Source organism: Vipera berus (assembly GCF_964194415.1).
Source record: "Vipera berus genome assembly, chromosome: 14".
Lineage (NCBI taxonomy): Eukaryota > Metazoa > Chordata > Lepidosauria > Squamata > Viperidae > Vipera > Vipera berus.
Window position 1 is genome coordinate 14,096,575 of NC_138217.1, and position 136,305 is coordinate 14,232,879.

At 55.0% G+C, this 136,305-nt stretch overlaps 6 protein-coding genes and 1 long non-coding RNA gene across 18 annotated transcripts; 4 read left to right on the forward strand and 3 right to left on the reverse strand.

The window, feature by feature from the left end:
• Positions 1–8,041: 8,041 nt before the first annotated feature.
• Positions 8,042–29,508, forward strand: SEZ6L (seizure related 6 homolog like; the record flags this gene model as incomplete). Its single annotated transcript, XM_081338806.1, has 19 exons — positions 8,042–8,728; positions 10,937–11,165; positions 12,180–12,467; positions 19,914–20,507; positions 20,787–20,920; positions 21,818–22,007; positions 22,515–22,700; positions 22,785–22,953; positions 23,539–23,705; positions 24,809–25,003; positions 25,086–25,224; positions 26,609–26,805; positions 26,905–27,099; positions 27,593–27,784; positions 27,973–28,167; positions 28,329–28,361; positions 28,457–28,571; positions 28,721–28,823; positions 29,479–29,508. 19 exons carry the CDS (start codon positions 8,042–8,044, stop codon positions 29,506–29,508), a joined length of 4,038 nt encoding a protein of 1,345 aa, XP_081194932.1.
• A 4,326-nt stretch (positions 29,509–33,834) lies between these two features.
• Positions 33,835–38,159, forward strand: ASPHD2 (aspartate beta-hydroxylase domain containing 2). Of its 2 annotated transcripts, none has more exons than XM_081338841.1 (4): positions 33,835–33,933; positions 35,352–36,522; positions 37,300–37,413; positions 37,613–38,159. In XM_081338841.1, exons 2-4 carry the CDS (start codon positions 35,718–35,720, stop codon positions 37,720–37,722), a joined length of 1,029 nt encoding a protein of 342 aa, XP_081194967.1. In that variant the 5' UTR covers positions 33,835–33,933; positions 35,352–35,717; the 3' UTR covers positions 37,723–38,159. The 2 variants fall into 2 exon arrangements, with proteins under 2 accessions (XP_081194967.1, XP_081194968.1); XM_081338842.1 differs by lacking the exon at positions 33,835–33,933 and adding an exon at positions 34,439–34,472.
• Positions 38,160–39,441: 1,282 nt separating this feature from the next.
• On the reverse strand, positions 39,442–44,306 carry HPS4 (HPS4 biogenesis of lysosomal organelles complex 3 subunit 2). 4 transcript variants are annotated; one of them, XM_081339307.1, is made up of 13 exons: positions 44,064–44,304; positions 43,885–43,975; positions 43,647–43,790; positions 43,413–43,520; positions 42,657–42,773; positions 42,429–42,523; positions 42,114–42,186; positions 41,896–41,935; positions 41,686–41,806; positions 41,209–41,380; positions 40,901–41,033; positions 40,686–40,794; positions 39,442–40,350 (listed from the first exon to the last, which is right to left on the reverse strand). In XM_081339307.1, exons 1-13 carry the CDS (start codon positions 44,087–44,089, stop codon positions 40,179–40,181), a joined length of 1,401 nt encoding a protein of 466 aa, XP_081195433.1. In that variant the 5' UTR covers positions 44,090–44,304; the 3' UTR covers positions 39,442–40,178. The 4 variants fall into 4 exon arrangements, with proteins under 4 accessions (XP_081195433.1, XP_081195432.1, XP_081195434.1 ...); XM_081339308.1 differs by lacking the exon at positions 42,657–42,773 and having other exon boundaries at positions 39,443–40,350; positions 44,064–44,302; XM_081339306.1 differs by lacking the exon at positions 42,114–42,186 and having other exon boundaries at positions 42,429–42,773; positions 44,064–44,306.
• Positions 44,307–44,355: 49 nt separating this feature from the next.
• SRRD (SRR1 domain containing) lies at positions 44,356–46,686 on the forward strand (the record flags this gene model as incomplete). Its single annotated transcript, XM_081338807.1, has 7 exons — positions 44,356–44,498; positions 44,618–44,658; positions 44,953–45,176; positions 45,268–45,366; positions 45,491–45,642; positions 45,889–45,934; positions 46,212–46,686. The coding sequence occupies 7 exons, from the start codon at positions 44,356–44,358 to the stop codon at positions 46,401–46,403; spliced, it is 897 nt and encodes a 298-aa protein (XP_081194933.1). The 3' UTR covers positions 46,404–46,686.
• Positions 46,680–51,896, reverse strand: TFIP11 (tuftelin interacting protein 11). The gene is made up of 12 exons (XM_081339402.1): positions 51,614–51,896; positions 51,356–51,539; positions 51,116–51,272; positions 50,666–50,793; positions 50,110–50,262; positions 49,313–49,828; positions 49,089–49,195; positions 48,825–48,993; positions 48,465–48,708; positions 47,805–47,947; positions 47,415–47,580; positions 46,680–47,266 (listed from the first exon to the last, which is right to left on the reverse strand). The coding sequence occupies exons 1-12, from the start codon at positions 51,823–51,825 to the stop codon at positions 46,911–46,913; spliced, it is 2,535 nt and encodes an 844-aa protein (XP_081195528.1). The 5' UTR covers positions 51,826–51,896; the 3' UTR covers positions 46,680–46,910.
• Positions 51,897–52,505: 609 nt separating this feature from the next.
• On the reverse strand, positions 52,506–59,815 carry TPST2 (tyrosylprotein sulfotransferase 2). 6 transcript variants are annotated; one of them, XM_081339292.1, is made up of 7 exons: positions 59,345–59,808; positions 55,892–55,974; positions 54,570–55,461; positions 54,109–54,307; positions 53,788–53,838; positions 53,257–53,305; positions 52,509–53,058 (listed from the first exon to the last, which is right to left on the reverse strand). In XM_081339292.1, the coding sequence occupies exons 3-6, from the start codon at positions 55,406–55,408 to the stop codon at positions 53,276–53,278; spliced, it is 1,119 nt and encodes a 372-aa protein (XP_081195418.1). In that variant the 5' UTR covers positions 55,409–55,461; positions 55,892–55,974; positions 59,345–59,808; the 3' UTR covers positions 52,509–53,058; positions 53,257–53,275. The 6 variants fall into 6 exon arrangements, 3 of the variants coding, with proteins under 3 accessions (XP_081195418.1, XP_081195417.1, XP_081195416.1); XR_014027938.1 differs by having other exon boundaries at positions 53,042–53,058; positions 53,449–53,838; positions 59,345–59,811; XR_014027936.1 differs by having other exon boundaries at positions 52,506–53,058; positions 53,257–53,838; positions 59,345–59,811.
• On the forward strand, positions 58,935–71,081 carry LOC308674636. 3 transcript variants are annotated; one of them, XR_014027940.1, is made up of 3 exons: positions 58,935–59,196; positions 69,160–69,419; positions 69,624–71,081. It is a non-coding gene; the product is annotated as an uncharacterized lncRNA (long non-coding RNA). The 3 variants fall into 3 exon arrangements; XR_014027939.1 differs by having other exon boundaries at positions 69,160–71,081; XR_014027941.1 differs by lacking the exon at positions 58,935–59,196 and adding an exon at positions 67,238–67,267 and having other exon boundaries at positions 69,160–71,081.
• The last annotated feature ends 65,224 nt before the right edge of the window (positions 71,082–136,305 follow it).

Here is a 136,305-nt window from a genome sequence, read left to right on the forward strand (position 1 = left end):
GGCTGTTTGTTTAACTAGTGTTAGCCCTGAAAATAATGTTTCCGTTTATAGCTTTCTTGTAGGAGGTTAAAAGAATCCCGGAACGTAAAAATAAAAAAGTAACTGAGTGATGGAAAGGAATAAACTCCAGCACAGCCTGGAGGAGAAGCAAAGAAACCTTTTCAGGTATTGTGTGTAAGCGCATCAGTCGGAACTGACATGCGTTGCTAACAGAGGAGGCGTTTATGGAACACGGGAGCCGCGCCTGAGTCACCGCCAGGCGCTCTCCTCGGCTGAGACAAAGAAACGATCCCGTTCAAGCGATTCCCTTGATTCCCCTCCTTTGAGTCAGGAGGGGAGGGGGTCTTGTGGATTCTGCTGCTCCCCCACCTTCGCCCGGTGCAGCTCCAGGCGCTCTGCGTGAGGTTCCTCTGACAGTTATCTCCACAAAAGCCCAGTGGGCCAGGCCGAGACAAGTGGACTGGCCAGCATGACCCAGATGGCTTCTGGGCCTCAGTGGGGCCGGGTGGGGGGCTAGAGCTCCACCGTGAGCCCAAGCAGGGCCCGAGAAGGTCTCCTTTGTCCGTTGGGGGGAGGGAGGAAGGGTGGGGGGGCTGGCTGCAGGGGGGCCTCCCACCCCTGCCAAAGGCCGGTGTCCATCCACTGATGGGCAGGGGCTCCAAAGGGGGACCCTCAGCACTGGAGACCTCGCAGGCGGAATAGCGAATCGGCCCGGATGCGAGGAGACGCCTCAAATACAAATGAGCTCGGAGCCCCATCTCGGCGCAGCCTCTTCAGGCGCTGCCAAGGGCGATTTGAGAGCGGGACTCCAGACCACCTGGAGGCCACCTGAGTGGCACACACACACAGACACACACACACTCAGTGGCACAAAACACACAGCTCTGCGTGTGCCCCTCTTCAGTTTGGCCATAGCTGGAGCCGTCTGGGTAAAGGGGATTGATGCAGCCTAATCACCTCGCCTTCTCCTGGGGACCCCCGCCCTTCTGCTAAGCTGACTCCTGAGACCACAGTGGCAGCTCCAAGCCCCCCCCCAGCATCCCTGTGCCGAGGGTCCCCCTCCTCCCGTTTCATGTCCCTGTTTACATCCTCTTTATGGCTTTATTAAGCTGCTAGCTGTGCTTCAATTAAAGGGGTTGCTTTTTCTGCAACTGTAAGCACATTTCATCAGAATAAATGTCATTTGTTAGGCAAAAGTGGGGGGAGGCTCTTGACTGCAGCTGCTGAGGCAGGGAGACTGCTGAACGGGCCCCCACTCCTCTGGGGCTGATGCTGAGATTCCCCTCCCTCTGGAAAACCCTCTGCCACAGGACAACTTTGAGCACAACTGTCCCCAGGCAGGTAGAAGGCAGGGCGAGCTCAGCTTCCCCCCACCCCCCATCTCTGCCCAGGCCAGGAGAGTCTTCCACAGTGCCGGATTTCCCCCCTCCCTCCTCTTATTTGCAGGAGGAGCTGCGAGGGGGGGGGCGAGATGCAGGTAGAGAGGCTTCTGAGGACTGATTCCCAGCTCCCCCACCCCAAGGGTCTGGGCTGTGGCTCAGAGAAAGGTGGGCTTGAGGTGGAGAGGGAGGAGGAGGCTGGCTGATGTGTCAATGCAAGTCTGCCTTGGCCAGACCCAGCCAGGGTCTTTCTCCACCCTCTGGGGGTGGCCCTGCCATTTCCTCCTGCATTTGGATTGCGGAGGGCTCCTGATGCAATGGGGGTGTGGGAGAGACTGGGCTTGAGAAGGCTGGGGAAGGGGGACTGAGCCCCCACTCCTCTGCCTTCCTGAGAGGGGGTGCTAGCTTAGGGTGGCTGGGGTGGGGGCTCCCTCCTTCAAGACGGGGGGGGGGAAGGAGAAGTAAGCAGCTCACGAAGCGGCATCTGCATTCAGAGCCACAGATGGTCCTGGCGGCTGGTAGGGAGACGTGTTCGAACAGTTTGTTCTGAGGCTTGATGGGCTTCGGAGCACAAATTTGGAGGCTTCTCTGTGCCTCTGCAGGGGTGCTAAAAATAGAGCACCCCCCTCGCTCTCCATGAGCAAAGCACCCCCCCATGGTGCTTGCTGGGGGAGGGGACCTGGCGGGCAGCGGGTGGGTCACTCTGGGCAGCCGTCAGTCCTGCGGCCTCAGCTTGGTCCACAGCAGCCATTGCAAGCAGAGCCCCTGCCTGGGAGCCTGGCGCTGAGCCGGCCAGCGTGGCCATCAGCCAAGGGGGCTGAGAAGGGCTGGCAGGTGGAGGGTTCTTTGCGGCCTTTTCATCTGGGCATAAACAGAGGGCCTGGGTCCCTCTGGAGGCAGCCTCCTTCCTGGCTCCCTTCCTTCCAGAGCCTCTGAGCCCATCTTCCTCTGCGGCCACCCGCTGCCTGGCCTGGGCATTAAGGAGGGTCTCTGCTAGGGGGTGCCTTCCCTTTGCCCCCTCCCCAGCCCCACCATTGCAGTCAGAAGCAGGGAAACAAATTCCTCGCTTGTGGCGCTTCTCAGTCCCTTCTCAAGAACAGTTTTGTGTGTGTGCGTGTGCGTGCGCATTCAAGGGCACACTCCTCTCTCTCCAATTTGCTGACCCAAACAGTGTCTATAAACATTTTGTGCAATGCAGCCCCTCCAGGCCGCAAGCCCTCCAGTGGTCTGGATCCATCCCACCAGCGTAGCCCAGCCCAGCCCAGGTATCACAGGTGGGGCAGAGCCATCCCAGGGTCAGCCACCCCACTCTTGGCCTTCCTTCCAACCCTGCTGAATCAGAGAAGCTGGCCACGTTGGCCAGATCCTGGTTGCGCAAATGCCTCGGGATCCCCTCCTCTTCCTCCTCCGTGGCGCTTGAGGCCAGCCTGAAGGAAAAAAGAATCCAAGATGCTCCTTTGTCTTCTGTTTTTTTTAAAAAAAATAAAAGCATTTATTCCACCCTGATGAATAAAACATCCACTCTTGTGAAAGGGAAGCTCAGCCTGCCAACTGATGGGCCCACAGCCAGACCCGGCCAAGAGGCGGCTTGACTTGTGCCAGTGGGGGGCAGAGCTGGCCGGATCTCCTGCCCTGTCCAGACTCGGCTTGCAGGAAAGGAAGCCGGGACGAAGGTCGCTCAGCCTTTGGACAGGTCCAGGCTGGAAATGCATCGCTGCCCCTCATGAAGACCCTCCCCAGGATGTAAAAAGGTGTTCTTCGCATCGCATCCCTGCGGGGGAAGGTGCCTCTGGGTGCTGTTGAGAGGCTCCCAGGTCGTGCCCCCTCTGGCTCCCTCTCTCTCCTGCCCCATTTTGCCCAGGGGTGGGGCAGGATGGCTGCAGCCGTCAAGGAGACAAATGGAGCAACTGAAGCGATGCAGCAGCCTCTTCCCAGGCGGTGCTCAAACAGGCTGAATGGACGGAATACAAATTTGTGGCTCTGAGCTGCTCGCTCGCCTGCCCACTGGGGCTGCTGGGGGGGTGGGTTCAGCAAACACAAAGCCCCCAAAGACGCACACTGCAGCCCTCCTCCACCCACCCAAACATTCAGCCAGCAGTGTGGGAAGGCCAGAGCCCCCAGTTATGTGCTAGACATTGGGGAATGACTGGGTGGGATCTAACCTGAAAGGGGCTGATCCTGCCTGCTCGTGCAGGTGAGGGCCCACAGACTCCTGGGCCACGTGGGGTCTCCAGGATGCCCAGTTCCCCCTCCTCTGGCTGGCTGGCTTCTGAGACACACTAGATGGCTCTTCTTTATTAAATAATTGAAACCAGCAAGCGAAATCCAGGTGTTCGGAGGCCTCCAGTGGATTCCTTGTCCCCTGCTCTAACTGGCTGGGGGTCTGTCCATCCATTGTCTCCCAGGTTGGGGCTGGAGCATGTTCTTTCCTCCTGGAGTGAAAGGGGTCTCTCTCCATTTTCCACTGCAGGAATCATTGATGGAGAGATGGGTGGATCCAGAGATGCATGTGGCTGTTTCCTAGGGTTCACTCCAGAAACCCTTTCATAGCCCCCTCCCCGAGATTCTGCAGTGGTCCTTCCCCCACCTGGTCCTTTTTCCTTGGACCCAGAACGGTCTTTCTGAACAAATATCCCCATTTATATTTTTAGAAGAGGACAACAAAGTGGTTAAGACAATTACAGCAGAGATTCTGCAGCAGTTCACTTGCCATAACAATTAAGCTGATAATGCCAGTGATTACCTTCTTTGCTTCTTGCAGGCCTCTTCCTGGTACACTCTGAATTCTCCCTTTCTTAATAAATTCCAAATTGCAGGAAGACTGCAGTGCCCTGGGGCTTCTCTGCTACAGGGCTGTCTCCTTTCCCTGCTGCGTTCCAGAAAATTTAGGCTAAAAGGGAGATTATAGAGCTGGCTGGCCAGCCTCCCATAGGCTGAATGGAAGGGCTCCCCAGGCCACTGAGCCTTGTTAGCCCCAAAGGGCAGCTGATTGCAGGCAAAGTTCCTCCTATGTTCTGTTTACGGCTCAGTGGTTTTCTGCACCCACCCACTTCAGGTTAACCTGGTGGATGGAACCCAGGATCTGGTGGGATCAACTGTTGGTCACCTGGACAGGCACCCTGATTCCACAAGGTAGGCAGCCTTGACCAACCTGTCTGTAGGTTTTCTTTCCATTTAAAAAAAACACCCACAGGGAATCACATTGCTCCATCTGGTTGGATGGGCCCAAAGTGAGGCTTATCCTAGGGAAATGTGTCTCCATGTGTGTATGTGTGTGTGTTTTATGTGCAAAACAGAGCACAAGCCTTTGCAGAAGGATGAGAGTGAGGAATAAACTCCAACTGTTATAAATCTCACCTGCTTGGAAATGTCAGGTTTGATTGGAAACATCAGCAAATGACTTGAAATCCAGCCAGTGGCGCGGAGATTAGCCGCTGCTTCATTTTCCCCATGTTGGTGTGATCGAAATGGGTGTGGTAGCCGGTTGAAAAAACATGTGCGAATTCTATGTTGACATGGTTGCCTTAAGATTGTACAACATGGACCGTAGTTAGCTATTAGAAAAATCTCCTGCTAATCCAAAGTGAGGATGGAAGCCCCCCCATCTGTTCCCCAGAAGGGAACGGGGGACAGTCTCTGCTGCCAGGTGCAGGAGGCCTCAAGTCACTTCTGTTGCCTTCAGCCCTCCGAGGCCTCCTGGAAGCCAAGAGACATCCCCCCCCCAGGCTTGGAACAAAACATTATTCCTGTCCAGTCTTTGGGTAGGGGGCACTGGGAAGGGGGGAGCCATCTGGGAGGGGCCCTCTTGTGAGCAGACAGCAGAGCTTGCTGGCCCCTCTCTGTGCAACAGGTGCCAGTCACGGTGGCAGTGATGGGGTTGCCATGGGAACCACAGCCGTACTTGGAGCGGTCCTCGTGTAGCTGCAGTCCCAGAGCCAGCAGAGCTGCCCCACCACAGAGAGAGGCGAGTTGCTTGGTGTTCCCCAAAGTCTCTGCCCAATGCGGGCCTCGGGGGGTATTGGCTGGAGCACGCCCCCCATCCAGGTGGGGGCAGGCTGAGTCCCTGGAAGGTTCTCTGGGGCCTGTCCCAGAGCTGTGCAGCTGCTTTTCAAAAATCCGTGACTTTATTAATTGGTATCGGGGCTTGTTACTTCGATCCCGGCTCTTCTTCCTCTCCCTCTTCCCCATTTGCTGCCCTTGCTGAAGGTGCGGTGCTGCCTGTCTCCGTATTTATAAGCTTTAGATTGGCCCTTTTTGTTAAACAGATTTACAGTCCAGGAGACAGACCAGCGGTGGACGTCAGCCAGCACCGTGTGGCCTGCGGGCAGCTCACGTTAGGAAACGGAGGACCAGAAGGCAGGAAGGCAAACAAACAAGCCCCAACCCGTCTCAGGTTTGAAACGTGATTACAAAACAGTTTTTCCCTCTCCCCCGCCACTTCTCAGCACCAGTCCTGGCTCTGCATATACAGGGCAGAGAGTCAGCATTGTAAAAGAAGCTGCTTACGATTGCAGCTCCTGGTTCCTAGCTGGAAATAAGAAAGACCTAGTTGCTTTGTTCCCCCCACCCCACCCCGTCCGTGTAGGGGCTTTGCCTGGACTCGGTCGTTTGGCACCGGATGTTTTTCACACCCTCCTGCCCGCCCAGCCTTCCTGCTGCTGATGCCTCGGTGCCCTCTGAGCTGGGTTGTTTCCTTGCAGACGTTTCATTACCCAAACTAGGTAACATCCTCAGTGCTAGCACTGCTAGCTAGCTAGTTACCTGGCTTGGGAAATGAAATGTCTGCAAGAAAACAACCCAGCTCAGAGAGCACCGAGAACCCCTCGTTTCAACCCTGAACCGCAAATATTCTTTGTTGGTGCTGGATCCCCACCCCTCTCATCCCCTTCCAGGTGCAGAAAATGGGGAATGGACTCTGCAGCCCTTTGGACGGGTCTGTGACAATTCACTGTGGCCAACTCACCACAGGACAACTCGTTACACTGATAACAAAGAAATGGAATAGAATCATTGCAGAAAGGATGCAAAAGGAGGGACAGAATGAAATGTGATTTACAAAAATTAAAATATTTTTTAAATTTATTTTAAATAATCAGAACTGTTAAATTGTTCCGCAGTGAGTTGGCTGTGGCAAGTCGTCCCATTCCCCTTCGGACTGCCTGGGGGCCATCCTCACCTCAGGGTGCGTTGCCAGGAGAGAGAGGCTCCCACAGGACCAGTCTTTCCCAGCCCCTCCCCTCCTCCTCTCTCCCTCTCTCTCCCTTCTCTTGGGAGGGCAAGAGAGGGGCTAATGGGCCACGTTGAATAGCCAACCAGGCAGGAAAAGGCTTCCCTTTGGGGAAGATGGAAATACCTTTTCCCTGGGAGGATCATCCTGTGCCATTTCCGGTACATTAATTGAAGCCATTTTGGTTTTCCCAAGTATTTGGCGTCAGTTCTTCTCTCAGTCCCTTCTCTATGTGGTTCTCTGCTCCCCCCCCACTTCTTCCTTCATGCCTGATTTTGCCCCAGGCCTTAGTTGCAATTCTGCCCAGAGGGCAGAGGGAAGCCACCTGCCGGAGACCTCCTCTTCATAAGACCCATTAGGGCTGACATTTGCCCACAGGCTTGAAGATTAGGACCTGAGGAGGCCACGCAGGGCCCTGTGGTTAGCAAGCCTGCTCTGTGGCCATGGGGGGGGGGCAAGGAAGGTGTGGTGGGACTGAGGCCCACGGGATGGAGATGAGCAGTTGAGAGGGCAAGTAACGGAAGGAGCCACAGCCAAGCTCCTTCGCCCAGGCCTGTGGCTCTCTGGCCAGAGGGTGTGGGCTTCAGACCCAGGCCTGGGGCCATCCGGATGCTGCTGAACTGCAGTTCTGGGCATCCTCCCCAATGCCCCCCTCAGCCCCCAGCCCCAGCCCCAGCAGCTGACGTGTCTGGTGGTGATTTCCAGGCTGGTTTTTTGGCGCCGGTATGGAAGCCACTTGCCGCGTGTTCTTGTGAGTGGTGTCCCTCTTCCCAGGGCTCCTTATAGGTTCAGAACTTCCTTGTGGTCTCTCATCCAGCCCTGCTATGTACTTCTGAGGCCAGCTGTGGTGACCTGGAACCTTCTTTGGGTCTCTGAGTGGGGAGATTTCCCCGGAGTAGAAGCTTTGGTCCTGTGTGGCCACAGCTGCCTTTGCTAAGCGCCTTCTGCTCGCAGCCCACGGGAGGGAAGTGGGGGCCAGCCGGGCTTTGGGGACCATCGTGGTCACAAAGACCCACCTCTCCTTTCCAAGGGCCTTGGGGAGGGGGGAGGCCGGCTGTCAGCCTCAGCCCAGGGAGTGAGAAAGGGAAAGGGGTTTCTCCTCCTCCGCTCTGCGCCCCTACCTCGAGCAGAGGGTTGAACTGCGGCAGCGGGCGGGGCTCGGTACACTCAGCACGCGCTCAGTGGCATTCTTGCCTCTTCTTCCTCAGACCGGATCAGTCGCGAAAAGCTCCGGTTCGGCCCCGGCTTTTTCCTGCGGGGCGGGCAGGAGGCGGGGCAGAGCGGCAGCCCATTGCTCCCCCCTCCCGCAGCGCCAGCTCGGATTGGCAAAGGAGGGGCTTCCTTGCCGCGGCCGCCACCGCCACAAGCCGGGCTGCGCGAACAGGGAGCGGCCGGTCGGAGAGCAGCTCGTCTCGAGGAGCGGGATCCCAGCACCATGTCGGGGCCCCGGGGGCTCGCGCTCCTCCTCCTCCTCCTCCTCCTCCTCCTCCTCCGCCTGCTGAGCTGCCGCTGCGAGAGGACCCGCCAAGGTAGGGCCAAGAGGCGGGGGCGGAGGGAGCGTCCGTTCGTCTCCTCGGGGAAGCAGCTGCGGCGGCCCTTTTCGGCTAAAAAGGAGCCCCCGGAGCCTCTTCCCGACCGCAGACTTGGAGCCCCGGAGCCCCAGGGCGTCGCGGGCAGCCTTGCCCATCCCGGGCGCAAGTTCGTAGGCGAACATCAAAGCGGGGAGGCCAGGCGGACCGGGGAGGGGGCCCGCCAGCCCTGGGCGCGCGTGCTTGTGGGGGGCCCTCGCCGCCGCTCCGGGCCGCCTGCCTTCAGCACCACGCCGCCGGACAGCTCCCGCCGCCTGCCCGCCAGTCCCCCCCCGCCCGGAACTTCTCTGCCCCCCGCCCGAACAGCGTGTCCCGGAGTCGCGCTCGGCTTGGCCGCCTCCGGAAGCGGGAAGTTGCGCGGCCTTTGGGCTGGCTGGAGTGTTGGGGGCAGCGGAGGCCGGCGGCCTCTGGACGCTGAAGGGGCCACTTTGTGCGTTTCTGTGGCTGCTCCGCCCGGAGAGCCAAAGGAGGCCGGAATTCGCCGGCGCGCCCCGTTGGACCCCCATCGCAGGCGGCAGGGCAAGGGCGGCAAGGCAGGGAGGGCTGCAGGGAGATGGGGCCGGATTCTGCGCCTCCAGCTCAGGGGAGCAACAGGCTGACGCAGAGGATTCCTGTCCCGGGTGGAGTGTCTGTCGTGAGAAAACCCAGGTGAAAGCGGGGCGTGGAAAGGATGGGCGGGTTGAAGAAAGGAGCGGGAGGCCTGAGGACCGTTCACCCTGTCCCACCCCATAAATTGGGAATCCAAGGCCTTGGTGACTGGCCTCTTCTTTCTAATGTTCTTGAAAGAAGGTCCGGATCATTTTATTTCTTTTATTAGATTTTTGTCATTCTCGTTAAACAGGAGACGTTCAATGCTGGGGCTAGTATTTTGGGGCACCTTCCTCCTGTAGGGAAAAGGAAAGGTGGGCTGGCCTTGCAAAGACCCCAAAATTTGTCCTTTCTGACAAAATTCTTGCTTTGGTTCTTCCCCTCCCCTCCCAAGGATGTTGAAGTGCTTCTGTGGAGCTTGTCCAGGCAGGGCAGGTTGCAGCCCTTTGCAGAAAGTTTTTGATGAGCTTAAATAATCTGACATGTTTTTAAAATGCGTGTTTAATCACATTAGTCTGGTGAGTCTGAGCACAGCAATGTCAGGAGGAGGAGAGTGAGAGGATTGGGGAGGGGAGGTGGGGATCCCAAGTCCAGTTTGTCTCCCTCTGAGCTTCCTCCTTGCCTTCAGTGGCCATTTCTGACCATTTCTGCTGCAGGGCAGGAGCTGAGGGGTGTGTGTGTGTGTTTGTGTGTGCCATGAAGCGGCAGCAAACTGCAGGTGGCTGGAGCTCAATGTGGCTCACAAAGAGATGCGCCTGGGGTTTTCAGAAGAAGGTGACTATCTTTGGGGCTGTGACCTGGGCTGTTTTCGCACCAGCATTTCCTTTAAGCAGAAAATGGTTGCGACGTCCAGGCTGTCTCCCCCGATGCTTTTGAGGTTGGCTCGAGCAGGGCTGTAGGGGACACTGAGCGGCCCTGAGGTAGAAATTGGGAGATGGTGAGTTCTAGTTTTGCCTGAAGCCGATTGGCTGTCTCCAGACCCACGAAGAGGAAGGCAAAAGCAAAACCAGTTCTGACAATGGTGCCAAGAAAATCAGAGGGGCTGGGCAGGAGACAAGAGGCAGAGGAGAAAAGAGAGTGGGTGGAGACAGACACAATTTCCCAGGAAGAGTTGATTCCTCAGCTACTGGGTGTGATCTGCTGTTCTTGCAACATGATTCCCGGACGGGAAAATTTCAAGATCCAAGAAGAGGACAGTTACCAAGAAAGCCATTTTGAGGGTCTGCAATGAGATTATTCTGGGATCGAATTTGCTATACAGCCTTAACCCTGCAAAAGAATTCTTTTTGGCTTGTGGAAGAGCTGGCAACCTCAATAAGCTCATCTGGGCCCCACCCAGGGGTTTACCCACAAGGTGCCTCCTGGCGGGATAAGGCTGCTCATCAGACGATGCAGGAGTCTTCAGTTGGAGCAGAATATGGCAGTCGGGGAGGGTCCTGGAGCTGCCTCGGGGTTCTTTCTGTGCCGGGTGTCCTGCAGTCATGACGCTGGCAGCCTCTCAGCCTCTCTCCCAATTTAAAGGGCAGCAATGTCAGGTTGAAGGGTGGAGGGGAAAGGGAGGAAGAGGAGGGAGATCAGAAAACAATTAAATGTCCATTTCTGTGGACAAAGCACGCCAGGTAATCCATGTCAGGCAAGAGATGGGTTTGATTCTTCAGTTCGACCCCTTCCCATTCCTTTGACCAGATGCACACAACTTAGAGAACAGGAGCGCTTATAGGAAGCAGGAACACACCAGGGTGATACTTCCTACTTTTAAAATCAAAGGCCCGAAGGAGGGAAATGAAGGTGGAGGCAATTGATGCAAGGGTGAGCAAACCAACAGTCACACAACGAAGCGATTGAATGTCTCTGGATCAAAACGCTGCACAAGAATTTCAAATGGTTTTTTTTCTATCTTCCCTCTATGCAGGCCAGAAACAGGGAAGGGGTGCAAAAGCCACTCAGAGGGAAGCTGCTGTCTTGTGTGGCCGCTTGGTTTAGATTGGCTTTGCCTGAGGCCCCCACCCTTTCCCCACCCTTGCCTTTTCTTGATTGTGTAATGGCTGGAGGGGATTCTGCGAAGGGTTGGAGGTGCAATGGAGGGGGGGGGGTTGTCAGTCGCAGGGTAGGGGGCTCTTGGCCTCCCCCGTCTTTCTCCCCCGGGTGCCAAGTGTTGCACTGGGCCTCCCCGTCCTGCTGGGATCCCTTCCTGGATGCCAAAGGTTTGGGGGGAGGCCAGGACCTGCTTAAGACTCCCGCTGATGGAGAGGCCAGAGCAGGAACTGGACCTGTCCAACTGTGGGAGGCTGAGCGGCCAGGGAAGCCCCCAATACCAGGCCTGCCAGGCCTTTGGGAAGAGGGCCTCCTGCGCCCAGGCCTGCAAAGCTGCTCAACTGCCAGGTGAATCAGCTTCCATAGGCGGTTTTTTTTTAAGGCTGTAGATTGGCTGCTGCTGTCTCAGCTGGAGCCAGGCCAGCTCTATCCTCGGCCTGAGGGAAACAGTCGCTTCAGACAGCAGCTCAGCCGTATCCTCAGAGCACCCTGGCCAGGATCAGAAGAAAGCCGGAAAGCCCCCTCCCCCCCGCACCTGGTAGCCCACTCCCGACTTTGAAACGTTGGATCTGGTTCCGTTCGACACCATGCAAGCCTTGGGGATGGTGTTGTGGGAATGACTCTGGGCTGGGCAGGGCAGCAGAGGGGAGGCCTTCCTGGAGCCAAGGCTCCTCTCCCTTCTCGCTGCCTCCAGCGCTTGGCAGTGGGGAACTGGCTTCACCTCGACTCCCGCCAGCCAGCCGCAAAGACTCATTTTCCCCGGATTTTATGCTGCCGAGGAAGACCTGTCGGCACACCTCCAGCGGCGAGTCTTTCCTGTGCAGGCATCTTGGCCAAGAGAGGGGGCCCCTCTCTGGGTGGGCTAATGGACGGTTGAACAACCTGCGTTTCATGACTCCTGCAGCAGCAGCACCGGAGCGGTGGAGTAATAATCCAAAGTCCCCTCAGTTTTATTAATACGCGGAACAGCCCGCAACCCTCTGCTTAACAGGTTTTCATCTCTGAAAGTCGCTGTGGGCTCTGTCTTGTCACTAGGAATAAACCCACTCAGCACCACTTTGTAGCACGCTGGGGCCGTTGTCGGGCTTGTTGGCCTTACTCCTTAGAGCCGGAGGCCTGGTCTGCTCTGCGGCTGCTTCCAGAAAGGTGGGCCCGTGTCCCAGAGACGTCTCCCGGCTGGACTCTGAGCATAAGGCCCACCCAGTGCTGCTCTTCCTTGGCAATGGCCGGGACCTCTTTGTCTCCCAGCCCACCCACCTCGTCCCGTAATACTTTTCAATCTTTATCCGGGGGGGGGGGGTGTCTTCGTTTTAAGGCCCTAGCCCCCAGAGCCCTCCCCTCTGCTTTCTGGCCATCTGGCAGCCGAGCTCTTGGCCAGCAGAAAAGGGCTTCAGAGCCAGAGGGAACCGCAGGCAAAGTGCCGGGCAGAGCAGTTGGAGCTGCCGCTCAAAATGATGTGGAATAAAAACCGCCGTCTCTGTCGTGGCTGCCGCGATTCCTCCAGCCGTCTCCTCGTGATGAGGGTGATTACCGCTCAGAAGCGGTCCGATGGAATATTGATCAGGCCTGGTCCCTCCTCACCTGCCAGAAGAGGCACCCGGAGCCAGACAAAGCCAGGACCACGGCTGGGGGAGGAGGAGGCCAGGCCTGGTGCAGGGAGGCTGCTGCGGCACAGGGACTGTGCTGGCATTTCATTTACCCCAAAGGGGGGGGGGGTTCTGCAATCCTGTGGCCGTCCGTGGGGCAAGAGGCAGGAGTACATCTGGGTTCCTGTGCAAAGAATTGACACAACTGGGAAGAAAGGAAGTTTTAAATGAACACTGCGGGGAGAAGGAGGGGGGACTGCACCCAAGTGCGAAGATGCTTCTGCAGTTTCTGGGTTTCGGTTGAGAACAAGCTCTTGCTGAGAGGCAGGGGGAGCTTAGGATCCCTGAGCTTGGCTAATCGGCAGTCTGCATGACCTCTGCATGGCCCCTTCTCGGTTTGCATGGCAACACCATCCCTTCCCTCAGTCCTTTCTTCGGGCACCATACAAGGGGCTCCTCCCAATCAGGTGGCACAGAGTTATATTTCTGGCAAGCCCCCTCACCCCAATAGGGAGGGTGTTGTTGTTGATGCGGCCTTTGTGCTGGTCGGTCTGATCTCCTGTGCTGTGACCAGAGACCAAATGCAAGAAAAGGAGTAGATTATTTGGGACCAGAGAAGATCCCAGCCCATCAGCCCAGCCATCCCCTTGGGATAACTAGATGGATTGTTTGTGGCGCACATGGCAAGGGTCCTGGCTATGGCATGGGCCACTCCGGACTGGCAGATGGAGACAAAGGGGTGGGGGGGGAAGTACAGGTGGATGAGTGATACAGAAAGGAGAAAGGGTGGGTGGTGGGAGAGACCCCTCCCATGGCAGAACAGGTGCCTGCTCCTTCCCCATCTCCAAACTCCTCTGCCTGTTTGGGCCACCCCAGCCTTAGGGCCTCCCGACGGGCTGCTGAGTGCTGCCCCAGGCCCATGTCTCCATCCACCTGCCTGGGGAAGCCCCATCTTGGCCAGCCTTCCAGGCTGTCCCAGCGGGCATCTTTCTGGCTCTCTGCCTACTCCACTGGCCCAGGCCTCTGCGATTCTGGCTTCTGCTCGCTCAGCCGGCCGTCCCCGGCACAGCCCTGCCAGTGCTTGTCAGGCGAGTGGCCCTCCCACTCCTGGGAAAGGGCCATCGTTATCCTTTCTAATGTAATTAAGACCAATTGAGCTGAATAAAAAGCAGAGGTGGCGGAGGAGGGAGGACCTCCTGGGGGAATGGAGGGGCTGGTTGGCCACCTTCATCTAGAGGAGAAAAGGAAAACCATCTCCGCCGTTTTCATCTTCAGAAATTACTTTGCAGTCCTCTTATTCCGTCTGCTTTAAAGTCCCAGTGAAGAGATTGTGAGGAAGAGAACATTGAAGCGCCTGGAAAGTGGGGGGAGGGTCCATCCGAGATTCGATGGGCTCTCCTTGCAGAATTCTTTTCTTTTGGAAATGGGCGTCAGATCTACCCCTTTTTTTAAAAATGATGAATTTTGACAAATGAATGTCTTCAGATATTTCAATTTTTCCCATAGTCCTTTATTTTAGCATGCAGGGATATTCTATTTCAGTGGCAGCAATAGCCCAGCCCAGCAGTGAGCCATGGGGGCTGGCTGGCAGGGGCCCCTGTCATTTGGCACTGGATTGTTACACGCGGGCAATCTCAGATGGAGGTAGTGCTTTCTCCTAACACTGCAGCCTGTTTGCGTCTAATTATCATTCTCACAATGGTTGTGTGAACATGGGCAGCTGCCCAAGACGGGACTCCAGGCATCAGAGTGACAAGTGGGAGGGGTGGGCTGATCTGGGCAAGGTGGGCTTCTCCATTCTTGCCCACCTTGAGGTACTGGCCAGGTCTCTCTGGGCATTGAACCCCAGGGTGCATAGCCCTCCCCAAGCCCTCCCCCTGCCCCTGGGGGCACCAGCCTTCAGGGTGGCAGCCGTGGAAGGCCAGCGAGAGGGGCTGGGAGGGCAAGGGAGGCACGGAAAGTGCAGCAGAGCCCAATTGCCTCTTCCGGCCACCCGAGCACCGTGTCCTGACCTGTGGGATGCTGTTTGCAAGCATCCACAAGGCTTTTCAGGCCCCACCAGGGCCTCCCGGTTGTCCTGAGAATTTGGGAAGCAAAACTGAGAAGAGTGTGTCCAGATCCATTAATCTCCAAGTCATTTCCCAGGGCACACTGGTGCAGCGAAGACTGGCATGGGAGGGATTGGGCAGGGGTGGGTGGGAGGGGGCTGCCAAGGAGAAGAAAAGAGACAGTGTCTCCTAGGAAAGGTGCAATGGGGCGGGAGAGATGGGGCAGTATTGCAATTTGGAAGGGAAAGCCCAGGTTGTGATTCAATGGGCCAGTTTCAGAAGGGGCCCCAGGCTGTAATGACACACACCCCCGCCGCCTTGTGAGGCAGTTTTGAACTGCAGCTACTTCAACCGTGTTTTCTTTGGATTCCAATCAAGAAAAGGTGCAGCAAACAGCAGCTGACAATGCCAAGCAAGGGCTTCGGTTATAATGAGCCAGTTTCTTTTTGCAATCCGCCAAACAGCCATCCGACATGCTGGTTTTAATTTGGCCATTGCTAAAAGCGGTTGCTGACTTTTTCCTGTTGCTGTAGGGATTTACTTTGCTGGTTTCTTGTCCATGAATCCCTCAAAGAGAGGATTTTGTTAAACCTAAGAAAGACAGAAAGCAACGCATACATTTTACAAAGTGTAAGCTGTGAGATATTCCTGAAATTAGAGTCTGGACAGTTTCAGGAAGGAGAGCGGCCTTTCCCAGCTGTTTGCCAAGGCCTGTTGCAATACGTGGAATGACCCTATTCAGTGGGACCCTAACACCATGCATCTTACCAGCTGAGTAAAAACTATTCAGGATATCTTTTTCATATCCAGTAAGGAATTTTTTTTTACCATTAAAAACTTTTCTGTCTCCCAGGGACTCAGAGCAGGATACCTGAGCTCTTTCCCCTTCCTGTTGCAATGTGACAATCCTTGTAAATTTCAGATTTGGACATGGCTGTGGGCCCCAAAAGTGGGTTCTTTTTTTCTAAAAACTTTAGCAAATTTTATAAAATACAAAAAAGCAAAAAAAGAGAGAAGAATTTAAAAAGAGGGAAGAGGAAAGGAAAAGCAAAATTGATGATTGCTGACAAAAAGGGAAAAAAGCTAACAGAAAAAAAAGCAACTTCTGACTTTCCTCAGTACAGATAAAAACCTAAAAATCAATGAAGCAGACTAAATCAGAACAAACAGTACTTCTATCATTATAACAAGTCTAATCATCAAAACCCAAGTTAAAATTTCATTTCTTTCCAAGCAGAAAATAAGGTAGGGAAAGTCTTCTCTTTAACCAAAGCAGTCAACCAACAAAGCTTCAGCTTATCTGAGCTGAATTAGAATCTGGGTCTTGCGACACGGCCACCCAAAGCTTCCCCCCCTATTGAAAAAGAGCATCTATTCTGCAGGGCATTTAAAAGAATGTCTTCAGCCCTTTAAAAACTCATTTGTTTCCCGCAAAATGGCAATGCCCTGAGATCGTTCAAAGACCAGGATTTCAATTTAGCAAGGCAAGGAAGCCTCCCTCTGAGTTTTCCAGTCTGGGGAAAAGTGAGGATTTCTTTCTCCTTTCCTAATTTTGCAACAGGGGTGGGTGGGGGTGGGGCGCAAGGAGCTGCTAAGGGTCCCTTGAAGTCTGAGTCCCTGGCAGATTTTGCGCACCAAGAGGGATGTGGGACAATTCTTTGCCTCTCCCCTTCTTTACTGTTTTGATTATCCGGTTAATTAATCTAGCCAAGAGAGCCAGGATGGGGAGGTCTGTGCACAAGGCAACAGGAATGGGCTGACCTAGAAAAATCTCTTGCAGAAGTGGCTTTAAGGCCCCCTCAGCGCAAGGAAAGAAGAAGGGCTAATCCGTTCGGGTTAGGCTTACATCACCATAAACTCATAGAGCAAAATGGACATTGCCAACAAACCTGGAGTGCTTAGGTATGGTTAGGAGGGCACTGACTCTTCTAGCCTGCCCTATCTATGTTTCCTGATAAAATACATGGGAAAATCCCATTGGAGGAAAATTCCACTTAGGGTTAGGGTTAGATCACCATGAACTCATAGAGCAAAATGGACATCGCCAACAAACTCGGAGTGCTTGGGTATGGTTAGGAGGACACTGACTTTTCTAGCCTGCCCTATCTATGTTTCCTGATAAAATACATGGGAAAATCCCATTGGAGGAAAATTCCACTTAGGGTTAGGGTTAGATCACCATAAACTCATAGAGCAAAATGGACATTGCCAACAAACCTGGAGTGCTTGGGTATGGTTAGGAGGGCACTGACTCTTCTAGCCTGCCCTATCTATGTTTCCTGATAAAATACATGGGAAAATCCCATTGGAGGAAAATTCCACTTAGGGTTAGGGTTAGATCACCATGAACTCATAGAGCAAAATGGACATCGCCAACAAACTCGGAGTGCTTGGGTATGGTTAGGAGGGCACTGACTTTTCTAGCCTGCCCTATCTGTTTCCTGGTAAAATACATGGGAAAATCCCATTGGAGGAAAATTCCACCTAGGGTCTCTGAGTCTTTCAATTTCCAAATTGCCATCATATTTCATTCTCTTTTTGGAAAAATGCGCAGAAGGACTGTGTAATAGCCACCTACTTTCACAGTGCAGCAGCCTGTCAGGCGAAGGGAGCCTGGAAGAGGCAGGCGCTCCCTTTGGCATGCTCTTGGGAGTCAAATCCCCACCCCCACCTCCATTTCAGGGCAAAGAAGCAGATCGTTGAAGTCAGCCCTTTGGCCTCTCTGCGGGGTGCAGGGTGCCCCCCCCAGACTTGGCCAGTGGCTGAGAGGAGATGCGAGTTCAGCTCTCCTACACTTAAGAAGCATCGTGTTCTATAAAGATGCAGGAGAGTTCATTAAGAAGATGGAAACAGAGCTTATTTTAAAAAAAGAAAAAACCCACGCACGTTAAGCTTGTAAGTGTACAAATAGAATGCAATCAAACCTGAGAACAAAATCCTTATATGGGGGTTTCAGTTACACATCTTGTCATGAAGAACACATTTTCTAACCTGCGCTGAAAAAAAACACCGATTTCCCCTCCTCCTCCAGGAATGGTCAAATGCAGGTAAGCAGGATGCAAAGGGCCCCTCTGCTCCTGGCTGTGCCTGGCCAGGCCCCATTCAGCCCTCCCTGCAGCCGGTGGACTGTCGGGCCTTGGTCCAGCAAGTTCCCAGTCATTGTCCGAAGGTCTGATTCAATGGAAGTTCTGTTACCGGACTGCGTTGCTTTCCTTCTCTTCCCACAATGGAAGGACCTCCTTCCCAAGATGGCCTCCTCAAAACCTGGGCAGGCTGCAGAGTCAGAAACGCTAGAAGGTCAGATCCTGATCCACACTCTGATGCTTTCCTGTGTAGCAACTCCAGGGACCAAGACCAGCCTGGGCCCTCACTGGGCTCTCCCCCTCCCCCCTCCCTCCAAAGGAGACAGGAGTAATCTATGGCATGGTTTTCCAGAGATAAGCAGGAACAGAAGATCTATTAGTGGCTGGAAGGCAGAGCCAAGACTAGACCCTGCAAGGCTAGCTTAATTATCCCTGGCAAGAGAAACACACCGCATTTATCAGTGAAGCCCTGGAAGAAAAGGCGAGGGAGGCTGGCCCAGCAGTGGGAGGGTTTCCAGCTGCTCTCTTCGCTGGCCTGGGGGGGGGTGACACCTCCCTTTTTTGGCTAGACAATCAGTTTGACCTTTGCCTTCACCTTGTCTGCCTTGCTTTGTCACTTGGCCACACTTCCCAACTATTTTGCCCACACTTGCATATCCAGGCAAGTAAAGTCAGCACTCCGTTGATTCCTGGAGGATGAGCCATCAACAACTATTAGTGGGGGCGGGGGGGGAGCCTTTGTGGCGTGGAAGAGCTAGAGGCCGGAGGAAAAGGACCACTGGTGGGTTCCTGGGAGTCCTCCTGCTGGCTCCGGATAGAGACAGGGTGGATGGACCCTCTGGACATCTGGAGGCCAGAGGCTGGCTTGGAATTAGGGGTGGGGTGGGGGTGAACCAGACCCATCCGCTGGGCAACAGAGGTTTGAATGGCTGGGGTCCCACCCTAAATAAGGGCAAAGCAAGAATGCCAGCGCTGCTAGCCACCTGGCCAGACTATGAAGCCGAGGGACATCCACTTGCTGGCCCAAGGAAGGGGGCACCTGACGGGAAGCCTTGGCTGAGTGGGAAAGAGTATTGTGTGTGGGGAGGGGCTGGATGGAGAACAAAGAGTGCAAATGTGTACACACACGCACGCACGCACCCACGCACCCGTTCCCAACTGAAGTGAAAAGGGAGCCTGGCTCCGGACTGGCTCTCATTTCTGCCTCGTTGAGCTGGAATTTGTTTCAGGGCGCTTCCAGTTCCTCTCCCCCCTCCCATGAGAAATTGGTCAACTTGCTAGAGGCTGTTATTCTAAAACAATAACATTCGCTTTTTAAAGTTGTCACAGAAGGAAGGAAATTATTTTTACCTCCACAGGGGGAAACCTCTTTGTGTTCAGGTATATTTTTTCCCACCCCTTTCTCAGAAATAAGATCATAATAACTCTGCCCACCTCCCACTTTAATCTCTTTTAAATGCACTTAGCAAACAACTCTCTGAGGGTTGCGATTTTTAGCATGCAAAGTGTGGCAGTTCAGCTGTAATTACTTCCAGTTCCGACAGAGTAATTGCAAGGCGCCCCCTGCAGTTAGAGAAAGGCTTGGCAGCGTTGCCCCTTGCCGAGCGTGAAAGGCAGCGCTAGAGAAAACCTGTTGGGGGGGCTTTCCGGGGGCTTTGGGTTAAAATTATAGACCTTAAAGACAAGGCCAGGAGGGGCTAAGATGCCACCTTTCCTCTTGTAGCAGGCCCACACAAAGAGCCCCCCAGTGGGCCTAAGGGAGGGGGGCCGCAGCAGCAAACTGACAGCCATTTTCCAAGCAAAGGTGCACAGCTGCGGCAGCTGTTGAGGGGCTCTTGGCCTTCCCATGAGCAGCCCGGCCAGCCTAGCTCTGGGCTTGACCGTGCCGTCACCATCGCCTCTTCTTTCCGTAGCCAACGGCTCTCACTTCAAGGGCTGCTTGTCCTCAGATAAATCAGGATTTCATAGCAATTAATCTCCGGGCTCCCACGGCAGTGATCAGATTGCTCTGGAGAGGTTTCATTAAGAGCCTGCTTGCTCTACTCAGAAACACGTCACTGGCTTTCTGCAAAGGGGGTGCGTGACTGTAACCGGGCTGCTCTCCCCCTCCAATTCTCCCCCCCCCCATGAGGTAGCAGATTCATGGAAACGCTCTTTGCCCACAGCCAAGAACAACCTGTTTCAAGTCTTCCACCCGCCTGCAACCTGGAATGGGACCTGCCTGGGCCCCTCTGCCAAAGCTCTGGAGCCAGAACCATCCCTGCCTGGAACTGCTTAGATGCCCACAGGAGCCCAGTGTTCCCCTCCCCCACAAGACTTCTGGTGCTGATTTATCTCCAGTTGACGGGTTGCCTGCTTTTCTCCCCTTTTCTGCTCCAGGTATGAACTCTGTGGGGAAGCCCACCAGCTCAGTGTCCCATTGGGAGGAGCTCACCAGCAGCACCTTTCCCAGGAGGAAGACGGGGCCCTCCAGATACCCCACCCCAGAGAGTCCGGAGCAGGTGCCAGAAGAGTCCCTGGGTGCCCTGGCTCCCAAGCTGGCCTTGCCCCCAAAGGGGGCCTTCTCAGGGCCCACTGCACGACCAACCCCTCCTGCCAGGAAGAAGCAGGAGAGCCAGCAGCTGAAGTCGGCCACCAGCCTCGGACCCTTCATGGAGAGCCGGCAGCCCCTGGAGGATTTGGGGGAAGGTCTCCCCGGGTCTCTGGAAGAGAACCCCATCATGCCTGGGGGGGACGGCAGGGAAAGCAGCCACGGCGTGACCAGCCATTCCTCGCTCCAGATCTCTCCTTTCACAGTTCCGCTGGTGACCCAGGGTCCCGGTGCTTCTCCTCAAGGGGTGACTGAGACCCTTGAAAAGGAAGCCGGGATCCTGCCCAGCAGCCACCCCCAGAGTGCCACGGGGGGATCTTCCTCCAGGGAAGGGGGCCGAGAAACGACTTCTGCTATCGTGAACCCCCTGGAGCAGCTGCCAAGTAAGTGAGCCGGCCATCACACCACTACTGTCCCTGCCTTCTTGTCAGTCTTTTGTTTCTCCACCTGCTCTGCTCTTGGGAAGGGATAGATGCACCTTCCAACGAATTTCGCCTCAGCCGAATGGTGCCCTTCTCCTTGGCCTGCCTGCCTCCTCCGAGGCGTGGGCTCTCAGCCCAGCAAGGCTACCTCTGGGGGGGCTGATCCTGGCTGTGCGTGGCTGCTCTCGGGTGCTCTGGAAAAGGCCAGATGAGGGAGCTTTCAGCTGGCCTCCCTTCCAGGTCTCTGCAGCATGAATCTCTCTGAACCGGAGGGTTACATCGACTCAGCTGAGGCTCCGCTGGTGCCCCAGAACGGCTTCCTGGAGTGCACCTTCCGGGTGACGGTCTACACCGGATATGGCGTTGAGCTGCAGGTAGGGAGCCTGCTGGAGGGCTGGCATGGGAGGGGGCTGCTGAACCTGGGGAGTGGGCTTGGGGAGCCTTCACTCTTGAACACACCTAGCTATTACTGCTGAGGAAGGCACCCTGGGCACCTGACTTCCCACCCAGCAGCAGAACGAAGCCTTGAAGCGGGACCCAGAGAAATTGTGCCTCAATCCGGAGCCTTCTGGAGGGTTGGACTAAACCCTCCCTCCCCTGTTGCTCATCCTGGGAGCTGTAGTCCTCTGCCACAGCTAGAGGGAAGCAGGGTTGGGTGAGCCTGTTCCAAAGGAAATATCTCACAAGTTACATTCCTATGGGGCACCCAAAGACTCATGGGCAGACTCCCTCGTGCCATCTTGGCCCTGAGTACCTTTCCCCACCGCCCGTGTGGTTCTTCATCCAGAACGGGTTCCTGATGCTTTGCAGAGTCTCCACCCTTGCTCCTATTTTGCTTTCCTGCTGAGCCAGGCCAGCTGGGGCCATTGCATGTGGCCCTGGTGGGAGCAGGCAGCTTGCGAGGAGGTGGGGCGGGTAATTCCTGGGGCTGTTAAAGCAGGACGTTTGAGGAAGAACAAATGTCAGCCTGAGCAGGAGTGACGCTTTCAAAGGCTGCTATTCAGAGCATGAAAAGCCTTCAGTGAAGAAAAGAACCATGGGGCTCATTCAACAGAAACCCCCCACACACACACCCCTCCCCATCTATTGGTTGGGTGATCCCAAGACCCTTTATTGGGCTGCCCACCCCAGAGGGACTTGGCTAGGCCAGGCGCCTCAGTTCAGGTGATAACTATGTCCACATAGTGGAAGCCGTCCCCCCACCCCACCCCCAAGTGGAGCAGCTCTGCAAGGGTGAAAATTCGGACTCCTCTCCTCTCCCTGATGTGAAGGTGAAGAGTGTGAACCTGTCCGAGGGGGAAGTGTTGGCCATTCGCGGTGAAGAGGACGGCCACTTGGTCACGCTGGCCAACCAGACCCTCCTGGTAGAAGGCCAGGTCATCCGCAGCCCCACCAACACTATCTCGGTTCTCTTCCGAGCCTTCCCAGATGACCTTGGGACTTTCCAGCTCCATTATCAAGGTAAGCCAGCTGGGACGGCCCCCTCTCCATACAAGATTCCCCCCCCTCCAGCTCCCTTGCAGGACTTCCTTTCCAAAAGCAGCAGCTTGTTTGCCGACTCTGCCTCCTGCCGAAGCTGGAAGGCCCAAAGAAGGACAGAGTTGCCCTACCAGAGGGAAATGGAGAGGGCAAAGTGGCTTAAAAGACTTTCAGCGCAGGTGGTGCCCAGTGGCACAGAGGGCAAGGCCCAAGGTGGCATGTGGGGCTGTGGGAAGGAAGGGGGCTGCGGGTGAAATTTCCAAGAAGCTCTGGAGGGCATCCAGATTGGGGGGGGCACCATTCTGGGCTCACTCCCGGGGGGACTCTCTGGTCCGGTTCCCCCCGGGGCAGACCAGGATGCAGAGTCTCCCTGTCACACAGCAGGTCTTCCAGCACCCAGTCAGTTGACAGCATTCCTCCATTCTGTGCTGCTTGGCAAACACTCCCCCACCTGTCATTTTAACCTCATCTGCGCACTTTTCCCAACAGTATTTATGCTGAGCTGCAGCTTCCCACGGAGGCCCAATTTTGGGGAGGTGGCCGTCATGGGCCTGCACTCGGGGGGCCTGGCTCACTTTCACTGCCACCTGGGCTATGAGCTGGAGGGGCCCCAGAGCCTGACCTGCCTCAATGCTTCCAAGCCGCACTGGAGCGCCCCGGAGCCTAACTGCTCAGGTATGGGGGACTGGCGGGCAGTGGTGGCTGGAGGCTGGCAGGCTGGGCCTTGACCATCTGGGCTCCACTTGTCTCTGCTTTCAGCCCCCTGCGGAGGCACCGTGCGCAATGCCACCATTGGCCGCATCTTGGCACCAACCTGGCCACGGAGCCCCTCGGGCAGCAGCCTGGCTTGTGTGTGGATGGTCAGTGCCCCTCAGGGTCAGAAGCTTCACCTGAACTTTGAGAGGCTGGTGCTGGGGGAGAAGGAAAGGTGAGGCTGTGGGCTGAGAAAAGGCTGGGCTGATTCTCTGAGAAGCAACAACAGCGGCAACAAAAAATCTCTGCTGTGATTTGTAACATTCAGCTGTGTGCTTCAAAAGTAAAAGCACCAGCTTGTGCATCAGCTGTTCAGAAATAAGGATCCTTCCCCAAAGTACACCTGGAGCATTTAGCTCCCCAGCACTTCAAGGCTCATGGCGTTTGAAGTGGGAGGGGTGGGTGCTTAAAGGAGCGGCAGTTCTAAAAAAACAAAAAATTGAGGAACTGGCAGACAGACAGTAAACAACTTTAAGAGCTGTGCTGTGATCTCAGGGTAAAACACCTGCTTATGACCACAGAAAACATGGCAGGTTTCATGGCGTGCCTTGGCAGACATTGCCCCTCTTGTATCTGAAGTTATTGTAATATGACCCCAGGAATTATAGCGCAGCTTCAGAAGTGTATTGTTTTAAACAAAATGGATTCCCTCCCCAGCTGAACTGGGAGCAAGGGCAGCGAGGTGACTCCGAGCATCCTCCTCCTGGGCTTCTGCCCTTTTCCCCCCCTTCCTGATCACGATCTTCTCCTTGTGCTCCAGAATGGTGGTCTATGGTGGAGAGTCGAACCGCTCAGCCATGCTCTACGCTTCCCAGCAGGGCAGCAACATGCCCTTCGAAGGAGTGATCAGCGAAGGAAGCTCCTTGCGTGTTGACTTCACCTCGGAGGACCCCAACACAGAGCCCACGTTCAGCATTCGATTCGAAGGTGATGCTCCTCATCCTGTTCCTCAAACTCTCTGGGATGGGGTGGTCGAATGTGGGGGGGATTCTCTGCTGCTGCTAAACTGGACAAATTAAGGCAAGAGCAGGGATGCAAACCTCCCTGTGGCAAAAGGGGCAGGTCAAGGCACTGGAGGGGCTGCTTGCAGTGGGGCCAACCCTCCCACCTTGGCGCTGAAGAACAGGACTAACTGAAGGCTGCCCATTGGTAGATGGGCACAGGTAGATGAAGGCACTGAGGGAGCCGAACTCTCTCTCCAATGCTTGCCAGACTGACCTTTCCACAGGTCTCACGTGTGTGTGTGAGGCAATTCTTGAAATCCTCCAAAGGATGGATCCCCACCCCGGGGTGGCTGGAAGGGAGCCCTTCTCAGCTCCTCTGCATGGCTCTTTCTGCCTGGCATGGGGGGGGAGCTCAGCCTCTCTCCCATCATCTGGGGGGGAATCAAACAGAGAGGAACCGAGGGGGCTCCCAGCTGCTTTGGAGCTTCTCAGAAACAGGAGCAAAATGTCTGGAGGAAAAGCAGGTTGCTGGAGATGAAGCTTTTCCTCTTTTTCTGGTGAATCAGGAACCCTCAGCCAAGGAATTCTCTTCTCTCTCGTGTAGAGCACTAGTTTTCTGGCCTTTGCTGCTGATTATTACTTACTGCTCCATCTTTCTCTCCACTTAAATTCTGCCGCACTGAACATACTTTGGTTTTGCGCTGTCTGCAGGCTGCGTCTTCCCACCCAATCCAGCCTGGAGCCCCCTTCCTCTTCCCCCGGTTCTCTGGTCTTTCCCTGTCTGCCTCGGCAACCCTCAAGCCACTCAGGCACGCCCAGGGATCTGCTGGGACCCGCTTGGTGCCCTGCAGGATCGCTTGGCAGGAATCAGAACCTTGGAGAGCTCCCGGAGCCTGGCAGGCCTGACTCCGCCAAGCAAAGCACACAAAACCCGAAGGGTCCAAAGCCCTGAACTGAATGCCTCAGTTTCCCAGATCAGATCAGAGTCGGAAGTTAAAAGGGTCTCCTGCACATGTGCAAAAGGCCTTTTTTAAAAAAAGCTGGGGCTCTGCCTGTGCCAGTCCTGCCCTTCTGTGTCCTTCCCAGCTTTTGAGAAGGGCCACTGCTATGAGCCCCACCTGCAGAATGGCAACTTCACCACCTCTGATGCTGCCTACAACCTCGGGGCCATCGTGGAGTTCACCTGCGACCCTGGCCACACCCTGGAGCAAGGGCCGGCAGTCATTGCGTGCATCAACCTCAGGGAGCCCTACTGGAACGACACGGAGCCCCTGTGCCGAGGTGGGTCGGGGCAGAGGGAGGGGCTTTGCCTCGAGGGGGGCTGCTCTTGGTGGCGGGGGCATCCTGACTCTTGGCCTTGCAGCCACCTGCGGAGGAGAGCTCTCCATGGCGGCTGGGGTCATCCTGTCCCCCAACTGGCCAGAGCCTTATGCCGAGGGCGAGGACTGCATCTGGAAGGTCCACGTGGGAGAGGATAAGCGAATCTTTCTGGACATCCAGCTGTGAGTATTCCCCCCCCAGCTGCAGGGGGAATTTCGTGCATCTGTCTTCAGCATTGGGGAGGGACAGTTTGCACTTCCAAAAGGCTGGGGGGGGGCGGGTAGTTTGCCTGCCTGCAGAGTGAAAGTGGGGCTGGGTCAGGGGTGGGGAAGGGGGCACAGTCAGATCTGCTAGGTGGTCTCTCCTGAATGGAGTTGCCTGTAAGCCACAGCCACAGATGTGGCTGCCTCCCACAAATGCATCCAATCCTGCAAAAGACAGTCTCTGGATTTGCAGCCCCTGGGAGCACTAGCTCTTCCCGTCTCTTGCTTCACACACACACACACACACACACACACACACACACAAACCACAGCCAATTAAAGCCTCACTTGGGACTTGTGATTCCTCCCTGCAGAAGCCTCTGTGTGGCTCTTGATAATCCAGCATGAACGACAGATACTTTGATCATGCTTTCTATTCCACCTACAGCAGCAGAGAGAGTTGGAGGGAAAGTCTGCTAAAACTGCTTTCTTCTCTGTTGGCTCTCTACCAACACAGCATTCCTTATCTTTTGGTGATGTTCCTCTTGTTTTTCCCTGCTCTGGATTAAGAATGAATCCAAGCTGGGAAGAGCCCGTGGCCTCTGCTGCAAGGGAAGAGGCTGCTCCCGTCTCTCTGGGTTGGGAAATGTTTTCTTTCCAAGATGCTTTGGCAAAGCTGCCCACCCCCTCCTTGCACCCCCCCCCCAATCCTTATGCTGCTGCCTCTGCTGGCATTGGAGTGTCCGGAGGAGACGTGATGGGGGCACCAATGCCAATCCAGCCCTAACCACTTCTTGGCACAGGAAGGCCCAGTGCAATTACAGAAATGGGGAAGCTTTCTTTAGTCAGCTGGCAACCTCAGGTTTCTCCCTGGCATTGACAGCTGACTAAAGAAAGCCCCCCACACACATACACACACAAAGTAAAGATTGGCATTGCTGGGCCAGCAGTTCCCTCTGCTGGCCAGCAGAAGCATCGTGGAATTGAAAGCAGAAGGCAGTGAGTAAAAAAGGCCAGAGTAAAAAAATCTTCCTCTCACTTGGTGCTCCAGGCACCAGTCTGGGCTGTGGGTCACGTTCTCAGCCAAGGAAAGGCTGCAGTCAGCAGCTGCTTGTGCTTGCATCATCTGAGAGCCCTCATATCCAGGAACAGTCTATCTGTTGGCAGCAAGAGCAGGAAACGGTGCCACTTATAGGCTTCTCAGGGCCAGCTGCCTCGATCCCTTCTCGCCAGTCAGGGCTTCTCTGGAGGGAGGTGAGGTTCAACACTTTCAGCTCCGAGAAGTTGCCAGCAGCTGCTGATCCCAGGAGATCCCCACAGTCTCAGCAGGGCCTCCCCGCTCCCCTCCTCTCTCTCCCTGCAGCCTGAACCTGAGCCAGAGCGACATCCTCACGGTCTACGACGGGGATGATCTCAGCACCCACGTCCTGGGCCAGTTCCTGGGCAGCAGTGGGCCCCAGAAGCTCTACTCCTCCACGCCTGACGTGACCATCCAGTTCCACTCGGACCCGGCTGGCCTCATCTTTGGGAAGGGGCAGGGTTTTACCATGAGCTACATCGGTGGGTGAGCTTGGACTCCCCTGGGGTACCCCACCTTTTGGGCAGGAACCGGGCCTCTCGCACCCTGCCCGTCCTCATCGGGGCCCTTTCTGGCTGCAGAAGCCTCACGGAACGAGTCCTGCTCTGACCTGCCAGAGATCCAGAATGGCTGGAAGACCACTTCTCACACCGAGCTGGTTCGGGAGGCCAAGATCACCTACCAGTGTGACCCGGGCTACGATATTGTTGGCAGCGACACCCTCACCTGCCAGTGGGACCTCACCTGGAGCAGCGACCCCCCTTTCTGCGAGAAAAGTATGGCCCTGCCCAGATTTTATCCCCTCTGCAGCTGTGAGTTGCACTGAAGACAACCTTGTCTTTTTCCTGTTCTGCTCCTGCGACATTAACCAAAGTTCCAGGCAGAGAAATTCAGTTTTTAAGCCATTCCTCTCTCTGTGTCTGCTGTTACGACCACAGGAGCCCGGCTGGAAAAAGGATTGGCAATCCCAGGCTGTGCAGGGTAACTTGGGGAGGGCAGGCTGTCTCTAATATCTGCAGTAGCCAGTAAATGAGGAGTCAGTCACACACATACAAACCACACATACACACCTGAATGAGATCCAGTGCGATGGGCTGTGCTCGCAAAGAGCTGTTTTTAAAGAAGCAGGAGACACGGCTGCTTTGACCCTGTTTTATGGGGAGGGTCAGGGCTGCACCAATGCAGAAGGGGGGGAAGGTACAAGATGGTCTGGCCTGAGCCTGCGGCATGTTGGGGTGCTCCAGCCTGACCTCCTGCTTCTTGCCCTAGTCATGTACTGCACAGACCCCGGAGAGGTGGAACACTCGACCCGCTTGATTTCGGACCCGGTGCTTCTGGTTGGCACCACCATCCAGTACGCCTGCAACCTGGGCTTTGTGCTCGAGGGCAGCTCCCTTCTCACCTGCTACAGTCGGGAAACGGGGACCCCCATCTGGACCTCAAGGCTGCCTCGCTGCGTGCGTAAGTCTGGAGCTCGCCTGGGGATGGCGCTGCTTTTCCTGTGTCTGCCGCTTGGGACGTGCTCGCTTGTTTGTGGGCATGCAAGAAGGAGCTGGGGGGGGTAGAGGAGGGTCACTGGGAGTCGCATGGAATAGGATCCTATTGGGCCACCCCCCTTGCTAACCCGCTCCCCAATTCCCCCCATGCAGCGGAGGAATCCCTGGCCTGCGACAACCCAGGTCTGCCCGAAAACGGGTACCAGATCCTGTACAAGCGCCTGTACTTGCCGGGCGAGTCGCTGACCTTCATGTGCTACGAAGGCTTCGAGCTGCTCGGGGAGCTGACCCTCAAGTGCATTCTGGGGCAGCCCTCCCGGTGGAGTGGGCCACTCCCCACCTGCAAAGGTAGCTCCTCCGGCTCCTGGGGCCCCCGGGGCTGCTCTGCTAGGCTCCCCCAGCTGCCCCCTCTTGACAACAGGAGCTGGGGAGGGGTCAGAGGCTGGAGCCCAAAGCCCAGTTCTGCCACAGCTCTGGGGAAGCCACCTGATTCCCTGCTTCTCTTCCAGTCAATCAAGACAGCTTTGAACACGCCTTGGAAGGTACGTCTCAGCCAGTCGCTCCTCTGCCCGGGAGCCCTGGCCATCTGGGAAGGGCTGGCTGTGCCCAGGAGCCCTGCAGCCTTTTGTCTCTTTAGTAGCAGAAGCTGCGGCAGAAACGTCCTTGGAGGGAGGCAACATGGCGCTGGCTATCTTCATCCCTGTTCTTGTCATTTCCTTGCTGCTGGGGGGCGCCTATGTCTACGTCACGAGGTAGGGAGGGAGGGAGGGAGGGTTAGGGTCTTGTGTCGGCATGCACAGCCACCCTACATGCCCTCCTAGCTTCTGGCAGCTTTTCCCTCCGGAAGCTCCGGGCAGAAGCTGGGCTGACCCACGGAGGCTTTGCTTCCTCTCTCCTTCAGATGCCGCTATTATTCCAGCCTGCGGCTCCCCCTCATGTACTCGCATCCGTACAGCCAAATCACGGTGGAGACGGAGTTTGATAATCCAGTTTACGAGACGGGGGTGAGTTGCTGCCTCTTCTCAGCCCAAGGCAGAACTGATTGGGAGTGAAACGGAGACTGCCGGGACACCCCCGCAGCAGGTCACTGCTGTCCTTCCTCTAAGAAGGCTGCTGGACGTCTTGCGAAGCCAGATCCAGTTCAAAAGTGGGTCCACTCTTTTGGCTGGGTGGACCCACAGCATCCGTGTGGCTGGGGGAGGGGTCTCTTCCAGGTGCCCTAAGAGTGGCCAGAGCAGGAAAGGGACAGGGAAATCAGCATCTGGAGGGTTATGTCAAGGTTCAGTCTGTCTTGGGCTGCGGAATCCCCATTGCTGTTTCCCCACATGGCAAAGCCACGACGCCCAGTGACTGGACCATTGGGTCTGCCGGTGTTTAAATCAACATTTCCATTTCCCCATTTTTCTCCTGCACAGTGAGAGAAAACTAAAAAATGCAGGGGATTCTACTAAGCCTGTAGCTGGCTGTTCTCCCAAAGGTAACCCAGCAAGGGATGCGCCAGGTGCTCCCATCTCCAGGTCAACCTCACAGTCAGATGCGGAGATGCCCTTCCTGGTGCCTTTTTTTTGGCAAAGTGGTGAATTTGAACCCGAGAGCTTCCCTTTAAGCAGGTCATCTGCGAAGATTCATCAGTGACCGGTCCCATCTCTCTCCCCACAGGAAACCCGGGAATACGAGGTGTCCATCTGAAGCAGCCCCCTACACACACACCGCCTCGACGTCCGTCCCCAAAGCCCACTTGGAGACGTGGTGGAATCTGCCCGAGAGCTGGAACCCGCTGCTCTCCTTTTGCTTTCAATCCAGGTGTGCCCACTTCTTCCTCCTCATCTTGGTGGACCCTCCCTCAGTGGTTTCTCAAGTCTCCTGGCAGGTGCTGGGCTTAGGCTCTGCTGGCATGGAGCTGAGCCCGCTTGGCACCACCGCTGCTCTCGTGGCCAGCCATAAGGGACACCCTCGCTCGGTTCTTCTTTTGGATCTTGTGTTTTGAAAACCTGTGGCCGAAAACTGAGGCTGCCCCTGGCGAAGGAGTGAGATTTGGCTTGCCTCTGTGGCCAAGTTCCGACCACTTGGCAGGGCTGCTCTTCTCTTGCCCCCCACTGGGCACAGCTGGTGCAACTTCTGCCTCTGCCTGAATGGGGGGGGGCTAGGGAGGAGGAAGTGGAGCCCTCATGGGAAAACACAGCAGCCCCGGTACTCCGGGGCCGCTGGCTGCTGGGGGAGACCCAGAAGCCCAATCAAGGGAAACCCCTCCCCATTTTTATTTTGAGCGTGAGGTATGAACTGCAGCAGCCCCTTAGCCAGGATGAGTGAGGAAGCAGCAAGGCGGCTCCTGGCGATGGAGGGCAGGGGACCTTTCGAGGGGGGTCTCAGGCACGGTCCTTCTGAAGAAAAACATCATTCCAGCCTCTTCTGTCATCCTGGCCCTGATCAAATGCTGGGTCCATGCAAGCCCCCTCCGCAGAGGAGCCCCCCTTGTGGGCTTTGAGGGCTTTGGCCAAGGCCACCTCTGGGGATCTCCTGTCGGCAAGGACGGGGAGAGGAGGTGGACTGGGCTGTTGTCCCACCAACAGAGCCCCCTTTGCAAGCGGAGTGGCCAGTGGTCAGGGGTGTTCCAGAGGCCTCTGGCCCAGCCATCCACCCACCAGGGGGCATCAGGAGCCCCCCCCCCCCGAACCTTCCTGCCTTGCGATCCTAAAGGTGGCTCAAAATGCAGGGCTAGAGGTCAGCTGGATGAGCTACAAGAGCCCCTCAGACAGGCTGACACCCGCTCCCCCTGCATACACACTTGGAATGGTGTCCAGGACAAAACCACCCCCCTCACAAGTGACCCTCGGCTGGTGGTCCTGCTGGATGCCTCTGCTCTGGAACAACTCGGGTTTTAAGGAGGAGAAAGGGAAGAAGGGCCGACAGGCTCCCGGCTGCTCCTCTCTCTGTGGAAACGTGATGAAGACAGAAGACTTTGCCTTGTGGAAGACACGACCCTCCCTCCCCACCCCCTTGCCCCCCCCTCCCGATCAAGCCCACTCCTGTTGTGTGGATGAACTGAAGGAGGCAGATATTTGGCTGATTTATTCCCATCTTTGTAAAAACAGTGAAAATGTAACCATGACAATTTTCTAAACATGTCTGTTTTAGATTAGAAATCCAGGCTGGTGCATCTCTGCAATTGTGAGGGATTTGGGAGTGTGCATGTGTGTTTCCCCCTCCTTCTAAAGCATACAGGCCAGAGCCCCCTTCCTCCCCCTCCCTTGAGAGTGTGTTGTGATTTGCGAACGCTGGGAAAGGCGGTGGGCCAAACAGCAGATGTACACAACTTCTCTCCTTCTTCTCTTTTTATAAGTGTGATGGGATTAAATATTTTTGAAGATGACACAACCTGTTTGGACAGGGCCAGCACTGAATAAGGTCACCGTCGATGGTGCTGGATTTTCAAGTGAGCACGAATGCGCTTTCCGTGCTTCTGAGCTGCTCCGATCGTGCGTGTGGCAATCCTAACAGCGGGATTGTCGACACCTAACAGCTTGGGTGTTTTTGAGCCAGTGTGAAGACACAGCAACAACACGCTTCTCAGCTGTGATCTTTCCTCTTTAGCAGGAAACCCTAACCTCGCAGCTGCCAGCCGCTCAGGGCTTCCTTGTCTTCATGATGCAAAATCTATGCAGGGTCACGGAGATACGTAAGGCAGGCAGGAGGCCACGTGCACCTCGCCTGGCTGGTTTAGATCAAGCTGAGTCTAACTGGGAAGACCGGCAGACAAGCAGGGCCCCCAAACCCCAGATTGGAAGAGCCGTGGGGCCAAGGGGGCTCACCACGCAGGAAAGAGGGGAAACTGCCCGCTTTTTCCCAACTGGCAGGGGTCTTCTGAGGAGCTTTTGGGGGGGGGGGTTAGGAACCCCATGCTGCCTGACCTTTCCAAATGACCGGTCCAGCAGGGTCAGATGGTGCTGCCTTCATCCCAGTGCAGTTCTGCCTGGGTGCTCTCCAATGCTCTTGCCCCCTCCTTGGCTAGGATAGCTGGAAAGGCTGGGGGAGAAGAGAGACCCAGGCCGCTGCAGGGAGGAGCCAGAGCCCCCATCCCATCCCCAGAGAGCCAGTGTGCATTGGGCGGTTGTTCTCCTGCCTGAGAGGCTAGTCTGACAGCTGAACATAAAAAAGCAGCTGGGGGAGTCTGGTTGCTAAGGAACACCACCCCCTGTCTGCTCTCCAAGGCCTCAATTGAAGCCCCCCCCCTGCAGTTCCCCTGCTGCACCTGGCTTCAGGAGAGGGGGGCCTCAAATATGCTGCCAGGAAGCCCACCATGTCTTCAGCCACTCTGACTGGGACTCTGGGAGCTGGGTGGGAGGGAGCAAGCGATTTCCTGCTGCTCCCCATGCCGGAGCAGCGGAGGGATCAAGGCTGCCTGGGATCAAGGCTGCCTGTGACCAAGGCAAGCAGCAGCACCCACTTCCAGCCTGAGTGCTCAGAAGGCCCCATGGGACCCTCTCATTGTCCACTGGCGGGAGGCCTGGGAACAGGGTGGTACTCTCCATCCTCATTCCCCTTTGTTGAATGGAGGCCCCTCCCCTGGCTTTCTCCATCTTATTCCTTTCAGCAATCATCCGGGGAGGACAGAAATCCAGATAACCAACAGATAGAAATGGGGGGGGGACTCCATCTTCCGGATCTTTCTGGCTAAATCCTGCAGGAAGGGCTTCGCACTGAGGATTATGGGCCCACCCTCTCTGTGATAGGATGGACTACACTTCCCATCATGTTTTTGCATAGCCTCCAGATGAGACTTGGAAAACCACAGCACAATTTGGGCTAATTGGCCCTCGAGGAACAGGTAGCCTCCTGCCAGCCAGGCCTGTAACAGAGTACCCCCCCTCCCCAACCGTGGAGACCAGCAGGCAGCCCCAATATCCCCCCTCCCCACCTTCCACATGGGAGAAAACACCCTCAGCTGCCCTCAAACGCCTTGATGCCGCTCTGGGGCAGGATGAGGGAAGGTTTGTGAGTGCAGCTGCTCGCTAGCTGGGAACCATGGTCAGAGGGCATGCGTTGCTCTGCATGCTTCTCCCAGCTGAATCCTGTGCCCCCCTCCCCCAAGTTGGAATACAGACTTCAGATTTGCCTCCTTATTGTTCCTGAGTAACCGCATCAAGAGGCTGGTCTGCCGCCAGCTAAGAATTGTCGGCCTTGCAGAATTTAGTGCCAGATGACGTGTTGCAACACAAAAGGAGCCAGACTCAAAGGCTGCAGCCAAGGAAGGGTCGGATCCAGGAAAGAGAAAAGAGTTCAACAAGTGCCCCACCCACCTCCGGGAAGGGCCCAGAGGTGCCTCTTCACTTCTTCCATACAGATCAGTGTGGAAGGCACTCTGTGCATGCTCCGTGGCATTCTTGTTTGAAGCCTCGCGTTTTCTGGGCGCGAACGCTGCCACTCAAAGTGGGTTCTGCGGTCAGGTTTGGCTTGCGGTAGGTAGTCCTGCTAAGGTCGGACTTCAAACCGTGGAGCACCAGCCGGTCTGCTCGTTTTATTCCACCCAATAATGCCATTATCTCAGCTGCAGCGCTGGCCTTAAGGTGAAGCTCCACGAAGAGGTCCCAATTGCCCCCTCGTTTGGGGCGCTCCCCGGAGACGCTCCGCACTTTCTTCGGCTTTGAAAGAATCCCACGCTCTCTTAGCTCCGTGCCCGTTTTAAGAGGCGGGCGGGCGGGTAACGTTGCCCGTGGGGGCCTCGCCTTCCCCGCAGGGCGCCCCGTCCCGTCGCGACCGCCGCCAAGCCCAGCCGGCCCCGCAGACACCGCCCGAGGGGGCGAGACGCGCGAAGCTCCCGGCCGCGGCGGCATCAGCACCCTCGTCCGCTGGGCAGCGCACGAGCCCCTCTCGGCTCCTGCCGGCCCGGGCTGCCCACGTGGCGGCGGCGGCGGCGGTTGTTGCGCCACGGAGGCGGGCCCCCTCCCGGCGGAAGAAGCGCGCCGCGCCCGCAGAGAGCCTCCACGCTCCCGGGGCAGGCCAGGACGCGCGGCGGCGGCGGCGGCGGCGGCGGCGGCGGCCCTCCCCGGCGGGGCCGGGCCGGCTGCTGGGAGTTGTGGTGCGCGCCGCCGACGGGCGAGCGGAACCCGGCTGCAGGTTAGGCGGGCAGGCGCGCGCGACGGACCGGAGGCAGGCGGGCGGGCGGGGGCGCCCCAGGAGAGGGTCTCCTGCAAGCAGGCGGCGCGTGGCGAGGGGGCCCGAGACACGTCGGCCACTTGCCCCGCGGCGGCGCCCCTATCCGGCCGGGACCCGGAGGGCTTCCAACTGTCTCGGCCCTTACCCCGGCGGGCGGGGCGGGGGGGGGGGCTCCTCGCGGCAGGAAGGACCTTTGCCGCAGGCTCGGCGGCGGGGCTGGGAGTCCGGCCAGGGGCGTCTGGGACCCCTTATGCGCCGCGGCGGAAGTATCTCCCGGCCTGCTAGATTTCCCAGCAAGCCGGAAAGCCCCCGCGGTCCGGGGCCGCGTTACATAAGGCTGCTTCCGCGCGGGAGGCCCCGGGCGGCAGCCCTAAGACACTGAGTCCCCCCCCCCGAAAAAAGACCCCCAACTGGGGTAAGGAAAGCCAAAGGCTGAGTCAAAACTGCCAGCTTGGGGGTTCAGCGTTGGACCGTTTGCCCATGGGCGCTGGCGATTGCAGGTGGGGGGGGGCTGCCTTGCTGTCTTCTTTAAGGGGTCCCGTCCAGGCCATTTCGCCCAGGCAGAGGTTGGCATTCGCGTCCGGCTCTCAGGAAGTTAGGACGCTTTCCCCGGCGCGGCTTTTCGCCGTCCCTCTTGGCCCTGCCCTGGCTTGTGCTGCCCGGATCCTGCTGTTTGTGGAGAGTGCTTCACGCTTGAATCTTTGTTTGGCGCTTGAATCTTTGAGGAAGGGCCCATCTGGTAGAGGGCACCCCCCCCCGTCTAGGGAAGAGGGGGTCCCAAGTGGGCGCCTGGGCGCTGCCTCGGAGGTTAGTCCCTTTCCCAGCTGTTGCTGAGCTGTAGTTCCGGGAAGGCAGCCCGGATGGGAGACAGGAAGGTTGCTCATTTCACCCAAGCAGAGATGGGGGGCACGGCTCCACCTCTGGCTCAGGTAAAGGCATTGCGAGCCCTGGGAATGACAAGCCACAGCTGGGTCACCTCTGGGTGCAGAGCCTTCCGAGTTGGTGACTCACCAGCTTCCTGATCCCTGACAAGTTGCTGCCTTGGTGCTAAGTGGGTGGAACGCTGTGGGGGTGCAGTTAGGCAGCTGGGCAGCTCAGAAGCCAGCTTCTGCCTGCCTCTTCTGCACCTGGCGGGTTCGCTTCCAAGGCCATCTGCTCCGCCCACTAGGGAAGGAGGCAGCCCTGCTAACCAAAGCCGGGACTGGAAAAGGGCTTCTTTCTTTCCAGCCTGGCATGGTGTGCAAACCTGGGAAGATCAAAGGGTTGCACGGTTCAGGAATGGGGGCGCTTCTTTGGGGCACCAGGTGACGGGGTGAGGGTGGGCTGATGGAACAGGCAGGAAGCCCCCTACCCAGCGCCCCTGTGTGTTCTCCTTTCAGGCTGTCCAAGATCAAGGCAGAGGCTGGATTCCAGCAGCCAGGAGGAAGGAGGAAGAGGAGGATGATCTTTGAGGGAAGGACCAAGGCTCTCAGAGCAGCAGCCCCCCCCTCAAGAGACAGGATGCCGCCACGGGAAACCCCTTTGGTGGGTCAGGAGCCCGGGTCCTCAGTGGGACCGGTCTTACTGGCCACCTTGCGCTGGGCGCTTGGCAGCCAGGTTCCCAGGAACTCTTTCGCTGCATGACCTGTCTTCCTTCGATGGGTGAAACTGCCCAGGTCCAGCCTAGCTTTTCCTGTTGAACTTCTTCTTGGGCCCCGTGTGAAGCAGGTGCCTCAGTTGCGAGGCTTTGCACAGCGGCTGCCAAGATGTCTCTGGAGGGGCTGATGTGCTGCCGTGGGTCCCTCGACTGGCTGAGGGAGTTCATCGGCTCCACCATCCAGTCGGTGCGGGACTGCGACCCCCCTGCACTCAGCACCCTAGCCGTCCTGCTGGCCCTCTTTGTCTGGTACTGCTACCACGTCGGGCGGGAGCAGCAGCCCCGGCCCTACGCCACGGTGCTCCCGGGGGGCCTGGAGGCGGCTGGCCTGCAGAATGGCTTCAGCCACTGCCGCTCCCCCGAGTGTGTGCGCTGTGCCCACAGTGACGGGTTGAACCAGAAGCTCTACCACAATCTCCAGGAGTATGCCAAACGGTATTCGTGGGCGGGCATGGGCCGGATCCACAAGGGCATCCGCGAGCAGGGCCGCTACCTGGCCAGCCGCCCGTCCATCCAGCGGCCAGAGGTCTTCTTCCTGCCCGACTTGCCCACCGCCCCGTACTTTTCCCGAGAGGCCCAGAAACACGACGTGGAGCTGCTGGAGCGCAACTTCCAGACCATCCTGTGCGAGTTCGAATCTCTCTACAAGGCCTTCTCCAACTGCAGCCTGCCAGACGGATGGAAAGTCAACAGCACGCCCAGCGGTGAGTGGCTGACCTTCTACCTGGTCAACCAGGGTGCCTGCGTGCCCCGGAACTGTCGGAGGTGCCCTCGGACATACCGCTTGCTGGGAAGCCTCCGCACCTGCGTGGGCAGCAACGTGTTTGGCAACGCCTGTATCTCCATGCTGAGCCCTGGCACCGTCATCACTGAGCACTATGGGCCGACCAATATCCGCGTGCGCTGCCACCTGGGTAGGTTGTGCAGCCCCCCCCCCCGCATCCTGGCTAATGTTCTGGCAAGTGAGGTGCCCATCACCACCCAGCATGAGCCCAGGGCGGCCTTGAGCTAGCCAGCTAGTCAAATTTTGGCCAGGCATCCCTTAGAGGCTTGAGTTGCCCTGCGCTGCCTTTGCGCTAGAATTCTACCTGCTTAGACTGTGCCTTGCAAATTTGGGGGCTGCATTAGGGAAAGGAGATTTGCCCGACTCCTGGGGTCATGTTCCCAGCAGCCAGAATCTTCCAAGATTGTCTGAAAAGGCGGTTTGTGGATAGTGCTGGTAGAAATCAGGTTCTCTGCCTTTCCAAGTTGCATCAGGATTCAAGAGACCCCTTTATGTTATAAGCCCACAGTAAAGGCTCATTTGCATGGCTGGCACAAGTTGGCTCCCATAGCAGTCTGGGCAGCTGCCATGGCAACAGCAACGGTGCCCTGATCTGTATTCTGCCAGGCAGCCACCCAAGACTGAGGTCTTTGGCTAACTCGGGTTGTCTGGACCGCCTGTCAACTCCTCCCTGTTGGGGAGCAGGTGCTAGAGATGCGTGTGTGTGTGTGTGTGTGTGTGTGTGTGTGTGTGTTTGCTTCTCCTTTGTGACCAACTAGAAGGATAAATGCTTTGGATAAGGTGAGTCTTTGAGCGATCCGGTGGGCGGGGGCTGAGATAGTGGAGGAGCAGCTCCTTGGGGGGGGGCGGGCTCAGCTGATGCCCTCCTGGCCCACCCTTCCTCTCTCTCTTCCTCCCCGCCTTGCAGGTTTGAAGACGCCCAGCAGCTGTGAGCTAGTGGTGGGAGGTGAGCCCCAGTGCTGGGCTGAAGGACGCTGCCTGATTTTTGATGATTCCTTTCTGCACACAGCCTACCACGGAGGCAAGTCTGAGCCCCCCCAGCCCCCCCACCCCACCCTGAGCTGAAGGCAGCATTGTGCAGCAGAGACTCAGAGGACCTTTCCTCCACGGGCTACCTGCAGGAGGTGCCCCAGGTGAATGAAGCCTGGGGATCATCTCCATGCCCGGCCCCCGGGACTGGGGGCATTCCGGACCAACCTCCTCTCTCTTTGCCCCTCCAGGACCCCCTGAGGAAGGACCCCGGGCAGTGTTCATGGTAGACCTTTGGCATCCCAACGTTGCTGCGGCTGAGCGCCAGGCTCTTGATTTTATTTTTGCTCCTGGACGGTGAGATGGCGCAGGTTCCGTGTCTGCGGAGGGGGGGCTGCCCTCCCGCCTGTGCACGTTCAACACAGGCACAGTCACCCATGGCTGATGCGGGCTTCTCCCCTTGCACCAGATTTGGCACCCAGGCCTTTTCATCTGGCAACCTCCTCCCAAAGGCCATTTTGCTTGGGGCTGGGCTGCTGCCCCTTTCCCTGTGTTTAGGCCAAGTGCTGCTGTAGTGTCCGTCCACCTTCCTACTTGTGCGTCGCTATGCCCAGAACTTTGCATCCGCCAATCCTCAGAGGCGTTGATGAACCTAGTTGTACCAATCTCTCTCGTGTCCATCCTCAGAAGGCAAACCACCCATCCCCACTGAAGCTTCAGAAACCACAATGGGCCTCCCCAGGCCGGATCCTGTTCCTCATTTGCTCCCCTGGGACAAGAAAAACAAATACACATACACATACATACACACACACACACACACACACACACACACACACACACACACACACACACACACACACACACACACACACACGCTTCCCTTTACAGAAGTGAGTGAAAGCAAAGCAGGGTAGCCAAAGGGTGTGGGGGGGGGGATGGCCAGCCCCCCCCTTTTCTTTGTGCCTTGTTTGGGATGCTCCTGCCTGGACTAGGACAGCATCCTTTGCGCACCAGTGGGGGAGGGGCTGCCGTGGGCTTTTCCCGGAATATGGCAAGCAGGCAACAGGAGGAGGGGGCTTTCTGGCCTGCTTGGGGGCAGAAGCTGAAAACAAGCCAGCCCCAACTGGGTGGCCACGCTACTTTTCACACATCAGTCGTGGGGCAGTCATTCTGGTGAGACTCTGCCCCACGCCTGCAACGTGGGCCACTGCAGCCCTGTGGCTTGGCCAAGGCCAGGACTTTTCAATAAAACACTCCTGCTCAATTCCGGGTTTTCTTCTTGTGGCTGACGGCGGTCACACGCAAAGACTCTGGGGGCCAAGGCTTTTGCCCTAGGAAGGGGTGGCCCTCTTCCCCTGGTGGAAAGGGGGCTAGGAAGAGGCAGAGTTCTCCTCCGTGCTGGGCTCCAGTGGATGCCCCGGGAGTCTTTTAAGCCAGAGCTCAGCCATTCCGAACAGGCTGCAGTGGGCAGGGGCCGAGCGCACATCAGGCGGGGAGCCTTGGGGCTCCCCCAGAGACCATCCCTCTGGAACCCTCAGCCCCAGAGAGCAGGAGGGAGCGCAACCCACGCCGGAAATTGCAGCCCAGTTCTGGTAGCTGTAACGACACCCCCCCCTTCTGAGAACTCTCTTTGCTCCAGGCGCAGGAGGGGGCAACTCCTGGGGCTCAACTTTTTTGGGGGCGGAGTTGGCAGGTCAATCCCCAGAAATTGGGGTCTCGGGGGCAGCTGGCGTGGAAGCCGTGCAAGTCACGAGTCCAGGATGAGCTCCCAATGGCTCCTGCACAGGCTGCCTTGCTGGCTGGGGCTGACAGACGGCCTGCACAGACGGCAGCCGAGGCTTTTCTGCAGCAACTGTGAGCGCAGAGGGTATTTCCCCTCCGTGCCTCTGTTGCTATGCAAACATTCCTGCCTGGCTGAAAACACAGCTGCCCACGGTGGGGGGCTCCCTCCCGGGGCCCGGGGCTCTGCTGCTAGAGGCTGGGCTCCCGTTGGGGAGCCAGAGCTGGGGGTCAAGAGCACAGGACGGGCCCTCGTTACGAATGCAGGCTGGGAGAGGCACAGAGCAGAAGTCGGCAGCTTTATTCTGGGCTGAAGGCTGCATCTGAACCCAGACCCCTATTCACCCCCCCACCCACCCTCCGCTGCTTTTCTACAGAACAAGCATTTCCAGAGAATCCAGAACAGTGGGGAGCCCCTTCTGCTTCTCAGAGGAAATGCAGGAGAAGGGGCTGGAATCCCTTAGGGAAGCCCCCCCCCAGGAAATGGGAAAGCCTGGAAGAGTGCCAGCAGCAACGTGGGTGACAGCAGGGTGGAGGAAGGTGCCACCACCTGCCACTCAGAAAGCCCCTCCCGGAGAGACTGGAGGAACGCCCTCAACTGCTGCAGCTCCCCCCTCTTTTCCTTCTGAGGGAGGGAGCAGCAGTCGTGCTCTGTCCTGGAGCCAGGTCGCTTTCCCAAGGCTCTGCCAGTGCAAGAGCCCCTCTGTTTTCCCAAGCCTGAAGGGGGCCCGGAAGGCCCTGGGGAGGGGGAGGGGCGGAGAGTCCCACCAGAGAGCTCCCCCCGCCTGAAGATGGGAACAACCCGGGGTGGGCAAGACCCGAGATGAGGCTGCAGCTGAACTGCTGCTTGCTTTGGCTAAGAGGCCACAGCTTCTTCAGGCAGAGCCACCAGCGGGGGACCCTTGGGAAGACATGGTAAGGAGTCAGCGGGCCAAGGGCCTTCGGCAGGGCTCAAAAGCCTCTGCACCAAAACTGAGGCAGTCCTGGATGGGTGTGGAGTCCACCGAGACCTGCGCCAGGAGCGCCTGTCCGGCTTCAGAGCAGGTTCACCCCATGCTTGAGCAGCTTCAGCCTGGCCTTGCCGGGCAGACCGACAATGCTGTCCCGGGGGTTGGGCACCCCTGAGTTGTAGGGCGGTAAACCCCTCTGCTGAAAGTAGCTCTCCTGGACGGCGTTCCGGCAGCCGTAGACAGCCGTGGCAGCGTTTCTGAAAGAGTCAACAGATGGGGAGGGGCTCTTTTGTGCTGGGAGAGCTGTGCAGAAAACAGTGGCAGAGCTTATTACAGCAACTGGGCCAACCACACGCTTGGGCAGCAACTGCCTGGCAAAAGAGCTGGGTGAAATCAAAGCAGAGTTGTGACTGGCTTTGGTCTGCTAGACGGAGGGAAGGCACCGATCCTCTGCCGTCGCTTCTGCTTCTGTGCGCCACGGAGAGCAGGTGGGCTAATGGTGGGAGGCAGCGTGCCGTGGTCTAGTAAGATCTCACCCAAACTACACGGCCCACGCTCCCCCGAGGCCCCACTGCCCTCAGCCCAGCTTTACCTGAGTGTCAGTTCGGAGGCTGTGGGCAGCTGCTCAAAGGTGGTGTGGATCAGGCCGGTGGCTTGCAGGAAGAGTTGGTCCTCGGGGCTCGTGGTCTGCAGGACATTGGCTGAAGGGACAAGTTGCGCCATCAATGAAAGTGATGCTGGGGCTGGAAAGGGAAGGCTGCCCTCCATCTTAGCCAGAGGCTGCCTCCCAGCCCCTCCCCCACTCACTGGTGAGGATGTTCTGGACGGCGTCATAGTGAGCAAAGTTGTAGGCGCTCCTGGACGAGTTGAGGGGGCCCTTGGGAAGGGTCTCTGCCAGGTGGACCTCCAGGCCGTTCAGGGAGGCAAGGCTGCTGTGATACTGTTGAGTTGGGGGGGGAGAAATATTTGTGGGAGGCCCTCTCCTCCAATTGTCCTATTTGGGAAGCTGCTCCAGGAGCCTGCCACAGAGAGGGTCCTGGAGGGCAGGGAAGCTGGCCTCTCTCCCTGCACTGCTGCCCTCAGAGCCTCGTTGGGGAGGTGCGCACTCTCCTTACCACGTCCTCCATGAAGTCTGCGGAGCTCACCAAGGGCTCTTCGGCCAGGAGGGCCAGCACCAGGCCCCGGACGTGATGAATGTACAAGGCCATCCTCACCAAGTGGGCCACATCTGCCCCTCCTGAGGGAATCTCACCGCCTTTGCTGCTGGCCAGGTCCCTCTGGGACCCCCTGTGGAGGCACAGCAAGATAGCTGAGCACCTGCCCCGTCCCCATCTGCCCCCCCCCCTGGAAGCTCAGCCTCCCTGCCACCCCTGGAGAATGGCTGGCTGTCTGCACAGAAGGACTGCCCAGACTGGCTCCTGCCCAACCCATTAGAAGGTGGTTGGGCCATCTGGACTGGCACAGGGGGGCCAGAGGGCACCTGTGCTGGCCACAGAAGTGAAAGCGAGGCTCGGAATTTCATCAGAGAGCCTGATGGAGTCACTGGAGCCACAACGCCCAGCCTGGAGGGACCGTCACAATTCTGGCCTTACCTGGTCATCCATTCTACAGGCAGTTCCCGCAGGGCAGCTGCTTCGTCCTCCAGGAGGTAAACAGGTATGACGCAGACCCCCGGCGGTAAACTTGCTGGCCCAAAAGTGGTCAGGGAACCACCTAGAGAAAAGAGCAATTAAGAATCCTCGGGGCGCAGTGGGGCCTGGGCTGAACTGCCCAGCGGAGCCATGCCCAGCCCCACAGCTTACCCTCTTTGAGCTGCACTGTTGCCCCCTTTTTCGGCCCACTCTAGAACGGAAGCAGAGAGTTAGCCAGGTGATGCCAAATTGCAAAAAAGGTTATCGTTCTCAGACCAGGATTATTTCATGACACACACCCCCGCCCAAGATTATTACACCAGAACCACCCAAGTGATATTGCTACATTTTCTACCCTCCACCACCACAAGGGCAGAGCTACAACTTACACCTCCATCCTCCGTTCCCTTCTGCAGCAGAACTCTGGCAGTGAGCTCAGGTGGCAGCTGTGTACTGACCACCCTGCAGGGGAAAGGAAGGAGAGGTCACCCAGGGGGCCCACACTCAGTTATAAACCCCCATCCCTGAAGAACGAGGCCCGTACAAGACGGCCCTTGCCCACTCTGCCACCTGGAGGCCTTCATGTTGGATTGGGCACATGGGGTGATCCGATACACAGCCACGGTGACTCTGACTGTATTCGGGGCTGTTCAGCAAGGGCCAATGGAGGAGACCCTAAGCCTCAAGGCTCCCCAGATACTTACAGGCCTCTGTAGAGGATGCAGCCGGCCAGCACGTGGCGAGAACGCTGGCAGCTCTGCAGGATGAGGGCAGCTTTCAACAAGAGCAAAGGGTCCACCTGTTGGGGAGGAGGAAGCCGGAGCAAATGACCTTTCTAGGCCCTGTGGAACAGGCTGTCCCACCCAGCCCTTTCCACCGGGTGCCGTAAGAGACCGCAGGAAGTAACAGGCCCCAGCCCTCCCAGGAGGCACCTTAGTTTTGTCTAAGGTCCAGAGGGAGTTAAAAACCCGGTGAAGGTCACTGGAGCTTTGCTGCAGGTGGTTCACATACAGCTCCCACTCCCGGTCCAGATCCTCCTGTGAGCACTCCTGGGAAGGACAGAGAGCACCGGTCAGAACCGGGGCAGAGGACAGCTCAGGAGACCAGCTGCCCAAACCCGCTGGCCGTGCAGAAATGCCCTCCTTTGGGAAGGGCATTCCCTTGGGGGTGTACCTGGAGGAGAAGCTTGAGCCGTGGCTGGAATGAACCACAAACTGATACAAGGCTGAGCACAACTGCCAGGACCTTTTCCAAACTGCTCCCCTGGCTGGAGGGGCAAACGACGCCCTGAGGCTTCAAAACATCCCTGGATGTCTCCCAGGGTTACACACAGCTCGCGCCCCGGCGATTGCTGTGCACCTGCTGCTTCACGGACTTATGACAGGGGATGGTTGCATAGACCCACCTGGTGGTGGCTGGGCATCACTTGCCACTTGCCGTCAGCTGCTGCCCCCCAGCAGCCGGCCAGCCCAGTTCAGGGCAGTTGGAAGGGCCGTTCAGCAGCGGCTGCACTGATAAATGGCAAAGGCGGGTGCTCCCAGGGGAAAGAGCAGAGCCCCACCAGCCCTCTTGCAGGGCCGCAGATCATCCCTCAGGGATGCTACCCTCTGCAGAGCGCAGTCGCCCAGCACCCCCAGCTGACGGTCAGACGAGTCGGGGGGGGGGGGAATGTGCAGCCGCCCACCCACCAGGTAGGCCCGAGAAGCCGGTCCGTTGTAGAAGCGGAAGAGGCCGACCAGCCGCTCCAGGAGCCGCCTGCAGCTCAGGTCCGAGAGGTCAGCGGTGCAGCCCAGGACCTGCAGGAGAGAAGGGCTAGGATGAACCGGATGGGATCCGCACCGATCCTTCCCCCCCCCGGGCATGCCGCGCTCCCCACTCCCCCCCAGGGCCGGGAGCGAAGGGGGCTCGCGCCCCCCACTCACCCACAGGTAGCTGCCCTGCGCTTCCAGCGCGAACTTGAGCCTCCGCAGCCGGATGAGGCCCGGCGGGGAGCCGGAGATCTCCAGGGCGCAGCGGGCCACGCCGGCGATCTGCCCGCACAGCAGCTCCTGCTCGTCGCGGGGCGCCTGCAAGGCAGGAGGGGCGGCGGCGGTGGTGGGGCTGCCGAAGGACCCAGGAGGGAGGGGGGGCCGCCCGGGACGGGGGGCCACGCGGGGCTACCTGGCGCGGGTGGAAGCAGCAGATCCCGGCGCGGGTGGGGTCGCCCTCGCCCCGCACCTTCGCGGCGTCGTAGAGGAAGAAGCAGCGCCACCTGCGGGGACAGCGGGGGGAGGGGCGGGTGTCAGCGGAGGGGGGGGCAGAGGGGCGCGGGGGGGGGCAGAGGGGCGGGGGGGGCGTACCAGGCGGGGGGGGCCGCGGCGGCCATTCTGGGCTCTCGGCGCCTCCGCAGCGGGAGCTACGCGCGGGAAGAGGGGCGGGGGATCGGCGGGGGGGACTGCAGCCCCCGGCCCCTCGGCGGCTCTCTGCCCATGCTCAGAGGCGCCCTAGGCGGCCGTACGAGGAGAGGCCAGCGGCTTCCGCCAGGAAGTCACGTGGGCGGAAGCGCCTTCACTGCTCCTCGCCCGGCTGAGCGGGCGGCGACGGGTGCCGCGGAGGGACGTTCCTCGCGTTTAGCGCTTCCGCGGTGGTGGCATGTCCGGGGATGGGGGCTGCGCGGGAGGAGGGCGGCGGCGGCGGCGGCGGCGGCGGCGGCGGCGGGGGAGACAGGGGGCGGCCGAGGACGAGAGCCCCGCGGCGGCGGGCGAGCGGCAGAGGCGGCGGCTGCAGGAGGCGCTGTAAGGACCCCACAAAAGAAAGCAAAAAGGGGAAGAGGTGGGAATGGAGCTTCCACCGACAGGTGCAGTCTATCTCCGTCTTAGCCCCGAGTTCCTCCCTTCTTCTTTTTCTTTGGCAGCTCCGAATTGAAGGATTCCGACTTCTGGGACTCCAGCCGAAGTGAGGCTTTGCCCAGACCGCCGCAGCCGGGGAAGCGGCCGGGGCTGGGGGGCGGGGACTCCCCTTCCCGGAGACCCTTCTTGGTTGCAGCAGCGGAGCCGGCAAAACGTGCTTCCTGCCCGGCAGAGTCAAGTCCCTAGCTCAGCCGCCGCCCGACCCCCTCCACAGGGCAGCGCTGGGTGGGCGAGGAGGATGGAGCCTGCTTGGGGAGAGAATGACCTGGGAGGGGTGGGGAGCGTTCGGGTCCTGGCCTGATCTCCCCAGACCCATCTTGATCTTTTCCTCCTCATCCAGGATCCATCTTGAAGTCCCTCGGGCCCCCCCTGACAGTCGAGCAGAACGCCTTTGCAGCCTTGGGGGAGTTGCAGGAGGCCCTTCCGGGAGAATCGGACCCGACGGGCCCGGTGGGCAGAGCGGGGGGCCTGCGGTGTGTGTGCTACGGCCTCGGGAACTTTTGCTCGTGCGGCAAGGCGCGCCTGCAGCTGGCCTTCCTCTTGCTGCTGCTGGAAGAGCTCAAGGTTGGGGCTGCCGGCTGGGGGTGGGGGTGGAGGGGAAGGGCAGGGGAGACCCTGAGTTCGAGTCAGCCCCCTCCCTGCTGTTGCATTGCAGATTCCCCCAGAGATGTGCTTTATCTTTGACCCCATCTTTTCCACCCTGGAAACTGAGGTGCTGGGTGGCCTCGGCCTCACCGTGCTGCAGTGGAATGAGGTGAACTTGGGCGGGGTGGGGTGGGGTGAGCATGCGTGCCAGCGTGCAGAGTGCCTGCCAGCACAATCGGGGTCTCTTCCCTGAATTTGGCTCTGCAGTCCTTGGCATGTCCTTTGTTGCCCAGGAGGGGAAACGGAGCATCGAGGGCCCCACGCTCTTCTACATGATCCACTGCGGGAAGGCGCTGTACAACAACCTGCTGTGGAGCAACTGGTCTGTGGAGGCGCTCTCCCAGATGGTGGTCATAGGGAACAGCTTCAGGGGCTTTGAGGAGAGGTACGCGCTGGGCAGGGAGGGGGCTGGAGTCAGGCCCTGGCTGAGTTTGTGCAATCCTGGCCTGTTGAACCAAACTCTGTGGATTCCCACACTGCAAAGGTGTGATTTGCTGATTTGGCCAGCCCTTTCCTCGCTCCCCTCCTGGAGCTTGGCTGAAAGCTGCACAAAGACCTGCCCGAGTTTTGCTTCCTGCCCTCCACGTTTTCTAATATCCCGTCTCTCCCCCCCCCCCCATTCCCATTCTAGGCTGCTGGCCAAAGTCTTCCGTGAGAATTACAGCTACATTGCCAAGGTGGGTCTTCCTCTCTGGCTCTGGCGGGAGGGGCCCGTCTGCCCCCACTTTTAGAATCTGAAAGCCCCCTTCAGAACTTGCAAGCCAGAAGCCATGGGGCCAGCGCTCAGTCACGATGATCCTTGGGTGACCAGTGGCCTTGCAGAGGTCCTGCAGTGGGAAGAGCTGAAGTCGTTCCCGATGGCCTTCGGTGTTCGGCCACCGGTTAGCTCTTCTAGCCTCTGGCTGCCAGTGTGCCTAAACCCGACGCCTTCTTCTTGTGCTCACCTGCGACCAGGTGCTGGAGGCGTCCCAGGAGGAAGCCCTTCCGCCCCACCCGCTCCACCCCGATGTCTTCAACGACACATCCGTCCACCGCTTTCCTCTGGAGAAACTGAGGGGCCTCCCCCAGGACTGCTGGGCCTGCCAGCCGGAGCCCTTTTACCCAGAAGAGACTCAGCTGGAAATCATCAGAAGCAAACCCCAATAACCCCCCCCCCCCATGCACAGGAAATGGAGGGAGCCGCAGCAATGGAGCCCAAAGTCCGAGGGCATGCAATGCAGTGAGCCCCTCCCCACAAATCCCACAACTCTTGCTTCTTGCTGAGGAAGTACTGGGAGGGGGGGATGGAAAACAATGATGGTAGGTCTTGCTCCTTCCAGGATACCATGCCAGGATTTCTCCCCGAAACTGGAAGGGGAACTGGGTTGCTGTCAAACCCATGGATCAACTAACACCTTATATTGTAATCATTAAGAAAAAATCTCTTGAACTCTGTGCCTTTTATTAACAGCCGTTACTCTTCTAACTTTCTCAAGCCCCTTCAATGATCTGCCCCCCACTGAAGGGTGGGCAGTTTTGAGCATTTTAATAGACAAACAAGAGGATAAAGCAGGTGCTTCATTCACAGATAAAAGTCTGTTCGTCAGGGCTGCCTCTTTCCAGCCTGGTTTTCTTTTACAAGGGGCCCTAAGCACCCCCCCCACCCCCCCCCGCTCACTTGGCCATGTCGATGAGGCTCTGCAGAGAGGTGGGCACCCAGGTCTTCTCACCCTGCACGAAGACCACCCCCCGGTCAATATAGATGACGATGCGCCCAAAAGTGTAGAGCTGCTTTCCCTCATGCCGCTTGCCGATGACGGGCATGAAGACAATATTGTGCTCCTCTGCTTTGGTCTGGATCAGGTCCTTGAAGTTCATGGGCACAGAACTGGCAGCCATGCCGATCCCGCGCTGTGCCATGTTCTCGGCTTCTCGGCGCTCTTGCATGGCTTCGTACTGGAAGTCCTTCCGGCGTTCTGTATGCGTGAGGTAGGCGATGTTCTCCCGGGCACCGGGCTGCATGTAGCCCCCTGGCAAGAGAGGAGGAAAGGGATGAGGAGAGAGAGCATGCAGCCCCACATTTGCACTGCCCTCCTCCCCCGTGACTGGCTGAGACCCGGCCAAGGGTCCCGTCTTGAAGCATCGGCCTGTGTGCCCGAGAGCCCCCACGGCACCCACCGACACTGGAGGAAACGGCTCTGTTCATGATGTCCAGGGCTTCGTTGAATTTCTCCTTGATGGAGGGGTGGGCCAGCACCTGGTCGGAAAACATGGACTTCCAGCCCAGGTACCACTTGGTGATCTCCTCATAATTGGGGTTGTTGCTGAGCCAAGAACAGAGCACCTGTGGGGGGAGGGAGGGAGAAGACCACGGACTTTAGGGGCCCTTCCACACCGCCCCTGGCAACCCAAGAGTTCAAAGGCCGAGGAAATGCTCCTGAACAAGGGAAGGAAGGGCCACCTTCTGCAGCAAGGCTGAGGGACCAAGAGGCCCAGTGGCTTTAGGGCCCCAACCGCTTGGGGCACATGGTGGCTCTTAATCCCGGCCAGTCCCCGAGGGCCGCCCACCTGGAGCCACTTGGGGAAGAAGTGCTTCTCCAGGAGTCCCACCAGGCTGGAGACAGAGATCATCCCTTCCCAGTCCATCACCCAGAAGAAGGCGTCCATGTGCTGCTGGTGGGGGTTGATGATCAGCTCGTTGAGACACAGGCCTATGGGCAGGAAAGGCCACCAGTCATTATCTCAACCTCCTGGGGGGCACAGCACAGCTGCTCCCCCATAAGCAGTCCAGCCTTTATATTTTGCATCGCTTAAAATAACTGCTTAGTTTTCCAAAGCCTGACAATCTTGGGGGGGCTGCAGGGGGACCCCAAAAACTGGACCAGGGAGGAGAAAAGGAAGAGCCACAGCTGGAGCTGGCAGCTGTCTTCTCCCTTTGGGGGGATGATTCCTGCCTCGGCTCTAAATCTCCACATGGGGATCATCGACTGACGGCTAAGCTGGCCCTGATCCGCGGCAGATGAAGGCTGAAAGCAACGGCCTTCCTTTGCCAAGGCCAGATAGACAGTTGCCGGCCAGAATCTTAACATCTGGGATTTCAGGGCCAGACCACCCATCCCTGCCCACATTCATGTTCCTGAAAAAAGATGCTAACAGCCTGCCTGCCTGCCTGGGGGGGGGAGGGCTTTCTCTCTCTCTCTCCCCTGCTCTGCTGAGAAAGGGACTCACCCAGTTTGGGCACAATGTTCTTGACCATGAAAGCCTCCCACGAGCCCGGGGTGAAAACCTCCTTCCAGGGCTGCAGAATCAGCTTGGCCGAGGAGTCGCTGGGGTGCCACTTCTGGAGGGCATTGGACAGCTTATTGCGGATGGGCGAGTAGAGGGGCTCGAGCCGGGCCTGCATCAGGGGAAGCCAGGGGTGTATCCACGAGTGGATGGGCACGGTGTCAGTTAGCGGGTTCCAGTTCTCCACCTAAGGCAAGGGTGGGAGGAAGCCCTGAGGAGAAGCGAAGAGCCCGGGGCCAAGGAAGCAGCTTCTCCTTCTCTTCCCAGCTTCCCCTCAGCAGCCCGAGGGATTGCCCACCGCACCTCCTTCTGCAGTTTGGGGAAGATCAGCTGGTCCAGAATGTTATCCAGGATCCACATCGGAACGATGTGCCTCCAGCTGTCGAGGAAGTCCACAATCGGGATGCAGTTGCGGGGCTGCCACTGGGCCACAATGTTTCGCACGTACGGCATCCACGTTTCCCACATCAACCTGAGGACCCAAGCGAGCAGTTCAGGGCCCAAACCGGCCCGATTAAAGGCTCTTCTGGGGAAGGGCCTGTCTGCCCTTCCCTGCTGGAGGCTCACCTGTGAAAGGCATCTGAGCCGAGGTCCTGTGCGCTGTGGGAGAGCAACCGATCGTTCTCCAACAAGGCTTTCCATTTGGCCAGGATCTCCGTGCCGGCTGTGCAGTCCTGCAGAGAAAAAGGGAGAGATGTGGCCCCAATCCCAGGCCTGGTGAGAGGCGCATCCATCCCCAAGCCTTCAGAAGCTCGTTCGGAGCTGCACTCGGAAGCCCACAAAAGCCCCACCTTGAGGGGATCCCAGTTCTTGAAGTAGTCCTTGACCAGAGGGAAGACGATGGCCACGGCCAGGTCCACGCGGTCTGACATCTGGTACTCCTCGTAGTACTTATCCTGGAGGGTCTCAAATATCTTGACGCACTCGGGGAGAGTCAGGGGGTCTTCGCAGTTGGGCTGCATCCGCCTTTCGCACTCTTCCACCAGCTCCAGCACCTCGCCGAGGTTGCGGATGTCGGTCTCCTCCCGCAAGAGCACCGTCTCCATCTTCTCGATCTCGTGGCTCAGGTTGACCACCATATCCCGCTCGTACTGCAGCTGCCGGTCATTCTGGATGATCTCCTGCTCTGTCAGGTCAATCAGCAGTTGCAGGTTGTGCTCCAGCTCCGGCAGGGAGAAGCTCTGCGACTTGGCCTCCTTGCCCAAGGCAGGCAGCTGCTGAGGACCGTCCTCTGGGATGTTGTGCTTCTGGCTGATCTGACTGTAGCTGTAGTAAACCTTCTGCTCCCGGCCCGTCATGTCAATCACCTTCCAAGAGAGAAACCCCACGGAGTGAGGAGGCGGAGGGGCACAGTGGAGGACTGCCAACTCAGAGTCATCTTGTAGGGAAGACGGGTGGCATAAGTGTGTAATAAGCAAACTTAGGCTGCTGCTGCTGCCATCCATTCCACAGCCAAAGGCCGAGGCAGGCTGCGAGCTCAGTCCACGGCAGAACCTTCGTTGCTGTCTTCCCTGGATGGAGCAGGACTGCTTAGCCCCCCCCTTCCTCCTCCGCCCCCCACCCACCTTGCTGCCATCCCCCGCCTCACCTTGACCTGTGCCAGCTCCTTCTGAGGGGCAGACAGCGGCTTGCCTGCCCTGCCCTTGGCTTTCAGCTCCTCCACCGTCTTGTAGGCATACCTGGGCTTTTTCTTGCCCCCGCTGGGGTCCTTCCGCCACTGGCTGAGCTCCTTTTGGAATTCCTGGGGGGGGGAGGGGAGAGATGTCAAAAACAGAGGCAGGCAGTGCGCAACCCACAAGGCACCCATTTTTTTTACTGAGATCAAGCGGGAGGTCGCATGGGGTGGGGGCTGCTGTTCCCCCAAGGAGGTGGGAAGAGACAGGAGGTGTTCCTTGCAGACTATGCTGGACAGCAGGAGGCAGACTGGAACTCCCAGACCTGCAGGTGTAACATCGAGCTGTGCAAACTGTGCCTCAGGCCTGAAACCTCTGGCATGAACCACTCGGACGCAGAAAAAACAATTTACCATATAGAAGCATAGGAAGACATTCCAGACGTCCTTGTTTTACTACAAAGCCGGGGGGGGGGAGAGAGCCTTCTCCCACGCCAGCTCTAACGTGGCAAAGGAGAACACGGGGTCATACCTCCTCCTCCTCCTCATCAGAGTCAACAATGGGGAAATCTTGCAAGGACTGTGTGGTTCGCTCCGAGCCGTATGCCCCAATCGCTGCCTTGCCTTTTCTCTGCTTGGCCTCAATGGGGTTGATGATACCTAGGAAAGTTCTTCAGGGTTAGCAAAACAGAGAGCTCCCTGCAGACGCCAAGGGAACGGCTTGCCTCCCAGGGTTGAGAGGCTCCATCGCTGAAGGTCTTCAAGAAAATACTGGACAACCGCCTTTCTGGGATGGTATAAGGTCTCCTGCCTCGGGCAGCGGGTTGGACTAGAAGATCTCCCAGGTCCCCTCCAGCCCTATCCCCTGAATTTTATAAATCGCTAATTTGGGGCGGCCATGGATAAGCACGTGGTTTTCGGAGAAGCTGTAATGCAAAAGAGGGACTAAGGCAAAGGTGGGCTTGAGGGAGAGCCAGCCTACCTTGGGCGTTCTTCCCCAGCCCTCGGCCAGGCACGTAGCCCATCTTCTGCAGGAGCTTCTGCCCGATGCCCTTAGTGTGCCTCTCCCAGCTGCCAAAGTCCGCGAAGGACTTGCTGCCGCCCACGAAGCCCTTCTGGCTGGGCTTGAAGTTGCCGCCCTGCATCGGTTCAGAAGGGGGACAGAAAGGATGAGCACGGGGGGGGGGCGGCGGAGGGAAGGGGGCGCCCCGGCCCCGCTCACCGTCTTCAGCTTCTTCGGCACCGCCTCCTTGGGGGGCTCCTCCGCCCGTGCCCCGCTCTCCCCGTCCTCCTCCTCCTCCTCCTCCGAGTCCTCGCCGGGGCCTTCCTCCTCCTCCTCCGCCGCCGCCGCCCCCTTCTTCAGCCCGGCGCTGATGAAGCTCACCGGGGCGGAGTAGTCCCGGGACCTGGGGGGGAGGGAGGGCTTTTAGGGAGGGGGCCCCGAGCCCAGCCCTCCCCGCTCCCGGCCCCGCGCCCGCACCTCTTCCCGCCGAAGCTGGGCCTCTCCTCGTCCGAGTCGCGCTCGGCCCACAGGCCGTAGATGGCCTCCTCCTTGGTCTGCCGGTGCCGGTGCCGGTTGGGGTTGAACTCGTTCTGCAGGTCCCACTCGCTGATCTCGAAGCTCTCCATCTCCACGCCGCCGTCCTCCGCGCCCGCTTCGCCGCCGCGCCCGTACAGGTGCGAGAGCGACATGATGCTAGCGGGGCACCGAGAAGCGCCGGAACCACCGAGCGCAGCCGCCACAGCCCGCTTCCGCCCGCCCTCCGGGGCTTCCGGCGCCCAGGGAAGCGCCTGCGCCTGCGCGGGAGGCGGCCGCTCTCTCTCCCCATCTCGGTGACCCGGCGGGACGGCTCGGGTGCTGCGGCAGCCTGCGCGTGCGCAGAGCGGCGCTTCCGCTGGCGTTTGGCGGGGGAGGGGTGTCGGGGAGGCGGCCGCAGGGACGGGAGGGGAGACCGACGATCTTTAAGCCGCTTCGTGGGGGAGTCTTGCAATTGCCAAGAAGGCGGCCGGACCCCCCAGCCCGTCCCCCCCCCAGCTCTGTCTGGCTTCCCCTCCTTGGAATGCTGCTGGTTGATTGATTCCTGGATTCTGCCACCCCTGGAGGACACAATTCCTTCCTTCTTCCCCCACAGAATCCAGCTGCGGCTCTGCCTCGCCCTTGCCCGAGCTCTGGGCTCCTTCCCCAGGCCAACCTTAGGCGGGTTACCCCGCAGACTCTGGGGTTCCCTTTGAAGCACGACCGAAGCAAGCAACGTTTGCTGGCTGGGGTTTTGAGCCCGGCCATCGCACTTGGGATGCCAAGAGATCGCACGTTTCCTGTTCTGTAACTGCATGCCAAGAAAACAAATAGGAACATCCCCATTCTAGGGAGTACCGATAGTTACTCCGATATTTTAAAAGTTCTCAGTTAAAACAGGGTTTAACTGTTCTCTCACAAGAATAAAATCTGAAAGAGGCTATCTATATCTATCTACATCTATATCAGAATTAATAAATAAACCTGTTTAATTTGGTAAATTACAGAGAAGAGAGAATTAAAAGAGACAAGTGTCAGTAAGACCGAAAGCGTTCTAAAGAGGATATGCAAACAGCTACTTTGCAAATTAAAGAACAAAAATTACAAGATGGTTTTACACAGAGCCTGAAAAACCTATTCCGCAGACAAGTATAAAATCTCCAATATTCTTTATGGTTCCTTTTATTTCTACATACATGACTGCAGAGCAGTGTCCAAACTTGGTACGTGACTTATTTCCCGGAACTGGAAAGTCCAAACTTGACAAATTAATGACAAAATGAAAAGTATTTCACAGATAACACTTGATTTGGCAATATCTGTAGCAAGCAATATGCTTGGATAACAGATCCCCACTCTCGTTGTTTGCAAATTTTGTTCTCTTCAGAACAAGGGGAAGAAATTTGCACCTAAAAGAAAGCAGAATTACTCCTGGACGGTGTCCAAGCACGGTCTTTAAGCGAGGCAGACCAGGGTTTCCTCCTTTGGTGTGAATCCAGGGCTGAGAGGATGACGCCCTGGAGAAGCGCCCTCCCAGCATCAGGATGGCTCCTGTGTAGCCCCACCTGAGTTGGAGACATGATCTGCTGGGACACGCCAAGACGTACCTGGAAATCATTGAGTTGGTCAGTGAAAAGCAGTCGTGTTCGGAGTCCCCTGCAAAGATCAAACAGAGAGGAAAGGTCAATGGCTTCTGAGCTGGGCAGTTTCACTTTTGCACCGGTTGTCTGGGGTTTCTAGCTTTCCAAACAGGTCCAGATAGGAGCAAAGTTAGTCAAAATATTTTAAGGGATACTTACTATTGGATTAGTTATTCCTGGCTGCAGGAAATTCGTATATCAAATCTCAAAGTGATTTAAGCTGTAGTCTCTGGGGAGATGCAACAGTCGGAAAAGAATGACAGGGCAAAGCCACCCAGAAGAGAAGGCGGCACTGCCTGACAGGATCCTCTCAATGGAAGGTGCAGAGGGGAGCACCCCTACTTTGGCGTCCTCCTAGTCCCCTCCCTTGAAAACTACCCAGCCCCAGAAATAGAAAGCATTTGGGGAGAGGATGCTGGTGGACCCCAAAGGACTATGCCTAGCTGAATTAGGATCATTTCTGCAGCCTGGGAGGAGGACGGAGGCGAAGGAGCTGACCTGAAGGTGTCCCTTCAGATTGGCAGGTGTTTTGAAGTCTCCGTTCAGGACCTGGCAAAGAGGAGCACGGAGTCAGCCGGGTCAGCAGGATTGGGCCCTGCAGCCCTTTGCTCAGCCAGGCAGTCAGCCTCTCACCATTGAAAAGATGGGCTTGCCTCCCCCCCTTTCAGTGAGGAAAAAGACTGTTTCTCTAGTTCTGAGTTAGGAGGGGTTTACAATAATCTGGATTGTGTGTGGAAAGCCCCTTTCCTGCGGCCAAAGGGAGGAAGATGCCAATCAGGCCGGGAGACCCAGCCCGGGCAGGGACCCTGCGCCACTCACCCGGTGGGTGTTGTTGATCACCAGGGGGTCTGGGCTACCGTAGTTGGGAGGGTTTGCATAGGGGTCATAGCCCAGCCTGGCCAGCATGGGGGCAATCTGAGCCATGTCCTGCACTACGTCCTCCGGAATGTGTCCCAGCCACTTGGTCAAGGCCTCCATGTTCACAGGCTTGATCACTTGGTCCGTGGATCGCTCGATCCTGTGCAGAGACCAGAAACATTTGTGTGTTGCGCTTGGCTTTCCTGCAGATCAAGGTCAGCCCGAGGACTTGCAAGCTAAATCTGCAAAAACTTAGGAGGTGGAACTGCAGGATTGTCTCCCCCTGCGCCTGAATTTTTTTTTGGGGGGGGGGCACCCTGGTCATGCACCCCAGACCTTCAAGGGGATTCCAGCCCCTGAATTAGAACTGCACCCGACCCGATCCAGCCCAACCAGGTGGTGATCCCCAACCAGCCCCTCACTTGGACAGGGAGACGCCGCCGGGCTTCCCAATCAGCTCCTCGTGGTGCAGGACAGCGTCGCTCCAGGCGATGCCCAGGAAGTCCATGATGGCCCGCATAGACTTCTGGGGGTGCAGAACCAGCTGCTCGTAGTAGACGGGGAGGCAGCGCAGCCGCCCGATGGCCAGGCACTGGGAGTGCATCACCTCGATCGCTTTGTTCCACTTGGTCAGGCAATCCCGGTAGCTCCGCAGGTCAAAGCCGGCAATGGTGACCTTCCTGGTGATCATGGAATGGACGGAAGCCCGCCCGTCGCGCACCATCAGCAGGAATTTGGAGTTGGGGAAGAGGTGGGAGAGGTAAATGGAGGACTTGAGCGTGAAGGGGTCCTTGTTGCAGAGGTAGCGGGCCGGCTCCCCATGCTTGGCAATCACCTCCAGGATGAAGGCCTGCATGGCTGCGTCCAGCACCTGGTCCGTCACCCCGGCTTCGTCCAGGCGCATCTTTTCTCGCCCGGATCGGGACCAGGCTTGGCGCATAGCCAGCACCCGCGGGATGATGCGCGTCTCCTCCCCGCAGCGCACCTCCGGGTGGGCGTCCAGCATGGCTCGCATTAGGGTGGTCCCGCTCCGAGGAACACCCCCGATGAAGATGAGCGGCATCTCCTTACTGTAGCGATACTCGACTCGGTTGGCGTCGAGCATCACCAGCTCCTCGCTCTCAGGACGCATCAGTGCCCGGCTGGAGCCCTGCCCCAGGATCTGTTGGCACTGTAGCATCTGCTGGCCCAGCTGGACGGAGACCATCAGGGCGATGGCAAAGCCCACCACCATCAGCACTCGTCTCACGGTCAGCCGCATCCTCGCCTCCTCCACATGGGACCAGCGGTCGCGCCACTGTCAACATCTGGATGCTGCTGGGACAATAGCGGAAGGGTCTTTAATCGTCTGACTTCCCTCTTGGTGGGCAGAGCCCACCCTGCCTCCATGAAGGAGAGCAGAGGGGAGCTCCACAGTATTCCCCCCCCCCGCTCGCTGCTCTTCAGCAAGGCTTCCTGGGAAAGGGTCTCTTGGCCGGATTGCTGGGCAGGGCAGCCTAAGATCCCAGCCTCAGGACCGACACAGCAAGGACGTTTTGCCCAATTTCACTAGGCCTCCACCCGCCCTCCTTCCCTTCTTGCTGCTCTTCCATGCCAATCAGCCTCCATTAACAGTTCCTTGCAGCTTTTGAAGGTGATCAAATATTAATGGCACAAAACACGGGCCTGAGGGGGGGGTTGGGGGGGCCATCAAATATTCATCCACCGTGGCTGAGAGACATCAGGGGAGTCTCTTATGGCTCACCTTCCCTGGTGGAGTTCATTTTCCTGCTCGCTCGTTGCTCCCTCTCAGCACAACCACGAACCCCCAAATCAGGGAAGTCCAGCCTGGGGAAGGAAAGCACAGGGTCAGGCAGAGACTTTGCAGGGGCCGCATCCTGCACTGGAGCTCCCTGGCTTGGGTCCCTCCTGCCTCCTGCAGGGGCTCCGGACAGCTTCCTCCCGTGCAGAAGCCCCACCTGATGCTGCTGGGCACCCTGTGGGATCAGCTGGGCTTAAGGCTGCATTCCAGGCCAAGCTGGAAGACACAGCCTGTTTCGGGGACAAAGAATGAGCCTGTTGCCATGACAACAGACAGGCGGCCATGCTTCATCAAGCCAGGCAGCTGGAGAGCCCCACAGACCCCTCCCCCCCCAAGGCTAGGTACACACACAATGAGCACGCATGCACACGTATGCATCCACGCACACGCTGGGTGGCCTAGATAAAAAGGCTGCTCAATCCTGCAGAAGGCAGCTGCTCGTTAATTTGCTGCATTAGGTAAACAGGAAACTTCTGTCCTGCAGAATCCAAGGAACTCTGCCGTCCGCCGCATTTTCAGAAGAGGCCAAAGGTGCCATCTGCATCATCGGGTGGTGGCAGGGGGGTTGAAGGGGGAGAGGGGTTTTTTAGGTTTGCCAACCCAGTGGCAATAAAGGTATTTCTATATAAAAGGTGTTTCTACGAGTTCAGACTATCTGGAGAGACCTGTTAAGGTTAATTATATCTGCTTACACAGACCATAGAAGTCTTACAAGAGATTAATTATAGCACAACAGGTTCGATCCAGAACATTTAAGGAATCAAGCAGTACACCACATGTCAGGGGGAGTATATATTCCCCCAGGAGTAAAAGACAATTTTACCCAGCATTTGAAGTATATTGAAAAAAATAGAGGGGTGTGCAGAAGTGTGTTTATTGGTTAAATTCTAACTTTGAGCAACTGGCACCCAAAGGTTCTTTCTGACTCTCAGGCCAGCCGGCTGAAAGTCCAGCTTGTGTTCGGACTCCCAGGCTCCCTGGGGATAAAGGGAAGACAGCCAAAGCCAAATGAGAAGGATCGGGCCAGGCTTGCAATGCTACCGGTCTGGGACCTTGGTGGCGCCCCTCAAGTGCAACACCAGTTTCCTGAAGGACGCACAGAGTGCCAGCTGCAGTGCCTGGACAGACTCTGCCCACAAAATGAGAAGGCTGGGATGCTTTGGAAACTGCCTCCTGCCAGAATGGGCCCTCCCGTCCCCGTTCCTCGGTGCTTCTGGCAGGAGAAGCCCAGAGGGAGCATCACTCGGCAAAGGCCACCAACTTTGGCCCTTGCTGGGCAGGCAGGCTGCCTTCATTGGGTGGCTCCCTGAGCAGTTCAGCTCTCACTGTGGCACACTCCTGCTCTCGGTTCCAGCAAAAAGAAAGGCCCTCTCATGGATCAGCATTCTGGAACCATCGAGCTAGTTGCTAAGGGACTGTGAGCCACACAGCCGGATGCACCACTGTGATTCAGGCCGGCAGTTTCTCAGCCACCCACGCCTGCCAAAAGGCCTCGGGAGCTCTTGTAATGTCAAGGAGGGCATTTCAATTTGCTCTTAAGCGCCAGAAGGAGCCTCTGCATGGCAAAGACTGGCGTGGATGGGGGAGAAAGTACTTTGAAATGTGGGCTCCAGGGCACACCCTCCCCCCGCCCATCCAAGCCTGGAGGGAGTCTGGGGTTCGAGTTTGTGTCCAAGCCTTGCAAAATGAATACAAACGTCTAAACCATGGTCATGTGGGAAAACCACGGCCTGCGGTGGGAGGGAGCTGCCTGCCTAGTTGGTTCCAGGCACGGCAGTGTTTACTAAACAGAGCCCACTTAGCTGAAGAGCTTCCTGTCCAGGGGCAGGGAAGGAAAGCTCAAGGAGGCAAACAGATGCTGCTCTGCTGGGGAGCCCTGCCCTCCACACCTGGCCCTTTGGAAGGGTGGAAAGGGGCTCAGGAGGAGGCCAGGTGGCAGCCCTGGAGAGCCCCCAGAGAAGAGAAGGCAAGGAGGAGGATGCCTTGAGAACAGTTCAGGCTCTCCCTCTGCCTGCAACAGGAAATCAAGAGCTACGGGCCTGCAGCAGCTGAGGAAGAGATAAAATTAGTTTCCTGTGCCAGTTACGAAACCACACTTGTGGGTTTTGGTCTTCAGTTTGACTCAGCCTTCTCTAAAATAGAGCACTTTTCCTGCAAATGGCCTTCCAGTGTGGCTCATGGCTGGTTCCAAGGGTGCCAAAAAGGGGCAGTAGGCCTGGGGGCCCCTTCTGCATCTTAGCATCCGTGGCAGGGGTGAGCACAAAGGTCTCATCTACTCCTGAAGGACTGAAGCCCCACCAAGATCTGGGCTGAAGCCCATCTCTAGTGTGGATCAACTGCAAGGTTTGGGCAACCGTTTCACCTGTTATTTATAAAGAACAAATAAAAATAATTTTCCCTCAAGGTTGCCTGTCATTTTTCTCCAACGGTGCTGCAGCAACTAACCATTTACCATGCGGGTATTATGTAGGTTGTTCAAAAGCAGCTTAGGGACACTTACATACATGAGCAGATGCGCGTGCGCACACACACACACACAAATACCCAAAGAGGAAAGAGAGAAGGTGGAGGGAGGAGGAGGCTGTCCAGTTGGGCTGTTTTGGATGCAAAATGAATTTTCCGGCAATGGAAAAAAAAGATTCAAAACGGCAGTGGGTGGGTGGGTGAGTGGTAGTGGAAGCTGGGAGGAGACCCAGAGGAAACTCCCCCCCCCCCCCCGCTCTTGCCCAAAGGCAAAGCAACTCCTGGGGTCTGCTATGCTGGCCAGGGGGTGGCAGCAGAGAAGAAGAGCGGGGAAAACCTGACCCCCAACTCTCCACACCGTGCAAGCCAAAGCCCTCTCACAGGAGCTAAAGTCAGCCGGGATGCGGGTGGGTGGAAGGGCCGCTCTGTTCCGATGTCCAGAACCAGTCCCTGAACCTCTGCTTTTAAGCAGACCGTATCTGGTTGATGGGGAGAGGGGATATTTGTCCTGCGGAAGGGGGACCTATCGAAGGAAGCCTCCAGAGCCAGGAGCACTGTATCTCTGGACCCTACTGGGTTCATTCCATACACAGGACCACCGTCCTTTCGGAAGAAGAACTGAAGATTGGGGGTCGAGCTGGAAAGCGCACAGAAGCTGCATCCGGGTCCACCAGGCACTACCCAAGCGGCCTTCGCGGCGGCGAGGGGAAGCTAAGGGGATGTGTCGGGGAGGCACCCGAGGTCCAGCGGGGAACCGGCCGAGGCCATCGGAGCAAGCAAAGCGGGTCAGTAGCGGTGCCGGGAGAAAACCTTTGCGGAGCCGAGCGTCTCCCGGCCCCCTTCTACAGGGAGGGCGCCAGCTGGCAGGGGGCGCCGGGGACCCTCGCCGGGGAGAGAGGAGGGAGCGAGGCGGGGGGCGCCGGGGGTACTCACCGCTCGAGCCGCGCCGGTAGCGGAGCCCCCTTCGGCCAGTGAGAGCGCAGGCAGCCCCGGGCGGCTTCGCTCCTCCCGCTGCCCGGCCGGCGCCGAGAGACGTCACGCGCACCGAGGAGGAGGAGGGGACGGGCGCCCCGCCCACGCCCAGCCCGGGGGACTCGCGCGGCGGCGGCGGGCGCAGGTGGCGCTGAGCTGGCCCTGCCGGGACGGGGACGGACCCCGCCAAAGCCTCGCTCCCCGCAGCCTCCCTCGCGGACCCCGCAGCTGGCGGAGGCCGCCTGGCCGCCGGGAGGCTCTTGTGGTCCCACCGGTCTCCGCGCGTGGCTGACCTCCTCCCGGGAACATATCCGAGCGAGGCCGAGGGCAAAGCTAGCAAGGGGCGCCTTGTGAGGCCGGAAGGGCAGCGGCGCGGACGGGGAGGGAGGAGCCCGCCCAGCTAGGAAGGGGCGCACTTCTCGCGGCCCCGGCCTGTCGGGACCAGGCGGGCTCGCTGGGCCGATCCCCGCTCTTACGCCTAGGGGGCGGAAGAGGGGGCGGCTTCACGGCAGCGCCCGCATCGCGACTGGGGTGGCCAAAGCGCCCGTCCCAACGACAGACACGATCCGGGAAGGCGGCAGAATCGCGGCGCTGCGAAGGCTGCGCCGCCTTTTACGATTCCGGGCGCCAGCGGAGGAGGAAGGGGGCCGGACAGGCGGCCCGGCGCAGACCGTCGAGAGCGTTTCTCCCGGGCAGAGGCGAAGCGCGCGGAAGGAGGCGCTTGGAGCATCGCCGCCCCCTTCCTCCCCCTCCCCCTCCTCTCCCGGCCCTCAGGCGAGGAGGCGCCCCCCTCTCCCAGGATCGGGGCCCCGAACTCCAGGGCTGAAATCACCCAGAGCCACGCCCACCGGTCACGTGCCCTCGCGAACAGCAACCTGCCGATTCTGGGAAATGTAGTTTTCAGAGGCAAGGCGAGCCCCTCGCGAAGGAACTACATCTCCCACAATGCCCTGAGAGCTTAGTCTTGTGTTGCAGGCGTGCAGTCCGCACGTCGCTGAGGTGCAAATCGGTGGTGCGGTGACGCCCGGAGGATGCCCTCTGCCCCGCCCCGCCCGCCCCGAGTATGTTTTTTGGATTCTTTAGATTGGGACTTCGCTGCCCATCGCGCACGGCAGCCAAAACTTCCTGGGAGTTGAAGTCCAAGCTTCGTGCCTCCTGGCTGGAAGTCACGAGCGTGCCTGGACAGCGACCGCCGCCGCGCCCCCGGCCCGCCCGCCCCATGCGAGCAGCTGCCGCCCGTGCTGCGCCCCGGGCCTCCCCTCCCCCGTCCCGAGGAAGGCGTTCTCCCTTCCCTCGACCCCCCGAACCGCCTCCACCCTTCCTCTTCTCATCCACTCCGGAATGAGCTGGCACAGCAGCCCGGCCCTCCACGCGCCGCCCGGGCCCGTCTCGCCCCACGTGGAGCCCACCCCTCATGCCGACCCGACGCGGCTGATCGAACCGGGCTTCGAAGCCAGGGGGGAGAGATCCCGGCTGAGCCCTCGATCGCGAGTGAACTGCACCCCGGCGGGCGGTGCCGGGGCTGTCATGGGACCCCCATTCCTTCGGGGGGTGTCTGGCTCTCCCCTTGGAGGGCTCCCTTTGTCAGAGGAGGGCGGGGGCAGCCCTGGAGGGAAAGGCCGCCACGCAGGCACTTCGGGCGCCAGGTGGCGACTTAGGCAAGGAAACGGCTCGCCTCGCCTGCTTCAGCTGCGTGTCCGCGGTCCCCTTCCTCTCCGCTGGGGAAGGCCCGGGGCTTTGCCCGTTTGGGGCGCGGGCAGGAGGGTCTCCGGCTTGGCGAGGGGGCGCTGTCGCCCAGCAAACCGTTGTCCGGTTGAGTTTGCCTCCGTTTATCCCCCAAGAACTGGAGACGCCACCGGCACCTGGGTTGCACCAGCTGAGACAGTATGAGGGACCAAGTCAGCGGCCCTGCGGTGCCTGTGGGGCTGCTCTGTCCAGGCCCATCCTTTGGCCAGAAGGGGTGGGGGTTGCCTGACCTGCAGTTCACCCACAATAACTAGGGGTGAGACTGGCTCTCACCCCACCCCGGCCTGTGGCCTTCCTCCTCTTCCTCTTCCTTGGCCCTCATCTCCTCATTAATACCCCCTCCCTCAGCCAGCTGGTCATAATGAGATGCTAACTGGATTTTCTGTAATATCGGGTCAGAGAAGGCCAGGAATTATGGCTGCAGTCAGCGTATTGTTATTATCAATCAATAACCTATTTATTTTCCAACACTCCTATTAACCTCGGCCAGCCAATCACCATTTCAATTTGAAAAGGCTTTGCAGGACACTCTGCTGAGTGGACAAGCCAGGCTGCTGAAAAGGTCTGATTCTGAAGGTGGCATGCGCCTGGGGTCATCTTCGAGGTGGGGGAGTAATATCTGTTAACTCTGCATCCTTCTGCCTTTGCTGGGAGGCAGCAGAAAATCCTCTTTGCATCTTGGGGTGTTCTGGGTCCCTCCTCAGCCCGCGGGATGTGTGTGTGTGTGTGTGTGTGTGTGTGCGCGCGTGTGTGTCTGGGTCAAGAAGGCCCTGGGTTCAGTATTTGCAGCAGAGAGCCTGATGGCCAGCACAGTCCTGACCCTCCTGAGTATGCATCTGCAACGGGTGATAAGCGCTGTGATTGGCTGAGGCCCCTCACTGGGCTGCCCTCCCTCTGCCAATCACAGCTGTTCTCAAAATGAGGAGGGTCTCCTGGGCTCCAGGCTGCTCCGAGGTTCCCTCCCCACAACTGCTAAGCCAGGAAAGATGCTGGCACAACTCAGTCCTGCCCACGGGCGGCTGCGGTGTTGACCGAGGATTGGGGAGATCCGGGCTCAGTTCTGAGTCCCATCGAAAACTGACTGGATCTCTGTCCTCGGCCCCAAGGATGAAAAGAGGACTGAAACTGGTGGGCATCATCCTCTCAAGAGCCCGTGGAGGTGGGCTAGCCCGGGGTGGGTCACCGGGGTCTCTGGCCTTCTTGGAAGGGCCACTCTGGTCCTCACCCTCGGCTGCCTTTAAGGGGGGAGGTAGATTGGCTGTGACCTGCTTCAAATCAAGTCACTGATTTGATCTATTTTGACACTTCAAATTGATCCAGAAAATTGTTTTGATTTGATTTTCCAACTCAATGCAGGGAGGAAAAAAAGAGGCTTTTGTGCATGTGATTTGATTTGATTTAACAATTTGACTCAATTCAGAGATTTGATCGAATTGGCTTCAAATTGAATCTCTGGATTAAACCTTGGCCCTATCAATGCCCATTTTGACAATTATTACTGATTCTCTACATAAGCGAACGTTTTTAAATATATTAGCTAGCGTTGTTTCCGATTTCATGTTTTAGATTGTGAGATGATGTTCATCACAAGGCCTGGGGAGTGGGCTCCTCTGGCATGTGCCCGCTTCCCCCTCCCCTCCCTTGGACCCCAAGGAGATAGGCCAGCCCCCTCCTCCTTGTCCTCCCTTTGCCCCACAAATCCTTTTATCACAGCATCTCTTTGGTGGGCTTGCTCTTTGATTTAAGCTGCGTCCCTCCCCTCCCCCTTGTTTTCATCAGGCTTGGCGCTGGCTATCTCCCCGGTATTTATCCCCCCTTCAGTCTCTCCTCTCATTTCTCTGGCCCTGATCAATATGCTGGTTGCACATCTCTCTCTCTCTCTCTCTCTCTCTCTCTCTCTCTCTCTCTCTCTCTCTCTCTCTCTCTCTCTCTCTCTCTCTCTCTCTCTCTCTCTCTCTCTCTCTCTCTCTCTCTCTCTCTCCCCGCCCCGCCAAGGCAGCTGTAGTTTTTCTTGTGCAGCGTTTCTCGTTAGGCTTCCATCTCCACTTGTTCTTTTTCTCATTAGGGCTTTGCACAAGGCTAGTTGTATTTCTTCCAGGGCTGTTTTCCAGCTGCCCTCCGGGTCTCTGGCATTCTCAAGAACAAGACTTTTAAAAGTTTCATTTGACTCAAGAGGACTCTGGAGCCTCTTCAGTGGAGTTGGGAAGAATTAAACGGCATGACATTTTGATTTTCCAGGGGGAAAAGGGAAGACCCTGGCATCCTCCCCAGCCACTTTTTTTCTCAAGCAAAAATAGGCTGTGCAGAAAATTATTTTTTATTCTTTTTTGTTTGCTTGCTTTAGTAAATTTAGTAAATTTGGAGAAACAAACAGCTTACAGCCTTGTTGAACAAGGTTATATATTTTTTCCTACAAAGAAGAGACACGTTCTGGGTTGTTCAGACCTTCAAGTATAGGAAGGTAAGAGCAGCAAATCTTGCTCCTTTGCTTAACAAAGAGGCACAACGTGTGACGTTGCAGCAGATTTGGAGATTTGGTCTGAGGATCCAGTCTGATGCTGGGCTGAAGCCAAGTCCTTCCCTGGGCCAGGACCCTGCCCGGTCCACCACTTTGTCCACCACCTGGCCCCTGCGGGCAAAAAACAGCCACCTCCAATCCATCCTGGGTGCAGAGGCATTTCCAGGCGTCTCTGCCACGGGAGGGAGGGGGAGGCAGGCAGGGAGGGAGAAGCCCCTGTGCTGTTGATGAAATTCAATCTCATCTCCAGCCTGATTATGATAATTTGCAATGCACCGAGAAAAAGTGAATTATTACTAAATGCAAATAAAGTTAAATAATGCTGTTTGGGAGCAGCTCAGAGTGACATAAAAGTCATAAATTAGGAGGAGAGATGTGAGTGGCGGCTGATGCACGGCAGGAGGAGCAGCTAAGCGTCACTTACTGCCCAGCCAGATCAGGCCTGCCTGGCTCCTGTCTTTGGCCCGAGAGGAGCCACCTGGAAGGGCCCATCTGGGCAGCTGGCCAGCAGAGCAGAGACTCCTGCCTGCCCTCTCTCGCTCGGGGTCTTGAAAGAAACCCCACCGGAGGAGACGTTTGCTTCTGGCATCCTCTGGGATGGAGGGGGCTGAAGGGAAGGCATCTGCCCACCTCCCTTGGCCAACTCAGCCCCAAACGCACGGCCATGCTGGCTGCCCTCTCTGGAGCCCCTTCTCTAGGCAAGTCAAAGGCAAATGGAACCACGGCTGGGGCACTTGCTCTGCCTGGACAGTGATATTACTCAGCAAGGAAGGGTGGAAGCCACCGGCTGCAATGCTCAGAGGTGAAATCTGCTGAACTGTCCAGCGGTTGCGGAGCATGGCTTGGAAGTGTGAAAACACCCGTGTGCCTGCAGTTTCCCCAGCACAAAGGATACCCGGAACTGGGCTCCAGAAAGACCCACAACAATGGGTGGGCAACACACAAAGGCTAGTGAAGGATTTCCCCAATGTCTTTATGAAAACAAAAAGTAGACCATTTTTCTGACTTCTGTGAGCATTTAATTTCTGAACTAGAAATCACAATTTTTATCAACAAAACCATATTCAGGATTCTTTCGAGAGAGCTCAGTAACAGAAGGTAAGTAAATAAAATACGGGAAATGTTACATTTCATGTATTCTAGATGCCGGTGTTTGTTTGTTTTTTCCAATTACCAGATTTGAAATCTGGGTGACATTTTAATTTCAGCTCTAACAAGGCTGCAGGACACAGAGCCATCTAAGCCTCTACCTGCCTTGTATTTCCTGAATGGGGTACCAGGATGCTTCTGCCCAGGGTCCTGGGTCTGCTCATCCCCAAGAGCAGTTGAGCTCCAGAGGGCCCTCCCTGCTCCCCAGGGGGACATGTGGGGCAGGCTCTCTGGGCCTCCTGGGGAGCAGAATCTGCGCCACATCGTTCTCTAATGGTCCTGCCACTATTATGCCATGGAGGCTTTTTGCAATGTCTTATCATACCAAATCCCCCAGCGAGTCCTCGGTTATGTCCCATTTTATTAAAGCACCATTGAACTATAGCCTATTGATTTAGATTTCACAGACAATTGAAATTTAAATTGACTCCAAATTGAATGCCTCCGTGCAGCTTGGAAGAAGACAGGCACTTCTTTTGGGTGACAGCGAAGCGTCTCTGCCTGCCTGAAAGGAGGGTGGCTGGAATATTGGCTCTTTTGAAGAAGCTGCTGCAGGATTGAAGACGGCAGACTTACTTTCCCTTCCTGCAACGCTCAACATTCATTATCCCACCTTCTTCGGCTTCTTTGTGTTTCCCTCGCTGGATAAGCAGGCCCTACAAGTTTGATTTCACAAGCCTGCTTGACCAGAACAATTGGGGGTTTCCCGAGCCAAAAAGGCACGTGGCCGGTCCCTCTGGGAAATCCTTTGCCTGGTTCCAAATCTCTTAGAATGCCTTTTGGGGGTCCTCCCAATAGCAGAGGTGCTGCTTAAGAAACGGGCCAGAGAAGTGGCACAAGGACTGGCACCAGGTCTGGGTTGGGGGCATGAGTGGGCTCCATCCGTGCCCAAGAGGGCCTTGTGCAGAAGGCTGCGGTGGATGCTATTTCTGAAGAGATTCTCACCCATTCAGGCACAGGAAGAAAGTTGCAGACACCCTTCTGAAGAGGCGAAATATGCAAGGGGGGGGAGAGTGGGAGAAGGCTGGGTTTGGTTTCCTCCAGCCTGAGAATTTAACCCTGCTGAAGGTGGCTGAAGAGACGGAGGGGAGCCTCCACCAAGCAGGAGGATGCAGGAAGGGCCAAACAAGGCAGGAGTCTGGGTACCCTTGAGAGAAGAGGGAGGAAGGCCTCCTCCTTCAGAGGCTTCGGCTCGACCTTTGACTGAGAGCAATGGGGGGGGAGAGAGAGAGGCAGCACCACGGGAGCTCAGGACCTTGGAGAGCTCCGCGTGGCTCCAGAACCCTTGGACTGGAGTGATGAGTCCGAACCACGGGAGGTTGTGGGCAGCTTGGGCCGAAGCTGATGATGGCCAAGTGTCCATCCAGGCTGAGATGGATCACGAGGAAGCAACACTAAACTGGACACACAGCAGCAAAGCATCCAGGGAGGGCTGAGAGGGTGACTGGAGCAACTTGGTGGAGCAGTGGGCTAATGCCTCCTTAAGTAACACCAGCTGCCTGCAATTAGTGCAGGTTCGCATCCCACCAGGCTCAAGGTTGACTCAGCCTTCCATCCTTCCGAGGTAGGTAAAATGAGGACCCAGATTGTTGGGGGCAATTAAGCTGACTTTGTAATAATGCCGCTTGGGGTGTGTGTGAAAGCCCTAATAAGCAGGCATATACATAGAATGAAGGCTACTGCTAAGCTTGTAAGCCGCCCTGAGTCTTCGGAGAAGGGCAGGATATAAATGGAATTAAAATAAATAAATAAAAAAATAAACTTTGGTTCTTGGAGACCCTGGAGAGAGTCTCCCTTGGGGTGAGGCCTCCCCCACACCCCCAAATGCCCTGCCAGAGAAGGGGGCGGTGCCCAGGAGAGCCTCCCGTCAGGGGGGCTGCCTGGTGGGGGGAGCAGCTGCAAGAACATTAGAAAATTGGAGAGGAGAGAGAGTGGGGAATCCAGAGGCCGCCTGCTCTTAAAAAATCTCCTGTGTTTATGGTCGTTCTTGGCCAAGGAGATGCAGCAGTGGCTTTCCTGCATCTTCTATAGGAGGGGCAGGATTGATCAGTGCAGCTGTCCCAGTGCCACACGTGGTTATTTCAGGAAAGAATTACCCACCTTTTCTAATTACTTTAATCTCCATCCTGTCATAAATCGGGAGGGAATATTTTCTCTGCAGCCCAAGGCCTTAAAGTATTGAAGCCTCCCACTTTGCTTCCTTTTTGCCATCAAATCACGGGGTTGATGCTAGAAGTGATCTGGAGTCCAGAGAATGCTGTGGGACAGAGGACCAGCCTGGACAGCTTGTCAGACAGAGGAGGTCCCCCTTGCCATGGGGAGGGGAGTCCAGCCAATGGGAGAGCCGGCCTCTTCCACTCCTCAGTAACCCCATCATCTTTCCAGTGAGCTTCAAGGAAGATCATCCGGGACTCTGAAAGGGCCGCCAGGGATTCCGCAGACGGGCGTCTTCTTTTCACCAAGTGGGCATTGTAAGATGTCATAACGCTCATCCTGTTCAGCTGTATTTCACCTGCCTCATCTAAACACAATTCAGTGTGTGTTGTGAGCATGCATTATGCACAACAACAGAGATATTGTGCCATAAATGTGCCGTGCCCCCCTGGTTAAAAATTGCCAAAGGGTTCTCTAGCAATTGAAACAATTCAACCATCTCAGCCATTATGTAAACAGCCGATTCGTAAAAAGATGCAAGGAAGAAACCTCATCTTTGGATTAATATTTTATGTAAATAGGACATATTTGCATTCAGAATGCCACGTGCTTTCTGCCCCCACCCCCCGGAATTTCTACTAATCACAATCACAGTTGCTGGAACAAATCTTTTTCCATGAGGAAATTGGTTCAGATCTGCAACGGTGTTTCAAAAGTAATCCCATCTCTAAAGGACTAAAGTCCTTCTTGCTGGACAACTCGCCAGAACCCCAGAAACAGTCAGAGGTCAGGCCAGATCCAGGCCAGTTTCCGCAAGGGAGCAAGCGGCTCACCTTTCCATTTGCACTGAGCTCCGCCTGGGCCAGAACTGGGCGAGGAAGCCCTGGCGGCCAGGAGGCAGCCTACCGAAAGGCCAGCCTGGGGCATTCAGCTCTGCCCAGGAGCCCTTCCTTGTCATTGCAGCCACCTCCAGTGGCAGAAGCCCTTGGCCCCCACACCCGTCCAAATCTTCTGTCCCCCACCCCCCGAACCCCACTAAATGACTTTTCTTTCCACTATTGGGAAGGCATTATTCCTTTTCTCTCTCTCTCTCTCTCTCTTATAAAAAGCCAAATCTTGTTTTATGCAGGGATGCAAAAATTATTACACGTAATTAGAGTCATTTTGATTCCGATCTCGGCTTGGGCCTGACATATTTTGCATACTTTGCTGGCATATAACAAGCCTGCTCATAAAAATGCAGTCAGCTTGCAAGAGCCGTGCGACTGGGGCGAGATCGGAGGTTGTCTAAACGGCGTAAAAACTGCCTCTGCTTTGGAGAGGGGGGAGGGGGGATGACACGGTGTAAATTTATTTTGTCTCATTAGAGAGAGAAGCAGAAGCGCATCCCCGCATCCCAATCAGGCTGCACTTCCTTTGCCCGGCAAGGGAGCAAGGACAGCCGACACCCTCCTGGGCAGAGACTGGGGACACGTCTCTCTGCCCGTCTTCGGCTCCCCATGGGTGGCCGAGGTGAGGAAGGGGCCATGGGCTTCATGGAACTGCTCTACCAGCATGCAGGATCTAGGATTGGCCAACGCGGCCCTCTGCCAGCCTCAGCGGTTGAGGCCATCTCCCCGTCTCCAAGGAATGGATCCTGTGTCTCTATTGCAGCCAAGATCAGCTGAGAGGGAGCTGGCCTGGCCGCCATCTTGGCCAAGGCTAATATGGGGAGCAGCCCTGGCTGGTCTGCACCTCCTGCCTTTGCCATCCGATCCAAGGCAAGGTTCTGGAATTGGTTGAACAGGAATGAGGCTTTGGCTGGGGAGGGGGCTTTCTGGTGAATCTTTCTCTCTGGCTCTTTTTTTTGGGGGGAGGAGGAGGATGAAGGGGGCCAGGATGTGGGCAGGGGGATTCCCAGATCAGGGTTGCTAGTTCAGCCCAGGGCAGGCCTGGCATTATTTTAGCCCCCTCTGTGCTTTCCTCACCAAACACTGATCTCCCCAGGAGGTTGTGGAAAGGGGGCAGGCCGTTTTAAATGCTCTTTCTGACTATTTGAGCCTCCGTCCTGGATCCCCCAGAGACCGATCTGCCTGTAACTCTCAGTTGGGATCCTGTGCGGATTCCCTCCTACACCCAATGCAACTATGATTCCAAAGGGCCCCTTTCCATTTGTCTTGCTTGAAAATGGCATTTTGTGAGAATCAATCTTTTTCTTTTTAACCACAAGATGGATTGCCTGGAGCCAGAGACGAAGGTGACGGGAGGAGAGGGGATGATGGATCGTGGACCAAAGGAAGGAGGACATTTTCCTAGAGGGACAAACCTGCTTTTCAAACGGCATTTTCCTCCCATTCGGGGTCAATTTGCGTGACCCGGCTTTGAGGCTGAGAAGGGGCTCCTGGGGAGAAGTGCTGAGGCTTGCAGAGAGCTGCCAGCGGAGAAAAAAGGAGACTGCCCTGGCCTCCAATGCCCACCCTCACCCCCAAGGTGGGAACCCACGTCTGAGCAGGTGGGCCCGAAAGTTGAGGGGGGGTTCAGCTGGGGCTTCCTTTCTCTGGGCAGCTGCCTTTGGCCTTGGGTGCAAGCCCTTTCCCCAGGATCTCCCCGGGAAGCCCTTTCCTCCCTGCTCGCAGGCTTTCCCAGACGGGTGGGGAGGAGCTTGAATTCCCCAGCCCTTCCCTGCCTTTGCAGATCCTCCGGCTGAAGAGAGGCACTCGGGAGATGGTCACAGAAGCCAACAGCTGGAAGGAGAAACGCCAGGATCTTCCAAAAAGAAAGCCTCTGCTTCCTGCTCCTCCTCTCTTTGGCCTGCCTGAAATGACCTGTGTTCAGAGCAAATGCCCCCCCTTTAAGACATGTGCTGACCCTTCCCCAAGCCAAGACAGACCTGCCCACAAAGCTTCTGGAAGAACAAGGGGGCTCAGTCCCTGGGTAGCTCTACCCAACACAGCTGAAGAAAGAATTTATTCCTTATTTGTGGCATTATTTTCAAAGGATGGCACTCGGGAAGCTTTAAAAATGAAATTATAGTATGCAGTAAAGAAGACACATATAACCCAGGCATGTATTCAAATTATCCGACAACAGTAATGTTCCAAGTTCATAAATAAACATCACTTATTAACCCTTCTCTTCACAAAAGAAAGAGGGAGTCCCTGATCCAAGGAATGACTGGTTCTCCTGGGGAGCAGCTGCCACCTTTTGTCCAGGCAGATGCCAGGCTGCCCATGCCCCTCGAGTGCCCTGCCCACCCCTGCCCCTTCAACCCCCGAGAAGCCCCAGGCGGGCACTGAAGCTTCGGTGGGTTTTTCCCTTCGTCTCCAGCGGATGCTAAAAGGGCTCTGGCACAAGGCAGCTAGAGGGCTGGGATGGGCCCACGCAGTGGAAGGCCAGCAGCCTCCCAGTCGGTCAGGCTGGACTCCTAGTTGCCACGTGGCCTGGCCCAGCCCAGCACCAATGCAGGGAGGGGTAAGGAAGGGGCAGAAATGGTTTACCACTCCCCAAAGGAACCCAAACCAGCCGCTTGTGAAGTCTGCTCTGCACCTGTTTGAGCCAGCTTCATCCTTAAGCAGCTTCACCTGAACGCTACCTGCTCTTTGGCCTGAGTTTTGGCAGATTGCAAAGTGCCAAATCAATCTGGTTGCAGATTTAAGTGGGGAAACAGCTGTTCCATTAGTGCAAACTGGATCTCGCCCCCCCACCCCAGGATCCTATCCCCAGTTTCAGTCATTCTCTTTAAAGTTCTTGAGAAATGTATGCTTAATTATATTTGCATATGAAAAATTGAGCCTAATTAGTGTGATTGATTATTATTTTAACCTTAATGACATTTTGAATATCTGTCCCCCTAATAGCAAAAGTATCGCTAATAAATCAAGGGTTTGGGCTATTGAGCTGCTTTCTGAAATATATTTTATTAATGTACCAGAATGTATTGAATCTGAAACAAGTCAAACAACAGCTCATTTATTAAACCGTTTAAATGTCAGCTTTATACAGGCATAATATTACAGAAAATATGTTCCTGTGAAAGACATATGCAGGCCAAGCAGATTCAAAATATTAGTTATTTCACTCAAATATATGAAGGAAATAAAAATTCAATTATGTAATTTATGGCACTAAATAAATTTATATGGTCTAACATAACTGTTTTGAATTAGACGTGTACTTTTCTCGCAAAGAGCCTCAGCATCGCAGCTGCCACTTGATCGCGACACAAGGAAGGCAAAGGCAGAAGACCCCAGGAACCCACCTAACGCCAGGCCGACCTCACTGCAGAAGGAACTGGAGGAGGAGGACCACCACTCGGCCTTCACCGGTTGGTCTGCCATTTGTGTGTCCTGCTGCATTTCTGCCTTCATTCAAACTCAGGAGAGCCTCGCTGGCAGAGTCAGGTTGTATGAACAGAGGGGTAGGATTAAAATCACGTGAAGTATTAGTGCTGCTTTATGATGCCTTAGTAAGGCCACACCTGGAATGCTGCATCCACCGCATTACAAAAAAGATGTTGAGACTTTGAAAAAAGTGCAAAGAAGAAGAGGATTAAAGGCCTGGAGACTAAAACATATACAAAGAACAGTTGCAGGAATTGGATATGGCCAGTCAAGAGAAAAGAAGGATCAGAGGTGACATGACAGCAGCATTCCAGTATTTGAGGGGATGCCAGAAAGAGGAGGGGGTCAATTTATTCTCCAAAGCCCCAGAGGGCAGGACAAGAAACAACGGATGGAAGCTAATCAAGGAGAGAAGCAACCTGGAATTAAGGAGAAACTTCCTGACAGTGAGAACAATTAACCAGTGGAAAAGCTTGCCACCAGACATTGTGGGTGCTTCATCCCTAGAAGTCTATGGAGATTTTTTTTAAAAAATTCCATTTATATCCCGCCCTTCTCCGAAGACTCAGGGCGGCTTACAAACTTAGCAGTAGCCGGGTTGAAGGTTCTCGGTCACCCAGGTCAGGGTTATCCCAAAGGAGCTTTTTCAGGAGGCAACTGGACTTTCTTGTTTTTCTTTGAAGAAGTTTCGCTTCTCGTCCAAGAAGCTTCTTCAGCTCTGACTAGATGGTCAGAGCTTCCGTTGCTTCCATTCCCCACTCGGGGCCCTTTCTGCAGCTGAGGTGCTGCAGGCCTGAAGGTTGTGGGGGGGTCCCCCCAATTCGGAGCCCCTCTGTGGCAGAGGCCTTATCACTTTTATTCATGTAATAGAGATGAAGTCACCAGGCCTTTCTGGAGCATCAATCTAGAGATTTATTAACCAATTTAAAATACTATTGTCTTTCACTTCAGAGGGAGATTGAGGTGTGTTGTCGGAGGAATATAAAGCTACAATCAGCTAGGCGCTCTCTGCCAGACGCCACTACCTGGAACTCAATAGATATTCATGAACCCGCCCGTCTTTAGTGAAGGAAATAACTTAATGCCGACAGAGTCGATGGAATAATGGCCGCTTCCTGGCTGACTTGCAGCCCTCAGAAAATGAGATTGCACCTGCCTTCATTTTTCTTGTCTTTTCCGAGTTTCTTGCAGCAGAATGCGCCAGCAACGGGGATGCGCCCTGCATTCCTAATGAGATGCAGGAGGAAACACACACACACACCCGGCTTTCCTGGCGGGCAGGAGCCAGTCCTGGCGGGCAACTCCCCTTTCCTCTCCTTCTGGCCAGGTGGGGTTCCTTTCATGCTTGCTTGGGTTTGGAGGAGGCAGAAGGTGGCTCCCCATCTTTCAGCACCCTCCTTTGAGGCTGCCCCCCTGCTCCCCCTCCCCTCCCTTCCCTTCACCAGCTTCTGCACAGACACCTCCAGCAGACTTTGCCCAGGAAGCAAAACCTCGGTGGCTGTGCATTTCCTAAACATGCCACAGAGAGGACAAATATCAGAGTGTTGACAAACGGGGGGGGGGGACGACAGTTTCCTTTGGGACTGCTGTTCAGAAAGGCCCCTAGCCCAGGGGTTTAACTCCCTCCCTCTGCAAAGCTGTGCTTTCCTTCTGGGACAGCTAGGATGTCCCTGGCCCTAGAGAAGACCAACCCAAGCAGGCAGGGGAAAATGGACATGGGGGTGGCATGGGTTGGAGGAAGTATGGGGGTGGGGGTTGAACTCCTGTGCTGGCAGGGCCCTAGCAGTGTGGGGAGAAGAGAAGCTGCGCATTGCTATGGTAACTTAATCAGTTAAAATCCTTCTGTGTCTTTGCATGAGGAGGGGAGGGAGGAATTCACCTGAGCAAAATTGGCTGATTAAATTAATAGCTATGGATGACTGGGGCTCTGTTTCAAAAGAGCTATTTTTAAAAAAGATATGCATAATTTTAATTACACATTGACACTAGGTCTACAGTGTTTCTAATGAAGCAGGGCTGACTACAAGGGCAGGTGCTCTTAATTAGCTCCAGCAGAAAACAGCCCAAGAAGTGGGGAGGGCCCAGCTTTGCCCCCTGCCACCCACGCCCATTAGCCTGAGCAAAGGTTGGCAACGCTGGCAGGACTCCCGGCCTCCCCTCCCCGAAGTCCTGGCCTGAGTCCCAGCTGGGCATGGTGGCTGGGGAGAAGAGATACGGCTCTTCAGAAATATGGGGTCACCCCTTACCTCTGCCTCTTGAGTGACCAGAGAGGACACCCCCCGCAGTCCTTTTTCCCTCTGGCCACTTCTCTGCCCTCCCACCAATGGCTCTCTGGGGATCTTGCCAGTTCCTGGAAATCCTGAAGGAGCCGAGTGGGTCTCCACAGCCTCCCCTTTGGGCTTTCCCTTCAGCTGCGGTTAGACCGGACCCAGATGTTATTCATCCTGGTCAGATAGCGCCAGGGGATGCCTAAAACCTTCCAGAATATGCCTGTGGGGGGATAGCTTCCTCTCTGCCCCCCACCCCGAGCCCGAGGTAGAGTTTTGTTTGCGGTTCCCTGTTGGCCTTGTGAGCCAGTTGCTGTTCAAACACCCAAGAAATGATGGCAAACGTGTTTTAAAATTTTGTGACAGTCCATGCACAAATCACCAATTACGGGATCCCAAACCGCCCATTAACAAGATAAGTTATAACAGCACCAAAAGAGACATTATTGTTTATCATGTCAGCAACCCGTAGATTAAGGGCTCCCTGGATGTGCCTTGGCAGCCCCACACCAACAGCAGCAAAGCTGTGCCTCTCTCTGCATGCGCCCAGGATCTGTGGGAAGAGGAGGAGGGCCGAATTACCTCGCCCATGTGTCACCACAGAGGGGAAGCTGCTCCTTCCTTCCTTCCTTCCTTCCTTCCTTCCTTCCTTCCTTCCTTCCTTCCTTCCTTCCTTCCTTCCTTCCTTCCTTCCTTCCTAGCACACCTTAGCACCCAACTCCGGGTTCTGCACAGCCCCCGGCGCTCCTGAAGAAGAGGCTCACCCTCGGCTGGGCTCGGCACTTGCCCTCCGTGTGGCAACGGTTTCGGGAAGAGGCGTGGGCAGCCCGGGGCGGGGTTGGGGGCAAGATGACTGGTTACCAGTAGCTCCAGCAATGCTGTCGCTTCCAACCCCATAAGCCTGAAAACACTGCAGCCCCCACCCTTCAGAAAAAAAGCTTTGCGCAACTGGTGTACAATGTTCTATGTGCAATGTTATGTGCTTAACTTTGAAGCACCCTCTTCTGACAAATGAACTAAAAACATGTTCCCTGAGGACCAGGTTTAAATTTGCTCCGTTTCTTCTCACTTTTACATCTGAGTGTTCATTTTAGCTTTAAAAAAGCTTCATCTGCTCACTCTCTTCTGGTCAAAGTGCATTTGTAATCACACAATTATCCTCCTGCTAAATTAATATATTAAAATGTTCAAACATTTGTTCCAGTAATTAAACAGATATTGGGGAAAATCTAGAAAAAATATCTATATACATATATATAGCATGGCCCTCAGAATATGCCAACCTTTCACCTTTTTCAAACTGCTACTCAGACGGTGCAAAAATGGTTAGTTAATTGGATGTTTCATGTTCCTGTGAAACCATCAACCTACCAGGAGGGAGAACTCCGCCCAAAGTTTATCCTGAACCCTGCGCAGTTTCATTAATTAGATGTCTCTCCCTTCCTCCAAGCTCCTCTCCATATTCATCACTGGAATGGACAAAATGTGTTCTGCTAGGCTGGCCAAGGCCCTTCTGTGAGCTGGGTGGCAGCTCCAGCTGCAGCAGAGAAAGAGCTCCCCCCCCCGTCCCTCCCGCTTCCTTTGCCCTCCTGCAGGTGGGTGATTTGGCCCCAGGGGAGATGCTGGCTGCTCCGGCTCTGGCTCCCCCCAGCCTCAGGAGGGGCAGAGAGCCCGTGGGGTGCCAGAGGAGGCAAGGGGAGACGGGGCCGATTTCCAAGCAGGGGCAGCTTCTTTATAGAGGGCACCCAGCCAGATGTGGAAGTCAAAGCACTTCCCTCAAAGCCTCTGCAGCATGCCGGAGGTCTTCACCTTCTTGAGTGCGTTTCACTCACTAAGCCATTTATTTTCAGCTGCTTCCTGCCATCGCTGCAAACTGCTCCTCAGTTACTGACCGTCGTTGTCACCCGCTTCTGGCAGGGAAGCTGACAGGCACAGAGGGCCAGGTGGCTGGGAATCAGGACCTTGGAGAGCTCCTGCGAGCAACCTGACCTCGAAGCTCCCGGCCAGCAGGGTCAGATGGAAGACCGTCCAGCCAGGGTGAGGGCCAGGCACTGCTGGCCAGCTTGGGAGCCCTTGTGCAGCTTCTGGGCAGCTTCTGGTTGAGAGGGAGGCCCATCCTTCCTGATGCAGAACCACATCGTTGCTCCCCTCTGAGCGGCTTTCCTGGCTATTTCTGGAAAATAACCCACCCAGCAACTGAGTGTTTTAATTTCAGGTCAGAATTGGTGCCGGCTCCCCTCCCCACCACCACTCATGACAATGACAGCATGCCAATTCAGGTCTCTCTCTTGCGGCTGCCTCGGGAAAAGGGCTCCCTTCTGCAAAAGGGGTCACGCTGGCAGGACCTCCTGGGACCCAGGGAGCAGGACTGGAGGGTGGGAAGCAGTTCTGCTTGGCCAGGGAGGTGGGCAGGGATCCGTAAGAGTCGTTCATCAAAGTGTGCCGTGGAACTAAACTGAAACTGACACATGGATACATCTCACAATGCTCTTTCCCACTGTAGAAACACTTCAGGAATCAGCCCAGAGCGTGCACATGTGTGCATGCACAAACACACATCTCTCCCTCTGTGTGTGTGTGTGTGTGTGTGTGCGTGTGCACGCGCACGCGCACACACAGGAGCAAATCAGAGATGAGAGAGAGAAGGGGAATGGTGGGTAATTTATAAGAGAAGCAAAGAATAATTTTCAGGTAATTAATGGGCCAGGAAAGTGTGCAAGATAGTGCCAAAGCAGAAATAATTACTGGGAATGATTAATAGAGCAGCCATCCATAATTCTGCCAGTGAAACACTCCTTTCCCTCACGAGCTCCCTCCCGCCAAACATCGCCCTCTTCATTGGCTAATTTGATGGAAGAACTAATTTGATAGAGATGAATTTCTAGATAAATGAGCTTCATATTTATCAGATGGATACAATTTCCTCCAGAAATCAAGGGGAAAAGCTCTCCGGAGTCCCCAGATTATTGGGAAGACAGAGACCCTCTCTTCCACGTTGCTGCTTGGACCTCAGTTCTTAACTTCCTTTTATCCTGAAGAGCCAGCATCTGGATCCTGCCACCAGTCCATAACGCAGAAGTGTCTCTGAACGAACAGGTGGTTGCCCAGTCAAAGGTGCGAGGTCCCTTTGCAAAGGACTCGGCCCACCCAGCCGACGGCCAACCCAGAGCCAGCCCTCCCTCAGGGAAAATGGGGCCTTGTCGGACTGCCACCACTGGCATATGATGATTTGAACAGGTCTGGTTATCAGCTAGGAACATTATTTGGTATCCATTTTAAATTCATCTTTCCCAACAGATAGAACATAATAAGTGTCAATTTTGAGATTATCTGAAAAAGTTTCCAGATTTGCCTGCTGTTTTTTTAAAGAAGAAAGACACTTGTTTTCAGAACATTTTTCAAAATGTGCATTATTGTGTATCAGCAATAAAGCTTCCCAGGATAAAGTCCTCCAAGGGTGCCATCAAAGTGACTCAACGTGACTCTCCAATTTCCCAGTTGCTAATTCCACTTAGGCCTCCTTTATAATCAGTACAGTTGTGCCTTCTGAGAAAGGGCAGACTTGTGAATGCCTGCTTAATATACCGCAGTTTAATACGCAGATTAACACAACTTGAGATATCAATTTGTAAGTGGCAGCATAAACAAAATCTGACTACCAGGCTTTAAAAACTCCCCAGTGAGCAGAGGTTGGCCAAGGTAAAGGTACCTGGGGTTTTCCTGGGGTTTTAAGGAGCATCTGCTGCAAAGTGTAACAGGCCTCATCACCCCAGCTAGGTCAAAATTCGGCTTTCAGATAAGCAGGAGGAACCTTCCCGGGCAAGCTCTGATCAGGCACGTGACCTGGATGCATAACACGCTTCCTTTCCTCCTGTGCCCTTTGAGAGGGAATTGATTTTTAAAATATAGATTCTCCAGTGCACAGCCTGCATCATGCACAGATGCTCTGAATAAGGCGCTGCTATCACCCAGGTTAAGGAGGGCTCCCCTCTTTAAATAGGACGGGAGTGACAGGAATAGAAGGAAGTAGAAATCAAGGGAAAGCTGCAGGAGCCCACCAGTCCCCTAGGAATGGAGGGAGGGAAGGAAGGGAGGAAGGAAGGAAGGGAGGGAGGGAGGGAGGAAGGAAGGAAGGAATGGAGGGAAGGAAGGAAGGAAGGAAGGAAGGAAGGAAGGAAGGAAGGAATGGAGGGAAGGAAGGAAGGAAGGAAGGAAGGAAGGAAGGAAGGAAGGAAGGAAGGAAGGAAGGAAGGAAGGAAGGAAGGATCCTTCGAGGGTAACCGGGCCATTGGGGCAGGGTCATCCCAGCAGTCCAGACCCCCCCATCGGGCTGGGCTGCCTCAGTCCTGGGCCTGGCCCCCTCAGTAGCCCTGGGCCTCAAGGGCACCGGGGAGAAATGGCTCTCCTTGAAGGAGGCTGCGAATACCCACCAGCTTGTAATCCCACTGAGACAGGAAGGATTTGGGCTGCCCCCCTCCCCTGGTGTGGCCTCCATTGTCCTCAAGCGCGGAAAACCTTCCCCCTCTGTAAGCAGCCACCGAGGCACAGGGAGCCCCATTTCAGAGGCTCTTTTCTGGAGAAACCTGCCTCGGTTTCCTCTCCACCCTTCGGGATTTCCTGAGAGCATCTCAGCCTATTCTTGGCTCCCTCCAGCCCAAAGTTGCCTTGCAAATAGGCTCCCTTTCATGTCTGAATAGTTTGATTAAAAATGTGTTGAAGTACCTGGCAGAGTAATGAACCCACTTTGTTTGGCTAATCACAGCTGCCCATTTCCCACCGGCAGGCCGCCGTATGCGAAGCAGAGCTGTGTTCTGCGATCACATTAGAGTTTATTAAATTCTCATTCAAACATTAGCATATTAGGTTCCTAATCCCATTACAGCCAATTAGCTGCCCCTCTGTAGATTGCCAGCCTGGGTGGGCTGGGCTTGGCAGCTCTTTCACAGGAGAAAATGGCTCCCGGCAGGGCTGGAGCGTTCGGCTGGCTTCCCTGAGGCAGATTTAAAACAAGACCAAGGGAAGCCCCTGAGCCAGAGGGGAATTGAGGCTCCCCTTCTCCCGTGGAGCCCCTGTGGGTGCGGGAGGAGCAGGCCGGAGGGCGAGACAGTTCCTCCGAAAGGAGCCCCATTGCCTCTCACTAGGCAGCTGTCCAATTTTTTAAGACTGCAACTGCAACCCCAGGCACACCCGGCAGGTCAGGGCTCCACTCCCCCCTTGTGAAAAAGCAAGCGAGTTTTCCAAGGCAAATGCTCACTTACCCCGCTGGGTCCCTAGAAGACATTTCTGGCCCCCTCCAGGAATCCGCTGCCCGTGGGGCTCCCTAGGCCGGAGGTCTCCAGAGCTGCCTCCAAGCTTGGCCCGCTTCTTCCAACTCCAGCTGGGCTCTGCAAGAGGTGGCTTGGCTGGCAGGACCAAAGGCGTGCTCCGGGAGCCTTTCATCTGCAGAATTGGCCTGCCCCCTCCCCCACTCCCATCCTAGCCCATCCCATCTTATGTCCCCGAATTTTATAGTGTGAGTCCTAGAAGGGGGAAAAAAGTGTGCTGGACGGGAGGTGTCAGGAGAGGGTTGGGGGAGCAAGAGGACCTTGTGTCTCCGTTCTCTGAAGAAGGGCTGCCCGCTTGGGGGCACTGCTGCCATCTCAACGATGAGTTATAGGCCTCTGCCAGGAAAGCAGCCAAATGCCCAGCCCAGCCTCAGCCCAGAGGAGACGGCTAAGAGGAAGCGGCTGGCCCATCTTTTCTGGACAAAACACACTTTTTATGCGCAAGGCACAGCTGGTTTATAGGTTAATAAGCCTTTACGATTTGTGGCTGAAAAAATCTACACAGGTAGACAAGAATGATTTATTCCAATTAACTACAAATTAAGATCAAGCCAATTTAAGCCTATTAAAATGGAAATGTTCATTGTCTTCCTTTCAAATGAATTTACACTTGATACAAACGTAAGAAATTCAGTAACTTTTGAATATTTTTCTAATTTGTGGCTTTAAGCAGAGCAAAGTAGAGGCCTTTCCCCAAAAAATATGACAAACAAACACCAGAAAGAACAGAAGGAACAATAATTAGTTATGTAAATAATGTGGCATTCTTGTTTATAATTAGTTCAGGAATAAAATAAAATTCACGCATGTCACAGGACTAATTTTCGTATGCAAATGAACAATCAAAATTATAAACAGTAATAATGCAGTTTGGGAGAAGGTGGCATTTCCAATTTATTAGCAGCTATGCACGAGAAAGCTGATTCCAGCTGACTGACGTCTGGAGCTTCCAAAGACAGCCAGGGCCCAGCATAGCAGAGGGAGGGGGGAGCTGCCAAACCTCAGGGCCTGCAGGAAATTGTGGGGGGGAGCACCACCTGTCCCCTATCCCCCGCAGCTGTCCAGTGGCTGTGCTTCGCTTGGAAATGCATCTGGCAGCCTGACCTGCAGAGCTGACTGGACGGAGATGCATCGCAGACGTTTTGCCTCTTTCCAAGCACAGACTTTTGATCTCCTTTTCTGCACCCAGGTTGCAGGCCAGGGCTGGCCCTGGACAAGGCTTGGTCCGTGCAGGATGAGACCAGTGGAACAAGCTGGGGGTTCCCTCCTAGAGGAAGTTTGGTTCCCGGATCCAGGAAGCCAGGCAGGACGTGGGCAGCCCCAGGCCAGCTGAGCACCTAAGACGGGGCCTCCTTCCCCTCTTCAGCCCTGGATCTTCTGCTCAGCCCTTCCCCCTCCTTGGCCAGGATCCCCTTGGGGAGCTGGGCAGCCCCCTCCCACTTGATGAATGGGCAAATGGAAAGTCCAAACTGCCCAGAAGTTAATTGTTATCACTCTGAGAGGCTAAGATGAATGACTCGGCCTATTAATTCTGTCAAGGTTTTTTTCCCCCATCTTGCCTTTTATATTTTGCCCATCAGAGAACAGATCTGTTGGAGATGCAGCACTGGAGCTGGATGGGCGGGGTATCAACACGTCTCCTAGAAATAAGAGACCCTTGCAGGCCAAAGGCCAAAAAGAAGAAAAATCAGCTGCACAGATTTGTAAATGCACAACCTCAACACATAACAGGACAAAATCCCTTTTTTTTCGAAGAAAGATGGGCTTCAACAGAGAGAGGCAATTTCTTGCAGAGAAAACAGCTTCACGTGGGCAGGGTCAGAAAAGGAGGTAAAGGGTGTCATCATACACACGTGCCTAACCTGGCTAGGAATGTGCCCATTTTCCCAGTTTGGTCTAAAAATGGGTCCATTCAATCCCCCTAAGCCAGAAAAACGGGGTGAAGGGAGCCACGTTGAAACTGAGAGCCAGGGAAGGAGCAGCTGTGGGTGGAGATATCAGAGGGTGGTTCATTCCAAGGAAATGGTGCCCACCCCACTCCCACTCCCACCCCCACCCGGGGCCAGAAAGGGAGTTTCTGGCCAAGGAAAACAGGGGAGCTGTGTGGCCCATGGCTGCTTCCTGCATAGCAGCCCCACTCTGAATCCCCCCTGCTCTTCCTAAGAGGAGGGGGGGAAACCCTTACCTGGGCCCAAGGAGAGCCCCCACCTGTGGGGCAGAGGCAGCCGCTGCTGCCAGCTTGATGGGCTGCCTGGAGAGGATGCTTTGCACTGCCTAATTACAGCCCCATTAAAATTCACCAGGCAAAATTTGCCAAGGAGAGAGTGGGGTAAGAGGTGAACAAGAGCAGAGTTACGATGTGCAGAGGGCATTGGTCACCCCCAGCATGGCAAGTTTGTCTATAGATCTCAAAAGGCATAATTGCTAATTGCTGGGGAACACGTTCATTCATTGAGAGAAAAGCCTCACCAGGCACAGAGCGCGCAGGAGGGGAAAGATTTAAATCTCGCAGTCCTCCCCTTTGGGATGCTAAGGGTCTGAGGATTGCGGAGGATTGCTTCTGCCTTGCCTCGTCCTCTCTGTGCCCCACTCCTCGCTTGGGGACCCAAAGCTTGTGACCAAATCTCTCCATTGTCAGGTCTCTCTGGATGGGATGGATTTGGGTGGCAGCTAAGCTGCAAAACCCTGCCTCATCTTGCAGGTGCACCCAGGCTTTTGCTGGAACTGTGACTAGCAGCTGAGAGAGCCGGTCCCGGAATCTGGCCAGACAGCCTTGGCCGGAGGGATCATCAGCCAACTTGGTGCCCAGCACAGAGCCCCTGACTTGGATTCCTGGGATTTCAGTGCTGGCCCAACCCCTAGTTGCAGAAAGGCAGATACCATTTGCTTAGGGTGAGAGCAAAACAAGTCACACAGCTGCCCCCATCCTTGCCCATGAGCGGAGGCAGACATGGGCACCCAGCCAGGGGGGCCCTCTGTGCCCAAAGAGCCTCTCTGAGCTTGAGGCAGGGGCCAGCTGCAACATCCAGCAATTGCCCAACTGAGGCGCCTCTGACGCGCTGCTGGTTGGGCAGCAGAAGCATCTGGGCAGCCGGGTTGCCCGCCGACTTTCCTCCAGGCTCACCTGTGGCTGCCAACTTGGGCAAAGCAGCCGCAGGTGGAGGCCTGGCAAGGAAACCGAGGAAACCGTGGAGTTGCTGCCCGCCTGCCTGCCCGCCGTGGAGGAATGGGACCCTCGCTCTGACCTCCGAGGGGGTGGCAGCTGCCCAGCCTCTGCGGCTAAACAAGCCAAGTAAATCATCCTGGCAGATAGATAATTAAATAATTATCAGCCACTTAATAACGAGGAGTGGGTGTTCAGCATTAGCATATTAGACAGTGTCTTTAAGGGCTAATTGTTGCATTACATCAGAGTTACTCATTCATTATTCCTGTCATTTCGGGTGGTAATTTGCACTTTAGAAGACAGAGACAATTTTAGCAGCAATTAGAGGCATGTCAGCTTTGGCCCAGTGAGTTACTGTCACAATTAGAAGCAGTTCGCTTTTGCTGTTTCTTTTTTCTTTTTTTAATCTGGGCATCCTCACTTGCTAGAGAAATGTGTTTCAGGGCTTAGCAAGAAAGCAGGAAGACGTTCTTGGAGAGTTTCAGGCATGATGGTGCCCGGTGGACTTTCTTCCAGGAAGGAAATCCGGTCCCACTTGCCAAAATATCAGGGGGCCAAAGCCGGGTGGGGGGGAGAGATGCCTCCAGGCCAAGGCAAAAGGGGCCACAAAGCCCAGTTCTGGTTCTGAGCAGACCCTTCCTGCTGCCTGCTGCCCACCGCCCCAACTGCACCTACTGCTCTGGGAGCAGTCAGAGTCTTTGCCCAGGTGATGGCGACCAGGTGCGGCCGAGAGGGAGAGACACAAGGCCAGGGGGCCAGGTGTGTTTCCGGTTGGTGTGTGAAGCTGTGCACAACTTCTGGAAGCGGAGGTGGGCGCCCCCCCCCTGCAGCAGCCATCCACCCTCACACCGTTCAGAAAAAGATGAGGGACCCGTTCCCCACCCGCTCTCCTTTCAGGGCAAAAGAGAAGGAGCCGACTTAGAATTAGTGTAAAGATTAAATATTTCTTTAAGTACAATAGAAAAGGGGAAAACAAAATATGTATGCCAAAGACCAGGGGAAACATGCATTATAAGGGTACATATAGTCATATAGAGTTAATTAAGCTAAAACCACAGTAAATCTGTCATTTTTGTATTAATGTGACGGTCAAATTTGGAGGAAATATAGTATTTTGTATAATAAATTGTGTCCCGTTGCAGATTTATGCTGGCATCTGCATACTTACCACAGTTTTACAATAATCATTGATCAATCAAACTTTTATGACAAAACTATAATTTTTACTGCATTTTACTTAGTTTCTGAGTTTGCTTAATTCCCAGAATGGGGCCCAGTAAATCTTGTGCTCCAAGATATAAAGTAGATAATAAGAATGCCATGTAAGATTTGCTTATATTTTAAGCTGTCTTTGCAAATGATTTATAATTAGGACAAAATCTAAGACAAAACATTATTAAAGACAAACACCAGTGTGTAAATCACTGGAGTTTGCTTACGTCTTTGGTAATTTATCAGAGAGTTTTGCCCACGATGGCCACAGACTTACATGTCACAAGTAGAAAATATTTACGATTGTGAGAACAGGATGCAAAACGCTCTTCTTCCCTCAACGACCTGGGTTGCGGAACCCTCTCTAAGGCCCAGGAATTGCGGCCAGATCCCAGAGCAGAAAAAAGCAGAAACATCTGCAAAACGCCCGTTGAAGTCACCGCCTCCCGCGTTTCTCGGAGGAACAGGTGGCTAATTGACAAAACCGGGGAAGTCTCCTTTAAGCCAGCCCCAGAGCGAAGAGCCCCTCCGAGGAGAAGCAGAATTTGAGAAGGAAGCCGGAGGCGAAGGAGGGAGCCGCTCGGCTGCTTTTGGAGCTCTGCGCAAAAGCGAACCTTCAGCTGCCCTTTGAGCTGCGGCGTTTTTCGGCTGTCAGTCCTCAAACACGAGTAAAATTTGAAAGAATATATCCTTATTACTATTTATTTTAAATATCAATTCAATAAAGCCCTCGTTGAGAAGCTGGCGTTTGAGAAAGGTCTCTGACGATGACCGCAGATTGACCGCAGCCAAAAGAAGCCCCCGGGGGCGGGGGGGCTCTTCGTCCTCCGCCTCCAAAGCGGGCTCCGGGGTCGGGTCGGCACACCTGGATGGGACTCCCTGCCCGAGTCTGCCTGGGCAGAGCTTCGAAGACTCCCCGGTTTGCATAGCGAGGGCGCTGGCAGGACCTGGGTGCCCCAGCCGCTTTCCACCCGCCGGCCCCCTCTTTTCCACCGGCCCTTCCGGGGCACCGGGGAGTCCCGAGAGAGAGAGAGAGAGAAAGCGGCCGGCCAAGAAACTGCAGCAAGTCTGACCGAAGGCTGGACCTTCCTCCGCTGGGTCATCTGGAGCAATTAGGCGGTTGCTTCATGGGTCACAGACCAAACATATGAATTTTGAAAGGGGTTGCAATTAAAACACCCCCTTTGAACCTCATTCTGATGGGGGCCAAGAGATCAGTCTGCCCTTCTGAGGTGATCCCCCCCTCCACAGCAGACACACTGCAACCTGGCTCACAAGCTTGTTGGCCTTGGAAGTTGGGTGGACCCAGTCACGGTGGTTTCTTCAAAAGCAAGCTGGGGAGGGCCAGGTGAGTTTTAAGAGCCCCTCCTTTCCCAAAGGCAGAAAGGGAGGCAGAAAGTGAGTTGGCACCTTCCCCCCCCCCTTTCTGGCCCAAACAGGCAACAGAGTGAAGGGGCTACTGGGAATTGGGGGCTCCTGTGATGAACTCCCGGTGGCCCCTTTTTTCTCACTGTAGCTCCCTCTTCTTGAGGAGCATCTCTCTTTCAGACAGCTTGGGGCCACCTTTGCCCTTGCTCCACCCCGAGGGGATCCCCAATTCAAGAAGGGGCATCTCCAGAGGCCCAGCTCGCTTCTCCTCTGAAGGGGCCAGCTCTCCTCTGCTGCTCAAGAGGCCTGGGCTGCCTGATCACAGAAAAGACCTCCTCCTAATTAGGCTTGTGAGTTTGGATCCATCTCCTCTCCTGCTCCTCCTGCTCCCCCCCACCCACCCCGGGTCCTCTGAAGGCCCAGCTGCTGCAAGTGCTTCCTTGCTCTTCATTACACCCCCCCACCCGGCTGCTCATCGGTTATTCTTCCCTCTGGTTGGGCTGCCACAGCCCTGCCCTCTGCCACCTGGCTCCTCCCGGCCCTCCCCCCTTTTTTGGGGGGGCAAGGCAGAGGGGGGAAGGGCTTAGAATACAGAAATATGCAGATGAGGCCATTAACATTTTATGGGGATTTGGGGAAGGAGCCCTCCTTGGCGTTGACTCTGTGACGCAAATAGGTATGAAAATCCTGGCGAGGCGCTTCATTGTTGCAAAAATCAAATGGCTGAACAGCCACTAATGAGGCAGACAAGAGCCGCGCTGAGCCCCGGAGGACGGGAAGGCAGGCGAGAGGACGAGAGGCTCTGCATTATTCATGCCGCCTTGCTTGAGTTTCCAATCATAGGAAATCACAAGGAGAGGGCTTTGCATTCGGCTGGTGACCGACCTTGCTGGGGAGACAGCCGAGGGGGGGGGGAACAGCCTGATTCCCAGTTCTGCTCCAGCCTGGAGACTGCCCAGCCTGGCACCCTGCAGAAAGGACGGGCTTTGTGGCCAGCTTGTGCCCACCTGCGGACAGGCTCCAGATGGTCCGGCCACTGTGAATCAGCAGCAGCCTGGCTTCTGGGGGGGGGGAGATTTACATCCCCGCCCTGGCGGCCCAGACCTTTCCCCATCCCTTTGAAATGACCTGGGAGGAGGATGGGAAGATGGGATAGGTTACAAGCTCCCAAGGTGGGGGGGGAGGACAAGAGGGTGAGGCTGGACCGAGGAATCTTTTTTGAAGAGTTTGGCTGCCTTGTCTGTGGACCCTTTTTCCTAGAGGGATCCCAGGGAATCCTGCCTCATAGAACTTCAGCATTTTTGGTGCTCCCCCCAATTCTCACCAATACAAAAGAACAACAATTAACACAAACCACATGACTGTTGCCTTCAAGACAATTCAACCACTTTGAGGCTCGTCGCAGAGAAACCTTCAAGAGTGGAAGGTGGTTGTGTTTCCATGCGGGATGTCAGATCCCAGAGCTGGACAGAATGGGCTGCAGCTGGGGAAACACGGCAGAACGAACCTGGGGCCAGCAGCTGCCTGCCTTCCCTCTCACTACCACAGCAGACTCCAGGGGGCAAAAGCAAGTCCTTTTCCTGGCCTGGGGACTGAATGGAGCTTCTAATATTCCTCATCTGGGAATCATAACCCCAGCATCTGCTAATGCTTAAGTCGATGGTCTACATTATAGTTAGGGTTATGTCACCACGAACTTGGAGAGCAAAATGGACATTGCCAACAAATTTGGAATGCTTTGGTATGGTTATGAAGGCATTGACTTCTCTAGCTTGCCCTATCTATGTTTCCTGGTAAAATACATGGGAAAATGAGGACCCAGATTGTTGGGGGCAGTTAAGCTGACTTTGTAATAATGCCGCTTGGGCTGTGTGTGAAAGCCCTAATAAGCAGGCATATACATAGAATGAAGGCTACTGCTAAGCTTGTAAGCCACCCTGAGTCTTCGGAGAAGGGCGGAATATAAATAGAATTAAAAATAAATAAATAAAATAAAAATAAAATCCCATTGCCGGAAAATTCAACTTAGAGTTAGGTCACTGTGAACTCATAGAGCAAAATGGACATCGCCAGCAAACTCGGAGTGTTTGGGTACGGTTAGGAGAGCACTCACCTTTCTAGCCTGCCCTATCTATGTTTCCTGGTAAAATGCATGGGGAAATCTCATTGGCAGAAAATTCAACTTGAGCAGCAGACCATGGTTGGCACTTGCAAAACCCAGGTTGTCCATCTTCTCAAACGAGGCCACGTCTTGGACATTGCTCAGTATTGGGGTGCCAAGAACCCCAAGGTCATCTGCAAGGTCCCAGGGTCTCTGGGCCTGAGCTGCCTTGCAGAACCAAGCCAGGCATCTGGGATCTTCCTCTCTCTCTCTCTCTCTTTGCCCAGTTAGCTTTGGCCAAGCCGTGCCAAGGGAGAAGGCATCCAGGCTGGCCAGAAGGCTTAGGAAGAGAGTGGCAGGCAACAGGGGCGTTTTGGGTGGCCCAGCGCAGCTTCTGAACCCCCACCCCAACCCGGGAAGAAGCCTCCTCCGTGGCTTCTTTGCCCCCATCCCATCACAGAAGTGAGCCTTTTCATTTCTGCTCAACCCACCGTATCCCTATTATTTTCATAATTGTCCAGGGCTTTAATGATAGATTAAATATCAAATAGCTTAACATTTGAAAAATGACATTTATTATACCGAGTAGTAAATAGAGAGATGCGAGGAGGGGAATGGCTCTCCAATAGTGTCAAGCTACCCAAACGGCATCACTTTGGTGTATTGCCTGTGATAATGTCAGTGCTAACAAGCAGATAATTGGCATCAGGGAAATAAATTTTGGCACCTTCTGCAGAGAGGAAACGGCACTGCATAATTATTTTACCTAGGAATATTCTTTATTTAACAGGCCAATTTGCATAGCAGCTCAACCTTCGCTCCCTTTGCCACCACCCCCAAAAGCCATAAGGGGCATTTTAATGGGCAAGTTTGTTTTAGCCACAGAAACAATTGTTTATTCATAGAGCTGGCACCTGAGGAGGACTTGGCAATTAGGTGCCCCCCGCATGGTAGGAAAAGCCCCTTGACTCCTGGGCAGCTCGGACAGCCCGTGCCGGCCAGGAGCTCAAAGAGGTTAGAAGCTCCTCTGGGGGATGGACGGACCCTCCTGCTTCTGGGAAGAGATCCAGAGTCCCTCGGCTGTGGGCTTGGCCCAGGAGTGGGCCGAGAAGCTGCAGTCCCTGGAAAAAACTGCTGCATGTTCAGTTGAAAACTTGGTTTAGGTGCCCGTTGTGAGAACCCTGGTTCCTCTGCCCCTCCCCTCTGCTACTCACCCTCCACTCCCTTCCCTTTGGGGGCTGGCAGGGGCTCTCCATTGGAGCACCGTCCATTGGAGCAGCAGCTTGGGTGCTCAAGTCCTCAGCAGCCCACCCAGCCCCACCGCCTCCCTGGTGGGTAGGAGAGGGGTCTCCCCTGGCTGCGGTGGAGGCCTGAGCAGCCGAGAAAGGGCCTCTCCTGGCCGGTTTCCTCCTCCTGGCAGAGGCAGCATCTAGTTGAGGCTACCTGGTTTTCCTCTTGCAGGGAAATGTGGGACTAAATGATCTGCCTTTCCAGAGATTGCCAGTGCCTCTGCCCAGTTGGCATGGACAAGCCCTGGAGCCTGCCAGCACCTCCAGCAGGTAAAAGCCATTTGCTGCCTGCGGGGCAGTCTGGAGCCTTGGATAGCCAGTTGGATAGTGCACCTGTAGGCAGCTGCTCCGCCCATCAAGGAGGTCTCCCAGAAGACCCCTGGATAAGCCCTCGGCCACCCCTGGAATCTGGATGGAGGAAGCCTGACACACACCCCTTGCCCCCCCCTGCCTCCCCACAGGTAAGTGATGCTGGCTTTGTTTGCCAGGGTGTGGAGGAGAGGGGGGCCTCCCCGCCAGGTCATCTCAAACATCCCGGCCCCTAAATCCCTGCTGAGGACAGCAGGCAATTTAGACTTGAGAGCAGCAGCTAATTAAATCAATATGAGATAATGAGGAGCAATTAGAGGTCCAGCTAGGCACATCTTCTCTTGTAAATACTGTTTCTCTCCCAATGGGAATCTCTTTTTTAATAATCTGTTTGTGTTTCGTTTCCAGGGTAGTAATTCCCCAAAGAAGCAATTTGGGGAAAGTGATTTGCTGGTTGGCATAATTGCCAAAGCATTTAGTGGGGCTTGTTTTGGGATGATTCTCCCCTCCTGCCCCTTAGAGCCGGTGCTTGGGAGCCACAGTGGCCCTCTTTCTGCCCCCCCCAGTCTCTGGCCTACCCAGCCAGGTAGGGCAAGGGCTCCTGGAGTCCTACCCAAGGGCCTGCAGCTGGGATGCTTCGAGGGATCCTCTGCTCCCCCAGGGGATGTTGGGCAGACTGGAGAAGAACTTCAGTGCAGATTCATTTCTTTTCCCAAAGGGGGGCTGTTAACGGAGCCAGAGCAACAATGAAGAAGCATCCAAAATGGTCCAGCCAAGAGAGGGAGCTAGGGTCTTAGATGGAGGGAATATAATAGGAGGGGAGGGGAGGGGAGGGAGGGAGGAGCCACTGGGGAGTGTGCTGGGAGAAGGGCCCCCATGTGCCCGTAGACCCAGCTCCGTTTGATTTTGATCTCTGGGGCTTTTTCTCCAGCTGTGCTGGCTGGAAGGCCTTGGGCTGAATTGCAGCAGTTTGGGGGCTGGACATTCATTCTATTTATTACTCAAATTTAGCCCTCAGTTTTGAGTTTCATTCCAGAAGCCAAAGCCACCTGAAGGCCGGTGGTGTAAAACAAATCAGCTATTCGGTCTCAAAAAGCTCTTCCATTCTTCAGGAGAGGAGGCAGTCAGCAATTCCCGCTCCTAGCCCCTCTGGGGACAGGGTCGCGACCTCCCCCTGGCCAGACCAGGGCTGTCCAGGCAGAGTGCAGGCCATTCTTGGCCGTTCGGGGCTCTTGGGTGCCAAGGCTGCCCTTTGCCTCTCGGCCAACCGCTGGAGGAAGAAGGAGCACCAGGCTGCCAGGCTGGGCATCACCTCGGCTGCCACAGGGGGGTGTTGCGCACTGCTGGCCAGCCAGCCTCCTGCCTGCCTTCCGAAGCAGAGCCAAAGCCTCGCCTTATTAAATTGCCATAAGCTTCCACATTAAGCTGAGCCCTCTATTTATTAGCCGCTAAGCACTTCCCCATCTCAGGACAGAGGATGCTCGGAGTGCGGCCCCCTAATTGGATGACGGCCCTGCTTGGTCTGCAGCCAAGGAAGGCCCGGCAGGTCGGAGGTTGCGTGTCTGAAATACAGTCTTCTGGGGCGTTGGGCACACGGTTATATGTTTAGGCATGTAGCTTAGCGTGTTTTATATTTAGGACATCATCTGAGCCCAAAAAGGGAGTCAGAGGCTCTTTGTAGTTTGCAGGAAGGGAAGGTTTTAGGTGGAAACACATCAGTAACTCCGGCTGAAAACTTAAAATCCTGGAGGTGGAAATCAGAAGGGCCAGCAATCACCTACTGACCCTTCAGCCACTGACCCTCTTCCTTGCACCAAAGCTGCCCCCCTCCCTGGCTGCCCAGTTGGGAAAGCAGCCATTCCAGGAGACAAAATCTGCAGGGGTGGGGGATGACCAAGAGGGAAGTTGTGTGTGCATGTGTGTCTGTCTGTGTGTGTGTGTGTGTGTGTGTGTGTGTGCAGGCATCACCCACCCCGATCTAATGGGACTTATCAATTATGATCCGGGCCGTATTTCTTGGAGGAGAGATTGTTTCACAGAGGCTGACATCTCATAGGGCTTTAAATTACTCACAAGCAGGACAGGGGCTTACAAGATAGCGGTAAAAGCAGCCACGATTGGCCAATGTAATTATAGTATGGAAATGATGTTGATCGTTCAAGCAGGGAGCAGACCTTGAATCCAAGGGAGGGGAGAGAAGCGGCCACCTGCCCCCAACCCACCACCCCTGGGGGACCCAGAGCGCCCGCCCAGCGGGGTCACTGGCAGGAGGGGCCCGCGGGGATGCAGTGCCGGGGGGGCCACACAGGTTCCCTGGGAAAGGTGCCATCTTTGGCGAAGGAGCGCCAGGGCAGGCTGCCCCCACCCCAAGCCCTAGCAGGACACTTCCAAAGCGGGGCTTGCTCCCCACCCCCTGGGTGGAAAAAAATCACTTTCATCCTGACCCGGTGGAAGGTCCTCCTGGGGCAGCTCCCCCCACCCCGTTGTAGGTGTTGGATTCTCTGGTGGCCCCCCTGCCTCCCCAGGGTGCATCCGCTGCATTTTCCCCTCTTCCCCCCCCCAGAAAGGTTCTTCTGAGCTGGGCAGGGCTGAGAGGCAAAGGGGAGGGGGCCAGGGAGCTTCTCTGGCTGAGGGAGAATGGAAACCCAGAGCACTCTGCTGCCAGTCAGTCCCACCCCACAGGAGCCCTCCGTATTTACAGAAAACTTCCCTGGTTGAGTTAGGATTTTGGCTGCTCTTTCTCTGTGTCTTTGTGGCTGCTTTGTTTTCAAGAGATTTTTTTAAACAGCTCCCCCCACCGTTCTAGGCCCAGGTTTATCTCCCCTCTAAATGTTTTTTTTTCCCCATCCGGGACTTCCTTGCTCCTCTCTGCAGCCCCAGAGGGACTCCCCGTTTTTCCAGCTGTACCAAGAAAAGTCTCTGGGCATTTGCAGGGTACTTGGAATGGGGGGGAGGGTTTGAATTAACTGGGCCTGCTCCCCCCCACACTCCCCACAAACTCTGGGGAAACTATCACCTTCATCTGGAGCCAAAAGCGGGAGACCACTAGCTCCTGCCAATTTCACTTCTGTCTCCCAGTGTGGACTCAGAATTGATCTCTCTTTCAATTCCATCTGAATTTCCGAGCAGATTTCACATTTACAAAGCAGGGAAGGATTTCCAAGCTCATAACAAAAAAAAAAATTGACAATGCTAGTATTAAAAATACTGCCTGGCTCTTTCATGGCAGAGGGACGGAAATGAAGAAAAGAATTTGGCTCTCTGTAAAAGCTCTGCAGAAAAGTGTTGGGTCACCTGGAGAAAAGAAAAGTGGAGCCGGACTGCACAGGGGGAGGAAGGGAGGCAGCCAGCTCTGGACGCAAGAGAGGCCGCTCCGGCACGGCTGCCCACATTTAACCAAGAGGTTGAGGCCTTGGAGGCTGGGCAGAGTTGATTGCCGGGCTCAGCCGTGCCCAGGAGATGGCGGGGGGCACGCCAGGTGGCTCTTCCCCAGAGGCATCTGGGCAGAGAGGTGCCCATGCTGCCCCAGGAAGACCCAGGGCTTAGGTTGGAGCCCTCCTGAGTTGAGCGGAGAAATCGGTCAAGAGAAGGCTGACAAAATCCACAAGATGGCTGTCCGTCGGTGCTGTGAGAATTTCCATTTTGGCAGATTCTGCCATTTTACTTTAGAGGGAAATAACAAGGCAGAGAGCACCAGTCGGGCAGACAGATACACATGCGCCCGTCTTGAGTCCAGGGTGCAAAATAAGACAAATGTGCTTAAATGTGTGTTGCTTACAGAGTCTTTGTTTTCTCTCTGTACAGACTCTGGACCATTGCCGAACACAAAGTTTGTGTTCTTTCCTTCCATCTGTGGGAAAAAGTGGGTGGGGTGAAAACAAGGGGGCTTTTTTGGGGGGGGAGATGGATCGGGAACACCTGTGGCCTCAGCCCTTTCCTCCCAACTGATGGATTCCCATATATTTGAAAACCTAACATAAACAGCAGAATGGGAAATTTGCATTTGAGACAGCAAGGAATGAAAAATGGGAGGCGGTGCATCTTATGGCCGCTAACAGAAGAGGGAGGACCGTGGAGGACCCTCCGCGTGGAACAACCCCCCAATCGGCGTGTGTGGCCACCTCCCTTCGGAGCAGAACACATGAAGGTTTCACCTGCTGAACATTTCATGGGCATCAAAGAAAGATGGCTCCCTCTCCCATTGCCACAGATGGAGGGCCTTCCCTCTGGCTGCATTTCCACCATTTTATTAAACCTTTTATATAGTTTTAATACAAAACAAGCTATTTTCCAGAACATACATCTGTTCTCCTGCCCTTTTAGGAGTCTCAGAGTTTCGAAGGGTTAAGAGGCTGCCTTCTAGGTAGGACAGGAGAGGAATGTGCCTTCTGCCCCCCACCGAGAGAATTGGGGGGCTGTGGCAAAGCTAATTCCCCTCACCAGGTGGGCCCTCTAAGGGCGAGGGTGGGTTCAACACTGGAGCCCCCACCAATTGTCCCAAGGCCCGAGTTCTTCTCCCCTTGAGCAATGTGAAGTGAGGGGGACCAGGTGAGCCCCCCCCCCAAGCCGAATGTCTTGCAAATGCTGATCGGCACTCTCGGGGCCCCTTCCCCAGAACTGAATTCCTGGTTCTGTCCCCCTCCCCTCCTGCCCCAGAGCCCATCTGCCCCACATTTCTTCATTGCCTTTGGGTTTTCTCTCCCCCCCCCCAGAAACGCTTTCTACAAAGTCAGCTGAAGTTATAAAAATCGGAGCCCAGTGATAAATGGGAAGAATGTGAGCCTTTTATTAGAAAAGTGCTGTCTTTCAAATGTTTAAGAGATTTGTAAAAATAATTTCTCCAAAAGGTTACAGTTCCACTGAATTCCATTAAGGAGACAAAGCTTCTAAATCACGCTGCCTGCCGGCTGGGGACGGGAGCTCAGCCCTTCCCTTCCCAGCCTGGTGGGTGGGCTCAGCTCTGCTGGGGGGGGGGGCTTCGAGTGGAGGGATTCTTTCACACATACACACCCGCACACACAGAGGCGGCGGGGGGGGGCCTTCAGCTCAAGATTAAGGACGCGAGGCAGGCGTGGAAAAGGACCGCTCGGAGACGGAGACGCGCGAGTGCTCCGCCCGCTGCCTGCCGTGGGAATGGTCCTGTCCCTGCTCTCTCCACGGCGCTGGCCTGTTGCGTGCCAGGCGGAAAAGATTGTATTTATCACCTGTCAGGGTTTGGCAGAACTGAGTTACGTGGAGCAGGACAGCATAAAATTATCATACACAAGCATGAAATTACAAAATCGCTCGGAACTGAACAACAAAATTATTTCATTTCGGAGGGAGCCCATTCCATTTTTTAGTCCTGACACCTTCTCGGCTGCCAAACTTTGAACAGAAAATGAGGGGAAGGAGAATAGAGATACGAAGAACAAACCAAAGCATGTCAGCGACCCAGGCAAATCCACGCGCATTAGCGGCCCCTGGAAATTTCCACAAGGGAGCTGCAACTAAAGCAACGCCATGCGCTGCCCCCAGTAGTTCAGCTCCTCCTGCTGCCGGGAAAGGAAGGCGGTCCCAGCGGGCAGCCAGGATTCCCGAGGAGACCCTTGGGATCCTGGTTCTTAAGGGCAGGAGACCAGGGTAATCTCGGCCCAGGCACTCACCCCGTGAAGCATGCTGAGTGCCAAGCCTGCCCAGGGCTTGCGTGGATGTGCCCACCAGACTGAGCTGGGCCTGTTGTCTGGCATATTGTCTATTTGGCCTGTGCAGGAGCTGAGGGTGGCCCTGAGGCTGCAGTTGGGATTCCCTTCAGAACATCCAGGGGCCCCTGGAATCCCCCTCGAGGCCGCCCCTCTTCCCTGGCTAGCAGGAGATTTTTGCCCCTGATGGTACCTCCTGAGAGCCTGGCCAAGGCCCCTCCTTGCCCTCTAGCAGACAGCGTCCCCCTTGCTTCATTCTTGCAACCACAAAAATTGCCTCCCCTGCCTTATTTCCCGTGAAGGACCAGGAGAACTTTCTGAATTTAGCAAGGAGGAACTGAGAAAGGAAGACCACCACCCAAAAAAGGTTCTAATACAATCTCCAGGATCCCCCCCAGCCTGGCTTTGAAGCTGCCCCCAGCAACCCTTTGCCACCTGGTGCTAATTATGTGTGGAAGATGGTCTGATTTCTAATTCAAACCAGGGAAATGCTGCAGCACAAAAGGGAAGCTGGGGCCCGCGCCTGCTGGTCCCCTCCAACACATGCCTCTCCCCAGGACTGTCTGCAAAGGAAGCACGTTCTGAGGTGCGGAAGGGGGCACGGGCCTCACTCCACCCCCTTCCTTAACCTGGCAAAGGGGCAGACCGGACCGGGCAGCCCCTCCTGTCTCCATGCCTTGCGAGGCAGGCCTGGTGGCACTTCTCCTTTGATGGTCCAAGACCTGGGAGAGAAGGAAACTGGCCGTAGCCTTGCTGGAGACAGGCGCCAAGCCAGAAGCTGGACAGGGCCAAGTGGGGGCTCAGCGTTCCTGACTTCCTTGGGCAAACTCAGCTGCTGAGCGAGGGGCCGGTTCCCCTCCCTCCTCAGGTTCTGCACCAGGTATCCAAAAGGAGGATGGCCCTTGGCATTTCTTTGGAGTTTGGGAGGCAAGATTCCCTGGCACTTCCATGGTTGCCTACTGATGCCCAGCAGCTTCCAGGGAGGGGCAGTTTTGGGCATTGCATTGTTTTAATGCATGGAAAAAGATGTGGGTTGAAATGGGGGCTGAACCCACTTCCTCCTCCTCCTCCTCCTCCCTCAATTTCTCTGTCAAAGGAAAACAAACTCAGGACTGCAAGTTTGTCAGACTCCACTCACCGAGGAAGCTGCTGGAAGAGCAAGAGGCAGCCAAAGGCCCCCTATCCACCCGTCCCCTCCCCTCTGATGGGCTCTTTTGTGTCTTTGACATGTCAGGAGGAGCCAGGCGAGAGTCTGGAAAGAGTTAAGTGCTGCTCTGCCTGCCCGGCTGCTGCAAATTCTGAGCCCTTCTCCCACATGCAGCCCCCAAACAGTTTGACATTTTCCATCCTTCACGAGAAAGACAAAGGCTTGAAGATATTCCCATGATCCCTTTCTGCATGTCTAACGGTGAGCTCAGGTGCAGGCAGCATTTGCCCTGGACCGGCCTCATCAACATGAAGGGCGAACTCATCCGCTTCTGCATCTTTCCTCACCACGGCTTGATTAATTGGCTGGCGAGGATGCCGGCTGAATGCCTGATGCCGCTCTACGTCCCTCTCCTTGCCCCCAGCTCCGGGCTGCATTTACATATACTTTATATTCCATAATTTTCATACACACACACACACACACACACACACACACACACAAATGGGAGCCCATCTCAGTAATTTGATGTAATGACGGCATGTCACCAAAAAAAGAGGAATTAGAAGAAAAATCTGTAGGTCCTTAATTTATTCTTGCACTGGTTCATCCCCCCCTTTCTCTTTCTCTCCCTCAAATCTCTCTCTAAGAAAAGCATTAATATTCATGCACAAAAGGAGGGAGGGGGGAGGAGTGCTCCCTCTAAAATAAAACTCCTGCATTTTAGCCTTAAATTAAAGGCATTTCCAAAGAAACAATATTTAACTAAAAATGTTTAAAGGCGAAATGAATGTGGGGAGCCCTGATTTTTAACCCCCAAGTTGAAGTTTGCTCTCCTTCAATGGCTAAATAGGACCCTGGCAGGAAACTAAAGCTGGCAGAATAAAGGGAGGGGGAGGGAGAGGAAGAAGCAAGCCACGTTTTCAAAGAAGGACACGAGATTATATTAAAACCCCTTAACTTACACCAGCTGTGATGGTTGAGCTGGATAATATTTCAATAATGACCAAGATGTTTTTCAAGGGGGCTGAATGGCAGAGGACCCTCCGAGTGAGCAATCTGCAGGGAGGGGGGGCTCTTCCCCAGTTAAGCCTGGAGAGGGCAGAGAGGGCAAACCCTGGCTGGCTGCTGGGTTCTCTTTGGCTCCCGTGGCCCTTTCTCCGGTGGTGAGTGGAGAGCCAGGGACCTCTGCCCCACCACAAAGGCCCTGGAATCCAAACCAGGCGGAGGTGATTAAATCAGCCTCGGTTGGTCCAAGCAGGGTCTGAGGGCAGGTATAAAAGCAACAATTTGCCAAGGCTGCTGCTTCTCCTGCGACCTTCCTGTGCCTGCCAGCCGCTCTCTTTCAAGGGAGGGGTCCCTGGATGTGCAAGCTTTAAACACTGCAGAGATGCAGGCCATTCAGTGGCAAAGATCTGGGGGGACAGCAAAGTCCCCACCCTGTCCCAAATCAGAGTCTGGAAACAGCCCCTCCCGTGTAGCTCCCTCCTAACCCAATTATTGTGGGGGGGCCTTGAGGCCATGGAGACCAATCTTCTGCTCAGCCCAGGAATCCGGCTTAAATCCACCAAGGAGACTGAAAACGGGCAAAGCTGATTTCCAAAAGCCACCTCCTCCTCCTCCTATTCCCTTGCAGAGAAGCAGAGGGTCCCTCCTGAGACCCCCATCCCTGCACTCCTCCTCAGGCGTTGCTTTAGCCCTGGCCGGAGAAGAGGGGCCCTGGATCAGAGGCTTGGCAGAGCCCTGATGCAACTTCATAAAATCACTGGCGTTTACAGTTAGGAAAGGGGCCCTTAAACAAATCAGTTATCTCCCCACTGCTTTTTAAAATAAAATTAATTTACTCAAAGTGATGCTCTCCAACTGCATGAAAATGAAGCTGCACTAAAACTGTTATTTTATTGTGCTGTTATCATATATCTGCAAGACAGACCATATAAAAGGCAGGGAAGGTAGGAGGAATCTCAGAGAGGCTTGCATGCCTGGGGAAGCCACCAGAGGACCCCGGGCAAGGGAGGGCACCAGGTGGCAAAAGAGGAGAAAGAGGGTGAAGAGTCCAGGGGCACACCGGACGCCCGCTTCAAATGCCAAGGCCCCTAGGGACACTTTGGGTTCAGGTTTGGGGAGGGGAATGGCCGGGTGAGAAACGTTGCTAGGCACATGAATGCTGCAGACTGGAGACTAACCAGCGAGAGTGAAACTTCGTCCTCTTGCCGCTGCTGGTAAAGACGGGGCCATGTGCTGCCACCGGCTGCCAGCCTGCCCATCCATGCCAATTTGGCTCATCTCAGCACCAGATGCCTGTCCGAAGGAAGCTGCCCGAGAACAGGCATGGAAGCATGGCAGCCAGGACCCCAGGGAACGCAATGTGGCAGCCCAAGGTGCCAGACGTCAGCCCAGGAATGCCAGCTGGCTGTCTGCAGGGAGTTGCCAGTCAGACTGCCCATCTGCTCAGAAAGGGCCGTGGGAAGCCAGCCCAGCCAGATGGGCTTTGTGCTCTCCCCACCAGGCTGTGGGCTGACGGGAACTGCTCCGATCCGCCAGATCCTCCCTCCGCCATGGAGGGGCCGGCTCTGGCCTGGTGGGCCCAGCCTCCCCTTCCCTTCCCCCCCCCATCTCCCTGGCAGCTGAGCTACATGTCCTGGGCTTGTTTAAAGGCTGCCAGGCGCCCCAGGCCCTTCTTTTCCTCCAGGAGGTTTCTCCCACTGCTGCCAGTGGGACTAGCACAAGGAGGACATCTTTGTATTCAGCAGGGGAGCTTCGGGGCCAGCAGTGTATGTGCCCACATGCCACCTCAGAGGGCTTGGGCTGCTCTGGACCCCCAGCGGTACAGGGGCCACTGCCCAGAGAGCTGCTCAGAAGATGCCAGGAGGCCAAGCCGGTGGGGGGGAGACTTCCTTCTCCTTTGCCTTCCTGGGAAATGGATGCAAAACCTGGGCCGTCCCCTTGCTGTGCTCCCCTGGCAGTGTGGGGTGACATTCAATCTGTGTATGATCTTTAAGCATCAAAACACCCCGGCTCTAATATCTCTGTTGCTCCTGTCTCCCTGCGATGTCCCCACCTGGACAGGCTGTTCCAGGCCTGCTTGAACGTCCAAAGGAGGATATCTAATGAAATTGTCGGGTGAAGAAGAGTGGAGCCAGAGCTTGAGCAGCCTCGTCCCCCACAGGGGCCTGTGAAAAGGGAGCAGCTTCTCCCCAACTGGGGGCTGCCCACCCTTCCCTGGCTTGGCTCACAAAGGTTGCTCTTTCGCCCCTGCTGAAGCCAGGGGTTGCAGCAGCTCTGCTTCTGCTGTGAGGGGATATGTATTGGGGGGGGGTCTATAGAAAAGTGTTGCATTAAAGAGATGCCCACAAATTCTGCAGATGGCATGAAGGTGCCCCTGGCAGTGCAGATGGGACTACAGATTGCAGGGGGAAATCTGGCCTTCAAGGGAGGTGGTGGAAAGTTAACATTGAAAACAATGTTTGGGGAGCAAGTCTCACCTTGGAGCCCCCAAGGAGTCTCCTCACTTTCACCAAGCTGAGTAGTGGCTGGGCTGACTGGCAGCTGCTCCCTTCTGGGACCCCAGACTCCTCCTTCCCAGAGCATCAGCCCAGAGTGACCCCCCGCTGGCCCCACGGAGAGAGGACAGCTTTGAGATCCATTTGGAAAGGACGGACAGAGAGCATGGAGGGGTCCAACCCGCCCTCCACAATTTAAGGCCCCCTTAATGTCGCTCCAGCCCAAGGGGGAATGGACAGGTGAACCGTCCCTTTGCTCCTCCCTCCCCACCCACCCCAGCTCCCTTCGCCCTGAGACCGGTCTGAGGTGAGCCCCTTGCGGGACTGTGCAAAGGGCCTTGCTCGGGGTCGCTTTTCCTGGAAGGAGCCGGGCCAAAGAAGAACAAGCTTCACTGGAACAAAGTTAATTGGTGCTGAGTAATTAGACAAAGATAGTTGGCAATTGCTCCAGCATAATTAGCTTTCTGTGCTTCACGTTAGTGCCATAATAACAACTCCTTTGCTCCAGCATTTGACAACGGAAATCCTCACAAGGCAGAGCAACATATTAGTGTGTGTGTGTGCGTGTGTGTGTGTGTGTGTGTGTGTGTGTGTGTGTGTGTGTGACCTGCAGTAGTGGGTCCAACCGGCTTCCCTGTTTTTTTTTACCTTTTGCAACTGCTTATTGTTTGAATGTCTGTGTTTTGCAGAAGATGATACTTTCCTTGTGAAGCTCTGAATTTGTGGGAAAAGCTGGGCTACAACGTTTCAAAGACATAAAACAGAAAAGAAGGAAGTAAAAAACAATAGGTTTTTTTCCCCAGCACAGTCCTTAGTTCCAAGGAGAAGCTAAAAACCGGGAAGATTATTTGTGGGCGGGCTTGGCGTTCACGGGAGGTCTTCCGAACACAGCCAAACGTGGCTTGTTCAGCAACCATGTTAAAAAGCCCTGGCTGTGCACAACATGCAAAGCCAAACCGGTATCTTTCCCGTTCCCTCCCCCTCCACCCAGGACCCTTTTTCAGAGGGAAGGAGCATTGGGGGGCTTTAGAGGGAGGAAGCGAGGAGACACTCATTGGGTCCAGGGTGCCCTGGGGCAGGAGGGCCAAGGGCTGGGGTCCTCTCTCCCAGTGAGAGCCCTGCTGGGCCTGATGGCTGACTGACATTTCAGTTTGGACAAGGAAGATGTTCCATCCCTTAAGTACCTTTTCATCTCCCACTGCTCTGCTGTCCTGCAGGGCCCATGTTTGCTTGGCATTAATCTCAATCAAGGCAGCCGGCCTTTCTCTGCGGCTCCTCCTGGCCCGGCCTTCCCCGCAGGCTGGCCATGGCTTCCCTTCCCAATCCCTCCCTGCCAGAAAGCCAGGGTTTCCTGGGCTGTGCGAATCTGCACACAGGCACACTTCTGCCTGTGATCTACAAGAGGAGGGCTTCGTGGTTTTTGAAGTACTAGATCCCTGAGCTGAGTAGAGGCTGGACTAGATGATCTCCAGATCCTTCTGTTCTGCGATCTTAAGTAATCCAAAACAGCCTGGCCCTGAAGGCCAGAAAGGTCCAGGTGGCTGAGGCAATAGAGGTTCCTGAGCCCCATTTCTCCCAGGCTGGGATCCTTTAAGATTTGGGGTTCTCAGTTTCCCGGCTGGAGAGTTTGGCAGCCCACTGACCAAGCCGAGGAGGCCTCAGCAGGGGTGGAGATGGAATGTGGCCTAAGAAAATTCATTGTATTTTATTTATTCAATTTCTTTTCCTTCCTCCGATTTATCCCCAGTCGGAGAGCCCTGTGGGTAAAGGAGCAGCATAACAGAAGAGGAATTGCGGGAGGGGGGGGAGGGGGGAAGGGGGGAGGGAGGTTTTCTGCCTGTCTTTCACTTAATCCCTGTCTGGGGTGAGGCGCATCAGGTTTCCAAGCAGGCTCTGTCTGGACCCGGGGCTGCCCAGGCACAGGGCTCCTGGGCCAGGTGGTGGGGGCTGTGCCCCAGGGCTGGTCACTCACTAAAACCAGGCCTTTGCCAACGGGCATCTTTCTTCCTGATGGTGGAAAACTGAAGGGGAGGGAAAGAAGCACCCAGGGACCGCTTCCAGTGGGGTAAAAGGAAGCCAAGCTGGGAAGCTTCTCCTGCAAGTTGGAAACAATCTTTGGAGGCAGAATAACGGAAGGCCTCCTGCCCCCCCCCCCGCTCCCAATCCCAGGGATCTGAGCCAAGGGATTTCAGGGATTAAGCTTGCTCTCTTCAGGGGGCCTTCCTGGCCATCGCTCCTCTCCTCTCAGTGGGGTCCTTGGGGTCACCTCTGAAAATATTTGCAGGCGTCTCTGCAGGGAGGTGCCCCCTGGCAAAGGCAGGACACCCCCCCCCCGCCGCCTTTGCCTCTCCCATGCACAGGCACACACACATCACTGCCAGGGAAAGGCTGCTCTAGGAATCCTTCTCACGGCTCCAAAGGGCTTGACACCCCCACCCCCACCCCCCAGAAAGCATCTCAGCCTGTGCTCCAAATGGCCAGGACGGTGGGCCATGGAAGACAGCTCCTGAAGTTCGCCTTTTCCCAGAGGCCATTTGGCCTTGCAAGCATGCCACTTCCTGGGGCATGTCTGGATGCTCCCTGGGGGGCCCTTCTGCAACTGCAGCCGTTTGACCCCCTCAGAGGGGCTTTCATTGGGGAGGAACAGCAGAAACCAGGAAGAGAGGGAAGACGGAGAGCAAGTCCAAATATTTTGCAGAAGCTGGAGGGATAGAAATGCTCAGTGAAGCGATTGGTGGGAAAGGGCTGGAAGCGGGGCCAGAGAGAAAGCCTCACATTCCTAGACAACGGCATCATGTTTTGGGAAGCCAGGATTCTGGCAGGTGGGGGGGGGAGGATATTTGGAATTCCTAGGAACCAGCGGCATCCAGCACTGGGGAGGGGGGGTCTCGGGCAAGCTGAGCCGCTGAAATGCAGCTCGCCTGTGAAAATGCCTGTGGGGGCCGTGGGGGGAGAGGAAGAAGGGGAAACAGATTAAGTGATCTGGACAATTAAGCCTGCCTGACTGGAGACAACAATTTATTCACAAATTAGATCTGTCTGAGGCTGGGCTGCTCCCCTCCGCCTTTTGCCCCTTTGGCCTGCTGGGGAGGGTCCTCCCCTGGCCATGTCAGGCGCTCGGCGGTCACAAATGTTAAGCTCTCCAGCTCATTTTTATTTTTTTTCCCTGCCAGGACGCAGCCGGGTCTCCAGCCCAGGTACCTAATCTTGGTCTTTAAATAAATATGCTTTTGTCAGGTTTATGAAAAATAATCTAGCCTGCGATTTTTCATAAGTCTGGACCGGACTCCTGATTTCCCTTTGGCTCAGCTCAGGCCGTCAAGCTCAGCCTCCTTCCCACTAAACGATTTCCTCTCCCCACCCCCACCCCACTTCAGTGCAGGAGGGGAGAAACGTGGGGGAGGGCCGGCCAAGGTTCCTGACGGATTATTGACAAATTAAAAATATAAGCTATTGAGCAAGGCTGGGATAGATTTGCAGAGCTGCTGTCCGGAATCTCAATGAGATTCTTGAAAATGCACCGATCGATACTGCTGCGATGTACCCCGGCTGGGCGGGCAGAGTCAGGCCAAGGCCTGAACAGTGTAGGGCTGGCATCTGAGGCTGAGCCCCTGGCCTGCTGGGTGCCTGTTCTCTAAAGGCAGGTAGCAAGCTGGCGCACCTCAGAGACAGTGGCTGCTTTGGCTGATGCATGCCCAAAGTGTGTTCTGCACATGCTCAGGGGCCCAGTCATCACCATCTGATGGCTGCACGCTACTTGAATACTGGTCTTTAAGCTGACAGGCGTCCTTGCCCTCTGGTCTAGCCTCATCCAGCCAGGCTGAAATGCCGGCTGCCCACCCCTCTTCTGGGCCAGAGGCTGCTTCCTGCCTCAGCCCTGCTTCCCATAGGCACAAATAAGGCTGTCCCAGCAGGAGCTGCCCCACAGCATAAGGGGCGTGGACACCCCAAAAGTGGGCTTTCTGGAGGCATCTGGAGCCCTTGCTGGAGAGGAGCTTTCTTGGCCAGCAGGCAAAGCTGCATACAGGGCATCATCCAAGGGATAAACAAATACTTCATTCTGGTGCTAGAATCAGCTTTCAAAGGCCTCTAGAAGTGGAGGTGAGGGGAAGCGACCATAACTGTGTTCCTATTCACCCTAAAATGTGAACCTCCGTGCTTTGAAAGATGAAACCTATAGCTGGGGGGGCTTACATTTTCTGAGACTTACTTTATTTATTTATTTATTTATTTATTTATTTATTTATTTATTTATTTATTTATTTATTTATTTATTTATTTATTTATTTATTTATTTAGTTTTCTATACCGCCCTATTCCCGAAGGACTCAGGGCGGTTTACAGGGCAATATTTAAAAGACAATATAAATTAAGATAAAAATAGAATGAAAAAGAATTAAATTAATAATAGCCCAACAATAAAACAATGTTAAAATTTAAAACTAAAACCCCCCTCAGTCCAGGCCGGATAAATCGAAAAGCCAGGTTTTCAGGTCCCAGCGAAATGAGCGCAGGTCAGGGGCAGTCCGGAGTTCCACAGGTAAATCATTCCAAAGGGCAGGCGCGCCCACAGAGAATGCCCTCCCTCTGGGGATCACCCGCCGGCATTCCCTGACCGGCGGCACCCTAAGGAGGCCCTCCCTATGGGAGCGCACAGGACGATGAGAAGTTGATGCCGGCAGCAGGTGTTCCTTTAGATAGTCCGGACCCAGGCCATTTAGGGCTTTATAGGTCATCACCAGCACCTTGAATCTCACCCGGAGGGCAACCGGAAGCCAATGCAGCTCGCGGAGAAGAGGTGTTACACGGGAGTATCGGGAGACTCCCATCACAACTCGCGTGGCCCCATTCTGCACCAGCTGAAGCCTCCGAGTGGTCCTCAAGGGCAGCCCCATGTAGAGAGCGTTGCAGTAGTCTAACCGGGAGGTCACGAGCGCATGAGTGACTGTGCATAGGGCATCTCAGTCCAAATAGGGGCGCAACTGGCGAACCAGGCGAACCTGGGCAAAAGCCCCCCTGGTCACGGCTCCTATATGATCTTCCAAACTGAGCCGTGAATCCAGGAGAACGCCCAAGTTGCGAGCCCTATCAACGGCGGGGGGGGGGTAACACCTCACCCCCCATAGTGATCTGTGACTACAAAATCTTTAGGAAACCCTGCCCAAATCAGGGAAAGCTGTCTTTTCTTTTTGTATTTTTGAAAGTCCTTTTTTTTCTGGCAGGAAACACAAAACGGGCAACCTCATTCCAGAGTTTGAATGAGTGGAAGCATTCCCCAAGTAATATCAGCTTTTCATCAAGATAACTGATGATTTTTGAAAAGTGGTTACGCAAAATGTATTACTGGTTCAAGGCAATTGACAGGCTCAGATTCCTGCCCGGGAGCCTGGCTCTCCTGGGACTCCACCAGTCAGATTGCTGCCTGGATGTTGGAAAACACTGCCGTGGCCTCCCCAGCAGAAAGGCGACAAGGTCTGCTCCCGGCAGCTGTTCCAGAGACCGGAGAGAGCCCGACAGCTGCGCCCGGCCGAGGAGCTGCCAGGGACGGGGCTCTCTCTCTTCTGCTGCTGTGGATGCCTTCCTGGCCCAGGAATGGCAGTTTGCACACAAAGCTCCCGGGGGGGGGGGGGCAGCTCTCCCGCTGAGTCTGTTTTGCAGACAGGTAGAATACAGCAATTCTCCATCGCTTTTTGGCAGGCAAAACTACTCTCCGAGAAGACCCAGCTTTCCCTGGCAGGCTTCTCCTAGACACCCTGCAAACGTGGCCCACTTATCTCTGCAGTGAAGTTGCGTGGACAGCCGTAGCTTGACGTTCCTCACCTCCGGTTTGCACATTTGTGTTGCTGTGCAAACTTGCACTCTCAAAGTCACAGTGCTGCCGACCTAGCTGATCAGCAATGCTGGCTTTTGAGGTCCTCCGTTGCTATATTTTAATTAAAAACTAAGCTATTTGAAACAAAGCTCTGCCCGTTTGCTTACAAAAATGTATTTTAAAGATTGGCTAAAGGAAAAGTGAAAGTTGATGAGATCCATTTGCAGCACCAGGTTTCTCTCTCAAAACCATGCTGGGACCCAGCCCACCCACCCCCAGACCCCTCCATGCCCCAAACTAAAGACTGACCACGAGGGTCTCCCTACCCCCACATCAGCAAAGAAGGGGAAGCTCACCGAGCAGGAGCCCCCCCAAGAGGCCCTGCGACCAGGCTCCTCAGGTGGAGACACCCCACATCTTTTTGCATCTCCCCCCCAGGAATTTACAGAGGTCAGGCAACGCATTCCCAGCAGAGCTTGGGAAAAGGGGTGTCTGTTAAAATTCTCCCTTTTGTATTTCTCTGGAAGTGTCTGCCTCGCTTGTCCCCCCCCCCCTTGTTGGTGGTCGCCTTGTATGCTCCCCTCTGCCTCTGCCATCCACGGCCTGCAGGGAAGGCCTGAAAAGCTGAGGGTGGCTGCCCGCCTTCACAGAGCCTCCCATCGCTCCTCTGTGGGACGGGGCTCTACGGCTGCTGCAGCTGGAGAGCTGACTGCTTCCTGGAGCCAGCCGGACCTCTGGAATGAGGCCCCCAGGCGGAGGTCCTCGCCTACAGCCTCTCGGTCCCTCCAGGCCCACTGCAGACTCACACGGAGGCTCTCTTCCTAATGAATTAAATCAGGAATGGAGACACGGCAAACAGCTTAACAGCGAGGTGGTATTTTGAAGGTGAGGGGCAAGTCTTAAGTAATATTCTCCTTTTTTATTAAAAGCTGTCACTGCAGATCCAGAGCAAGGAGAGGTTTAAGCGCTGTGCAGCTACTAGTGGATTCATTAAACTCGCTCCAGAGCAGCTATAAAAAATCAATTTAGTTCACCAGGCAGCTTGAACTGCTGCCAAAGGCAGCCACCGTCTCCCGCGTGGGCAGATGCTGCTCTTCCCCCAATGCAGCAAAGAGAGTTGCATCCCTGGGGGTGGCAGTTGGGGGGGGGCTCTGGGGAGCAGAGGCAATGTAGGCAGAGGTTTTGGAGGACACCTGCTGGGGAAGGGTCTGTTCTTGGGAGCACCTGACCGGCCTGTGGGGTTGTGGCTGCCCCTCTCTTAATCTTGCCTTGTAGCCAAAGATGCGGGACCCTCCTTGCTCAGCCCTGCTCTGCAGTCAGCAGGGCAGATCCAGACTGACCTACCTTGCAGGGCTGTTGACGAAGCCTGGGCTGTCTCTGAAGACTCCCCTCTTTCCTTCCGCTTCCCCTCTGGTGTGTGTCCAGTAAGGAAATGGGCTCAGATGTCACTGAGTTTGTTTAGAAAGGTCGTGTAAACCCTCTGAAAGCTTTTAAGCATCTTGAGCCTACTGAGCCTCTGAGGCGGTCCAAGTAGCAGCCCCTTTGGCCAAGGCCGTAGCCTGGTCCTGGGTGCCTGAGGAGGAGCCTGGGACCCCCGCTGGGCTTGGAGGAGGTGGAGGCGCAGCAGAAGGCAGGGGACTCCCCCCCCCCCGCCAGCATCCCTGCCTTTCAAGCCTTGCGCCCGTCCAGTGCCCAGAGCTCTGACCTCCATGGAGCTGCCCCAGAGGAGGCCAAGGAGCAGCTGCCTTGCTGGCTCGGAACCCCAGTCTCCTGCTTCCAACCTGTTTCTTCCCAGCCCCCAAAGGGGGGGGCTGCTTCTGAGCTCCCCAAAGATGAGAGCAGCTTTCTTTGGAGGAGAGGGGGAGGGAAGGCCTTCTTGTCCCAGACCAACCAGCTTATCTATCATGGATGCCTCTAAGTTTTGTGTTCCGGAGGAAGCTCTCCATTTTTTACAGAGAGAGATGAGTACTACTAAAAGATGAATTTTTTATACGTTTCCTTTGTTACTTTGAATTTTTTATAATCTTTGTGCCTTAAGGAAGTGGGGTTTTTTACAGCAGGCTATAAAGTATGTTAATTTCATGCTCAGAGGGAAATGCTTGCTTGCTCTTCATTAAAATATTCCACACACTCAGACCCTCCTGCTTTTCCCCCCCTTCCCAATGTCTGCTCTCCCGGCGGAGGAGGCTGCCATGTCCGTGGTGGGGGCCTTGAGGAGTCAAGGTGACTCTGTCCAAAAGATGCAGCACCGTCCTCTGGCAGGAAGAGGGACAGGTGCCCAGGTCTGTCGGAACAGGCTCTGGAGAGCTGCTCAGGATGGGAGGAGACCCTGGGGCGATTCTCTAGCCAGAAGCGGCTGCCTGACCTCTCCGACCAGACCAAACCGCCCGTAGCAGGGAGGGACAAAGGACTCTTCCTCCTGGCTCCATTTCGGGACCTGCCTTGGCTCCTTCCCTGCATCTCCGTCCTCTGCTGGTGACCTCTGTGTGTGTGTGTGTGTGTGTTTGTGTGCATGTGTGCAAAGCAGGGCAGAAGCCTTCTGCTTTGGGAGACACCTGCCCACCCGGCATGCTGAGCTACTAGCAGCAGTGTCTTGCCTTCCCTCCCATGGCTGCACCTCTCAAGAGGGGAGATTCTGTGGGGAGGAGGCAGAGCCAGGGACTTTGGGAACCAGGATCAACTGTGCATGCTACAAATCTGGAACTCATCATCAGAAATTCCCCAGAATTAATCCAGCAGGCCAGAGGAATGGAATGCAGGATTCCCTATAAGTGGGGGTTGTCCCTCCACCAGCCTAGAGTGAGACTTCTAGAGGCTTCCAGAGGACTGGCAGTCCCCTCCCCCCTGCCACCCTCTGCAGCCCGTGCAGGCCTGCCCGTGGATTGCTTTGCCCTGGACGTCCTTGCTTTCAGGGGAAGGGGCACTGCAGAGAGCCTGGCCCTCCGGGGAGGGTCTCCCTCCTCGCCCCTCCTCCCTATCCTAGGATTGAGCCAGGCTCCTGCCCTCCTCCGGGCACTTGCTCTGCTTTGGAGCAGACAAAGCCAGGGGGGCTGTCTCCTTGCTCAGCCCCCCTGCCCGTTGATTTCCGCCCCCTCCCTCAGCCGGGAGGGAAGCTGTCAGCTCCCATCTCTCCAGCTCGCTGCTCAATCTGCCATGGAGATTGGGGGGGGGGGTGTCTTTCTCCAGATCTGGGGTGGGGGTGTAGGGATTCAGGCCTGACTGCTTCCCCATCAGCTCCTGCCCTTTAAGCGGCCTTGGAATCCACGTTCTGAAAAAGTATTTTTTCTTCACATTATACAATTTATTTTGGTTTGGTTTGGTTTGGAGCTGAGAGCACCATGAAACAAGCAACTTTGTGAAAACAGTGGGGAAACCCATTTCAAGCCCCCTGTTAGTGGAGGCTGGGCAGATGTAATCATTTCATAATAGATTTGAGTTTGTGGGGCCAGTTCCCCCCCCCTTTCTACTGAGAAACAGAAATTGGTAAGGATTGAAGGGGGGAGTTAAGAATGTACCATTTGGAAAGAGAATGTTGTAAAATATAGATTGGATCAGAGAAGAGTTTGCAAACATCCAACACAATCATCTTAATTAACATGAAGCAGCAAAAAGGACAATGTCATTTCTCCCCCGCCCATAAGGGACCCACACTGGGACCCCTCACTATATTTATTTATTTATTTGTTTGTTTCGATTTATATACCACCCTTTTGCTGAGGGACTCAGGGTGGTTTACAGGGCAAATTAAAACAGTGCAATGTACAAATTAAAATAAAATTAAATTAATAGCCCCAAAAGAGTTTAAAATTTAAAATCTTAAAATCCCTCAGTCCAGGCCGGCTAACTCAAATAGCCAGGTTTTTAGATTGCAATTTTAACTGCCCCTGGTAAACTGTCAATTACCAGTTCTTTGCAGTAATGATTTAGTTTGTCTCATGGGCACCAACCAACAAGTAGGAGTCTTTGAATTAAAGATGCAGCAATTTGTAAACTTCAGAGCAATTTACCAAAAATTGTTAGCAATGCAAAGGGATTGTTTTAATGCTGCAAATCAAATCTGGGGAAGCAAGATCGGGTTTTTGTTTTTTTGATACAATACAAGACTTAGAGTCTTGGAGTGGGGAATTCCCAAGAAATGGTGGGGCGGACCTGGCCTCTCTCAGGAGCAGAGGAGCCTTAGCATCCTAAAAAGAAATGGGAGTTCTGGTCCATGTGAAAGAGGGGCCCAATCACGAAGGGGTTTATTTTACTTGCCATCTGGGTACCCTTTTCATGCTTTTGTTCTTCTTCAGCTCAAGATGAGCCAAAGACAGGAGGGCAGCATGACCTGCTCACGCGCGCACGCACACACACATACACCACCCCCCACCATCGGCCCCTGAGCGGGTTCTTTCCGGCCTTCCAGGAAGACTTGAAGGGAGCTGTTGCATGGAGCATTATCACACACACACACACACACACAGCCCTAAAATCCCACCTTCTCTAGTCAAGGAGAAGTGTCCTGCTGGGGGGTGGGGGGGGTGAGGGAAGCCGTTGCACCCTGGCCATGCAAGCTACGAGGAGCGGTGGCTGCGAACTTCTCCTCGCCCTCCTCCCAGAGCAGGGCCAGTGGGGGCGGGGGGGGGAAAGGAAGGCGGCCCGCGTCTCCCCCTTCGGACAAGGAACCAGCCAAGCTGCCCATGTCCGCCGGTGAAGGCTGCTTGTCCGAGAACATAAAACGCTGGAACAAGCCGAGCGCACTCAAGGGTGACAAGCGGCGCAGGCTTCCTCCCTCGTAAAGCACCGGAGGAAAGGCAGGAAACATGAATCGGAACACAACAGACGGTCCTCCTGTGGGGTGCGTCGCTCTGGCCCTTCCGCCAAGCAGCACGCCAGAAACTGGGGGTGCCCTGAGCAGACCCCCCTTTCTTTCCCTTGGCGTAATGGGGGGAGGGTTGTCAGAGAAAGGTGCGGGTTCCTCCTCTGCCTCCTCTGCCCTGTGCTAACGGGGGTGTTCCTCGGAGGGAGGGGGGGCTGAACGTGTTGTGAACATCCAGAGAATTGAACTGGGCCCGGTTAGGTGGACTTGGGCTCAGCCCTTTCCCCCATGGGGGGTCCTGGCTGCAAAGGGCTGCAAATAGAAAGCTGGGGGTGGATGGGGGAGCAGAGGTTGGTCCGCATTGGCTTTGCTGCTGGCATTATCGGGCCATCAAGAGCAGCTCCCAGGGTCTGGGCCGGACCCCTTCGCCTCCTTCCTCCTTTCCCCTCCTTCCGGAGAGCAAAGCCTGCTCTTGGAGGACGGGGCCCAGGACAGTTGCCGCCCCCGCCTTGTCTTTGCACAGCCCCCCTCCCAGATGGAAAGGGAGGGCTTCCACCTGAAGGGGCAGAGCGAGCAGGCTTTGCAGGGAGCCTGTTTTGTTCAGAGCCAGACGGAGCCAGCGAGGCCCTTCTCGCTTCCGACCTGCAGATGGAGCAGCCGACATTGATCCTCGGAGGGTCCAACTTTGAAAGCTCGTAGCGATGCGGAGAAGGACTTGGTGCTTCATCCTCTCATTCCACATCCGCCCCTGCATCCCCCCCCCCCGGAAAATATGCGAGGCTTCTCATCACAGGAGGACCGTCTGTATTAACCTGTAAATCGAAGAAACACGCATGGACATTTGCCGGGGCCCTTCACCGGAAGGTTCCCTGCCCAGCGAACTTTCTCTCGAGGTCTCCGTTCCTCAAGCAACGGGCTACCTGCCGGGAAAGGAGGCGACCGTCGTCCAAATGAGGAGAGCGCTGCCTTGCTGCCCTCCAGGAGGGGCCCCGCTCCTTCTTCAGCCACCGTCCTTGCAGAGAGCCGGGGCCAGCCTCTCCTGCCCTGGGTCCAAGACCTGGCCTTTCCACCTCCACCCACCCTCGGGGGGCAGAGCCGCGCAGGGGTCCTTCTTTGCACCCCACAAGGCCCGTGAAGTTCCTCGAGGGGCTCAAGGCGGTGGCAAATTGGCTTGTTATTAATGCCCCCTCGCTGCTCCGTTTCGCCCCGGCCTCCAATTAGGTATTCATGAGGCAATCAGCAAGTGGATCCCTCCCCCGTCAAGGGTAACCGGAGCCCGGCATCCGAAGAAAGCGAGCCCCATTAAGGAGCCTGGTGGTCACTGGGGTGGATCGAGTGTCCTAATAGCCCAGCCAACAGCAATTAAGTCAATTAGCCGTTCAAAGGCCTGCTGTTCCCTCCTTCGGCAGCCCTCGGCATCTGCCGAAGACTCGGAAACTTATTTATGGGCTAAGCGGCTGGGAATCGCTATTAGCTGTGGAGAAACGGCAAGAGTTAGGCGGCTTGTTAAAAAAAGTAACGACCGCAGCAAAAGAGGCCTCCTAATTGCCTGGGGAGAGGACGAGGGGGGGACGCTCCCCCCCGTCATCTCTTTCGGAATTTACCCACGTAGCACTATGGGCACCTCCCTGCCCCAAGGGCCAAAGCAAGGAGAGAAGGCGGCTCCCTGCAGCACAGGGGAGAGCCGAGGGGCTCCGGAGACCTTGTCCCAACCGGACGTGGTTGAAGAAAGACAACACACATACACATACACACCCCAAATGCAGATCCTGCCCAGATGCCGCTCTCCCTGCCGGCAGCCTCCGGAGTGGGTGCTCCAAAGTTGAACGTTCCCTGTTAACGTTAACCTAGCCGTATAATGCCCGGGAGATATCCCCCATAAATACAGGTAAATAGAGATGGCAGAGATAGCTAACCAGCTGGGGTGGCCAGGGGGATAATGTGCTCTCTTTACTGCAGGGCCGTAAAGGCGAGGGGGGAGGGGGCGCCCGCCACGAGGGCTTCGCTGTGTTTGTGGCAGCAGCAGAGGGCTCACACTTAGTGAGCTAAAGATGCAGTGACATGCAACGCTTACAGATAATTAAATATTGATTTTTTGTTTTCTAATCCTATATAAAAATTGTCCTGGGTCTCCCGATGGAGTTTCATCTCACCAGGACAGGCAGGGAGCCATTAACCCTGCTGGGTTTCAAGCTGTTGCAGGACAACTAATAACAAGGAGGGGTTCTCCCCTCCCATCCTCCCCCCATCCTCCTCTTCAAGGGGGCCAGGCCAGCAGAGGTGCCCAGAAGCTCTCCCTCCTCCCTTCTTTCTCCAGGACTCCCAGTGGGGGGGAGTGCCCCCCTCACTTGGCAGAAATTTCCTGCTCTCTCCCATCGATTTGCTCTGGCACTTGATGAGGATCACACAAAGACAGGCAGAATGCAAAATTCTTTGTGCCCTTTTGTGGAAGGGCATGGGTTGTGTGTGCTATAGGAGGGGTGCTGCTTAGGAAGGAAATGGGCCCCAGCAATAGGGCAGCCCCACCCAGTGAATGCCCCCTGCAGGCACAGCTCCTTTTGAGCAAAGCCGTGATGCACATATGAAGCAGCTCAGAGACCTGCACTGGGAAGGTGCTTACGGAGATGCCCTCCGTGCCAGGATGTACCTTTTGCCCTGGGCTGTTCCACACCAACCTGGGTGCTGAGCAGAGGAGACTCTGGGGTTCCTGCTCAGCATGAAATCCCCCCCCAGCGGCTCCTCTGTGGTTTGCTTAGCACCCTGCAAAGCAGTTTTGTTTCCAGTGGCTTTTCAGATGCCTTGCTGAACTCCTTGCAAGCATTTTAAGTCAGGATTTGTCCTGGACCAGGGCTGCCCTTTCCTGTCTCCCCAGATGACAAACTCGCCGGCTTCCTAGCTCCAGATCCCCAAGCCAGGTTCTCAGGGAAAAGCCCCAAGGCGAAGGCTAGCCAAAGCAGGGCTGTCTCTCAGCTGAGGCCTAAGCCTGCTCAGGAAGGGGGCTGTGCCAGGCCAGGCCAGGGCATTGGTAAGGAGTGGTACAGAGGTCTCTGCCCACTTCCCTTCAACTTTGACCACCCTCCCACCTCTTGTTTTGCCATGGAGCCCAGTTGTGTCAGTCACAGGGAACTGGCAGAAGAAGGACAGCTCGCACAATTTACCCACAAAGTGGGTTGCCCAGCCGACCCTCCCCCATTCTGGGGAGCTGCCTGAGCAGGAGGACTACAAGCCAAGCCACTCAGGGGAGTTACGGAGAAGCCCACCCACTGGCATTTGGCCTCTTTTCCTGACAAGATCTGAAGACCTTCTCAGAATCCCACACGGCCAGGAAGGGAGTTGGTGGATCCATCCACGCAGTGCCTTTGCCTCCTCAAAATCACTAAGCAACAAGAGTCAAAAGTCCCCCGTTTGATAGAAATGCTTATTGGCAGCAGAATGTCTTTCAATCAATGCTAAAATAAGAAAATGCCTGTTCTTCACTCTCACCCCAATTTAAATCTGGAAAGGGTTTCATAATGCCTTGCTGGTCCTTTTCAACTTCAGAAGCAGGAAAAAAACTTTAAAATAGGACCTCAGATGTGGTTTCAGAAATGAGTCATTTGGCTTGGGGGTTCTGGAGAAAGAGGGAGTCGCATAACAATGTGGGGCAGCTGCTACAGAGTGGAGGGCCAGGAGGGGGGGCTGGAAGCAAGTGGTGGGCCCTGGCACTGGCACTGGGACAGCCGGTGAGACAAGCGAAGACTTGGCAACCAGCTCCCGACCACCAAGAAATTTACATTCAGGTCAAATCAAGTTTGAAATGTGGATTTGGGTGCCAACCTTTGATATTTGAATTTCAGATTCTGAAGTCTCAAATCTTTTTTAGAAACTCTGAATAACAAACACTTCTTTTTATGGAATGTCACTGCGAAGGAATGGGCAGGAGATGCCTGGGGCCAGCAGATCCACTTCTGGTGCTGGTCCCAGCTCTCCCAAGCCTCCTGCTGAGACGCTGCTGAAATCTCAGGGGAGCCATCCCCCAAACCCAACAGAGCCCTTTTCTTCCGGCCAGCACTGGCTCAGTTCATTGAGCAAACCTAATTTTTATGGGTATCCAAGATGAGACATAATTGTTCTTAAAGTAGGGATGAGTAAGAATTTATTATGCTTCTTTTAAATAAGAATAAAAAGGGAAAAGAAAAAAGAAGGAAGGAAAAGGGATTTCTTCACAGAAGTAGATCAGAAAGCTCTTGAGACCTAAGAAATTTGGGCGAGAGAAAAGCAAAACCATCCGTTCTGGAGAGCGAGTGCATAGCTCTTCATACTCCAGCTTTGAATTCATTTGTGAGGCTGCTTCTTTTCTTTGGACAAGCTTTGCATCTGTAACATTTTTAAAATATTTGCAGCATATTCCCTTCTGTGCTGGAAATAACTGTACCTACTGAATTTGGCTGATTCAGGTTAGAAAGAGGATTTCATTTGGTTTGGGGATTCTTGTTTTCACAGCAAACAAGCAAGGACGCTTTACAAAGGGGAAGGAAACATCTACAGAATTGTTTAAAACTGGCAGGTGAGAGACCACCTCCCCTTTCTACCCCACTGGGCTGATTGCACAGCTCCCTCCCCTTGGGCTGCTTTCCCCAAAGCCCCTCTCCGGTGGGCCTCCTCCTTCACTGCAGAAGCCTCCGTGGGGTGCTGGAATAACACTTACACTTTCCCAGCAGTCTCCCTCCCGATAGACATTTTATATATCATTACAATCACAGAATCATTACGTGCAGCCCATTAGGGAACAAATGGGAAAACTCAGGCAGCTGTGGGGGGGAGGGGTAGACTAATGTGTTGAAGAGGGAGCTGCATGCCCCCCTCACCGGGCCCAGCCAAAAGCAGCAGAGGCAGTTCTGCCCACCCGGCCAGCCAGCCGCAGTGCCCGGTCCCTCCCAGGCCCTGGAGGCCTCCATGTCTCTTTCCTTCTCCAGCACCCGAACAGTCATCCCTTGGCTGATTTTGGCCCTTTCGCCAACTTTCCTTTGGAGTTTGGGGTCTGGAAAGCATCCACTGCTTTCAAAATTGCTTTTCTGATCAAAATGTTGTTTTACTGACATCTGACGCCCCAGAACAACAAAGAGACCCACTGGCTTGTTTTCCAAAGAAGAGCCAAGGCAAAGGAAAGGCATCGGTGGCTCAAGGTCACCGGGTCAGGTGGACGGGCTTGACGTCCGTGACAGCTCTTGAATGAGCCGGCCCTGGCCAGGCTCAGCTTTCCCACAATGCAGCAGGTGCTGCAGCCGATAAGAGCGCAGGCTGCGTCGCCTGGCCGTACGTGAGGGGAATGGAGAGCAGGATGGGGCTGGGAACGGCTCTCTTGGCCCCAGAGCTTCTGGAGACCCACACCCTTCACGCCCCCAACCTGAGATGGGAATGGCAGCCCCGGGGCATTTCTTGCCATGTGCCCCCCCCACGCACACCCAAAGGGGAGGCTGTGGCCCAGTCTGCTGACGAGGATTGGTGGCGCAGTTCCCAGGGCACAGGCAGAGCGAGGCCAGGAAGCGGAGAGGCTGAGCCAAAGGGCAGATCTGGGGCTGCTTCTGCTGGCAGCACTCTCTGAGTCCCCAGAAAAACAGAAGCGGAGAAGGACCAGAAGCTGGGACCCTTGGGCGGGGGGGGGGATGTGTGTGTGTGTGTGTGCTTTCTGGCAACCCTCCTCCATGGTCAGCTGCTACTGGGGTTTGCAGATGGGATCTGGGGAAGGAGGAGGGATGATGGGGCCGTTGTGGTTCAGAGGAAGAGCAGGGCAATCTATCTGGTCTCCAAAGTCCTCAGGGATGATGGTGAGCCCTGCTCTTTGGGTGCTGTGTAGGATTCTGAGGGGGCCGCTAGTCTGGCCCCTTAAAGCTGTGGGGGGCTTCTGGCTGGGCCTCTGCAGGGAGGCAAGACTCCCCTGGCAACCCCCCCACCTGGGTGAGGCGGGGGCACTTCCAGTCTGAGCCATTGCCTCCCATGTTTGCCCTCCCCTGCTGCCCAGACACCCCCAGGCGGCACCCTGGAAGTGGGGGGGGCTGGGTCCTGAGCCCCAAGTGTTGTGGGCTGCCTCCCCCTCCTTCTCCTGGTGTCTTTTGATTACAAGTCTCCTTGGAAGAGACACTAATTGTTACTTCCACACAATGCTCCTAATTACGCCCTATTACATTTTGAATCATTTCCATATGTCAACACCACAACGAGGGGGTGTGAATTGTCAGGGGGGAGCGAGAGAAAAGTGAAAGGGTAGTTTTTATCATCGGTTATTATCTGAATGCACACAACACCAAAAAAACAGACACACCAAAGGGAAAAAACCTACCATGAAACATGAGTGAAGTCGTCTTTGTTGAAATTGAAAATAAGATTATAAATAAAAGTCTTTCTGTGACAGTCGCAAAATGGACACTTTAAAATAAATTGCCACTGTTGATCAAGAAGATTGCTAGCTACCTTTTTCACTAATGATGCCAAGCGTCTTCTGGTCTCTAAAAGCAACTTGCAGAAGCGTCTGTCATTCAGGCCTCCACTCTTAATATGGTCTCACCCCTTGGCCGTCAGTCTCTAGTTCGGGTGGAGTCCTGCCAGCTGCCCCGGAGCCTCTCTGGAGGGTCAGCATAGCTCCTCCTCTGTTTCTACCCCACTGTTCTCTTCCAGCAGGTCCTCAAGGCAGCCAGCAAATGTTAAAAATAAATTTCAAATTTAAAAATGCAGTAAAATTATTTCTGAAATTAATACCCTAATCAATTAAATATTAAAGCTGAGTGGAAAATATGCATCTTCTGTGATGCTGGGCACAGCTCTGGGCAAGCTGAGGGAGGGAGGGAGGGTCTCTTTGATGGCCCTAACCCTACCCCCCCTCCTCCAGCCATGAGAAACCTCCTCTGCTTTAAAAGTTCCCAGAAGCCAGTGGGGGGGCTTTTTCCACCCGGATAGTTCCCAAATGGATGAGGAGTTTGGATCAAGAGTTTGTCTCCTAGGATTTTCACTCTCTTGAACTGTGCCTTCCTGGGCTGCCTTGCCCTTTGGAGACCCTGTGTGGGTGGTGCCCTGTGCCCAGAATATGCTTGGTTTTAGGGGAAAGTCCTGTGCGGAGGCCTCAGGACTCAAGCTGATGCTTGGAGCCTTCCTTGTGGAGGGCAGGAAGGACCCCCAAGTGCACAAAGCAAAGCAAAATATACCAGCTGTTCTTATCCAATTATGGCTGGTTGACCTGCTGGCTAAAGAAGGCCCGGGTGGCTGAGGATGCTCCAGAGTGCCAACCCTGCCCTGAAGCCCTTCCTGCTGCTCAGCAAGGAAGAGAGGAAGGACCTGCCAGATGCAAGGGGCTCCCCGCACACCTCCTTTGCTGGCAGCTCCTCCAGTTTGTCCATTGTGCAGAGAAGCTGCCCTTGTTTTACCTTCCAAGAAGGGCATCATCATCTGCCACCACCACCACGCTCCCCCCCCAAGCTCAGCAATTGAGTCTGAGAGCCAGAGAGCTGGGGGGAGGGGGGGAGGCAGGCCCCTGCACATCCACAGTTGCTCTGGGCAGCTGCCAGACAAGGAGGGGTCTTGGGACAAGAGGAGGAGGAGGATCCCCAAGGGGAGATTGGGGAGGAGAAGAGGGTCCCCTGAGTCAGAAGAGAAGTAATCTTGGAGGCATCTGTGGGGGGCTTTGAGGGTCCAGCCAAATCAGAAGTTCCAGGCAGAGGTAGGGTGGGGGGAGCCACAGAGCAGCCCAGGAGGAGAAAAGGAGGGATATGTTTCAAAGCACAGCCACATCCCTGGAAACTGAGCAAAGTAAAGCTGTGCAAAGGTCACCCTAAATGACCCATCTGGGGGGGGATTGTGTGTGTGGACCAGACATTGGAAGGAGTGGTGTCACCTCAGCAAATGCTTGGAAAAAATGCCTTTTTAAAGGACTATGGAAAATATGAGGACTTTTCATTCTGGAAGAGCTTTGACTGGCCAAGAATCAAATATTCAGAAGCTGTTTGGGAACAAATAATAAATACCATAAGAGTTAGAAAGCAGTTTTGGGAGTGAGACTTTGCTTGAATTTCTCCATTTCTTTTTAAAGACGTTTTTGTGTGTAAGAAACTGTTCATTGCTTGTTTGTTTACCTCCAGCATGCTTCACGTTATTTATTTTAGACCCTGCCCGTAAGAAAAACATGATGTTTCTTACCCATTTCGGCCCTTGTTGCATTTTTAGATTAAAACCTAGCAGAGGAGGCACTGAGTGCCAGTCAAAATGGGCACAACACCAGCAGCCAAGAGCAGCAGGGTCACCTGGCAAGGGGCCCCTTGCATGAATGGGGAGGGCTGGGCTTTTGCCAGTGTCTCTCTCCATCTGGGAAGGCCTGAATGAGCCCACCCTGCTGAGAAAAAACAGCCAGGCAGTAGAAGGCCTCCCCCCAATGGGACATCTGACCCACACCTCCCCCCACCCACCCACAGAGGGGAAAAAAGACTTTGCTGAAAGACCCCCCCCCCTCTTTTTGTGTGTTTCCATCAGGGCTCCTCAAAGAAACACAGCCCCAGAAAGCGTTTCCCCCCCCCCCAGCTATGCTTGGAAGGCAAATGTCAATCTCTTTCTGGACCCCCTAGCCTGGCCGGAAAGGGCCCTGCCTCAATCCTGTTGTTGTTCTTGCTGTTTTGTGGGTGGGCAGCACTGTGCTCCCCCCCTTCCGCACTAAGCAGCAGGGCTCCCCTGCCCTATTGTCACCCAATGCCTGTCTGTATATCCCAGCCCCCCCCCCACTTGCTTCAGCTCCAGGGGTGGGCCCGGCAAGGGAGGGGGCTGGTCAGTCTTCCAGCTCACTTTGCCCTCTGGGCTCTGGGACGGCATCCAAGCCCTCTGCAGGTTGGTGGGCAAATGGAAGCAAACTGCGCTGAGCAAGATCCCTGGGGGGGCTCAGGTTTTGGGGGAGCAGTGACGGGGAGAGGGCCAAGCAGGCAGCTGCACAGATGGAAAGGGACGTTCTTTGCAGAGCTTATCCTCCGAGGTGTAAATTACACTGGCAGATGCACAGTCTGGGAACTCTTCCAGTTTTGTTTCTTAAGAAAGGGAGACCCCAAAGTGTGAGCCACGTGACCACTTGGGAGAGCTGAGCTGGGTGGGGCAAAGTATTGCTTGCACGGGAAAGGTTTGAGCCAAAGAAACCTCCTCACACAAGGCCCAGCTTGGAGCTTGTTGGTGTTCTACACTGGACAAAAAAGGCTGAGATGTCCAGGGCCTGGTGCAGTGGGCAGCAGAGCTGACTCTGCCAAGGCAAACAAGGACAGAGAAGCATCTGTATGTGTGTGAGAGAGAGAGAGAGAGAGAGAGAGAGAGAGAGAGAGAGAGAGAGAGAGAGAGAGAGAGAGAGAGAGAGAGAGAGAGAGAGAGAGAGAGAGAGAGAGAGAGAGAGAGCGCACACCCCTGCAATCTGACTGTTTCTCTCCACTTTTCCCTCCTGTTGGCCTTCATTCCCTGGGCTGTGGCCCAGGCCCCCTCCAGGGGTCCCCTTGCTCCAAAGGCTGTTCCCCTGATGGAGACGCCTCCCCTCTTCTCTCAGGAGGGACCCTTCTCAAAGCAACTTTGCAAGTAAAGTTTTAAAAACATATTCTAATCTAATGTAATCTCCATTCTGGAGATGTCTCAGTTTAAGGTGCCTATTGTGAATTTCCTTGGCCTTTAATTGTAATTATTAAAATAATAGATCTCTACAAATAAGGTGGGGGAGTCTTTAAAGCTATAGTTTTATTTTCAAAATAATTTGGTGGGGGGGGGAAGGACTGGTCTTTTTTTCACCCAAGCTTTGAATTCAGCACATGTTTTCAACAGAAAAGGGAAGTAAAAACAATCCATGAAGGACAAAAAAATTGACTATGATAAAATCTGTAAGAAATAAGGAAAGACTCCTAAGCCAAAACGTGGCTCAAGCAACAGTTTCTTTTTGCGCGGAGCAAAGAGCTGGAAAAGGAGGGTCTGCCGGAGGAGAGAGCCCTGCCTCGGCTCTTCCGGGTGCAACTGTCTCCTTAGGAGGGAGCCCTCCTCTCCCCCCCCCCCGCCCCAAGGAACTCGGAGACGCTGGTCCCGCGTCGTGGTGCTGAAGAGGCGAGGAACAGCAGCGGCTCTTCGGCTTTTCCCGGGACGGACCTCGCGAAGCCTCTCGGGGGCAGAGGAGCCGCTTCCTTCGGCCGTTTCTCTCAGCGGAGCGGGGTGGGGGTGAGTGTGCAGCCCAGGAGCCCGTTGGGTGCCACCTTTTCCCCTGGCAGGAGGGGCGAAGCGAGGCGAGGCGAGGCGCTGGCTTGAAGGCGGCCGGAAAGGCTTCTCGATCTTCCGGTGCCAAAAACTGTCCCGAAGCTGCTCTTAATGTCAGGTCTGGGAAGGCGAGCGAGATTTCCTGGCGGTGGTGATGAAGGCGAGGAGGGAGGGATGTTCTCTGCCTGGGTGGGTGCTGGGTTCTGCTGAAGGCCAAGCGGGGGTCGGTACCCCACAAAAGCCTCGCAGCACCCCGCAATAGGAAACCTCTTCCCAAAAGGAGGCTGGGCCTGGTGCAGGCAGGGAGCCCCTGCCACGCTGGGTGGTGCCCTCGTCTCCTTGTCGGGTCCTGCACGTGGCGCTCCTGGCATTTGAAGGGCCGGCAGGCCGGTTGCCCAGGGGGGAAATCGCTGCCTTCCCTCTGAACAAGGAGCAGGCTGCCTCTTCAAACTCCACACCAAATCACAAGCAACAGAGCAGAAAACCAAATTATTCTCAGCTGTTACACTGCTTAATTTAATATTTCCAATGAACTCCTTTGCCTTCTCCTCAAGAATGAAATGCATATTTGTGCTGTGTCACAAAACATTAGATTTTGTCAAGGCTATTCATTTCTCGATGGTAATTTGTAAAGTGTGCACCCTCCCTCCCCCAAGCCCAGGGTCTGGGGCACCGCAGAGCTTCTTTCAGGAAAAGAGGAAACCAGAGGCATCTGAAGGGCTGTGGGAACAATGGGGGGGGAGGAGAGAGGGCACCCAGCTGGAGAGGCACCACTGATAGATGGGAGGGGGCCCTCCCTTCCTGGCAGCCAGCCGTCAGCCAAGAAGGAAACCAGAGCAGAGCAGAGCAAGCTGGGGGGGGGGGTCTCAGTCAGGCAGACCCACCCCTCCCTCCCCAGGGAAGCATCAGCTCCTACAGCACTTTCACATGGCCTTTAATGAAGCATAAAATGGACCGAATGAGATCATCAACTAATAATAAAACAAATAAAGTCAGCCTGGTATGTCTTGCTTTTTCTCCCTCCTTGAAATCAAGAAAGAAACATCTCATTTCTTCCAGGGCAACTACAAAAAACGCCAAGGGCAGAGGGAAGATCGCTTCCTGGCCAGCCGTCACCACCCTCTCCCTGGATGGAGGAGGAGGAGGAGGAGGAGGAGAGAAGCCCAAAGGCCCAGGCCTTCCTCAGCTGGGTGTTGGGCTGTTCCTAAGAGCAGAAGCAGGCACCATCCTCTCCAGCGGGTGGGGGTGGGGGTAATGTGAGTGTGGATCTCTGGGACCCAGCCCTTCAAAAAAAAGGAGGGGGGGTTAGGCCAGGTGGTTGTGCTAAAATAAATAAAGCAAGGAAAGGAAAGGAAAAAGTAACAACTGTGATTATGAAAGAACTAAGATTGTAATTATTGCAATAATGAGCAAACCATGACCAATTATTTTCAACCTCATTAAAGTTCAGCCTTCTCTCTTCCTTAAGTAGACTTTGAGTTTTGCAATGCTGCAGCGTTCCCTCAGTTATTAGTAACAGAAGGAGATTAATGACATAGATCCCCGAGCACCATCCTTGTCCGCTGGAACACAGGTGTAGACCCTGCTTGGCTGTGCATCTGTGCTGGATCAGGCCAGAAGACCCCACTGGTGACCCCAGCCCTCCACTGCTCCAGCACTGGGCCTCCCACCTTCAGATGGGCCTCCAACCTGGCCAGAGAAGCCGCTCTTCCCAAGGGCGAGTTCCTCTAAGGAAGCCCCATATCCAGCAAGGGGGGGGGGGAGAGAAGCAGTGGCGTAGCGTGGGGGGTGCAGGGGGGGCCGGCCGCACCGGGCGCAACATCTGGGGGGGCGCGCTCGACGGCGCCGGGATCCGGCAGGGCGGAGGCACCGGAGCCCCAGCCGGGAAGGGCCTGACGCCCCACGGCGCGCCACACACACACACACACACAAACACACAACCACACAGCGTGACTCCTCCTTCAGGCCACTCCGCCTTCGCTCCGGCGCTGGACGGAAGCCTTCTCTCCCTCCTCCCCCCCTGCAAAGGAGAAGGCGGCTCCTGAGCGTGCACAGAGCGAGGCCCTCCTGCAAGCCCGGGGCTCCGCTGCGGAGCCTCTCCCAAGGCGCTCCCGGGGTTGCCAAAGGCGGGGGGGGGGGGTGCGGCGGGGCTTGAAAGAGGGTGGATTTCCCGCGGGGGGAGGATCGCTGCAGCGTCTCTCCGGGGGTCCCTGCTCTGGAATGAAAGCTGCGTCGGCAGGTTGCCGATCCAACCGTGCATCGGCGATCGGGACCGCCCCCCCGACACACGTCGCCAGCAGCGAGAGTTTCCAGCCAGGCCGGCGAATCTTTGGGGTGAGGTGCCAAAGAGAAGGAGGCGGCTTGGCTTGGATAAGCAGCGTCTGGGCAGAAAATAGGTCGGGCGCCGCAGCAAGTATGAATTCCTGGGGTTCAGCCTAAGCAGGCAAAGCTGCAGGGTGGGTTGGTTGGCTTTTCCGGCTTTGGAATAACCTTGGGAAGCTGAGGCATTGTAAGTTGGAAGTCATTGTTTGTCGCCTAACATGTTGGGTCAACCCCACGCCACATGCTAAGCCATAAACCGTGGTTGGTATCCAGGGTTTAGGACAAGATGGAGAAAACTAGCCAATTGTGGGATCATAAATCTTGATGAAGCCCATCATCGCTCCATGTGATGTATGCACTCAATCTACAAACGTAGTCCAAGCCTATTCACATCTGTTGTAAGGTCATTCTCTCGTGGGGTTTATCCTGACGTCCACTAAGAGTGGAACAAACATGCCCCATTAACCATTTTCAACGCCATGTCCTCTCTTTGTCTCATCCTAAATCACAGCTGAGGCACCTTAAAGTTGCCTTGTTTCAGTTTTAAACTAGCATTTTCCCTCTTCTCCAGAGACCCTTTTTTGCCTTGAACCTAACTCAGGGGTAGGCAACCTTGGCTCTTTTATGACTCATGGACTTCAACTCCCAGAATTCCTGAGCTAGTGGAAGAGACTCGAGTGCTAAAATCCACAGGTTAGGGGGCGCAAATTACTTGCCTTGCCCCGGGTGCTGACAACCCACGCTACGCCACTGGAGAGAAGACAAGTTGCACAAGTCACCAGGAGCTGCTTTTGCTTTGCCTAGAACCGTGGACCGGTACTGGGCCACAGCATGCCAGCAACCAGTCCACACAAACGAACAAAGCCCTATCCGCTGGATGCAAGCAGAACATGAAACCACACACCCTCTGGTCCGCAGAAAAACTTTTCTCCACGGAACCGGTCCCTGGTGCCCAGAAAATGTGATGAGTTTCTGTCCAGCCTGGAGAAAGGCTAATGAAATTTTCCAGGCAGATCTGTCACTGAGCAATGGGGCAGGGTTGGCTAGGAAGCTTGGCCATCTGACCTGGGATGGCAGCCAGCTGGGTCTGAGGGTCTCCTGAAATGGACCCCAAATCAAAGCAGGAAGTTTGCCCTCTCCACAAAGGCAAAGAGGCTCCCATCAATGGGGCTAAACTGGATTAATGGGAAGGCAGTCCACAAGAGGGCTGGCTTGGATAATTTCAGTCAAGGCAGAAGTCGACGAAGGAGGCAAAATGGAGCTAAAGCAGTGAAAATGGCCGAATTCATTAGATTGCCCAAGCTCTGAAGAGGGTGTTTAATATGCAAGCTATTAATATGCAGATAGATGCAAATGAAGCCCTGTGATAGGGAGGGAGAATACCTCTGCTGAACAAGGCTGGTGGGGGGGATCAGCACACTCCAATTCACAGGACCCTTCTCCAACTGGCCTGCAGACACACCAGGCCGGAAACAGGTCAGCCCTGGCTGGTGGTCCCCTCTCCCTTGGTTGGGACCCTTTGCCAGAACATCAGCTGCTACTTGACCACATGGAGGGTGGGCGTGGCCTTTCAGGGGACAAGAGCAGGGCTGGAGGAAAAACTGGCAGTCTGGCAACAAATTCCGCTGGGAACATCCCTGTTTCTCCAAAATTCAGACAGGCTTCAGCTCTGTATGAAGGTGGGATCTTTCCGGGACTGTTCAGCATGGGGCTCCCAAGCCAGCGAGGGCCCTTTGCCCAGTGTGCAACTCTCAGCCCTAAGAGCTCTCTTATGCATAAGGGGAGGGGGCATCTCTTCCCACTACAGCCGCCCTGTGCTTTTTCTAAAAATTTCAAAGAACAGAGCAACTGTCCTGATCCAGACCTTTGCAGCTAAAGGCAGCCTACCTCTGCATCTGCTGGGACAAGAGTTATTCCACCTGTTTTTCCCCCATTTTTTCTTTTTAAAGTGGTATTTTATGGGTGGCTCTGTAGAGTCATTTGAGTTTTATTCATTGTTATATTTTTAACCATTATAATCATGTCTTATGCTACTTTGGAAAGGGGCCAAGTGCAAAATAGCAGAGTAGTATGAACATAGTTCCATGATTTGGGAAAGAACAAAAGATCAAGAGAGTGTGAGTTATTTCGGAGTTTGACGTGAGTGTTGGGCTCCTGCTCCGTGCTTCTCGAGATGGCACCAGGATTCTCTGAATCTGCCACCATTTACAAATCAGTTTGGCTGCTGGTTTAGCAAATGTGTTTATTGCTTTTCCATTTCAGCTTCTTATGCAGTATTCAGTTAAAAGGACAAGTGGTACACTAAAATGCGCATAATCAGAAACTAGAGAGAAGGTTGTGGGTTTTGCCTTGGAAAATGCAAGTGCTTGAGAAGCTTTAGCTAAGAGCTTTGGCTAAGAGAAGCTTAGGGAATGAGGAAGACTTTGCACTTTACAGAATAAGACAGGGGTCTGTTTCCTTGTGTGAAAAGTGTGAGGATAGGAAGCCTTGCCACCAACAAAGTTTGGAGTGGGAGGGTGGTCCTCTTCCCCCCAACTGCTGCTACTGTACAGGTACCCTCTATCCCACTGTGATGGAACTGGGACTTGGGGAAAGATGGTGTGTGTGTGTGTGTGTGTGTGTGTGTGTGTGTGTGTAGACATTACCCTAACCTTAATCCATTGCAAGGAGCAGGCATCAAGACTAGGGTTTGGGCAGTGATGGCTGGGGTTTGGCAGCCAAGGATGGCCAAAGGAAGCAAGCTAGTCTCCAGCCCTCGAAGAACCCAGATTCAAGGTGAAATGTTTGGTGTTTGGGGAGAAAAGGGCCTTTTCGGGGCATTGGTCAAGGAAAGCCCCAGCAGGACTGACATTTCTGAGGGCGGCACAGAGATCCTGCCTGTAGAAGAGACTAGTGGTTCATCTCCTCTTGGAGCTTGTAAAAAAACCCATATCTTTTGCTTTCCAGAAAAGACTGAAGGCATTTTTTACTAGAATATCATCTCTCATTTCTTCTCCATAAAATATTTTTGTTGAAAAAGTCTGCACAAATTCCGGTCCAGATGAAACTTCAGGCTTCCTATAACCCACAGGAGACTGATCCAATCAGGAAGCTGTGATAGTATTGAAGAGTAAGAATAATCTGCCCAAGGCTTCTCATGCAATAGTCAATGCTGGACCCTCCAACCTCGGCAGACTTCGCCTCTGAATTTGTTTTGTTCTGGGTGTTGACCCCTGAATCCCTCTGGGCAGGGATTCTTCTTCACCCAGTGGAAGAGTCAGGGAGAAGCTGGTCTGCCTTAATTGAGGTCTCCTACTAAGCATCTGTTGCTCATTCTCTGCCAGCCCAAGCATTGTGCCCATCCTCGTAGCAGGCTGTCCTCTTCCTCCTCTGCTGCTGGGGACACCTTGCCTGCCACTACCCCTACCTCCCACCCTCCCCCTGCCCTTCTGACAGCTAGAGGGACTGCCTGAGTCAGGGGCGAGGAATGCAAGGCGGGGGGGGGGGTGTGTGTGGCGTTCTCGCATTACTTCCAAAGCCCCTTTCATTCCATCCCAGCAGCAATGGAGGGGGAGGCCCTTGAGACGGTGCACCAACCCGCCTGGACCCTCCTTTGGTGGCTTCTCCAGAGCAAAAGAGGTCAAGTGTCCCTTCCTCCAGAGGAAGTGGGAGCAGGCAAACATTGGTGATTAAGTGTGGCTTTGTTTAATTAAGCATTTTCTAATGACTCTTAACCCAAAGAAAGTAGAGAGGATTCCCAGTTCTGCCCAGTTTGCTGCAGGCAAGTTGCAAGGCGGGCGGGGGGGGGAGGGGGATTCCTAAGCCACCTTGCACTAGGGGGGGGGTTTCCTCTGACTCAGAGAGGACGGGATCTGTCCCAGCCCAGGAGGGGCAAGGAAGTGCTGGTCCAAATCCTGGGTCCCCACTAGGAAAGATGCTGCCTTCAAGAGGGAACCAGGGTTTTCCACCCTCCCTCCCCTGGCTCTTCCAACTACCAAATTTAAATATCTTAACACATTCTCTGACTTTGGGCTGGGAGCCCCCTGCAGACCTAATCCTAAGCCTTGGCTTTTTGGCTTTTGGTCCCACTGCCTTTGTGCAGCTCTCCTCAGAATCCTTCTCAATTTGTTAACTTTGTTTGTTGGAGTGTGGGAGAATTGCCTGGAGTGGTCTAATCGCTCGGCCACCACAACTGTTTGGGGGCCATTAATCCTGCCACCTTTGGGGCGAACTCTTCCTTCCTCCTTTCGTCTGATTCCAAACTTTGCCTTGGAAGAAGTCGAAAAGAGCTTGCAAAGGTGCCCCAGTATGATTTGGAATGGACCACGTCCGGCCAAGATCCAGGCGGAGAGCTTTCAAAGGCATCGTGCAAGATCAACATCAAGACACGTACACTTTTTGCAGCTCTGTGTGGGTGTGAGTGTGTGTTCATGTGTCTGTGGAAAGAATTTTGAGGCCAAATATGTTTCTTGGACCCGAGGATTCGAGGACTGGGTTCTCTTCACTGACACTTCACTGGGATAAATGTATTTTCTTTAAAGGGGCCACAAAAATACTTTGCTGCTACAACAGATTTTACATGTTTCCCCTTCCAGAATAACTGAGGCAGAGAGGCTCTTCCAGAAAGGCTTGAAAAATGCCTTGGAAACAAGAAAAATAAAATAAAACAAAAGCTAAATTGGCAGCTAAGCTCAAACCAAATAATAAAAATGAAAGAACATAAACCCCGCGCAGATTTAATTGCCAGAGAGGGATTGCAAAGGGCTTGGAGCAAAGCTTCCTTTTCACCAGACCGGCTCTCCTCCCTTCTATGACCAGCATCTGTTACTGCTGGGAAGGGACTCCAGCTCCCTTGCTGGCCTTTCCTTTCCTTCTTCCTGGGAAGGCGCACACACACACACAAACACACACACAGACAAGAGAGAGAGAGGGAGAGAGGGAGAGAGAGGGAGAGAGAGAGAGAGAGAGAGAGAGAGAGAGAGAGAGAGAGAGAGAGAGAGAGAGAGAGAGAGAGAGAGCTGTTTCAGTGGCTCAAAGAAGTTGGCTGCCTCTCTCTTTAAATTGCAGTGCTAATCAGAAACACATTGTCCAGATTGTCAACACTTTGTTTAACCACTTCTATAAATTCAGTATTAGTGTTAGAAAGAGTCTGCCTTGATGGATGAAATACTTCGACATTTAGAGGCACAGCCCCAATAAAAAGTAAGCTAATAACTCAGAGAAATAAGAGAGAAGAGATGGCTCTGGAGAAGAAGGGAAGAGAGAAGAGAGAAGAGAGAAAAGAGAAAGAGAATGAGGGAGGGAGGAAGAAAGAAAGAAAGAAAGAAAGAAAGAAAGAAAGAAAGAAAGAAAGAAAGAAAGAAAGAAAGAAAGAAAGAAAGAAAGAAAGAAACTAAAACCATCCTGCAATTTGCATGAAGCCAGGAAGCAGTTGCCAATGAAATAATGACAGAAAAAAACAGCTTTGGTGCAAGCATGGCAGGATTTGATAGCTTTTGGCAACCAAAAATGTACTGGGAAAGTAAAAATCTGGAGGTTTTGACAACCAAACATTTGTGCAAAATGGAGAGTTTTCCCTTTTTGTAAGCTGATAATTTAAGGGGTTTTTTTTAGTAACAAGAAAATGCTACTGAAACAAACAAAAAAAGTTTCGTTTTTTGATGTTGCAGGACCAAAGGAAAGAATAAAATATCTAGAAGGTGGGCTGCCAGCAGCTTATTCTCTGACCCAGATCCACTCCCACAACCCAGCTGGGCTCAGAAGGAAGGGCAGTGCCCGCTTGGCACGTGGTTGGAGCAAGGGGTACAAGGAAGGGGCCTCTTCTCCGTTCCAGAAGCCCGTGGGGGGGCAGGGAACCTCAAGAGCCTCTGGGAAAATGCTGGCGCTCACCCTTCAAGTGCCCTCCTCTGCCTGCTCTCCCCGCCCCTCCCTCGCTGCTCAGGTTATGCCTTTGCCTGGCGATTAAAAAGGGAACAAGGTGGCTTTCTGCCCTGTAGCAGAAGGCCAGGCTGCCTTTGGAAGTCAGTTGTATTCTGATTTTACTCTGGGGAAAAATCAGCTTCTTTTCTTTTGAGCCCAAATCTGAGCAGCCCCCGTAAGGAGGCGTCCCTGGAACCTTGTCTTACAGCAGGAGGCATTCTCTCTCTCTCTCTCTCTCTCTCTCTCTCTCTCTCTCTCTCTCTCTCTCTCTCTCTCTCTCTCTCTGGGGGGGCGGCATACAAAAGCTGCATTGGGTCAACCTTTGTTTTGCTGAGGAGAGAGACAACATGACACCCAGGTGAGGCCACCACACTGCTTGCATCCTATGAAAGCTCTCTCTCTCTCTCTCTCTCTCTCTCTCTCTCTCTCTCTCTCTCTCACACACACACACACACACACACACACACACACACACACCCTGTCAAATTAGAAACCTGTTTTATCTTATACAGGAAAATAGAATTGGGGATGTGTCTGGAGTCTGACCTACAGTATTTATTCCATATTTCTGGTGGAATGTGCAGGGAGACCTTGCTGACTTTTGCACCTGGTTCCTCTTCTGGGCCTGGAGGCAGACCTGAGACAGGGGGTAGGGTGGGGGTCCTGCTGCTTTTAACCCTTTGCTCTTTCAAGACCTTCTGTCTATGGAGTTTGAGCACTTGTAGGAACCACAAAGCCAAAAGAACAGCTCTGCTTTTGGAGAAGCTGGCAGTCCCTGGTCTGGCTGGTCAAGCAGCCCCTATGCTGCATTGGAGGTTCAGGGAAGGCCCCGCATCAGCCCTCAGCCTCTGCTCTGCTTGCCACCCAAGGCAGTAAGCTCTCTCCCTTCCCCAACTTGTTCCCAGAGCACCCATAGACCCCCCCACCCCACCCCCCAGCCTGGGAGCTGGTAGTGAAAGGAAGAGCGGCTCTGTTCCTTCCCCTGGAGAGCAGAGCCCCTGCGCTACCCCCCTTCTTTCCCTTGGCTTCCTGTCTGTCCTGGAGAAGAGGGAGAACAGTCTCTCCTTTGCAGGCAGAAATCCTTCCAGGCTATGGTTACAGTTAGCTCAGAGCTTTGCTATGAGGCCTAGGGGGTGTGTGTGTGTGTGTGTGTGTCTAACTCACAGCTCAATCAAGCACTCCCTGTAATCTTGAGATCTGCCTTCTCCTCTGGGTTGCTTGCAGGAGGGGGGAACAGCTTCGCTTGGGAGGGGGGCTTTGGTTGGTCTGGAAGCAGCCAAATGGACAGTATTGCAGATTGCAAATAATTAGCCTGGAAACACAGATTCTTTCCAGACCTTCAAAAACAGATTTTAAAGTCCATGAGCTACTTATATTTCTAGACTGCCTTGTAGCTGTTTTGGTTCCTGAAGCTACTGAACACTTATCCCAACAAGTCTCCATTCAAGTAAGCCCAAAACCGAAGAACATGTTCAACGAAGACCTTCCTACTTTGCTGAGAAATGAGAAAGAGAGCAAGTGAAAACGGTCAGATCCTCTGCATTCAGTGCTGGAATCCAGATGAAGGCGTCAAGTGAAGCATTTCCCAGCCTTCTCTGAAGCCCACCTAGCAAAGGGGAGCCGAAACCTTCCCTCTGCAGCAAAGGGGAGCCTAATCCTCCCACCCACTCCGACACACCCACCCACTCACAGTTGCACCTCTCTAACATGCAAGCCAAGCATTTCTGGATAACTAAGGAATTGGTGAAGGGGCAAACAAAGGTTTGCTTCACCCTCCTGCCTCCTCTGAAAGGGAAAGAGGCTAAATTGCTCCGTTGCCCACCTTTTAAAGAACACCATCTGTACACCCAGAAGCCTTGACTGGCCAACCTCATGGCCTCCTTTGCAATCTGCAAGCCAAAGAAAGCACAGCCTGTTCTAGTCAGTGGGTTCTCCCCCCCCCATCCCCCACCAACCCCCACCCCTGCATCCAGCCCTGAGAATCCGATCCAATGCAATTCTTCCACTTTCCTCTTTCTTCAGGCATCCTCTATCCTCCCCCCTGGCTGGCCACCAAATTTCAGCCAGGTGTAGCAGTGGCCCCTGTAGCCCAGCTGGCCTCTAGTGTTTGTTAAACAAAACAAGAATCCTTTTAATTAGAACCTGGGAAAATTATTAGTGGCAATTTCCTGCCCACATTTTTTATTTTTTGTAAAAATAGTCTACCACTGAAATATCTGAGCAGCATTAAATTATCCCAACGTCAAACATGTTGCAGCTGAGAACTGAGCAAACCAGGGGAGCTGACCAAAGATGGAGGGACCATCCGACTTTTTTCAGCGATGAGGAGAGGAATGAACTCTGAGGGACAAACCGCCCCCCCCCATTGAGCTGAGGATTCTGTCTAGATCTCAGAGAAGAGAGAAGGGACATTGGAGATGGGGGGGGAGGTTGGATCCCCCTGGAAAGGAAATGGGAAATCCACAGCTGGACACCACCTCATGGCACAAAGTCATGAATCCTTTGTCTTCTCTGCTGGGCTGTTTCCCACAGGGCGGGAGGTCCTCCATTGGGTATCCGGTTCCTGCAAAGCTGCACATGGGGTAACTTCACTTGGGGAGGGGTGGCAACAGCAAAGCAAACCAAAGAGGAACAGGCCTATGACAGGGGAAGGGGGACATCAAGAGAAGAACCTTGTTTCCAGAGAAAGAAAAGCCAGCTCCATCCAGCACAAGGCATGGGCAGGGGGGGTGCCTCAGACCCCCAAGTCTTCAATCCTCAAGTTTATCTGTCTTTTGAGCAAATATTTCTCTGCATTTCCTGCCTGTAACTATTCTGCTTGTCGTTCTCAGGGGAAGATGGCACTTGCAACCCCCCATGCCCCCCCCAGGCAGAAGCAGGGCAAAAGGAGCCAGGGGAGGGAGAAGGGCAGGGATGCAGGGAGAAGGGGCTTCCTGAGACAGGGCTGGGGTTGCTGCCTGCCCTCTGGAGTGGCTCAAAGCCACCAGCCAAAGAGTGAATCATTGGAACTTTTGCAAAGAAAAATTTCTTATTTTAGAAAGTTCAGTCGTAATGCATGGTGATGAAAACAAGTCCCAAAGTACAGCTATAAATAAGGCACCATAGCAACGTGCCTGCAACCCCCTCCTTCTCCAACGTGCCTTCTTGCAGCCATGCTACATGCTGTGGGTTGGGCACAGCCCCGGAAGTGATGGTATCGGTTTGCCTATGATTTTGCCAGTGGAAAAGAGTTCCTCTCTTGCACTTCCCTCCATCTCAGGATTGTGCAATCTTTTCTGCACAGCCCTCTCCTTCCTCCCTTCCTGCTCAAGGCCTTTTCTCCATGACTTCTCAGAACTCCTGCTGCTCCCCCTTTCCTTCCTGCCTTCCACAGCTGTGGTGTGTGTGTGCTTGGGGCACAGCTCTAACATGCCCCTCTGCTTGGCAGACCCACTGAAGAATTCTTGCTTACCTCTCTGAAGAAGCTGCATCCAAGGACAGAACTGACATGGAGGGGGATCCAGCACCCAGGAGCCCTGGGGCTGCACTCTCTTTGTGGCCTTGGGGCAGTGCACTTGGCTGGGGGGAGTCCCTTAGGGTTAGGGTTAGGTCACCGTGAACTCATAGAGCAAAATGGACATCACCAACAAACTCGGAGTGCTTGGGTATGGTTAGGAGGGCACTGACTTTTCTAGACTGCCCTATCTATGTTTCCTGGTAAAATACATGGGAAAATCCCCTTGGTGGAAAATTCAACTAGGAGAAAGGAAGGCGTCTTCGCCTTTCCATCGCCTTCTTGGGAGACATTTGCAGCCTTCCCTGGGAATTCTGCCGCTCTTTTGCACCCTCTTCCAAGCCAGGCGCAGCCAGGCAGTGTGGAGACCTGCAGGCAGCTGGAGCTTACAATCTGGGCTTCTTTTAATTAAAGAAAACACACAAAGGAATGTGACCATGGGAGCAGCAAGCAGCAGCGGCAGCCGAGGATGATTGTGGAGAAGGCGAAACCGGAGAGTTTGTGCCCCTCATTAGTCAGTCGGGGTCAGCAAAACCAGACTAAATAGTCTCATGGACAGCAAGTGAGGCGTTCTGGCCCAGCCTGTCTGGAAACTGATCTGAGGGCCTGGGAGGATGGCAAGGGGGAATGGAGATGAGGGTAGCCAGCCAAGAAAAACTGGGGAGGGGGCTCCCACCAATGCAGCCAAGACAGGCCCAGAAGGAGGAGGAGGAGAAGGACTGAGGAGGAAGCCACCTGCCTCTGTGTCTTTTCACCAAACATGGAGATGAGGAGCTTTGCGGTCAGGAGAGCCAGGATTTCTCGCTGATGGGACAGGCCTTGTTGTCTAAGCTGCCCCCCTCCTCCTTCCCATGAGGTGATGGAGACCCAACCGGATGGGGCTCTTCTGCCACCCTCCACCAGGCTTTGGAACTTCCCAGGCCTCTCCTGGGTGCTCAAAGAGCAGAGGCCGAAGCAGCAGAGTCCCAGGCTCTTTCCTGCCTCTCTGGGCAACCAGCCCTGCCAGATGTTCTGCTCTTGGCAGAGAAGCACCCATGTCTCCCTGAGGCGCAGCTTGGGGGTCACCGTCTGCAGCTGGCCAGCCAGCTAGGTAGTAGCAGCCTTCGGCTCCTCCCTCAGTTGGAAGATTAGAGGGGCCCAATTTTTGCCTTTGCCGCCTCTAGGGAACCCCCGGGCTCTCTCAAATAATCTTAATCTGATATCCAGGGCACCCACTTTTGGAGGGGTGAACTCCAAGCCACTGGGCCACCCCACCTTGTCTGCCTCCTGCTGGGTTTCTGCTTTTCTGCTCCTCTGAACTTCTCCAGCTCAGTTGGCTCACCTTGCCATCTGCCACGTAGGCTGTCTGTTCAGTCCCTGCTCTGGGAGCAGCTGAGGATCCCCCTGGGATCATGGAAGCCCATTTCTGTTAGCATGCGAGGCTCCCCCTGGGAGTAACCAGTGCCAAGTTCACAAAGGGAGACAGTTGCCTTGGCAGAGTGAGGGTCGTGCAGGCCAGCAGCCCTGAAACTTGTTGAGCAATTATTTGACCTCCGTTCCCTCCCTTCCCTGTATGGAAAAATATTGCTTCCACTTGGCTGCTTCTTGCTCAGGGCCCCACGGGGCTCTGCCAGGCCCCAGAGATTGGCCTGTCATTGCCAAGATGTCGGGCAAGACGTTCTTGGTGAAAGAAGAGGCTGGGTGAGCAAAGAGCAGAGAACAGAACAGAGAGAAAAAGACTTGGGGAATTGAGGGCACCTATAAAATCCTGGGAAGAGGCCCCGTTTATTGGCCCTTGAAGTTCCCTTCGGCTGAGGGAAGTTTGCCAGCCTCCAATAAAAATCTTCTCTCAGTCGACTTCAGCCATTCCAGCTGCCTTTTGCCTTTCATGAACAACTGGAAAGGAGAGGTTAGGGTCTCATTTTAGTCCATTTGTGGAAGAAGAAACTTGGCCCCGTTGTCCCGTGGGTCCTGAGCCTACTTTCAGGGTGTGCAGTGGTTGTGCAGCAGCAGCAGCTGCAAGCCACGACAGGTGGCTGCTGTCAGACCCATCTCAGCGGAAGGGAAGCCAGGCTTGCTGAGGACTCCGCAGAGGCAAGTGCTGTGGGGAACAAGCAGGACCAGCCCTCTGGGGTGATCCCTGCCATCCCTGTCTGGTGGGGTGCCCCTGTCCCCCCTGCCCCTGCTCAGCCAATCTTGCCCCCTGTTCCTTGATGTTATGCAGCAGGGAGGGAGAAGCCCCAACACAGGCCTCAAAGGCCTCCTTACAAACTGCATCAGTAATCAGCTAGTTAGTCTGGCAGCTCCCCAGGGCCCCAGGGAATGCAGAGGGGGCATGCATTATTCAGCAGCAGCAGCAGCAGGAAAGGGAAGGAGAGCGGTGCCAGGCAAGGCGGTGGCGACAGGAGAGTAGCCATAGGTGGGTCGGTCCTGGTCTGGAGGGGAAGGAAGGAAGGAAGGAAGGAAGGAAGGAAGGAAGGAAGGAAGGAAGGAAGGAAGGAAGGAAGGAAGGAAGGAAGGAAGGAAGGAAGGAAGGCCCAACACAAACCCTTTGCCCACCCTGACTGCTGCCTTAGGTCCCTGCTCTGGGACCCTACCCATCTTCTTGGAGCATTCCCAGGGGCTCAGGTGGATGAGATGTAGGAGATGCTGTCAGATGAATAACAGAAGAGCAGAAGGGACCTTGGAGGTCATCTAATCCAACCCCCTGTTCAAGCCATTTCAGACAAATTGTTGTCCAATCTCTTCTTAAAAACCTGCAGTGCTGGAGCATCCACAACTTCTGGAGGCAAACCATTCCACTGATTAATTGTTCTCACTGTCAGGAAATTTCTCCTTAGTTCTAGGCTGGTCCTCTCCTTGATAACTTTCCATCCGTTGCTTCTTGTCCTGCCTTCGGGTGACTTTGGATGATAGGTTGACTTTTGTGGCAGCCCCTGAGACATTGGAACGCTGCTATCATGTCACCCCTGGTCCTCACCACGATTGCAATCATTTTCTTTTCTTTTTCTTCTTCCCTGCCTTTTATCTGCTCCCAAGCCCAGCCCAGCCCAGCAGACCTGCTTACTTGATTTATTTTCTAAAAATTCAACTGATAACCAAAGTTTGAAAAATAGGGAAGGAATCCTGTGCACCTACATGGATGGGTTATAAATCCAGAAAATCAAATCCTAGCATGTAAACAAAATTGCACATCAGCAGCAAAAAGGGTTTCATTTCAAGACAGGAATGGCTCCTTTCCACCCACCAGCGTCTTCCAAGGAGACTCTTTAAGAATCCTGATCTTCTGTGTCATAAGGGTAAACATTAGCTGGTTGCTTTAGAAATGAAGAAACAGCTGACCTCTGGGGATTTGTTGGTGGGAAGGGAACTTTAGGCACTTCAAATTTGAAAATCCAATTTAACTGTCCATTATAGGAAGAATTAAAAAAAGAACCAGTAGGGAGGGATAATTTTGCAGTTACACAGCATTTGACTAAATCTGATGCCAGGGTGACAGCTTACACCTTAAAAGCCTCATGTCTGAATGTAAAGAGACAGCAGATGATTTATTTATGATTGCGATCCAGCCTTCTTCCTAACAAGTTAACAACTGCGCCAGCACTCCAGGGCCCAGCCACGCATGGCAGCCTGTCAGCGCTTTGGAAAGAGCCTCTCTTTGAAGGCCTGGGAGGGTGGCAAGGGCACAAACTGGCATGGTGGAAACATGGGGTGCAGCTAGCCACCATCCTGCTCCCTTTTGCACCCCACCAAGAGAAGCCTGTGCAGCAGAACCCAGAACCATCCTTTTCATAAGGAGAGGAGACTCCGGAGTCTGTCTGAGATGGCCCAGCTGTGCTTCACTTGCCCCAAATTCTTGCTAGCCAGCTGCTTGGCTCTTCTCCCCCCCATCTCCTTCACCATCATGGAGCATTTGCAGCTCTTCCAGGGGGTCTGAAGGGGGAGCAGCCCCTTGGCTACTTCCATAAGGAGCCCCTCAAGGTCATGGTCAGGTTTGAAGATGTGAAATGTCCCATGAGGTTAGAATTGGTTTGCACCCATAGCTGCACCCTAGGAAGGAAGAGTACACAAATACACCTGGGCCTGCCTCCTTTGGGACAGCCTGGATAAAAAGGCTGAACAGCCAAATAATGCTTGAAACATGTTAAGCGCTTCTTCCATTTAAGCTCTAGATTTCCAAGAGTCTCGTGGGATCCAGCTGAAGACAGAGAGATCATTGGGGGGGGAGGGTAGGAGGAGAGTGAGTTTGGAATAAGAGTGATTGTGGGGCCCCCCATCCTCCTCCTGCCCCTGGAAGCCCCAGATGCTTGCTCTGCCCAGGCAAAGTCCGGAAAGGGAGCCAAAGGGCTGTCCTGCCAGCCCTGCATTGGGCATCAAGCTGAGCATGAACATTCTGTGATGTCACTGCTTCTCAGCCAATGGCTGTCCAGGAACGCTTCAACGGCCCACTCGCCTTTCCTGGCATTCAAGGGCCAGAGGTGGGTGGGAGGCCGGGCTCCCAAACCCCACATTGTCCATAGATGCTCTCCAAAGCTACTAGGCTTGGCTTCCAGCTTCCCAGAGCTGGGTTTGCGAAGCCCGTCCAACAGAGCCAGGCAGGGGAAGGGAGATAGGTCTGGATCAGCACAGTGGGGTGCCCAAAGTGATGGGCAATAGCCAAGGGCCTCCTGAAATGCCAGCCACCCCAGCACCAGCACGCTAATTAATTTCCTTTTTGTTTCTTCAAAGTTTCATTTTTAAATTATAGTCTTCCCTCCTCTCCAATAAATACTTGACAATTAAAACTGTCTCCCTGACATGAGATGCCAGGGTAGGGGCCGCCCCTCCCCCTGTCACCTTCTCTGCCATAAACAGATTCGTAAAACCGGCTTTTCAAGCCCCAGCTGCCATTAGCCACTTAAAATCCCATAATTATCATCCTATCATGGGCCTGTTAACGAGCAGTAAAAATAAGGCCATTGAATATGGTAATTTATTCGTAAATTAGCCTAATGAGAATAGGTTTCAGACACTGTTTACTTTCTTCCTGCTTGTTCCGGTAGGAAGCTGCCTGGCTGTGGGAAGTGGGGGGAGTGGGCCGGGGGGCGGGGGGAGGGAGCTAGGGCTGGGTGGCAGACAAAGCTCCCAGCTTTTCCAGGAA

Excerpts from the sequence above, each read along its gene's own strand:
- ASPHD2 (XM_081338841.1), top strand. The coding sequence starts at position 35,718 with ATGTCTCTGGAGGGGCTGATGTGCTGCCGTGGGTCCCTCGACTGGCTG. Across the intron at positions 36,523-37,299 it reads CCGCGTGCGCTGCCACCTGG|GTTTGAAGACGCCCAGCAGC; the intron begins GTAGGTTGTGCA and ends CCCGCCTTGCAG. Across the intron at positions 37,414-37,612 it reads GCACACAGCCTACCACGGAG|GACCCCCTGAGGAAGGACCC; the intron begins GCAAGTCTGAGC and ends TTGCCCCTCCAG.
- HPS4 (XM_081339306.1), bottom strand. The coding sequence starts at position 44,089 with ATGGCCGCCGCGGCCCCCCCCGCCTG. Across the intron at positions 43,791-43,884 it reads GCTGCTTCCACCCGCGCCAG|GCGCCCCGCGACGAGCAGGA; the intron begins GTAGCCCCGCGT and ends CCTGCCTTGCAG. Across the intron at positions 40,795-40,900 it reads CGTCCAGAACATCCTCACCA|CCAATGTCCTGCAGACCACG; the intron begins GTGAGTGGGGGA and ends TTGTCCCTTCAG.
- TFIP11 (XM_081339402.1), bottom strand. The coding sequence starts at position 51,825 with ATGTCGCTCTCGCACCTGTACGGGCGCGGCGGCGAAGCGGGCGCGGAG. Across the intron at positions 50,794-51,115 it reads GCTGGGGAAGAACGCCCAAG|GTATCATCAACCCCATTGAG; the intron begins GTAGGCTGGCTC and ends GAACTTTCCTAG. Across the intron at positions 47,948-48,464 it reads GAACATTGTGCCCAAACTGG|GCCTGTGTCTCAACGAGCTG; the intron begins GTGAGTCCCTTT and ends TCCTGCCCATAG.
- TPST2 (XM_081339291.1), bottom strand. The coding sequence starts at position 55,408 with ATGCGGCTGACCGTGAGACGAGTGCTGATGGTGGTGGGCTTTGCCATC. Across the intron at positions 54,308-54,569 it reads GGCGGCGTCTCCCTGTCCAA|GATCGAGCGATCCACGGACC; the intron begins GTGAGGGGCTGG and ends GTCTCTGCACAG. Across the intron at positions 53,839-54,108 it reads TGATCAACAACACCCACCGG|GTCCTGAACGGAGACTTCAA; the intron begins GTGAGTGGCGCA and ends CCTCTTTGCCAG.